Below are 113,859 nucleotides of genomic sequence, written 5' to 3'. Positions count from 1 at the left end.
TGTTTTCAAGTTAGTACTGTACTGTATAGTAAACCACCGTAAATATCCTGGTGTTTCTTTGGCAATATCAGCTATTATCTTTCCTAAAACAAACAAGGGTCACTTTAAATCAGCTTCTATATGGGCCCTCAAGTTAAAGAGGAGAAATTGTCAGGGGAATGGCTTTACCATGAATTAGTTATATAGGGACTTTTTTCCTTTTGCATTTACACATAACAATAAATCTCCCTTTGAAACTGCTGTTTGTGGCAGGAGATAGAGAGGGGGAGGGGATAATACCTACAACTACCCTCTCTTTCCTGCTAGCCTGATAAGATAGAAAGATTGAGCTCGGCCATGTCCCTGCAAAGGGAGAGAAGAACAGCAAAGAAAAGCTTGTTCCTGACCTGTGCAAGTCTTATTGGTGCATCTGACAACTTCGCTGCTACAATGGTTTTATATGTTTTTAATCAGCGGGGATTCTTTTGTTGTTTTAATGAGGGAAGGGTGATCTGTCTGGGAGGAAAGGAGATGAGGAGAGCAGGGGTTCCCAGTCGCAGTGGTTCAAATTAACAGGAATGAACTCTGATGGGATAGATGAGAAGGACAACTCTAGGTAATGAGACTGCAACCTTAGCCCAATAATCTGATAATTTCAGGCTGCATACATACTATATCTTCACATTCTTTCCCTCAAAGAATTCTGGGCAGTGTAGTTTGAGGGTTGCTGGGAATTGTAACCCTGTGAGGGGTAAACTGCAGTGATCAGAATTATTTGAGGGAAATAATGTATTTTGAATGTGTTTTAAATGTATAGTGTAAACTGTGGAGAGTATTAGTATTGTAATTGAAATAGCGAACTATTCCCACCTGCACTTAATATTCATTTGCATAAAGCAAATGGCCCAAATACGCATTTGGGAATCCACTTCTTGTTTTTGTTTACTGTTTACTGTACTGTTTCTGAAGAACCCTTAAGTGACTTGATTTTCACTTAAAAGAGTTAGTTTATAAAACATTATGCTATCCAGTGTTTTTTAGCTTCTGCCACTCCAGTAAATAATTAGTAAGAAGAGTAAAAGGGAGAGAACTTCTGTTTACAAATGTTCAATGGAGAAAAACAATAGAGAAGATATATAGCAGATAAGGAAAGCCACCTTGAAAATGAGTGAGACACACAATGCTATGTCAGTTTTTCTGGGTGACAAATTGTGTACCGTAACATTCTGAACTTTCAAGTTACTTCCATGTATATGAAGCTGGAAGCAGGTGTTGTATCATTTATTCTAAGACTATGACATTACTGTAATATTTTGTAATCCATGAGACACTTGCTGGCACAATTTGTGAACTTCCTTTTTTAATAGGACATCAAATGCTTTTAATACGTCATATCAGTACTTGGTATATATATTGTTGTACAGGCACTTCATTAAATGGAACAATACATACTATATATATATATATATATATATATATATATATATATATAACCAGGCCAACACGTTCCATGACAACTAAGGGTTGGTTCACGTGTTGCAGTTCAGGATCCAGTATTTGTATTCTACACACACACAAAATCAATTAATCATTTGCAATGAAACACTTAAGACAATTTCCACTTTTCAGATATCTCTAGTGAAGGCAAATTGTGGGCCTTGAGGTTCAGTAGCCCAGATTTATAAACACGGGAGGCAAATCTGGACAGAAAGGCAGTATATATGGATGGTTTCTAAGTCACACTCAATATATCGCTTCAGTTCATTGATTCAAATGGGCCTATTCTGAGTTTGATTAACATTGCATATCACACTTTTTAAGTGTCTTGTGACAATAGTTATGCCCTATTTTATAGGTTGCTGTAACAACCTTACTCTGGTAGCTAAAACCTCAAGTGTCAGAAAATAGGGCTGTAGCTTTGAGACTGCGGCTTACCAGTTGTGTGAAGAAGCAAGCAGGTGTTTTTGTTGTTCCTCTGGTGGTTAACTGGAACATGTCTAAAGAGTGCTCTACAGTTGATAAAACACACTACATAATTTGGTGGTAGAACACATACTTTGCATGCACAAGGTCCCAGGTTCAGTTCCTGGCATATCTGGGTAAAATAATTTTGAGTAGCAAGACTGAAAACTCCAGAAGGGAAGGGAAGATCCCTCCCAAGGATCCTAGTGACCTGTTGACTGCCTTGAATAGACAACAGTGGCCTAGATAGAACTTTTGACAGCTTCAAATGGCAGGCATGAAATAAGTTTCTCAAACACTGTGTGCTATCAGTGGTGCTAATGAGCTTGGCTGTGGGGTGGGAGGGCAATATGTGCAGGCTGAAGGTGATTCTCCCAGAAACTATGGAATGGAATAAAACTTTGGTCAAGACTGAGACTCTGGCTCTTAATGGAAATAGCCCTGGATGCCTGTCTTAAGCTAGGGGTAGATACGTTTTTTCTGGAGTGTACAAGAAGCAGAAATGCTGACAATGCCCTCGTCACACTAAGACAATGCACTAGTGTGAAAGAGGCAGAATACTTTTTGCTCCATGAGGCACTGGGTGAGACCTTGAGACTCTCTATACCCTGATAAAACTTGGATCACGATAACTCCTAAAACAATGGAAAACTGTTTGTGCAGGTCACCTTCTATTCACCAGTACAGAAACAAATTTTGTTGTGAGCAAGGGTAGAGTGGGGTGGGGTATTAAAATGGAATCAGGAAAGGGTTTCTAGGATGTTGGGGAACAGAGAGAAGTGACTGTTTCTTTTCTGAACTTCACCTTGACTTCATCTCTTTTATACTCAAGCAGCTTTTTCTAATTTCTTTTTGTGCTGTAACTTATCTCTTCTCTGGGACACACAACCAAGAAGGAAAACTTTGCTTTTAGATTTAATTATTGCTACCTGTAATAATTTTACACTGGGCTGGTTTCTTCTCTTCTGAGTGTTCCACATACTTTTTGTATAGCTCTCGTTATCTTAGACATTTTATTTTGAAATGTTTTTATTTCATTTTTACCTAGATTCAGTTTCTGTTTGGATTTTTCCAGGATCCCGAATCCTGGATACCAGATTGATTCAATCAAAACAAGCATTCCTAAAACAAATATATTTATTTCATTATCTTAAGGAGAGCACTTAATAAATACTTTTAATACATACCTGCAAATAGTAAAAACCAGTTTGTAAATTAACAGAGTCAGCAAACCTACCCATGCCGTTCTTGGCCAGATCAGAAGTCAGCCCAACCAGAAATACTACATACTGAGCATGCTCCAACAAGTGGCTCTTGGAATAGAAGCGTAACTGCCAGATCTTCTGTTGTTACAAGCAGATGTGCTTCTGCTCAGTGCTACTAAATTCAGGCAATTGCAACAAAACTTAAATGTTAATAAATAAAACAAATACTACAAAGCCACTGCAAACTCCAGCTCTCTCCTCCCATGGACAAGTCCAACAGTGTAGCCTCTGCAACTTCTCAATGCTTAGAAGTGTGGAGTGCACAACAGTTGTGCACCCTTGTGCACCAAGAAAATACTGATACAGTACAGTCAATCTTTGAATGGGATTGTACTATTTCACAGTGCATGTATGGGCTCACAGGATAGGAATTGTTCTCCCCTCATACCACACACAAATAAAAACAAAATCCCTCCACATGGAAAACTAGATGGTTGGGAGAAAGGTTCTAACCTAGCCTTCTCCTCCTTGTGTAAGTTTTCTATGTGTAGGAATATTTTTACATGGAATACATTAAGTTCAGCATTGTGTACACTGACTAGCAGTGACTTTCTCCAGGGCTTCAGGCAGAAGGCAAATTCCCAGCCCTCCCTGTAGATGCCAGGGAGGGTATCAGAGACCCTCAGTATTCTTCTTTAGGTGAGGTTCCCTCGCAGTACTGGTTTGTCCTAATGTGTGAATCAAATTGAAGCTGTTTCAAATTAAAAGTCAGCGGTCCGCCTACTGAGGTGTCCCATGCCTTTAAGAACCTTGAAAAGTCAAGTCTAGTCAATGTATTTTATTTAAAGGACTACAACTTTCACCAGGCAATGTAAGAGGACAGTCCCAGCACGCAAAGCAGGAATGACGTAAGCAAGAATGACACCAATCGTGGGCCTGCACCTATAGACAGCGACCCTATGGACCATTGCATGATGGGACCATCCTTGAAGACTTTATTTTAGACCTTTTTTTACAACAACTTTTTACTTTTTTACAACTAGCTCTAGAAATGCATTTCTGAGAGGAAAACTGATGCTGAAGAACAGCTGTCTTGTTAATTCATTCCCGATTATCTACTTTAATCACATCTGTTTGATGTGAGGCGTAGGAAAGCGGAAGTGAAAGTTGTCATAGTAACGTGTAATTTGGTCCAACCTGCCCCGGAACTACATGGTCGGGTCCCTAAAACGTGCATCTGTACAATTTTTAAAGAAAAAAAGAATACGTCAAATCTCCTACTTAGTTGTCAGAGATACAGTCAGAGACAGAAAGCCGGCAAATAAACTTTTAAAAAACATAATTTGAAAAACCAGACAGTAACTAAGGCCTGCTGCTCCCGCCTTTGACACCCATTGGCTCACCAGCATAGCAACAGCCAATCGCACCCAGCCACGCTCTGGCGCCGGGAAACCTCACCTGGAAGGCTCCGATTGGCAGGGGGCAAACACCGCCCCTCCCCTCCGACTTTCCCATTGGCTGCATGTTTGGCGTGGTGCGCTGCCATTGGCGAGGGCGAAGGGCCTCTTTCCCCCCCACCCCGCGGCGTTTGCTGGTGATAAGCTTGAGAGGAGGGAGGCGGGTTGACGTTGATTAGTCGCTTTGGCCATCCAAGGGGCACGAGTGGAAGGAAGTCTCTGAGCGAGTGGGGAGGTCTTTTAATTCCTTTCCCTCGACGGTTCCCGGTCCCTTTCCTTGTGGGAGCGCGTGGGAAGCAGGTGTGCCGCCGTAGCCGCTCCAGGGTAGCACCGCTACGATGAAGCCGCTTTGGGGTCTCGGCCTCCTCTGCGTTCTCCTCCTGGCTGGTGAGCGACGGTGGGGGATGGAGGCGTTTCTGGAAGGTTCGGCGGGTGGGCTAGCGGGACCGTTGAGGGAGCGACCTCCCTCCTTCCCCTCAGCCGCCCTGTCCTTGGGCTTAATTACTTCAGGACATAAGTTTCTTTTGTGTGTTTTTTTTGGGGGGCGGACCTCCTCGTTTCATACTCCCCCCCCTCGTGAGGAGGAAGGTACATACTTAAATTGTGGGCGGTGGTTGCGAGACTTGACTTCGTGTGTGGCAACGGTCTTCCCTCAGGGAGGCTTAACTTTCTGAGGATCCCCCGCTGAGTCTAAGGCCTAAGGCCTTCACCACGCAGCCAGTCCCGATGGGCGCTTAACTTCTGAGGAAACGGGGGTACGAAAGTGCGTGGCATGTACTTGGGTGTTGGAAGATCCGTTGTTACCGAGCTTGTTAATTCAGTCTCTGTATATCAAAAAGTGATTATTGGGGCGGGGGGGGAGTGTTGAAAGGATTTTAAATGGCGATTAGGGGAGAGGCAATATTCCCCCCCCCCCGTTGAGTAATCTTTAAGAACACTTCAATATCTGCCCTAGCAGGAGACCTTTGTGGTGGGTTGTCATCATTGTGGGTGAAGATCAAAGTAAAAGTGGTCCGCAGGAGGAGTGTAATGTTAACTTAGTTTCCTAATAGACAGCATTGGACTGGGGCATTGGATGGGAATAGCAGCCATGTTTGGTGCTTCCCAGCACGTTTGTCCTATGGCTCCATCTACTATGCTAACTAAGCAAGGAGGGCTGAGCAGAGAGATGACTTCACTGTTCTCTCTTGGGACCATCATTTGCTGCCTGCTTGTGCAGCAGCTTCTCTTTACCATCCATCTGAAATTTGATAGAACTTTCTAGCTGGTCCACGGTGCTGCCCCTTTCAGTTGGCTGTCTTGGCCAATCGCACTTAATGCTGGTGGGTGGCTTGAAAGATTGCTTCATCAGCTTTGCTTTTTCATTCAAAACGGTTTTCACTTCCCATATACCCTGCTATGCATTTATTTGAGAGAGACTCCACATCGATGGTGCAACAAATATCTGGAGCTGTGCAAACCTGTATCATACAAGGAATTGCGGGCTTGGTGGGCCCCACTTCCTACTTGAACCTAAGATGTTTCCCTGTTACTGGTGTACAGATCAGCAAGTTTCCTTTGAGCGACTGACTTGATACTAATGTGTCCAAATTATTCATTTTCAGGCTCAGTCCAAGCTGATGAGGTAGATGTAGATGGCACAGTGGAAGATGACCTTGGTAAAAGCAGGGAAGGATCTCGAACCGATGATGAAGTTGTTCAGAGGTTTGTTTTTAGAAATTTCTTTTAAAATTCATTCTTTCAACACTTTCCCCTCAAATCGCTTTAAATGAAACAATCCTTCAAATAGAAGTAGTTGGGATTGCGGTGCAAATTTAATACCTTGTTTTAAAATGATTGACTTCATTAGGTTGCACACTGACATACTACTGACATACTTGTGGAATGTTTGCCAGCTTCTTAACTGGCAATTTGGAAAAATGCTACCTTATCAAACACAAAGTAACTTGCACTAAGTGTTCTAGGTCATAATCTAATTGTGAGTACTGGTGCTTTGTTAAATAAACTATTGTTAAAATGAAGTCTTAATCCAATAGGCATATTTACTTTTCCAACAGAGGACTAGCGTACCTAAGACATTGAATGATTATTTAACACTGACTCGCTTGCAGTGAAAACTGCAATTGGGTAAAACAAGAAGCAACGGTTTCTATTGTGTGGGTATTTTGGGACTTTGTAACCTAGTGATGTCATGAAGAAAACTACCTTGGAAAATAGACAGCAACTAAAATAGAAACTGATAATACATGAGGGGCGGGGGGATAAACCTGTCAAGTGCTGTTTCTGTAGCATTTGGCATGTGTGGCCACAGGGAGAGTCATATTTTACAAGCTTCTTGGCTTTATGTTGTGAGACCAATTGATCATGTCAGGAAACTTGGTGACATTTAGTTATGTCCTTCTGCTTGCACAAAAGAAACACTGCTAGTGTAGTGGGCCATCTGGTTTCACCTGTGTATTGGAGGTATTCTAATTGCATCAAGGAACATAATTTATGTTTGCAGAAAAATCAGTTTACTGGTACTTGGAAAAAATAAAGTCTTAATGGATAACCTGGTATTTCTGTCTACAGGGAAGAGGAGTCTATTCAGTTAGATGGTTTAAATGCATCCCAAATAAAGCAAATTAGAGAGAAGTCAGAAAAGTTTGCATTCCAGGCTGAAGTAAACAGAATGATGAAGCTTATTATCAACTCTCTTTACAAAAACAAAGAGGTAAGCCATATATATATAATATGAGACAGAGTTAATATAAGTGTTTGTATGTACCTGACTGTTCTTAAAATTTCACTACAGATCTTCTTGAGGGAATTGATTTCAAATGCATCTGATGCTCTAGACAAAATACGACTGCTTTCACTAACTGATGAAAAAGCTCTTTTTGGTAATGAAGAACTCACAATAAAAATCAAGGTAAGATGCCACTTTGATTCCTTCAGCAGTTTTGGAGGATGTGTGTTACTATTAAAAATAATTGTAAGCTACTTTTTGAGAAGATATTTTAAAAAGAGTGGGAAACCTGTAGTCCTCCAGATACTGTTGGATTCCCATTCCCACCAGCATGACCTGTGGTCCAGGGTGTGGGAGCTGTAGTCCAGCAACACCTGGTTGTGTATGAATCCATAAATTAGGAAGTGACATCATGCTATTTTCTTACTGCATATAAAGGAAAAGACTGACTGTAGGAAATAATTTGTCTTGCAATGTAATCAGTGTACATTGATGACCATTCAAACAGTGATATGTTAAACTGATAAATCACTCAGACTGGGTTTGTTTGTTTGTTTTACAGTGTGATAAAGAGAAGAATATGCTTCATGTTACAGACACTGGCATTGGCATGACTAAAGAAGAACTGATAAAAAACCTGGGTACCATTGCCAAGTCTGGTACAAGTGAATTTCTAAGTAAGATAACTGAGATGCAGGACGAGAACCAGTCAACTTCTGAGTTGATTGGTCAGTTTGGTGTTGGCTTCTACTCAGCTTTCCTTGTGGCAGACAGGGTTATTGTCACATCAAAGCACAACAATGACACTCAACACATCTGGGAATCTGATTCAAATGAATTCTCTGTAATTGATGATCCTCGAGGAAACAGCTTGGGACGAGGCACTACTATAACGTAAGTGTTGCAAGTACTTACACTCATGAGTGGAAGAAAGTATACCGGTAGATGTTTGACTTCTGTTGCACCAGATTCTCAAAAATAAAGGCTGAAGGCACAGTTGTTACCTGTCCAGGCATTCTCTGCTTCAGGCTGCCTAGGATTAGGATTGGCCTCCCTTCACTGGGATGATCTCAGTGGGATTTGCTTCTATAGGTCATTGGCGTCATGGCTGTTCTGTGTTGAGAAAAGCAAGAACTTCAGATGACATCTTTTTGCTAATAAGTTGCAGGACTCTGTACTGTTATTATGTGTGGTGGTTTGTTTTGAAAGTAGTGCATAGTGTTTCCCAAGTATAATATGCTGTAGCATCTGCAGCATAAACTCCTAATTATACTGTGCTGCTGGAGAACAAAAAAGCATTTAGTTATTGGTCTATTGAAATAATGTGCAGTGCTTAAATTTATTTTGTAATGTACATTTATTTAAAGAATAGCTTGGTTAATATTAATTTGATTAATGCAGATAGCCAGCAAGTTGTGTATTCTGTAAAAATCTTATGATCTGTTATTTATTACTTTAGGTATTTCTTTGTACAGTGAAAATAATGCAAACTTTAGTTGTAAAATAATGGTTTAGTTACTGGATTTTCCATCCTTTAGGATATATTTGAAGTTGCAGTGCAAAATTTGATTTTAATCAATTAGGTGTTAATCCTATGTGACAATGGGTAACAATTGGCTTTGGGGCTAGATGCCTAGCATCTGTAATCAATGTTGCATATAAAGCTAAAACTTTTCGGGGTAAGGTACAGAAAGTATACTCTTTTTCTAACTGTCTTTATCATTAAAATAATTAAGATGAAGTCATTAGAATTGCCTAGAAAGTAACTTTGTAGCTGATTGTATTTTATCAGATGCAGAGTCATATTAAAATTGAGTCTGTATAGGAAGCTGCAAGTTTTGCTGCTTAGAATTCTTGTTGGTCTCACGGTACCAAAAATAGGTCCATCTAAAACTTAATTTTAACAGTGTGGCTTCATACTTGCTTCAGCCTTGGTTTGCATCTCTAGTTCAAACTTAATTTAATAATGGCCCGTGTGGATTGGAGAGATTGAGATTAATGAAAAAAACATCTTTTTGCACAAGTTCCTGCAGGGGCTGTGTAAAATCTAATCTGTTCCTTATGCAGCTTGGTGTATTTCTTGAATCTCACAACAAAAAGCCACAGTTGCAACTTGTGATAAGGAAGTGAGGATTCTAAAGAAAAAGGGCCTTATTGTGATGAAAATATTGGTGCCAAAACCTGCTTGGTGATCTAAGGACATTCTATCCTCCCTCATCAAGAGGTGGCCAACTTTTTGCCTCTTTCACAGGGAAGGGAAGAATTTCTAATTTTTTATTGAGAGCAAATATTTGCCATTTATCTTAAAAGTTCACAGCTGTCTCACAACTGTAACATTTAATGTACACGCATATAACTGCCATGTCCTGAAATTTCTTAGAAAATTTTCCCTTCGCTCTCTTTCCTGCCCATGGCAAATGGCTAAAAATCGGATTCTGCCAAATTATCAGAACAGCCTCACGAAAGATAAGCAATCACATTTTAAAGTTGCAGAACTTCTCTAGCAATGGAACTCCTAGAAGCCTATTACTCTAGAATAGGCATCCCCAAACTTCGGCCCTCCAGATGTTTTGGACTACAATTCCCATCTTCCCCAACCACTGGTCCTGTTAGCTAGGGATCATGGGAGTTGTAGGCCAAAACATCTGGAGGGCCACAGTTTGGGGGTGCCTGCTCTAGAACATGCTCATTAGCAAAAGCTAGTGTAATTGTTATATCTAGTGTAAATTAGCATTAAGAGAGGTTGCTAATACTCAAATCAGGCAAAATTGTTTTTGAAAAGAGAAATGCATAGTAATTGAAGTACCGAGTATCCAGACAGAGCTGCCAACGTGCTGGTAGCACGTACCAGTTGTATCGTACATAGTAAAAGAGCTGGTCTGGTAATATTTTTATTGGTGTTCCAGTTCAGATAACTTGGTTTAGAAGCTTGTAGGTAAAATAGTTCAGTTTTTAAATGAGAAGCAAATTGATGTAAAATATGTTGCTTTGAACTACAGTAAATGTAACAATGCATTTTCCCTTCTATTTCTCAGTCTTGTTCTGAAGGAAGAAGCTTCAGACTATCTTGAGCTGGATACAGTTAAAAACTTGGTCAGGAAATATTCACAGTTCATAAACTTCCCTATATATGTGTGGAGTAGCAAGGTAAACTTTTAAAAATATTGCTGACTTGTGTAAAATACTAAGAACATAAGTTATATAAAAGTTTAAAGTTTGTTTGTGGAAACAAAGCTTTAAGTGTTGCTATTATCTATGATAATATCTATGATAATTATCTATGATAGGGACCCAGGTGGCGCTGTGGGTTAAACCACAGAGCCTAGGGCTTGCCGATCAGAAGGTCGGCGGTTCGAATCCCTGCAACGGGGTGAGCTCCTGTTGCTCGGTCCCAGCTCCTGCCAACCTAGCAGTTCGAAAGCACGTCAAAGTGCAAGTAGATAAATAGGTACCGCTACAGCGGGAAGGTAAACGGCGTTTCCATGTGCTGCTCTGGTTTGCCAGAAGCGGCTGTCATGCTGGCCACATGACCTGGAAACTGCATGCCGGCTCCCTCGGCCAATAAACATTGTAATTGATGTGGAAATGTACTCCCAGTAGCCAGAGGGCTTCTTATTGGATCAGTTCATAGAGTAGTATCTCCAAGGCACTTTTTAACCATAAGCTGTTAAGGATGCCTCTGATTTACTGAAGACTCAAAAAGCTGAAGCACCATTAACTTTCAATATTGTGGCTGCTAGACAATTGGAAACTTAAGACTTAGTCCTAATACACTTAAGAATTATATGTAGTAGGGAACAGTATGATTCAGCATGTGGTTCTTCTGCTGGATATCTGTAGAATACTTACAGCCATACTTGCTAAAGTTCAATTCTCACTTTTCAGTGCTCATGATGGACTTTACACCCCTAGCAAATATTCCCCTATTTAATTAAACATTTCTCACCAAATATATGAATGCAACATTAACTTTCTGCAGACTGAAACTGTAGAAGAACCTCTTGAGGAAGAAGAAATGAAGGAGAAAGAGGAGACAGATGAAGAAGCTGCAGTGGAAGAAGAAGAGGAAGACAAAAAGCCCAAAACTAAGATGGTAATATTTCTTCAAGTTATACATGCCTTTAATGTTAAAAGAGCTGCCAACTGGAATTGGCTGAGTTAGTAAGGCTATCCAAACAAGATGTGTGTACATAGGTTTAGGGTTGCATATCTCCAGATGGAAAATCTATTTGCTACAATTCTTTGGAGAGTGGTTTCAGAACATTTGAAATAAAATCAGATACCTATTGGGTTTTAACTCTCAAAGTGCTTCCCCTTTAGCCAAAATGTCACTAGCCTCCCACTAGAGGGAGGTACACAAAGGTTTGAAGAAGTACCTTTTTTTTCTTTTTTGGAAGAACAAGAGTTGCATGGGTGGTGACCCCAAAACTGTCCCATGAAGCCTGGGCATCCTCGGTGGTTAGAGAATGTTGGGGATACGGTAAAATGGAATCAAGTATCTGGAATCCTGAACATTAGCATTCTACTCTGCAGCATTTTGTTTTGGGTCCCACATATTTTTCAAATTATTTGCCCCATTAATACAAATAGCGTGGACAGAGGCAGTACATCTATAGGTAGAGTGATAATTACTAATTGTTGTCAACAGTCTCAACCACTTTATCTTCCTTTTTCCTTTGTCATTTCCAAATTCATAAATTACTGACATGACAGGAAAAGCAATTATTATGTTTGTGTGATGCATATTTAGTTGAGTAGTGTAGACAACTTACATCCCATGTAAAAACTTGAGTTCTGCAAATAATGCTAAAATACTTTACAGGTTGAAAAAACTGTATGGGATTGGGAGCTTATGAATGACATCAAGCCCATTTGGCAGAGACCATATAAAGAAGTTGAAGAAGATGAATACAAGGCTTTCTACAAATCATTTTCTAAGGTGTGCTTGCTTTAGCATATTGGGATTAGAAAATTAAATTGCAGTGTTAAATGTCAAAACTTGCTTTAATGGGGTTGGGGGCATGAGTGTCTAGATTGGCCTCAACTAGGGCCAGGGCCTTTTCAGTATTGGACCCGACTTGGTGGAACGCACTCTCACAGGAGACCAGGGCCCTGCGGGATTTGACATCTTTTCGCAGGGCCTGCAAGACGGAGCTGTTCCGCCTGGCCTTTGGGCTGGACTCGGTCTGCCCACTATGTTTTTCCTCCCCTATGGTTTTGATTTGGGCCATTTTAAAATGAGGCTGCATTTTTTAAAAAAAAAATCTAAATTGTATTTTAATCCGCATTTTAATCAATTGATTTTTTCTTTTACGTTTTATTGTAATTGTACTTTTATTGATGTCAGCTGCCCTGAGCCCGGCTCTCACTGGGGAGGGTGGGTTATAAATAAAATTTTTATTATTGTTAAAAAAAAATAGATCCTGTCTTGAATCAAGAAAGCACCAACTTTATGTAACTTTCCTGCAGGAGACTGATGAACCTATGGCTTACATTCACTTTACTGCTGAGGGAGAGGTGACATTCAAGTCCATCTTGTTTGTTCCGACGACTGCTCCACGTGGCTTATTTGATGAATATGGATCCAAAAAGAGTGATTTTATAAAGGTAAAAACGTTGTAAATTTCTTCCTAGAATCATAGAATTGTAGAGTTGGAATGCAGGAATCTCAACATGCAGCCCCCTATCCAATTTGAAACCACATTGGACCCTGCTTAGCTTTGCAAATGTGCAAGCAGTTTTATTGCTTCCCGAAAAGACAGTTGCAGAAACTGTCGTTAATAATTTTGTTGTCTTACAGCTGTATGTCCGGAGAGTTTTCATCACAGATGACTTCCATGACATGATGCCCAAGTACCTTAACTTCGTCAAGGGTGTTGTAAGTATCTTCAGGAATAATGTGCAGTAACAGCTTTCAACTCCAATTTTACTGCTAAGCCTCTCTATAAAATGTTCTTTTTAACTGCAGGTAGATTCAGATGATCTTCCTCTAAATGTATCTCGTGAGACTCTCCAGCAACACAAACTACTAAAGGTACGTCAGTTACAGCAAGAGCTTTATGGGGATGTCTTAATGTAGCTTAAGAGCCTGAGTTGTAGAACTTAAAAGTATCTAAACAATTGGTTTGACTCTGAAGCATCTTCCTTTTGTCTAGAGGCAAAGCTGGAGTTTTCTCCTTTATTCAAGGGTTAAGCCATAATCAACATGCAGATGGGTCTGTATCAGCAGATAACCGGAGGGTGGTTTTAATAGGAATATTTAATAAGAATGCATCATAATGCATCTTGACCTAACAACTTTTTTAAAAAAAATTTTATTAATGGTTGCAGAGTTTCAAAACTCTTTATGTTCTTGAAAGCTGTCATATGCAAGTCCTTTTTCAATCATTTTTAGGTTATCAGGAAGAAACTTGTCCGCAAAACACTTGATATGATTAAAAAGATTGCTGATGAAAAATACAATGAAACATTCTGGAAAGAATTTGGAACAAACATCAAACTTGGAGTTATTGAGGATCATTCAAATCGCACTCGTCTAGCAAAATTGCTTCGCTTCCAAACTTCTCACCATGAGACCGAATTGACTAGTCTAGACCAATATGTAGAAAGAATGAAGGAGAAACAGGATAAAATCTATTTCATGGCTGGATCAAGCAGAAAGGAGGTCAGTCATTTTTCATCACTGAATCCTACTGTGATTGTAACTTCCATTGCAGAAAGATGTTGCTATATCTCTATAAAAGTAAGACTAATGCCTTATTCAGGCTGGATAAATGTAGGATAGTAATGATAAAATACCTCTTTCTGCATTTTGCATCTTGCAGTACTGTGTGCTTATACTAGTATTTTATACACCTGCTCCGTAGGCCGAATCTTCACCATTTGTAGAACGACTTTTGAAAAAAGGCTATGAAGTAATCTATCTGACTGAGCCTGTAGATGAATATTGCATTCAGGCTCTCCCAGAGTTTGATAACAAAAGGTTCCAGAACGTAGCTAAAGAAGGAGTAAAGTTTGAGGAGAGTGAAAAATCAAAGGAAGCCCGTGAAGCTTTAGAAAAAGAATATGAACCCCTTCTAACTTGGATGAAAGATAAAGCTCTGAAGGATAAGGTATGTACGTACTAAAGAAACTCATATTCTTCTACTGATGCATTTCTGTGCTATGTTTGAACTCACAACAATATTTCTTTTTCAGATTGAAAAAGCTGTGTTGTCACAGCGATTAACTCAATCTCCATGTGCTCTTGTGGCTAGTCAGTATGGATGGTCAGGCAATATGGAAAGAATTATGAAGGCTCAGGCTTACCAGACAGGCAAAGACATTTCTACAAAGTATGTATTTAGAAGTTTTCCTAAGTGCTTTCTAGTTAAAGAATTTATAAGTCAAACATAACATCTGCCAGTAGTCTTCTGGATAAAGGACTCCCATCTAAAAGTTATAGGCTGTATTACCGGGCTGATCATAAAGCTGTCTCGCGGTTATCCCAGCTTCAAGGTATCATAGGCCTTGTAGCATAGAAATCAATTTGCTTACTTGCTAGCTGAGGGAGATTTTAGCATTGCAACTGGTAACTATCCCGTAAGCGGTCTGAATACAGTTCAGAATTCAAATTCAACCACTCGTGGTCTTCAATCTATTCTGTTTAGGCTAGGGCTAACATGTCTTCCAGTACAATGCCATTCATTTCTACTCATAAATGCCTTACTCCTGCCTAAGAGTAAGATTGATCTCTCTTGCACTTTATTGAACCTCTATGCTGGTTGAGAACTTTTATTGAGCCCAGTTTACCCTAGTTATATTGTGTATGATAATATGCGAGAAAATAATAGGCAGGAGCTAGGTCATTCCTGTTTGCCCCCAAGACTGTGGAGGCAAAGGTCAGAATCGGCACCAGTGTATTTGCCCTCCAAAAGGGCTCTAAGACTGATCTGAATGCTGGGTGCTATGGAATTAATCTGTTATGTGTGCTTAGGATGTTATGTTACATTTTTATGTAAACTGCTTTGACCCTGGAAAAGGCTACATACAAAAACAAATACAAAGTACGGTTCTGAGTTATTTGTATGACAAATTTATTCATACTAAGATAAAACGGGGGGGGGGGGGGAATGAACTGATCTTCAGATTTCCAAAGTATATGGGATGGGGGAGATGGAAAGGAAGAGTTGGCCACAAATGTTGACTTGATTGGTTGTAGCTGCAACCAATTCTTTAAATCCTCCTTACTGTTTCAAAGATCTATGGGCTAGTAGTCAATACACATTATTACCGTACATATTAATCTGTGTTGGGTGTAGTAAGAGTAAACTTTTGATTACAAATGTTCATGCCACAGCAAAACCTTTCAAGTCAGATTCTAAAGCATTCTCAAATGTTGCATTGTAGTAGTCTTTTTTAATCTGTTGAGAGCAGCTGAGAGTGGCTGGGAAAACCCAGCCAGATGGGCGGGGTATATAATAATAATAATATAATATTTTATTATTATTACTTATAATCATACATTTCCTCACCTGCCTGAATAGCACCAATTCCTATGTTTGGGGCACTTTTTTTTTTAGTCAAAAGACATAACTAATTTGGGGGTGTAGTTGGTAAATGCAAATCAGCATTTCAAAAATGCCTTTTGGAACATTTCATATTAAACATTTTGCAGTTTGATACAGAGGCTTTGAAGTGAATTTTCTATGCAAGTTTGGTATGCATGCCACAACATTGTGGTATTTTCTTACACTTAGGCTGCAATCCTAGGCACAGTCATGTGTGAGTGAAACCATTGAAGGTGGGACTTACTTCTGAATAAACATAGACAATTCACTGCACAACACTTAGTCTTAACAACTCAAGGTCACCTCTTTTAGTACAGTATCCTTTAAGTATCTTTACTAGTTAGCAAGTTTCTTTTTGAAAGTTTCATACAAATTACTCTATTTAGTTAACCTTAAATATTCTTTCTTTATAGTTACTATGCAAGCCAAAAGAAGACATTTGAAATAAACCCTAGACATCCCCTCATAAAAGACATGCTCAGACGTATTCAGGTAAGAAAGTTCCAGGACACTGGGCATCTGTAGAGTTGGGTCCTGCTGGAGCTACAATTCTACCTTTTGAAGCTATATTAAAGTAACTTGTTACTTCTACCTGTAACAAAATACCAAATGTTGGGTAACTCATGCTGCAGCCTATTTGGCTACATCTATGACAGCCCAGTGACCACAAGCTTATTTTGTCATGCTAATTTTTCGCTTTTTTCTCAGGAAAATGAAGAAGATCAAACAGTTGCTGATCTTGCTGTGGTTTTATTTGAGACTGCTACCCTAAGATCAGGGTATCTGCTACCCGATACAAAGGAATATGGAGAAAGGGTAGAAAGAATGCTTCGTCTGAGCCTGAACATTGACCCAGAAGAAAAGGTTGGTTAAAATGTCGAGGCAATTGGCATAAGCCTTCAATTCAGTTTAATTGGCTCAAGAAGCACAGTGGTATTCAGTATAGAATCGGAACATACTAATCTAGTCAAATGCTAACAGAACTGTAACCAGCTATTACTTAAAAGCAAGGCTGAAAATTTCCTATTAGCTAGCTATTTGGCCACTTACATAATTATAGAAACGTAAGAATTAGGAAAACAGTTGTCTGAGCAGAAAAGGAACATAATTGAAATTAAGACTCAGCTGCTGTACATCACATAATGTGCTTCTGTGGTATGGTTCCTTCATCTTATACCTACTTTGGTGTAAATTTAACTAGAGAGAATACACTTTTTGGGGGGTGGGGATTCAAGGAACCAAATTGGAGCTTGTGCCCATGAGCCAGAGGTTCCCTATGCCAAATATCCAGTTGAACAGACTTAAATTTTATACTACTTCCCCAAAATGAAATCCCATGCTCAATAACGTACCATGACTGCAAATGTTCCAATGGAAGTCTTGGGTGCTAATCATGCATTGTCCACAGTGCCTCAACAACAAAAATTACACTTGGTATTGATTGAAAGTATTTTGGAGGATTTTTGGTTGGTTGGTTGGTTTTTTGTTCACTAAATAAAATGATTTCTGCAAGGTGGAAGAAGAACCAGAAGAACCAGAAGATGCAGCTGAAGAGGTAGAACAGGAAGAGGAAATAGAAGCTGAAGAAGATGCTGAAGACAGTGAATCAAAGGTTAGTGCTATTGTGTGGGATGGTGCAAAACTTTACATAATTGAAATTGGAATTCCAATACTGTATGTGTTTTTCAAAAGGACATCATATTCCCTTTATCCAAATAATACAATCTTGTGTTTCTGGTTGATTAGAGCAGGCCTAATGTAGAGACAAACTGTCTGGACTCATTTAAAGTTGCTAATAATTGGAGTGCTGGTTTTGCTCTGGAACAGTGTAGTGTCCTAGATGTTATTGGATTCTACGTCTTATCAGTCCCAGCCAGTATGGCCAGTGGTCAGGAATGATGGAAGTTGGGAATCAATCGGTATCTGAGTGCACCACATTGGCTATTCCTGCTCTAAAGTTGAGTAATGTAAACCTTGCAAATAGGAATAAAAAATGGCATATTGCCTAATAGCAGGCCTAGAAATAATGTTGAGACGCTTGTCCATCCTTTTATATGCAAGTGTTTGTGCCTTGAAACATTTGACTTAGTCTTTTCTTTGTCTCTCTTCCAGGAGCCCACAGATGTAAAGGATGAATTGTAAAGTGCACTCTCACAAATAGTATCCTGTGTCTGGGATGAAGCAGGAATGTGAACTAAATTTGTTTTGGTTTGTTTTTTTTCACTGTAAAATGTTGGGGGGGGGAGGCTTAGGGTTATGGGCAGGAGAGAATTTTTTAAGTTGCATTTTTTAAACATTCCTCACAATGTAAATTTGTACTATTTAACTGACTACTTGGTGTAAAATCTTGTCATGTGTACAAAATTAAAATGTTCACACCATTTGCTGTATGGGGCAGCGGAGGTGCTTATTTACTTAATTTGAAATTAAGCAAAGTTAGTCTGTTAGTACAACAACCTTGTTGAAAGAGAAACAATGGAAGAAAAGTGGAAAAGGAACACCTGTTAACTATTTTACAGGAGATGCTTAATAATCAGAACTGATAAAAGTATGGAGCACCATCTGTGTTTTAGAAAGTGTACACTATTCAGAAGCCTGAACATAATTACTTAAAAATATAGGGGATTGGAAATAGGAATCCATTCTATTCTGTCAATTCTGCTATTACAACAGTAGTTGTTCACAGCTATAATAGGCAGGTTCTAAATTACTTGTGCTTCCTCAAACAAGTAGAATGCCCAATTTATTTCCAGGTTCTGTATGTTTTTAAAAGAGGTTAAATTAAATTACTTCCCTGATTTTTGTATGAAAATAGTGGACCTCATTTATTAACAATACCTGACTAGTTGCGGTTTCAGAACAAACACATAAAAACCCTGAACACTCATTTATTGCATAATTAAGATGTCTGTGAGTGATATGCAAAAACGGGAAATTCACAGATGGAATATTGTGGTGCTGGAAGATGTAGCAAGGTGGAACTACAGCCTACGTGATGCATTGTATCGAGGAGCTAGGCAGCAAAAAAATGAAAACTATAGCAGAGACATGTGGTCACATGACACGTTGAGCTTTGTATCAGTTGTCAATTCTGAACTCATACACAAGGTCTTCCTAAGTATAGAATGTACATGTCCATCTATAAGGTGGTAAATCCTGAACAGCAGCAGTGATACCTTCCACTGCGGTAAAAAAAAGTATTTAGTACAGCAGATAACTATAGACACCTTATATTAAACTGTCTGCTCTTAACATAGACTTAAAGGACAATCACAACCATTTCTACTCAAGAAATACTAGTGAACTCAATGAGGTAGATACATTAGGATTGTAGCCTACAGAAAGCACACTTCACACAGTTTGTGAAACATGAGTTTATTGCACCACCACTTTTAGGGAGTGAAAACCCAAGGAGGCAACCATCCATCTCCAATCCCTGTTGTTTTCATCAACTGGGTTACCCTCCCACGACTGGAACTAGCTGTTCTTTAGTGGGTGTCATTTTGCTGCCTTTAGTACAGAGGCTGCAGTGCTAGAACAGTCCTCACCCTGCAAATCCACCTCCATTACAGCCACTTTAAGATAAGCTGACACCCTTGCTTTTGGAAGCCCATTATAGAATTGTGAGCAGCCTACAACAATGGATGTATCTGCTCTGGTGAGGGGCTGATGAGATGCTGGCAGAGTTCTTCCTATGCCCCAAATAGGCAGTCTGTAAGGTCCGTTGCAAATGCATTGCAACTCTTTCCGAGGAGGTGTTTTGAGAGCTGCATATTTCTGCATTGCAGGGGGTTGATGATCCTCAGTGTCCCTATTCTATGAGATATCTTGTGTCACATCTTAGTCCCTGCCCTTGGGCTGACAACCTGGCTCATTGATCTTTGGAAGTCACTCTGCAGACCTTTTTCAGCAAAAAGGTAGAAAAGCTTAACACCATCAAAAACCTACAGAAACCATTTTAAGGAAAAGGGGAAATAATCAGTACTGGCATATTGTGCCATGTGTAGAGAGCAATGCTACAGGTACATATTGAGGCAAACCAGACAGCTAAGTAAAAGACTGCCTTGTATTGCATGGGAGGGAGTAAAAATATTTTGACTCCAGAAAATGGGCATACACTAGATTACTTGTATAGCTCATGTTGCCAGAAAACACTGAAATTGTACAGGTTCAATTATAAATACTAAAGAGCAGTTCATGGAGGAACATAATCCTTGCATCACTGTTGTGAAGGCTGAACTTTCTGATTTCTTTCTTTGAGCCCCAATAGTTCTGTTCTGAGTTCTCCAGGCTTGGGAGGAACTTCCGGTATCGTCTAAAAAAAGAAAAAAAGGCAAGTCATACTAATATCAAGCAGGGACCCAGGTGGCGCTGTGGTTAAAACCACTGAGCCAAGGGCTTGCTGATCAGAAGGTCGGCGGTTCGAATCCCTGTGACGGGGTGAGCTCCCGTTGCTTGGTCCCAGCTCCGGCCAACCTAGCAGTTCGAAAGCACGTCAAAATGCAAGTAGATAAATAGGAACCGCTACAGCGGGAAGGTAAACAGCGTTTCCATGTGCTGCTCTGGTTTGCCAGAAGCGGCTTTGTCATGCTGGCCACATGACCTGGAAGCTATACGCCGGCTCCCTCGGCCAATAATGCGAGATGAGCGCGCAACCCCAGAGTCGGTCACGACTGGACCTAATGGTCAGGGGTCCCTTTACCTTTACTAATATCAAGAGCCACAAGTTCAGTTTTTAAATTTAGCTTTGATTATATGTACGGACTTGTTGTTAAAAGCATGTTTATGGAAGACAATCTTACTCGGCTAAGAGTGATCACCAAAAAATAAGACTTAGTGGAAACTTCTAGGTAGATGAACCATGGTAAGGTACCTCTAGCCCAGGTGTGAGCCTCTGGGTATTGCTGAACTACAACTCCCATCAGCCCCAGCAAGCACAACCAATGGGCAGGGATAATGGGTTCCTGACACTCCCATTTTAAAATGCACATTAGGACAAAAGGCGAAAACAAGGAATATTTTGAATTGCCTTTGGACACAGATCTGCAGGCTTGGGGAAAATAGTAAGGTGTTCAAAGCCATCCAGGGAACAGAAGATCCAACTATTATTGCTCAGCAGCTCATCAAAGACCTAGGCTACTGTCTGTCATGGGAAGGACAGTAAAGAAAAAACAACAACCTACAGTCTTGGGAGATATACAGTATTACCTCAGAGCTGTGTTGGGGAATAGGTGTATGCCCAGTGTTATTGTGTTGTTTTATGTAAGCTATCCTGGGGGTCCTTCTGAAGTTGAAAGGTGGAACTATTTCAAACAAACCAATACATAAATGGTGGGGGGAGGGGAGAAGCCACTTACAAGATCAGGCCTGTAATATCGATGGACAACTTCTGCACCAGCAAGCATGGCCAACATGCTTGCACTGAACATTTTCAGGTAGCGAGGCCAAGGTACTCCTGCAGGCATAGCCAAGAGCTACTAGCAGCAACTGGAAGACAAGTAAAAGAGGAAGACAAGGACATTGACTAGTGAAGAAATGGCATGAACTCTGATGACATAAAAGGAAAACGATGAAGTCCAGGATAGAAATACAAGATGCTGGACGTCTTGGCAGTGCCTATTGCTGGCTGTATCCAACTAATAATGCTCAAAATAATCAATTGAAATCCATGGACTTGACTAACTTAAGCTCGTTGATTACAATGGATCTACTACACTAGTATGACTTGCATACAACCCTCATTCCTGAAACAAAGTGACATCTTACGCTTGAAAAGCTTTTTTACTATCATCCTTCCTATGCTTTTTCTTGCTCAAAGCCACACAGAAAATCCCCAACACAGAGATGGAAAAACAGCCGTGCCCATTCCTGGAGATGTCAGATTTGGCTCCGGTGATACATTAAGGTTACCAGATGTCCCCGTTTCCAGGGGACAGTCCCCAGATTTACAAATCAGTCCCCATACAAAATCCATTGAAGTTGAAAAGTGTCCCCGGATTAATTGAAAAAAATCTGTTAACCTTATGATACATACCTTATTAATTAATGAAACACACCCTAGATGGGACTGTCTTTATTGCAGTAATCTAACCTTGAGGTTACCAGCAAAATAAAAAAATTCCTTCAGTAGCACCTTAAAGACCAACTAAGTTTATATTTTGGTATGAGCTTTCGTGTGCATGCACACTTCTTCAGATACACTAGAAACAGAAGTGTCAGACCCTATATATATACAGAGGGTGGTGGGGGTGGGTGGGAATGGGTGGTGGGCTGATGGGAGTGGTAAACCTGGAGATGGCTGTTAATGGCTGCTGATGGCTGCAATTAGTCCTGGGCTGAGGTGCTAAAGAGAGCTTGATCATGCATAATGAGATAAGAATCCGATGTCTCTATAACCTGTAACTTGAGGTTACCATTGCATAGAGAGCTTTCCCTCTCCAGATAAAGGGCCCCCAGCCAAAGCTGATGGAAAGCACTCTGCGAATAATTGTATTGTAAATTGGTAGTGTTATAATGAGCCTATTGGAATCTAATTGAAAACTAATAAAATTATTATCGAAAAGAAAGCACTCTGTGACACAGGCCACCTGCGCCTCAAGTAACAGTTGCAAACAATCCAGCAAAGGCTCATGAACGGCAGTCTCCACGGTGGGAGAAGTGGGTTGCCTGCGGGTCTCTTAAACGGTTCTCCCAGACCTGGGGTCGGCAACCCGCGGCTCCGGAGCCGCATGCAGCTCCTTTACAGCTTTGCCGTGGCTCCGGGGGTGCTGCGCTGGCCAGCTCGCCCGCCCGGTGCGCGCCCGCCGCCCGGTGCTCTGTCCGCCTCGCGCTCCGGCTTTTCTCGAGCGCGAGGCTAACTGGCAGTATGCTAACTGGCTGACAGCATGCGCAAAGGACTCCCGAACGTCGGGAGCGTCAGCGCCTGCCCCCTCCCATACAGCGCGGCTGTGGTGGCGGCACTCCCGACGTTCGGGAGTCCTTTGCGCATGCGCACAGCACGGCTGCTCAAAGGACTCCGGCGGCCGCACAGCGCGGCTGCTCAAAGGTCTCTCCCGAACGTTGGGAGTCGTCTGGTGCCTGCCAGACGGCCGCGAGGCGCCCGCCGGAGCCCGGAGTCCACCACAGTCAGCCGCGCTGTGTGGGAGGAGGCAGGGGCTATGACAGAGCGTGGTGCAATTGTCTGTGCTACATGCAGGTTTTCCCCAATGTAATAATTTGATTCCAGTAAAGCTGTCTCTTCCTGCTTGTGCAGCAATCTACCCTACCGAAGGCCTTATGATTATAGCAATTGCTATATTAGTCCTGCAGCCTATATCATTACAGTATTTGCCTCTTCTGCCCCAACCATGCTGCCTTTGTTTTCTGTTCATTTGTGGTTGCTATTTTTCAGTCCCGGTTGTGGCTCTGCTTTATGCTGAGTAAGTTACTCAATCACTCGGCGTACAGCTGAGAGAGACTAGAAAGCTGAGTGTTAAAATTCACTAATTAGGATACAAATCTCTAATGTAAAGCAAAAATAAAAATAAATCCTGATTAGCATTCTCAGACAACAACTAAAATCTAAACTGCAGCCAATAGGCTCACGGGGGGGGGGGGGGGCGGAGTTAAAAAAATTTTTTAAACGGGCGCTCTTCTTCCCGCCCAGCAGCTGAAATGGCTGGCGGAATCGGAGCGCCTGTTTGCTGCTGCTGCTGCTGCTGCTGCCTGCCTGCGGCCTCTTGCCGGCCTGGTCAGGAGATTGAGGTAGATGTATGGACAGTACAGTGTGGACAGTACTGAGCAAGATGCTGATAGTCTGACTCAGTATAAAGCAGCTTCCTATGTTCCTGTAATTTCTACCTTTTATCCAATGATCTCAAGGTGGCAAAAAATATTGAAAGGACCACTGAAAACAGTTGAGAACAAAAATATTTAAAACAGGTGCTGGAAAGGGTACAGCGAAGGCACTTGCCTGATGTAAATAAGTGGGGAGTGTAGGTGGGGGAAGTGTAGGATCCCCCTTTTTTAAAAAAAGGCCCAATTTCGCCCATGGGGGTGGAGGATCCCCTTTTTTAAAAAAGGAAGAAGCCCAATTTCACTCCTGTGGAGGCCTTCCCACCCTCCAGCAGCAGCGTGGGGGGGGGAAGTGTAGGATCCCTTTTTTAAAAAAAGAGGCCCAATTTCGCCCATGGGGGTGGAGGATCCCCTTTAAAAAAAAGGAAGAAGCCCAATTTCGCCCCTGTGGAGGCCTTCCCACCCTCCACAATGAAGGTGACGTCTTACAGCCCTGATGTGCAGACACTGAGCACTGAGGTTCAGGAGCAAAAGTCCCATTAACCATGTAAATTAAATATTTTAATTAGCTATTAATTTGCAAAAATATATTTTACATTGTTAAGTGAAAGTCCTTTTTTTCTTCAGATTGACAGCTGACTGCACGATCCTGTATATATAGCATTAAGTTAAGAAACAATATATGCAGTGTTATATTTGTTTTAAATGTCGCAATGGTTTTGCGGCTCCCAGTTTTTTTTCTTCCTTCAGAAGTGGGTCCAAGTGGCTCTTTTTGTCTTAAAGGTTGCAGACCCCTGTCCCAGACCCAAGAAACCGAGCAAATTCGCCATGTGACAAACACACATCTTGCCGAACGGACACACTTGTCCTTCCACAACGCCAAAAGGCAAGCCAGGTTCTTCCCCACGGAAAGGGGGAGGTGGGGGAGTTTTCCATGAAGCTCCCTGGTTGCTAGCACCGCCCAGAGGTAGCCACTTACCTGCATCAGCCCTGACCGCTAGCTCGTCGGTGGCGGAGGTTGATCTCACGAAAGACGAGCAAAAAGAAGGTTCTCTTTGGCCGGACCAGGAGCCAATAGAGGACGCGGAAGTCGAGAGCAACGCACAGGTCAAGAAGTCACGTGTACACCAAGCTGTTACGTCCCATCTCTCCTTCCCCCCTCCCCCTCTCCTGGAACTTGAAAGCACCCTAGATATAGAAATGTGGAATAGCGTGTAGCCTTTTCATTCAAGGAAAGATTTGAAAGACGCCCATGGCTGTAGTTGTCGCCCTAGGTGCTCCACGCCTGCTCTAAAGTGTAACGTATATATTGGGGGGAAGCCCTAAATATTCCGCATCGGGAGATAAACGAGGAGAGCCGTTCACTTTTAGACCGGAAGTGCTGTAATAAGGCTAATGAACAAAGTTACTCATTTTTAGCAAAAAATAAAAATAAAAAATGAAGTAATAAAATAAAATATTGCCGTAGCTGAGTGCCTCAGCTCCGCCTGCATAAGGTCCCACGTTTGGCCCCACATCCCTCCGGCGCACCCAGGTAGGGCTGCGAGAGAGAACCCAGCCTGACACCCACGGTCCCGGATCGCTGCTACCGGTACCCTTCAGACCAGGCAACGCCGAGCCACGTCGGCCAACGGTGCAAAGGCAAGCTTCCTATGTCGCTGAAATCGTAGTAGTCCCACGTTTCTCCATCCCGGATTTCTACGGTAGGCCGCGCCGCGTGTCAGTCTATAATTTTCATGCCTCTATCGGCCGGATAGCCCACGCCGGCGTCGCGGAACCAGAGAGAGTCGACGGCAGAAGGTACCTCGCGCGAGCATGGGGAGGGGGAGGCGCGTTGACGGGGGTCGCGGGGTTTTGGAGGTTGGGCTTGGCTGGCGCTGACTAGGCCTCGAGTTCTCACCGGGCCTTCGCTAGCTGGGGAGGTGGGCGTCGGGGAGACGCCAGCGCTCGGAAATGGAAGCCGAGGAGCCCGGTCCCAGGTAGATGGGGCGGAAGGAGGCCGAGGCCGAGCTAGCGGGTGGGCAGGGGGGCTTCCAAGTCCCTCTGGGGCGGAGGGGGCCATGGTCGCCTCCCCTCCTGCCGTGGAGGAGGCTGCGCCGAGTACAAAAGGCTTCCAAGCCAGGGTCTCTTGCCACAGGCAGGACAAGGCCTGAGCCCGTAATGGGAAGGTGGAGAGGGGAGTGAGCGAGGCTCTGGGGCGCCTCTGTTATGTTATTTATAATGCGTGTTTATATTATTGATACATAGGCAGATGCACAAAGGATGGAGGGCTGCATCTCTCTCTCTCTCTCTCACACACACACACACACACACACTACCGTATATACTTAATAGCACATGTGTAATATTGGAGCAAGATCTGTTAGGTCCGCTCACTGCACACATTTTACTGTCATGACTCCCCTGTGTGTGTGTGGTTGTTTTTTTATTGTTGTTGTTTTTACCTGCTGTTGATAGCAATTTTCAAAAATGGTTCTTGTGCACCATGTCCTGAGATCATTATAGGGTGGGTTATAAATATTTACAAACACACATAAATACGTATTGATTGGTGGCCATCTGTCTCTGGAGACAATGGAGGAGTGAAGGCGAATTGTTGGAAGGCATAAACTGATATGGGAGAGGCATATACATACATACAAAGCTGCTACCAGACTGGGTGGGTGGTTGGGTGGGCTTGGAATGATTCAGATTATCAAAAAGTGCCCATACATAGAAAACTGGCATGTCAGAAAGAGGCTTGAAGCCTCTGGTGTCTAAAGTTCCTACAAGTAAGGGGATGGGACTGTGTAATTGAAGAGTGTGTAGTAAAGTGAGCTTCCACCTGCAGTGTCAAATGGTACAATCCAGAAACAGGTTTACCAATTTGCAGCAGTTCATATGGAACTAGGCCTCCATGAAATGTGTATTCAAGAAAAAGAAATGTGTATTCAAAACTGTTCCTGTTACCTTGGAAAGCAATTATCCTTTCTATGGGTGTGTATTCAGGATCAAATAATGTGGATGAGTATCTTTGTTGTTGTTGTTGTTGTTGTTTAGTCGTTTAGTCATGTCCGACTCTTCATGACCCCATGGACCATAGCACGCCAGGCACTCCTGTCTTCCACTGCCTCCTGCAGTTTGCTCAGACTCATGTTGGTAGCTTCGAGAACACTCTCCAACCATCTCGTCCCCTTCTTGTGCCCTCCATCTTTCCCAACATCAGGGTCTTTTCCAGGGAGTCTTCTCTTCTCATGAGGTGGCCAAAGTATTGGAGCCTCAACTTCAGGATCTGTCCTTCCAGTGAACACTCAGGGCTGATTTCCTTCAGAATGGATAGGTTTGGTCTTCTTGCAGTCCATGGGACTCTCGAGAGTCTCTTCCAGCACCATAATTCAAAAGCATCAATCCTTCGGTGATCAGCCTTCTTTATGGTCCAGCTCTCACTTCCATGCATTACTACTGGGAAAACCATAGCTTTAACTATACGGACCTTTGTCGGCAAGGTGATGTCTCTGCTTTTTAAGGTGCTGTCTAGGTTTTTCATTGCTTTTCTCCCAAGAAGCAGGCGTCTTTTAATTTCGTGACTGCTGTCACCATCTGCAGTGATCATGGAACCCAAGAAAGTAAAATGCTTCTTTACGAACTTGTAAAGAGTGGCGAAATGATGGTTTTTCCCTGCCCTCTTTCAGTTACACTTAAGGTGGAAACTAACTTGCCTTAATGAGGGTAGAGCTGAGGATGCTAGTTGTTCCTCCTTTTTTATAGTACAACAGCAATGGTCCAATTCAGATTCTCTTAAAATAAACGGCATATGGGGCATGTCTATGAACTCAACTGCGGATAGGAACTAGTACAGTATCTGACCCATGACAGCAAGTTTTCCCAGCAGCAGTTTGCATGAGCATATTGGTACCTTTTTTATTATTATTCGCAGAATAGGAAGTCTCATGGGAAGCTGTGTTATTCTGAGTCAGACCACTGATCCATCTGATGGTCTGTTTTGGCCTGCAGCAGCTCTCTTTGCTTGGGACTTCCCCAACCAAATCTGGAGGTGCTGGGGACTGAGCCCTGTGGCTTTCAGCATGCAAGGCAAATGCAGTACCTCTGCTCTACAGTCTTTTCTTCATTGAATTGTTGTCAAGAAGTGGTGCCTTTCAGTGTGTGTTGTAACTTCTTTTACTCTGCTTGTAGGGTTTTCCAGTGCTTGAACCAGGTTAGTGTGACCAATCTATGTTGTGTTGGGACTCACTGACCTGATTAGCAATTGACAGTATTTTGTGCTTTCCCAAATCATGCAAACAGGAAACGGAACTCTCCAAATCATTTGTTTGTGTTTAGATGTTGAGAATCAACCCTATTACCACTCTGATCATATATTTAACAAACAAAAAGCAAGCACAACTATTCATGGGTACCTTGGGGTGCTTCCAGAACGGAGGTTAATCTCACAAATTGGCTGTTGGCAACATTTTTTTAATTAATTGGATTTTTTATTGGAAAGGGTAAGTCTGAATTAAATGGGGAAGTATAGAATGGTATTTTTAAACAAACAATGTCCTGTGAAGTGTGAATGCTGCAAAAGATGTGCATGCCTAAGGAGCACCCATTCCACACCAAGCACCTGTCTGGAAGTACCCTTATTGCTGACCTTGGCTGTGATCCTGTGGGAGCAGAAGTATATAATAGATAAGATGAGAATTGTGTGCTCGTGTTGCCAAATATGAAAGAAATCCACCAGACTAGACATGAAATTGCATGTCAAGTACTACTTGAAATTTTGTTCCAGATTTATAATTTGTTCCAGATTTATAATTTGAAACGGTAGTAATTTTAACCTTTTTAATTGTTTTTTTTAAGACATTATACTGCCCTTCAACCAGCATTTTATCCTTTTCCATTCCATCAAATGATGACTGGAGTTCCAAACATGGAGATGATGAATGAAGAGGAAGCTCTTCAGGGGCCTTTGGAATCAGACTTTGTTCCAGAACCTGTTCAAGGTGTCTCAGAGTTTTCCTTGAAATGTTTAAGCAAATATGCAGGAACATATTTCTTTTAGAATATCTGAAAACAGTTGGATACCTTCATTCTTCAGAGTGGTGGTATTGCTGACTGAACCAATGCTTGTTGTGAAAATGTGCCTTTTTCTTTACAGCTTGAGCTTGCACATTTTTTTCTAATAACTGATGAAGCAGCAGTTTACATTAAGATACTTGCATTTCTGTTGTATACAGTAAATGGTAAATGTGGAAGTTATGGGAATAAGTTGCATAACCTGTCCATATCATGGTATTCATACATGCACTACATCAGGGGTCACAAACGTTTTCAGCAGGGGGCCGGTGCATTGTCCCTCAGACCTTGTGAAGGGCCGGACTACATTTTTTGGGGGGAAATGAATGAATTCCTATGCCCCCAAAATAACCCAGAGATGCATTTTAAATAAAAGCACACATTCTACTCATGTAAAAACACCAGGCAGGCCCCACAAATAATCCAAAGATGCATTTTAAATAAAACCACACATTCTACTAATGTAAAAACATGCTGATTCCTGGGACTGTCAGTGGGCCAGATTTAGAAGGTGATTGGGCCGGATCCGGCCCCCTGGCCTTAGTTTGCCTACCCATGCATTACATTGATCTCAAATTGGCAATGTAACCCTTTTTATTCAGTTTTGTTGTTCAGAAAATGATCCCATTTTTTTCTGGTTGGCCAGCATATTGTATTAATGATTACAAATTTAGTCTTACTTGTTTATTCTACATCAATATTTAAAATAGTAGATTACCAGTCCCCTTACAATTCTTGGATATTGTTACATATTTCCAGATAACATTTAATAATGCAACTTCTTAGTTTGCAACATAACTACAGTATATGATTGTTTGCCATGTAGTAAGGCATTTCATAGGCTAATGCACAAAAAGTTTTGATGCAATCAAACTTTCCTTGCAGCCTTGTGATTTATATAGCAAATTTAATTTATTTGTAAAAGCAACCTCTAGAACTAAACTTGGATAACGTTAAGATTCCTCAAGTAATTTTTTATTGTGTACTTTCTCCAGAAATGGGTACTGGGGGTCAGTTTTGATGCTCAGAGCTCATTTGCAAGGCATTTTTTAAAAAATTCTTTCATGTACCAGCAGGTATCTAGTAATATTTATCTATCCAAAGATAAATATTATCAGCAAGCGCAATCTCATGCTCTTTTCATGGCAGTAACAGGATGGATAAGTTAGAAAAATTTGGAGTTCTTCCAACTTTCGCTGAGATTATTTGGTAGATGGCATGTTTAGCTGATAGATATTTTATAAGTTAGAAATAGATTTTTTAATGTAACAGTTCACATAATCTCTGATTATAATATAAATAGATATAAATAGTAGAATTTTGCCATATCCAAAGACATAATAAAAAGTCATTTCCTTTTGTTTTTCAGCAACTGTTAAAGGAAGAAAGAGAAAAAACAAAACTTCTGAACCCAAGAAACCTGCTGCTAAAGTTGCCAAATCAAAAGGCAAACAAGAAAAAATCACAGATACTTTTAAAGTCAAAAGGAAAGTAGATCGTTTTAATGGCGTATCTGAAGCTGAATTGTTAACCAAAACTCTTCCTGATATACTGACCTTCAATTTGGATATTGTAATTGTAAGTCAAATGTAAGAAAGTTATATCTGTGTAGATAACTGTTTTGCAGCCGTTTCAGTTAGCAACTTTGTAGTAAACCCCAAAGGGATTTCTGTGTTAGTCTGTTGCAACAATAGCATTCTGTTCTTCCTTTGTATAGATTTGGGCTCTGTATAGAAATGTTACACACCTCCTCCTCTTCTATGACCTTTTGGCTCTACAGTTTAATGTTTTTTTCCCTGGGAGTTTCTCTATGAGGATAATTTATCACCCCCCTTCCTTTTTAAATGATAAGAAAAGGATCATTTGTTGTTTCAAGTGATCATTTTACTAGATTGGCTGGGAACAAAAAGTGATCACTTTCTGATATTTCCTCATTCCCAATAAATAATTGAGGTCTATTTCCACTTTTGCTTTTTCCTTAGCTGTTTTCAAGTATTTTCCTCTGTTTTAGCACAGTGGTTTCCCATTGTCATAAACATTTCAAGTATATACAACAGATCTGTAAGAGCTGATGAGATAAGTCATTAACTTTATATTTTCTGGAAAGTGAAAGTCGTCTCTGAGATATTTCACATTTTAGTTAAAAATACCCTGCTTTGCTCCAGCAATTTATAGTGATAAACAGGTCTTTATTTATTTAAATCATTTGTATCTTGTCATTCCTCAAAAAAAAGCTCACGGTAGCTAACAGAACAAAATCACAACTTAACCATTTTTAAGTGTCAGTTGCCAAAAATATGAAAACAGCCAAAACAGAAATGGAAAACAGCAACAATCCTCTCTTACTAATAGCATTAAAATATATTCAAAGAAAATAGAGACAGTTAAAACCAATGCATTAAAACCACGTTATAAAACCAAACACATAGGAGCATAATGTTAATAGGCGGGCAGGCTCATACAGCAAAAGGCAGCCTTGTAGACGACCGAGTCCTAAACCATTCAGGGCATATAAAGTATCCAAAGCACTTTGATTTATTCCAAGGAACAGATTAGAATATTTAATTGTTCCTTTGTTTTCTAGATTGGTATAAATCCAGGTTTAATGGCAGCCTACAAAGGCCATCATTACCCGGGACCTGGAAATCACTTCTGTAAGTTCATCCTCCTATGATCTCTTGAAACTTTTGAGAATGCAGTTTTAATTCTGCATTTTCTGATTGTAGAAGGGCTAAAGAAATGAGCTCATGGGCAAGATTTGGCTTTTGCTAGAAGACGTGTAGTGAATGGCTGCATGGGGGAAACGGTGAGCATGTAAAATAGTGGATATGCAGCATTAATGCTAAAAGGGAAATGCCAAGCGGTGACATACTACAGGAGAAGATCTCAGTTATCTCACTTCCTTCCAAGAACATCAGAGGCAAATTGTGTGGGAAGCATACAATACGAGAGCCAAAAACGACATGATGTTCAAGTACTGGTTGTCTGAGCAGTGATAAGAAGTTGACTGCATTGTAACACAAACTATAAGAATCATGTGTTTTCCGCCTCCACAGGGAAGTGTCTCTTTTTGTCTGGGTTAAGTGAAGAACAGTTGAATCATATGGATGACCACACTTTGCCACATAAATATGGTATTGGGTTTACAAACATGGTGGAAAGGACAACACCAGGGAGCAAGGACCTTTCCAGGTAGGGTCAAGTTAGAATTCCATAAATAGATCATTTTTATTTCCAGACCTCTTATATAACTTAATATTTTCCTCCCACTTTTTAGCAAAGAGTTTCGGGAAGGAGGACGGATTCTGGTGCAAAAATTGCAGAAGTATCAACCTAAAATAGCAGTTTTTAATGGAAAATGTGAGCCTTTTATATACAAGATTTCTGCATATTGATTTCACTGGTATTGTATTGTGACTAACAGTCAATTTATATTTAATTTGACTAGGCATTTATGACATTTTCAGCAAAGAGGTTTTTGGAGTAAAGGTTAAAAAGTTGGAATTTGGACTCCAGCCACATAAGGTTCCAGACACAGAAACAGTAAGTTCCTGTCATGGTTATGAAATAAAAACACTGAATCTTACAATTTGTGGAAGAATGAATTGATATAAACTTGCACCGATGGAGAAGAAAAACACTCCTATTCAAAACTATTTTCTTAGAATTTAAGATTTCATTACCTGTGAGTGAGATTATGGAAGTTTTTGAAACAAAGTTGGTGTTTTTAAAAATGCTCTATCAGTTTGGAGGCTTCTGATTTAACATTGCCTTCTGTTTTGATATTGTTTCCTTTTTACAGCTTTGCTATGTTATGCCCTCATCCAGTGCAAGATGTGCTCAGTTTCCTCGTGCACAAGATAAAGTTCATTATTACATCAAGCTGAAAGACCTAAGGGATCAGCTGAAGGGTGTCGCGTCAAATACAGAGGTCCAGGAAGTGCAATACACATTTGACTTGCAGCTAGCACAAGGTATAGCTTACAAAGCCAGAATAACCAGGATTTGCTCAAAAGACCTAATCCACATAAGAAAAATAAAGTGGGCCTGGGCAGCTGCTCAGTGCTGTAACCGGAAAGACTGCAGTTCTGACGTAATTTAAACAAAAGTCATAAACTTATGCATGATTTCTTCTGTGAAACTATTCCTTAAACAGTTTAACGAGAGAGCAAATACAAAGATTTTAATACATTTTGGAAGTCTTGTAACTTGTAATTCCTTAAAATTCTACTTTATACTGGATATTACAGTATATAATATACCAGGCATCCCCAAACTTCGGCCCTCCAGATGTTTTGGACTACAATTCCCATCTTCCCTGACCACTGGTCCTGTTAGCTAGGGATCATGGGAGTTGTAGGCCAAAACATCTGGAGGGCCGCAGTTTGGGGATGCCTGTAATATACAATAAGGGTATAATTAGAATATGCCTTCTGAATAGGATAACAGTGTTATCCTGTTGAAAGACTCCTCATATGCTTAAGTCGAGAGTTTAAATCTGATTTATTTTTCTCAGTAAGGTTTTTATTGAGATTTCCCCATAATACCGTACAATAAGGTTACAGTTACCTAAGATACAAAACAAGAAAAAGAAGAAAAAGAGAAAGAGGCAAGAGAGATAAAGAGAGAGGAGAGAGAGAGAAAACAAAGAAAGCAGAAACAGAGAAACATTAGCAAAAATGACAAAAGAGGGACTTCCGATTTTCCATCTACAGTGCGACCTTGGTTCTCGAACTTAATTTGTTCCGGAAGGCCATTCGACTCCCAAAATGTTTGAAAACCAAGGCACGGCTTCCTATTGGTGCAGGCGCCAGAGAAACAATAACCGACAGCCGCATCGGACGTTCAGCTTCCAAAAAACGTTTGAAAACCGGAATACACACTTCTGGGTTTTCAGCACTTGGGAGCCGATTTGTTCATCGACTAAGCCATTCGAGAACCAAGGTTCCACTGTACTGGTCATGTACAGAAAGAATATAAAATTGTTTAAAACCATCAGTCAATATGAACTATCTACTTCACTGTTAAACAATATTTCCTCCAAGTTACAGTGTCTCATAGTCATCATTTGGTTTATTTCATGGAAAGCCCAAGATAGGTCCTCTAAATACTGTAATTATTTATACGTGTTAGCCATATTTCTTCTTTTTATTGATTCTCACCAACATTACTCCATATTGTATCATACTGTTTCCCATCCATGTCCATATTAAGGTCTCTCCACTATGATCATGTATTATATTCCATTTTTGTTTCTCATATATCCACTTGTTCATGTCTGGTTAGAGATTTGATTTAAGCTTTCAATGTGTGTGTGTGTGTATTTCTTCAGAGGATGCTAAGAAAATGGCTGTCAAAGAAGAAAAATATGATCCGGGTTATGAAGCAGCTTACGGGGGTGCTTGTGGTGAGAAAACAGCCAAGGATGGTGAACCATGTACCTTCCCTTCAAATGGAACAGGTAGAGTATAGGGAATATTTTGTTTTCTCTTCATTTTAATCCATGTTGCAGAAGATAATTAGGATTGGTTCTATTAATTTCTTTTGTTAGACAAGTACAACACTGCATTTGGAACTGAATGCAAAAGTATAAACTATTTAGGTGTTATAAAGTAGAAGTCACATTCTGCATTCACATGTAACTCTTTATATCTACTTGTAAAATCCAGTGTTTAGAAGCATGTATAAATCTGTGTAAGTAAAATTCAGTCTTTTCAGTTGCCATATATTTTATTTGTCTTTCACTCTCTCAATTTATCACTTGTAAGATAATGATAATAATGATAAGCAACAGCAGCCACAGCAGCAGCAGTGCTAATGCCAGAGGGTCTAGGGGTACCGTTGGGGGAAATGGTAAATTAGTGAGAAATAGCAAATCCAAAAAGTTTCTCATGGTTATTTGACTTATTTATCACCTTCAGTGAAATAAAATAACAAAATACAAATTTTAAGTGCCAGTTGTGCTTTTTAATTCCATTTATTTTCTGTCTTGCTCTTCAGCCCCAAGTGATTCTCATAATGGCTCACAAATAAAAATGAAACTACAAATACAATAAACAATCATTTATGAAGCAGCAGAGCACTAAACCAGATAGTAGAACCAGAGCTGCATAAGATCAAAACTCTTTGTTAAAATACCATCTAAAAAACAAATAAAAAGTAATGGCACTAACCCAATAATTAATGTCAGCACAAAGTGAGACTCCTTCCAAAGATGGGACATTTGATAGGGAAGTATTTCTCTTCCAGTGGAAAACAGACCAACAGGAATGCCTTGGAGGAAGGCATAGAATTCTTGAAGCACACTTACTTTCTTATAGGAGAATTGGCTAAAATATGGCCATCTTTAGTTTTTTTTTAATTGTTTTCTTAATGAAATGGATTGAGTAAGTCAGTTGCTTTAAGTTGTGTACATGTTTAACTTCTTTTTAAATGGATAGCAGCTGGCTGGCTTTTGTAGCTGAAAATTTCATGGTGGGGAAATGGGTTGGACTCACAGGGGTGCCCAAACTTTTTTCAAAGAGGGTCAGATGTGATGAAGTGAACAACCAAAATTGTTGAGCTTTTTTTAGGATTTAAGTTTCCCCCAAAGTTGTTGAGCTTTTTTTAGGATTTAAGTTTCCCCCAAAGTTGTTGAGCTTTTCTTAGGATTTAACCCCAAAGTTGTTAAGCTTTTTAAAGGATTTTACCCCAGGACATATATTGCCACGTGGGCTGGATTAAATCAACCGGCCCCCAAAACGGACTTTGGACATGCCTGGGTAGAGTTTCCCTGAGGTGGCTACCCTCAGCCACCCCCCAGCTACAGTCAAACAGACGAATAGATGCCCCCTGGTGGGCAAAATCTGTAAGCAGCACATTTGGGAAAATGCCTTTTATTCCTTCAGCCAGAGCACCAACTAAACGATTAAGTCATTTTGGTTTGTTTTCCTGCAGCAACCAGTGCAGAGTACAGCAGTGGATCTTCCTTTGGAGATGTCCCCAATGGACAGTGGATGACACAATCGTTCACAGATCAGATTCCAGATTTCAGGAATTCTAGACCACAAGAGGAAGAAGGAAGCAATGCTTAAAGGCTGCCTTTTAAGCCAAGCGTAACTTCTGCTGGAGTTTTTTAAAATGCACATGTCAAGAATGGTACCTCAGTTCTCCAACTGAAGCATTTTTAAATAGCATTTTACCTCTTAGTTCTCTCTTATGATAACCATTTGTGTTTGTAGATTTAGAACTATGAATCAGGTCACTTAAAAGAAAATGTTTTTTAAGAGATGAGGCTTCCCTGTTTCTCTCTCTCTTTCTTATTTTGTATGAGACTTTTGTATTTAAATTGTTCCATAGTTGCAGTTTTAGAAAACTGACTTCTCATTGGTGAAAACCTTTTTTCTTTTTTCTATTTTGGTTTTGTTTTAAATCTGTATTTTGTAATGTAGTTTGTGAACGTACATTTTTAACTTTTCCTTTCATGTGTTGGGATATTTCATATGTGTGTTAGTCCATCTAAGGAGACTGCTTGCTGATGTCACTAAGAGCAAGTGGATTCCCCTTAGTGTAAGGGCACTGCTTCAGATTCAGATTTTGAGGGTAATCTTGGCCCATAAGGGATTCTAAAATCCAACATTTTAACAGCCTTTCACAGTGATCTCTGAAAAGCAACTGAAAGTTGTGGCACTTCTTTCAGTTGGGGATTTAGAGCTGGGGAACCAGTGGTCATCCAGATGTTTTTGGAATCCAAATCCCATCAGCCCCAGATTGCATGGCCAATAGCCCAGGATGACTGGAGTTGTAGCCCAACAATATATTGAACGGCACATGATCCCCAACCCTGATTTAGTGTTTCAAGATAACTTTTGGCCAGAATAGAGAACCACCTTAAGAAGGATATATGTATGCTCTGTACAGTGGTACCTTGGTTCTCGGACTTAATCCGTTCCGGGAGTGAGTTCGACTCCCGAAACTATTCAAAAACCAAGGTGCGGCTTCTGATTGGCTGCAGGAGCTTCCTGCACTCAAGCGGAAGCCACGTCAGACATTTGGCTTCCGAAAAATGTTTGCAAACCGGAACACTAACCTCCGGGTTTGCGGCATTCGAGAGCCGATTTGTTCGACAACTAAGCCGTTCGAGAACCAAGGTACCACTATATAGGCTTTTAAAATTCATACATGCCACAGGAGGAGGAAAACATTGGAAAGGAACTGGGGGCAAGAGAGGGTTGATCTGAAGAAGCTTCATCAGAATTCAGCATTTTTTATTTTTAGGATACATCACATTCCACATCTTGCTGGCCAAAACGATGGTGGTAGTGTGACATTCAGGCAGCTACAAGCCTACCCTAGGAAATGGACAATTGCCCACCTACAAAACATTTCCTAATGGTTTGGGGCACAATGACATTGCATTGCAGGCACAGCACCTGCATGTGGAAGATTTCAGTAAGCTTGCCCTGTCCTCCCCTCCTACTCATGGGCACTCATACAGGCAGTGCTATGGCATGTTGGGAGAAATGGAAAGTCTCTGTGCATTTCCACAGACCTATTGAGTCCCTTCTCTCCATGCCTTGCAAAAGTTCGGGAAAAAGTGAAGGAGATGTGCTCCTTTCCCCTCTTAACATTCCTTTGCACTGCCTTGTATGCACAGGTGGAGGAGGGAGAAAACAGCCTCCGTTTTAGCTCTATTGGAATTCTTTGCTTGCAAGTTTTGAGCCCACAATGCAAGTGGATCGTGCTCAATGTCTTTGGATATCCTTAAACTGATGTTGGGAGTGTTTGTTCTGTCTGTGCCTAATAATTTGCTTCCATCTCTCTTCCCCACACCTCCTTTTTGTCACAAGTGGGGAAGTGGCTTAAAAGTAAAAGCAATAAGAGGATCAAACTGAAGTTTTGGTCATCTGCTGATTAGGTGCTTCGGATACTTGAATTATGCGCAAGAACTGTGTCTCCATAATGTGTACATAGTCTAGATCACTATTTAAGTATACCACGAAAAGCTGGATTTATTTAAAAATGTCTTGTGTGTGTTTGGATCAAGAACAATGGGTTGAGTGGATCGATTTAAAGTAGATCCATAGCTTGCTAGCAGCTTTGAACCTTACATAGTGTTTTGACTTGCTGCTCATTGAGAGATAAGCATGTTTGTGATCTCCCTCCAAAATCATGTGCTTTAATCCACAAACACAACATTGTTGTTTAAAAAAAAAAAGATTGAGGTGTATATTCTGGTTCTGATCATGTCGTTTAGTTGCTGTGGGAACTTTTCATTATCTGGTCAACTATCTATAAAATGATTCTCTTGCAGCACAGTCCTATGCATGTTTACTCAGAATTAAGCCCTCCTGTGTTCAGTGGGATTTACTCCCTAGTAAGTGTGTTCAGGATTACAGCCTTAGGTTTTTTAAGGGTTGTTTTTTTTAATGTATCGCTGTTTACATGGACACTTTCTTGCAAGTGCTTGAAGTGCCTTGCATCAGGGATCTGAAACAATTTTTTAGTTTTAACAAAGCTATATTGCCACAGGTGGTGGACAGCTCAGTAGTAACTTTAGTTAAGTGTGAAAGGGGAACATCTTACTTAAAAGAGCATCCATTAGATTACCAACAGGGTAATGAAATGTGAATGCACGTCTATTCTCAAACATGGTGCTTTTAAAAATTGTATTGAACACTTCTGATCTGCCAATTTCTTGCAAAAAAACAAACAAACCAGGAATTGTTGCAGTATCTTCTGGTGCTTAATTGTGGCGTTGTTTAATAAAAGTCTTAATGCTGAATTGTTTGTGCTGTTGAAAAGAAGAAATGGATAAATTATTTGAAATAAATAAAAGAACGGATGTTTAATTTTGGTTTTAGTTTGACTTCATAATGTATACTTCAGGGGAACCTTATTTTTATTCAAAAAGTGTTACAAAAAGTCTGCAAGGAACAGTATTTTGTCTCTCAGCAAGAAACAAACTTTATTTACAGAGTATGACTTAAAATGTAGTCCCTGTTTTAATAAAGTACTTCCCCTAAGCCTTGTAGCCCTTGAAGCTTCCCCAAACTGTGATTGTTTCATTAGGGCCTCAATGAACTCTTCCGTTTTGAGCCATGCTTTTAGTTACAGACTTATGCAGCAGCTTTATATGCAACAAAGGAGGTGAACTCGCATCACAAAGTATTGCATAGAATGAAGTATCTTGTGCAGGCTGCAAATGACTGATCCTGAACCTTTAAAAATGTAAATGGCAGCATCAGCTATTGGGACGAATCAATTTAAAAGTTCCTGAAGGGTCAGGAACAAACCACTTTTCCCACAGGTCAGTGTGAACACTAGGGTGATCCCAAGGCTTGTATCTTCCATTCCAGTGAAGTAACTTGGCTTCATGAAGAAAGTGCTCCGAGTACCTGGCATCTGGACTCCAGCCTATGGGAGGGGGGGGGATTAGATAGATTTTTATAGAGCCCTTACTGGAAAACTCTAAACAAAATAGTGCGGCTTTCCTCCATCATAAACACTTGCTTAACGTTCTGTCATTTGCAGCACCATCCCACCCATGTCTACTCAGAAGTAAGTCCCATTGAGTTCAGCAGGACTTGCTCCCATATAAGTGGGCATAGGATTACAGTAAATACTTAACTATGGCTAGTTCGCACTCCGTAGCTATATTTAAATAATTCCAGAAAGCTTGGCTGGGGAGGCCCGGCCAGATGGGTAGGGTGTAAGAAATAAATTGTTATTATCTTTATGGCATACTGGGGGGGGGGGCAGGGGGATTGGCTTTACAGAACTGCAATTTTGAGACATTTTTAAACAAAATAGATTGAGACGAAGTTGTCCTGTTAGTGTGCACCGGGATTTCATCTCCCTGTGCATGCCCTGCCCCATTTGCACCACAGTCTTGGGAGAACAACAGATCTAATTTGCAAAGAAGAAATCTGATGTATGTGCTATCTCTTGCAGTCTGCCCAGCTCCAAACTATACAGGTGCAGTAGCAAGAAGCAAATACAGTATAATTCTAAGGAACCCTTAAAGACCTTTTGCATTTTTGTTTCAGCTTACACCACAACTCGAGTCTCAAACTTACCTAGATGTCGGATATGCCATAAAGGATTAATATGTGAATATTTCTCATGGAATACAATGAGCATTGGGGAAGTGGCCACACCTCCAGCAAGAGTGCTGCTGTACAGATTTTCTCTGAAAAATATATCGACGGGAATTGAAAGATCTGTTTAGAATCCCTTTTCAATGAATAGCAAGGCACAGCACAATTCATTTAGATGAGAAGAGCTTTTGAAATAGTTGTGCAACTGAAGCTTAGGATTCTTTTTCATTTAAGATTGCAAGTCCAGAATATTACATGATAGTATAAATGCTATCATTGGTAAGCTCTTTGAGCATATTCCTTCCTTCCAAAATAGTGTGCTGAAGTAAAGGAAGCTGATTTAATTTTCTTGCATTTATAACCTCTTCTATCTTGGAACCTGAGGTGTTGCTACAGCCAGCACTGGCCAGACCCAGAGCTGTTTAGCTTCAGGAAGCTGGTGGCCTCATGTACCTTTAGACCAGGCATGGCCAAACTTGGCCCTCCAGCTGTTTTGGGACTACAATTCCCATCTTCCCTGACCACTGGTCCTGTTAGCTAGGGATGATGGGAGTTGTAGTCTCAAAACAGCTGGTGGACCAAGTTTGGCGATGCCTGCTTTAGACAATACTGTGGGGTGGGTTTAGTCTGCTACATCATTGACTTGAAGACTGGGCTTTTTGTGATGATACTGAGATTTTTATTTTATTTTTTAAAAAAAAAACACCATCAGAATCAATCCAGCCCATAACTTGTATGTAGAGTACTATTCTCCTAGGGGGCATATGAGAAAGCTATCACATTGATCACCTTTAATGGTCCATTCAAACGCTGAGTGTATTGCTGGCACAAGCATAACACCCAAGCTAGCGTGCTGTGAACACCAAGCAGAGAATTTGCAGTGTGTATGCTAGTCCACCTCAGATCCAGGGAGGATATGAGAGAGAGAGACAGAGAGAGAGAGAGAACTGTTTATACATACTCTACGTTTTTCTGCATCCATTTTTCTAATTGCTTTGTGATGCGTTGGTGCTTCCATTCCGTCATATTTGCAACAATGACACCAGGATTAAAGGAACACGTGCTGGGACTTATGCCAAGATCTCGAATGGTTTGTTTTCGGTAGTCCAGAAACCCCATATAGGTATTCTAGGGGGAAGAACAAAACGTGATTACTATAAATTAACCTAGATATTCTCAAAAGTTTATATATGTGAGTGGTACTAGCTCATTCCGTGTCCCAGGTTTTCAGTGGAGGAAGAGAACAGAAGACATGTTTGTAGATGGGAAAGGACTTGGGGAGGCAAGTTTATTAGCTTGTATTTATTTTTATTTTACTAGGATTCATATCATGGTGGGTCACAACAGATTGAAAGACAACATTGTGAACATGGAAAATAAAATATAATTGCAGAATCCATTGCTTGATGCAAGTAGTAAAGAGTCACACAGGCTGAAAGTCAATTAAATAGCTCATTCCCATTGTGTTGATAACACCAGTTCCTTGTGACAAGCATCTCTGATTTTCTGCAGGCTTTTTATGGAGCTTTCCCAGAAGGTCTGCAGGTTTCTCAGCCTGCCTTCCTCATACCAGTGCAGCACCAGAAATCCAATTTTTCCAATGCCCCTCCCCCCCCGCTCAGGTCCCAGAGATTAATGTGAAGAAGAATTGGGAAGAAATATGAATTCAGAAGAATGAGTCAGGAAATACATGAGTTTTTTTGTCCTGCATGGACTTCTTACCTGCATTCCAATGCTTCTCACAATTTCATGAGTGGAAGGCAAATCACAGTCATCCGAAAAAGCTGCCGCATGCCCATGGGCTAGTTTGGTGTCATACAAATCTTGGATGTCACCTAAAGAAAAGCCAGGCTTATTCAGAAGCCCCATAAGTCTGTACTCATTACCATGTCAGCTGTCTTTACAGCTTACCCGTTTCTGATGCAAAAACCTGCTACCCTCTAAGGATTTTGGTGCATAGCGTTAAAACCTCTGTTTTCAAAATTTGGGGCACAGGGCGGGGCAAAGGAATCCATTCCAGATCTCATTTTTAGTGACTATAGACCTACAGAATATAGGCTTTGGTTGGGATTTTCAACCTTCAAGGGCTTATTTTTCCGGACAACAACTTACCTTGCACAATCACATCATCGTCGAGATATATCACTTTTTCATGTTCATGGATAAGCAGGGGGAGGTAAAACCGCACAAAGTTTAGCTGTTGAATTTAAAAAGGGAGTCAGCAAAGTAGGAGTCATAAGACATTCAACGTTATATTCCATATGTCCAGTTTAAAATATTCACCATTCAAGCAATATCCTGTTGGGGGTAGAGTGCATTCTAACAACACATAATGCATAGGGGGGTGTCTCTGTGTTTTGCTTGTTTAAGTTATAACAAATAATGGTTATTGGACTCAAACTTGCCTGGAAAACATGAACTCTCCAATCCTCAGTGGTGGAGGGAAAGAAGATCTGGGTAACAACCAGCCTTTGTGTTTTCAGAAAGCAGGAGTACCCATTGTTTCTTTGTCCCAGCATCACTCACAGGTGTGTGATCTGATGAAGGCAGTATGCAGCAGAGATTTAGGTCACTCCCAGACAATCTTTTTGATATTTCAGGCTGATTTGTTTGCAGGGAGATTGGAGGGGCTTTTCTGAGATGCATGTGTGTCTGTGGCTTGTATGTGTCCAGGAAGTGTGCGCGCGCACAAGCGCTGTATGTACAAGAGACCATGAATGTGTCTATTTTCCCTGGTACTCCCTGCTCTTATTAGGCAGCAACAGCATTGTTATCTATGTGCAATCAATACTGCATGTTTCCCACTATCGGGACCAGAAGAACACACCACAAACAATGAGTTTGTTGGGAAGGGAGCAGCAACGACTAAACCCCTCTCCTTTCGTGTTATGCTATGTGCCCCAGGGCAGACACTTTGCGACTGGTGCCCACAGACCTTTATTGAAATTTGAAATGTGCCTGCTGGCCCGAAAAGTTTGGAGGCCCCAATTCTACGGGTGTTTGTATACTCACAGGTTGAAGTAACTCGGGCCTCGCTGCATCTGGCCTCATTTTCCCTTTTAGCACCATGGGGTTGAATTCCACAATTTTAAACCTTATATCTTTCAGCTTGGAATTTTCAATCCACTTTCTAGATGCAAAAGAGAAAAAAGGAATATGTGACAGAACGCCTTAAGCAATGAGGGTCATTGTTGCATCCCTTGCCGCCCATTCTACCCCCTTATCCCTGGTCATATTGTCCACTCCATTTCTCTGCATGGTACTGTTTCTGCAATACAGTGGAATAGTGGGAGAAAATATGATGGGCAATTTCTAAGCCCTCCCAAACTCTGCACTCCAAATGACATTCTTCAGCCACCTGAAGTGTCCAACGTTTCAGCTTACTGGTGTGACCTTCCATATGGAATTCAAACAGGTACTAGGATGAAGATATTTGATCTCCCACCCCTTGCTCAGCTGGCTCACCAGAATACTAAGCTTTAGACATAGTTTTGCCCTGCACTGTCACACACTAGCACAAAGTGAGCTGAGGAAACAGCTCATTGTCTTTTGACTGCTTAGACCAGTCATGGCGAACCTATGAAACGCATGTCAGACATGACACGCGGAGCACTCACTGCTGCCACGCGCCCCATCGGCCCATTAGCACTGTTGTCATTGCCCCCCCCCAATTTGTTCTCCCGCTCCTGCTATAGCTTGTCTCCACTACAGCTTGTCTCCGCTGTTAGAACCCGGATCCTTTTTTGTTGTTGTTGTTGCTGGTAGCCAGAAATTGTTTTTAACCCTTTCTGTGCTGTTTTTTCTGGTGCTTTGGCAGACGATGATTGGGTGTAACAGCGTTCGTTTTTAACCCGATCTGTGCTGGGTTTTTTGGCGCTTTGGCAGACTATGTCAGTGCTGCGTGTTAGTTCCAGTGAAGGTATTATTCGTCATTTATTTCTGTTCTCTTCCCCCCCCCAAAAAAGTGCAGCAGCTTTGGGGTACCCCCCCAAAAAGCAAAGCAACCTTTGCACCCCCCAAAAAACCCTCCAAAACTTTGGTCAGCAGCTCCCCCCAAAAAGTTCAACAACTCTGGGCACTTTGTGATAAATAATGGTTTTTTGGCTTGGTTTGGTTAAATAATTAGTTTTTTGTTTATTAAATACAGTTATATATTACAATTATACATTTTTGTTATTTAAACTATAAATATCACGAAATTATGGTTTTTTTTCTCGAAGTGACACACCACCCGAGTTATGCTCGGTTTTTTGGCGAATTTTGACACACCAAGCTCAAAAGGTTGTCCATCACTGGCTTTGACATCACCCCAGCAGGACTCCTACTGCTCTGCTTCCTCAGCCATTCCCATGTGGGGCATCCATCAGGTTACATGGCTCATCAGCTGCCGGATCCTAAGTATAGAAATGAGCCCTGTATTTCCCCATCACATTATTTTCACCTGATATGTGGAATGCCATTCTTTAGTCCAACTACGTAGAACAAGACATTGGAATCGGTGTTGCTGTAAATGCTGCTGATTGCTGCTATCGCTGCACCCATTCTGCCTGCAGCAGCACATATCACCACAGGGATTTCTTCTTCCATTTCCTCAGGGCTTTCCAAATCATCTGGTAATAATAACAACAAAAAGAGTAACAACCACCACCATATGTGTTGTTACACACAATTTATGTCGTTCTGCTACAACCAGCACTTTATGGAAGTCCCTTAAAGAGTGGGGTAGAGTAGTGTTCACAGAATACCGGTAATAGCATTTTAGGGCTGGGAGGGACCCCAAGAGGCATCTAATCTTCCTGCCTGCAATGCAAGAATCTCAGCTAAGAATCCCTGACAGTGTTGCTGAAAGTCAGTTCTATCTGAGTATCTGTGGAATTCACTGCCCTTGTATATTAGGCAGGCGTCTTCCATGTTTAGTTTTAGGCACCATTTTAAAACATTTTTATTTACACAAGGTTACCTTGCCACATGACCCTGCTTTCTGTTGCTCTGTTCTTTGCCCTTCTTTGTGTTTTTTTTACCTTTAATTTCATATTGATTTTATGTACACCACTTTGAGAATATATTTTTTATTGATTTAGTGGTATAGAATGTATGTGTGCATATGCAGATCAACAAACAAACAAACAAACAATAAGACAGCCTAAATGAAATTGGCATGTTTATCTCCTAATGTGCCACTTAGGTTTGTTACATTTTGCATAACTGATGTTCCTGGCTGCTGTATTTCCTTCTGATATTGTACCTGCGCTCACACCTATGCAGAAGTCACTTTCTTATCCCATGTAAGAACATCAGTATAAGGAAATATGGCAACTAGGCCTGAAATATTGTCAGCCACCAAGAGCTGAAAAAGGTACAGAAACAATATTAACAGAGGGAAAGCGACAGAAGCATGGATTGTATTATCCTGTATTACAAACAGAAATTATTCAGTCTTGGCAATGTATAAAAAGAAACAGATTCTGACTAAGGGGGCCTACCTGGATCATTCCTGAGCATGGTGGATGGCATCTTGTGAACTTTATTATACAGAATGGCACAGAGAGTCAAAACAAGAAGGAACAGTAGGATTTGATTGACTGAAATGGAAAAGAAGCTGGTTAATAATATTATATTCCCAGTAACAATCCTAAGCATGTTTACTCAGAATTTGATGGGGCTTAAGTGTATTTCAGCCTGCAACTTGACAGTGCAATCTTAATTGCTCAGAAGTAGGATCCCGATAGGGTTGCCAGACTCAATAGAGGACAGGACTTCTGTGCCTTTAATTGCCCTGCTCTCTTTTGAGTCTGGAAACCTTAAAGAGAAACCAGCAGACCCTTTGCTTGGAAATTAAACAAAGGGTCTGCTGGTTTCTCTTTAAGGTTTCCAGACTCAAAAGAGAGCAGGGCAATTAAAGGCACAGAAGTCCTGTCCTCTATTGAGTCTGTCAACCCTAGGTCTCGATGAGGTTCACTCCCTCGAGTAATAGATTTCTCACATATAATAAAAACGTAAGAGTATCATCACACTACAGTTTGTTTGTTTGGCTCTGCAAACTACAACATGACAAGAGGCAGTGGATGAGTAGCCCCATAACAGGCTACAGCAGCACCCTAGCAGCCACCTTGCTCTGACTGCTGGCTCCTGGCTCCTCCACCTGCCGGTCTTGGGGCCCCTGCCTCTGAGCATCCCAGACTGGCCAGCGCTGCTACTGGCTACCTCCTTCCTCACCAGCCAGTTTCGACTGCCACCAATTTGGAGCATGGGAAGGCGGCCACAAGTGGCGACTGGCCTGGTAATCTGCTGCTATTGATTAGCGTGAAGAGTCAGCCAGGATGGGGTGGCACCAGCTGATTCCCAGACCAGCAGATGGCCACTTCTGACGTCCTTCCCTTGCTCCTCCTGCTACTAGGCTGACTCATCATCCCAGTTGGAAAAAAAATTCTATCTTTGTTATTCTGACTCTCTTTCTTTCTCTCTCTCTCTCTCTCTCTCTCTCTCTCTCTCTCTCTCTCTCTCTCTCACACACACACACACACACACACACACACAGAGAGAGAGAGAGAGAGAGAGAAAGAGAAAGAGAGATTCCCATGGGGGTTGTCCAAAACGAAAGGATAGAATTTTGGAGGGTTTGCTCACCACCAGAATAAACAATTAAATAAATCCCCGCCCCATGTGGAACAGTGCTCTCAGAACTGCGTATACAACCAGGTTTCAGTAACACACAAAGAACTAACTCATTTTGATCCAAGAAAATATCATATATCTGAGACCTCTTTTTTGGCACACAAGAAACATGCATTTTCCATTTTCAAGCATGGAAACTGCTACTAGGCTGACTCATCATCCCAGTTGGAAGCAGCAGCATGAGGTGGAAAGGGGAAGGTCTTAGCTCCCTCGGTGTGCTGTCCCAGGTCCTGATACTGAACACCGGGTGCTCCTCACTATTGCCTTGCTGCCAACCTCTGCAACCATCTACGGACAACGCTGCAGATATTCAAAAACTTATTACCCCCCCTACCACTAGCAGGGACTCCTCTACAGACTTCAGTTCCAAACCAGGTATCTAATTATTTAAATCAACTCCCCGCCCCCAAAGGTGTCTTACTTTTTCGTAAGAGAGCCATATGGTCCTTTCTTTTGGTCTCAATCTGTGGTCGAAAGAAGAAATAGGAGACAAAGATGAGAAGGCAAAAATAATCCACTGTACTAAACGTTACAGGCTGAAACCCCGATAACGTTAGGTTTTGCCTTTGACTTGAATAGGAAGCATCTTAAACACGCATCCCCAAACTGCGGTCCTCCAGATGTTTTGGCCTACAACTCCCATGATCCCTAGCTAACAGGACCAGGGGTCGGGGAAGATGGGAATTGTAGTCCAAAACATCTGGAGGGCCGAAGTTTGGGGGTTCCTGAATCTACCCAGCAGAGGTAGAGGTGCATTCCAGGAGCAATCTCAATGCATTTAACCCTCTGCCATTAAAGAAAATAAAATAACATAATAACTTGGTCTTATTCTTCAATGCAGAGCCACAAATGTGAAGTAGTCCTTTTTGAGAAGATGTAGGAAAGACATGGACATCTTTCTGAGTCTTCACTGTGGTGCAATACCTACCACATCTGCTTTTCCCCCATTCATGCTAGGCTAGGATATATGGGTTGAATCCATTATCCTCACCTGCACAATCTTCCTGTTCCTCTGTGATATATAAACCACAGGGCAGGATGGTCCAGCTTATGGCCCGACTATATATACCTGAGCTGTGAGAGTGATACATGCATTTGTTTTGATTTGATATATCTACACTTGAACCAATTTCTATATTGCCTCTGTATACAGCAAAACTTGAGCTTATGTTAGTCTCAGCCTGAGCCTGAGAATGGTACCATAAGGGAAGCTACAGCTCTGAGTGGGGATTATGAGAACCAGCCACCTTTCTTTTGATAGTCATGCACAGTCAGGGAACCCCCATATCTGTCATATATCTAGACATGTAGAGGATCTAACTACAGATGCCCTATAGCTTGAGGACAGCAATGGCACACTGGATTAACATATCTGAGGCCCAGGAGGTGGGAGAGAGAAACAGTCGCTCCTATAAGGCCAAAGTTCCCCAGAGAACAACTTGGTGAGCCCTAAGGCTGGACCCCCACATAAAAAGGTAAAGGTAAAGGACTCCTGACGGTTAAGTCCAGTCACAGGTGGGATCCAGGTGCCGCTGTGGGTTAAACCACAGAGTCTAGGGCTTGCTGATCAGAAGGTCAGCGGTTCAAATCCCTGCAACGGGGTGAGCTCCCGTTGCTCGGTCCCAGCTCCTGCCCACCTAGCAGTTCGAAAGCACATCAAAGTGCAAGTAGATAAATAGGGACCGCTCCGGTGGGAAGGTAAACGGTGTTTCCGTGTGCTGCTCTGGATCACCAGAAGCAGCTTTGTCATGCTGGCCACATTACCCAGGAAGCTGTCTACAGACAAATGCCGACTCCCTCGGCCTATAGAGCGAGATGAGCGCCGCAACCCCAGAGTCGGACACGACAGGACCTGATGGTCAGGGGCCCCTTTACCCTTACCTTTAAGGCTGGACCCCCACATAAAAAGGTAAAGGTAAAGGACTCCTGACAGTCACAGATACTCTGGGGTTGCGGCGCTCATCTCGCTTTACAGGTTCCATTTAATTCTTTAAACTCTTTCCTTTTGCCTCTGGCAACAACTCCCCTCGACTAAGTTGTATAAAGGGGGAAAAGGTGGGGGATCATGAAAGGCCTTCACACGATTGAATAATACCATCTATGCTTATAGAGGCCTGTAGTTGTAAATCTCAGCTTTGTGCTCAGAAAGAACTGTGCTTGGAAATAATTGCTTGGGTCTGTGTTTACGTTGATTTCAGCTATTTAACCAGCATCAGATTCAGCCACCATTTAAAGGAAATAAACAAATTACTCAGAGATGGCATTACTTGCCACAGCTCCAGCCGTAAAATTATGAAATTTTTATAATTCTCATTTGAAACTTTTTTATGATCCTATATTTGATTTTCTATAATAAGATGATATCGTCTCTTATAGTGATTCATCAATACTGTAATTACATGTAGATATTTTTGTTCCTGAAATATTGCAGAAGGAAAAAATAAGCTTTCTGCTACAAGGAACTTGTCAGTTCGCAACATAGAAAGTAGCATTTCCTTTTGCAGTGAATGCCTCCAGCTTTACCAAAAAATATCTGAAATTCATTTCAGACAATTGTGGCGATTCTGAGTTTTAAGGGCATAAATTCATTCCGACATGTATCTCCCTACTTTTAATTTAATCTAATCAATAATGCTTACTTTTTTTAGTTGTTTTAGTAAAAACAAAAACAAGATAGTATTATCTGTATAGTTTTAAACATATGTTAGCTTTATCTGGATTTTAAATCTTTTATTTTGTTCTAATTTAGTAAATTCTATCTTTGTTATTCTGACTCTCTTTCTTTCTCTCTCTCTCTCTCTCTCTCTCTCTCTCACACACACACACACACACACAGAGAGAGAGAGAGAGAGAGAGAGAGAGAGAGAGAGAGAGAGAGAGAGAGAAAGAAAGAGAAAGAGAGATTCCCATGGGGGTTGTCCAAAACGAAAGGATAGAATTTTGGAGGGTTTGCTCACCACCAGAATAAACAATTAAATAAATCCCCGCCCCATGTGGAACAGTGCTCTCAGAACTGCGTATACAACCAGGTTTCAGTAACACACAAAGAACTAACTCATTTTGATCCAAGAAAATATCATATATCTGAGACCTCTTTTTTGGCACACAAGAAACATGCATTTTCCATTTTCAAGCATGGAAACTCTACTCAGTAATTACTGTAAGTAAATAAAACATCACTGGTGCCCCAAACCATCTGCAGTCATTGAAGCTACAGTACAAGTGTTTTCGCATGAAACAACCTTAATCTGTGTAACTTGCACCAGATTCTAAAATCTAGGATCTGAACTTTAGGAGACACATAGTAAAAAAAACACAGCACTATTTGTTTAATATGTGTAGGGAGGGGGCAGGAGGTTTCATTTTTGGAAAATGAGATCATGTCAGTTCATTGCTTTTAATACATTTATTGGAACACTTGGGAAATGGTTACTGAATATTGACAATCTCCAGACACGATTGCAAGGTCATATAACAAAACTAGAGAGTGCAGCGGGGGCGGGGGGCAGAAACGGAAACTGTGACTGCCACAATTTCCTGCAGAATTAAATGTTTTACCTTTCAAAGGCAGCTCGGCAATAGGGAATTTTCTCCAGAAAGAAATAACTGCAAGGCAAGTTCCCTAGGTAGCTGGATGGTCCAGTGCCGTCAACATTCACTCCAGAACTTCCCCTTTCGTGGGATCGCCGTTGAAATCCTGCAGCTGAGAGTTTTGAAGGTCCTCTGCGGTTCCTGCAAAAGTACTTTGATGGAGGAGTGTCTTTCAAAATTCTTTTGTGGTTGACTTGGGACTGCTTTTTCTTTTCTTTCTTTGCTGCTACGTAGCTACCCAGAATCTAGACGTTGCCCTGCTGGAGTTTATGTGGAGAGAGACACATAAACTGCTTCCAGATGTGCCGAACGATGCTTGGCTCCAGAAGTGGCGGACTTTTCCTCCTCCCACTCTGGTTGATCCTCATCGGACAGAAAATTCCAGAGAGTGGAAAAGAAGAAACTTCAGCAACAGTCCTGAGCTCAGATTACAGTTGCGTTTAATACTGATCTTTGGTCGTCATGAACAGGGCAGCATCTTACCAGTTGGAAGGAAGCTCAGCTGAAGGACAGGGAACTGTATTTATTGTTTATGAAATAATAATCTATACCTTTAATGCATATCCAAAGCACATCATTTCACTCAAAGAATTCTGGGCACTGTAGTTTACCCACTGTAGCTGCAATTCCCAGCAACCCTTAACAAACTACTGTGTCCAGAATTCTTTGAGGGAAATAATGTGCTTTGAATGTGCACCCAGCCTACATGCATGCTGTTACTGGGGTGGTGGGGAACCACGTATGGGGAGATGGGTATTTCGTTCAATGTACAGCATATATGTTCATAAATAGCTCAGACTAGATCCTTAAATGCAGTGCCGCCCGCCTTGTGGAACACACTCCCCATTGAAGTTAAGTAGACACCAGCACTGTACACAATTTCTCAAAGGCTAACAGCATTATAGGCCCAAGCCTATGGAACTCCTTCCCACCTGAGATAGACAGGCACCTTCCTTGGTGAACTTCAGGTTCATGACAAAGACTTATTCTTATTTTAAGGTAGCGTTTGGGTTTTTGTTTGGTTTTATGATTATTTTTGTTGTTGTTTTATTCTCTGTATGGTTATTTTTATGTTTACTCCTTAGAAATGTTAAAGATTAAGTGGTACACAAATGCCTTAGATAAAAATTAATAAAAATTAATAAACTTTTAAAAAATTGTTTCCCAAGATGAGCTTATACAGATTTTTTTTTGGTTGGGAACTGTTTTATTCATTTATTTTTACTTGCTTTATTTTTTTATTGTTGTCTATCACTTTGTAATGTTTATAAATATTCCAAAATGAACAAACAGCTGTGCATTACAGAATAAAGGAAGCAGGCACAGCATAGTTAATTCTTTGGGCACAGTGAATAGTGCACTGCAGACAAAAGGTAAAACCTGTGAAGATTCAGATAGGATGCACCAGTGGTTAGAGTCAGGGTCAGCTCCAGGCAGTTGCTACCTCAGGCAAAGAACAGGATGGCACACCATCTACAGATAGGGATGGAAATATCTGTCTATTTCAATTCTCACAGCTTCTAATTTTTCCAGTCTTAAACTCTGTTCTCTACATTTTTACAGTGAGTTGCGGATTTCCTTTTTTAAAAAACCTCATGAAAAATCTTCAGCATTTCAGTGTGGATTTCTCCTAATAAACACATTTTTGTATGCAGGTTTGACTAATGTACACATTTTTACAAGCTAGTTTCCCCAATATAATGCATTTTGTGTATTACCAGTAATTTCATTTTTACACACTTTCACATAATACTGTACAGTGGTACCTCGGTTTAAGTACACAATTGGTTCGGAAGTCTGTACTTAACCTGAAGGGTACTTAACCTGAAGTGAACTTTCCCATTGAAAGTAATGGAAAGTGGATTATTCCGTTCCAGACGGTCCGCAGAGAACTCAACCTGAAGCGTACTTAACCCGAAGTATGAGTGTAATTCGTTCTGGAAGTCCGTACTTAACCTGAAACGTGCTTAACCTGAAGCGAACTTTCCCATTGAAAGTAATGGAAAGTGGATTAAACTGTTCCAGACTGGTCCGTGGAGTACTTAAACTGAAAGTACTCAAACCGAGGCATACTTAAAGTGAGGTATGACTGTATATGCATTTTAAAAAACATTGGTTGGTTGGCGAACATGCAACATAAAATTGGGTAAGTGCAAATTTTGAAGGATAGTGATGGTTTGTTTCTCATACTGGTTCGGAAAGTGCAAATTTGATAAATGTGGCTTTAAATGTGAATTGAATAAATCCCCCCTCCATTCCAACTGCTGGTATACAGGCCAGGCCATGGTTAACACAGATAGTGGGAACACAGAGGGGGAAAGCCAGGAAGATGTTGGCACTGTCTCCTTGCAACCAGACTCTGGTTAATGGTAGGGAGCTGGGTGGAAGTCTCTCTTGCTCACTTTGGGTTATTATTCTCCTGGCAGAAAGAGCTCAGCTGAAAGGAAATGGGCATAGGCATGTTTTCCACATCTTCACTGAACCAACATGATCTGTTACCAGGCCACACAAAGCTCTCCTTGCTGCTTGCCAGTGCCAGTGCAGGATCAGTTACAGTAGCTTTAAACATAACAATGTATGCCCTAACCAGCAGCTGTTTATGTCCACCCTTCTGAAAGTGAACAGATAAGACCTGACAGATGCTTCTGGTGGGAAAAAGGATCAGCCCAAAGGATGCATTGACTGAAAGAGGACTGTGGTCAAAGACCAAAAATAAGTCAAGGCTGGCTGCCATCGAAGTCAGAAAGGGAAGGAATTGTGATACTCTCCTTGATAAACCACTCAAATGGCTTCCTAGCTTCCATGATGGGTGTAGGTTTTCCACTTGTGATTCTAACTCATAATATTGCTCTGAATTCCAGGAATAAATTTATGTGCCTTGTTCACATCTAGATTAATTACAATTTTCTCTATACAGGCCTGCCCTTAAAAGTGTTCAGAGTGCATTAGCTAGGGTTTACAGTGACTTCCTGCTTGTTTCCAAGATCAATTCAAGGTACTTTACTATACCTTTAAAGCCCCAGATGGCTTGGATTCGGGATACCAAAGGACCTTCCCAATGTAAAAAACAACAACAGCACACTGAGATCCTTGCAGAAGGTCGGGGTCTTTGTTACCTGTCAGAGGTGCAGTGATGGGAGCACAAGGGAAGGCCTTTTCAGTGATAACACCCAGACTTTGGAACACACTGCCTTAAGTTTAGAATCTCTCCTATCCTGTCCCCCCCACCCCTGTCATTTTCAAAGCTTAAAACTGAGATGCACTTGTTGCAGCATTTTATGCTGAAGGCAGGATTAAAATTTTTTTTTTGAATCAAAATCAGTAAACGGTGGTTAACCCTCCCATGCGGTTTCCTATAGTCACTTTGGTCCCCACAGCAACGGAAAAACTGAATGCAAGACTGTGTTAAATGAAGGTGCTGTCTGAAACGTCATAGCACATGCATGTCCCCTAAATATTCAGCAGTGGCTGCATTATAGCAGTGTGTGTATACACAGGCTGTGAGCAGAGTGTGCTGTGAATGTGTGTTGATATCTGCCCCCTTCATAAAAAGGCATACGGAAGGGATTGGCATAATTTTATATGATGCATTGGGCAAGAGTGCACACATCTGAATCCAGCTGTTATTGTGCAGACAATGCACGCAATCCAGAGCAAAGTCCCAAGTATCTCTCTCTCCATTGTATTACTTCCTGCCAGCTCATCTGACGGATTGCACATGTGAGACAGCTGTTGCCCTAGGCAAGCAGGCACTGAGGACAAGTTATCAGATTCTAGAGAGCACATCTTATCTCCAGACAAACTAGGGCACATTTTCTTCAATCTTCAATTCCTAGGAGAAAAAGGCATACTCTATCTAGAAACACCATTTCCCACAGCTCCTCGTGTGAAAAGGAAAATTGCACTTGCACTTGCTCAGGGGCATTTTCAACAGTTCTCCATGTTATGACCCCTCTTCTGCTCATAAAGCATCCAGGGTGGCCTACTACAACACAGATGAAATAGCAGCAGTTTAAAATAGGATCGCTGTAAAACTATAAAAAAACACCCAGCGACAAATATTCCAGAGTTGGGCGCTGACAGTGGCAGCAGATGCTGAGCACATAAGTTTTGTTGTTGTTTAGTCGTTTAGTCGTGTCCAACTCTTTGTGACCCCATGGACCAGAGCACGCCAGGCACTCCTGTCTTGCACTGCCTCCCGCAGTTTGGTCAAACTCATGTTCGTAGCTTCGAGAACACTGTCCAACTGTGTTTACCTCATTTCAAAAGCAAGGGTTAAGAGCTTTTAGATTTAGAAATCACATTGGTCCCCTTGAGGGGGAAAGGTAATTAAATGAGTAAGGGCCTTGAGGTTTGGGTATCATGCCCCCCAAATAAAGGTGATAACCCTAAAGGGAGAAATGAGAAGTCCTCTTGGTGAGAATTGCATCAGATAAAACTGTGCACAAATAAGTGATTATTATTATTATTATTGACAACAAATTCATAACAGCGATAATAACACAAATGAAAATGAAGCATTATAATTATAAATCGTTTTTCTTCATGCTAACATATCTTTTAAAAAAGTTTTTATTTATACTTATACATTTCATTAGTTTTACAATCAATTTAACATTTCAAAGTTTGACTTCCTTCCCCCTTTCTGCGCTTCCTTAAATTTATTTTTTAATATCGATTGCATATCCAAAATCATTTAATTTGCTCGTTTAACTTAATTAATTTGCTCGTTTGATTTCATTAAGCAATCAAGATAACAAACTTTTTATATAAAAGAACGGAAATGGTTCATTGAATATTTACAGATAAATCGCAAACAGGTAAAAAAAACATTAGCAGGATTATCGTAATAACCTGCAGTCCCGTAAGAGTTTTTATTTAAAGCAGATATAAAGCAGATATAACTCTTTAATGCGATATATTAGTATTAATTAAATGCGGTTCTAATCAAAAGTGACCAAAAAACACCCGTGTTAAGAAAACCGATGTTGTACTGTATATAGTACTATTGCTGCTGTTGCACTATTATATCAGTCATAAAAATCACTCTCTCTGTATTAACACTGAATCCTCATCCTCAATCATGGGTTCTGTACGGTATTTATTTCCTCGAGCGGGCCTCTCACCCCCCCCCGACTCCCGCCTTTTTTCCTCCGCTAACTCCTCGTCCCCAGCGGCCGCTTCGGACCCCGCCGCGGCGCATTGTGGGTAGCGGGGGGACAAGATGGCGGCGGGCGCCGCTGCCCTCAACTGGAGGCGGGTTTCTTCCTTCACGGGGCCGGTGCCCCGGTCCCGGCACGGGCACCGCGCCGTGGCCATCCGAGAGCTAGTCATCATCTTCGGCGGAGGCAACGAAGGCATCGCCGACGAGCTGCACGTGTACAACACCGGTACGGGGTGTGCGGGGAGCGAGATAGAGAGAGACTGAGGGAAAAGCAGGCAGGCGGGCGAGTGGTTGTTTCAGGTATCCGGACTCGCGAGGCACCTGGCGCCGCTTTCGCCTCGGCGTCGTGAAGGCGGCCGTGTGGGGTGTGTCTTGTAGGAGAGGATTTTCCCCAGAGGTGAGCGCGGCCGCATCTTAGCGGCGGGGCAGAGAGAGCCTCTCGCCCAAACAAGCCTTTCCTGCCGCCCCTAAAGCTTAAGCCGCCACGACGACGACGGCAAGGACGACATTTTCCTGGCCCAGGTGCTGCCGGTTCCTGCCGTGTGCCCCCCCCCCCGTTTTGCATTTGCTCAAGAGCATCCCCGTGGAGAGTGTCTAGAAGAAACAAAAAAAAAATTCCTTCCAGTGGCACCTTAGAGACCAACTAAGTTTGTCATTGGTATGAGCTTTCGTGTGCATCTGAAGAAGTGTGCATGCACACGAAAGCTCATACCAATGACAAACTTAGTTGGTCTCTAAGGTGCCACTGGAAGGATTTTTTTTTAATTTTTAATTTTGTTTCGACTACGGCAGACCAACACGGCTACCTGTAACCAGTCTCTAGAAGGAAAAGGAGCTTGCTCCGGGGCGACCCTGGCTGTTCTCCTGTTTTGTTTCGTCTCTTGCATGTTCATTTTGAGAGGCCTTTGGGGGAGCGCTGGTCGGCCGTTGGGAGGGCGGGGTAGAAATCAAAATAAATGTGAGGCATCCTTTGTTCGCCCGCTTGGATGCAGCAGGAGCTGAGCTTTTCGGCTTTGGGAAAGTGTCCCCGGGGCTGGATGAAGAGAGAGGAAGATGGATGAAGAGAGTGGCTGGGTGTATGTTTCTATGACTTTACCTGTGTTGTGTTGGGTGGAAGGACATTTGTTAATAAGGGAGTTGCTGACAAAGGGAAGCAAGGGCGTTCTTCTTAACTTTTCCTTCTGTGCCAGCTTTGCCCTTTTAATATACTACCACCAGGGATGGAGTTATTTATGTCCTATAGCTTAGTGTGCTGTCGGGGCAGTGCTGATCAGATGTCGGATCATCATAGTGGGAAGGTTTACGGTGGTTGAAGGTTTACCTACCTACATGCATAATAGTACTGTATTGAAAATAGCAACAATGACCTGTGTTTGGGTCTACCAAAGGTGTGTGAGAGAAAGGGTTTTTGTATGGCTGCAGATGAGAAAGGATTGTGTGAGGTAGGTGCAAAGAGAATAATATATGGCTGAATACAGTGTTGAGAAGTGGAATAATATAAAAAAGCATGATGGAGCCCTGCCAAATGTTTCCTAATCAGTTAGCATTCATTGCTAAGCTTGCTTTCAAAAGTGTGGGAGTTCTGCAAAACACTCCACTTTCATCGCCAAAGGGCTGTGTAGTATTTCTGTAGGGCAGGCAAGCTGCCTTTTTAGCAAAAACTGATCAGGTTTGTGGGGGAGGGGGCAAATAAAAATGTTATGTACAGCAAGTTACAGGTAGGTAGCCGTGTTGGTCTGAGTCGAAGCAAAATAAAAAAATTCCTTCAGTAGCACCTTAAAGACCAACTAAGTTTTTATTTTGGTATGAGCTTTCGTGTGCATGCACACTTCTTCAGATACATACTTCTTCAGTGTATCTGAAGAAGTGTGCATGCACACGAAAGCTCATACCAAAATAAAAACTTAGTTGGTCTTTAAGGTGCTACTGAAGGAATTTTTTTATGTACAGCAATGTTATGTACAGCAATGTTATGTACAGCAAAACAATATGGATGTGGCAAAGTGTGACAGTAGAAGGTTGAATGATGTACTGTATCTGAAAGGGGTATGTGCGTGTATTTGAGGCTGCGTTAGGGACTTATGTGGAGTCTGATGTGAAGATGAAGTTTGTGCACCCTGTGGAGAGGGTGAGCATATATAGTGAGGTGTGTGGAAAGTTATGCTGTGGTGGTGTTTTTCAAACTGAGGAATGGGGTACCAAGCTTTTTGGATGTCTCCTTAGGTCAGTGTTTCTCAACCTTTTTTGGGCCACGGCACACTTGTTCTATGAAAAAAAAATCCCGCGGCACACCAACTCTGTGCCGCCCTATATTTAGTTTAGTTTGGAGGGGAGACGCGTAAAGCATGCCACTGAAGAACTGCTGCGCGGTAGCCAGGCGAACCCACCAGGCGCAGAGCCTGCAGAGCGAGTGGGGACACGTCATAAGCAGCCTGGGGGTGGCTCGCCTCAGGCCGCCCGGCCCAAAACCAGGCCTACAAGCCTGGTCCGCCGCCCGCCTGCCTACCCGCCCTCGCTCGCTCGCTACTCCCGCCTAGCCACCCGCCGGCCTCCTTCTTCGCAAGCGGTACCTGCTGCTCAGGCGGGTGTCGCCGCCTCCGCCGCCATGCCGCTCGGCCTCCCGTCAGAAAGGCGACATCTCTCTCCCTCTGTCGCACCCGCCGCAGCGGTTGGGGAAGGCCGGCAAACGTGCGCACCCCCTCGGGCGGGCTCTCTGCGCCGGGCTTGCTCAGTCGGCGACCTCGCTCGGTGTCTGTCTGCGCAGCAGCAGCAGCCTCTCCGTCGTCGTCCTCTTCCTCCCCCCCACCTGCAATCACTCACCGGCAGGCTGGATGCGAGCGGGGGGGGGGTTGTGGGAGGAGGGAGGGGGAAGGCTGACCTCTCGCGAGAACAAATTACAGCCGTCGTGGGAATTTTCTAATTCTTGAGCTCTTGCTGTTGTTTCTTTTAAATTACGGCACGCACAGACCCCAGGCGGGCAGACGAGAAGGGCGATTTGCATTGTCCTTTCCGGCGGGTCAGCGACGTGACAATGCAAATCGCCCTTCTCGTCGCGGCACAGCAGCCAGTGTCTCGCGGCACAGTAGTGTGCCGCGGAACACCGGTTGAGAAATGCTGCCTTAGGTCTAGGCCAGTGAACAGGTGGAGGATAAAGCTACACAAAGTGTGGGTTGTGATGGTCCAGCTGTTTGGTTGGGGTATGTATTGGCCGGATATGAAATGGATGCTTGTGCTGAGAGAGCAGAAAGGGAATTTTGCTAGAGTTGAGTATATTAGAAGGTGAAAGGTTTGGAGTTATCTGTCTATGAAAAAAGTGTGTGCTTAGACACAAGTGAGGATACAGAACTTGAGTTAAGTTTGTTTTGTTTGTATCCATATTTGGCACGAGATAATGTGATGTTTAAAATCTGCTTTGAGCTAACATCTGCAAATGAGCAGTGGCATCTTTTTTCCCTTATGGTGAAGATAATTGGCCTGTATATGAAAAGTAGGAATATTTAGGAAAAGGAAAGTGGAATCAGATGAGGCAGGAATAGGATGTTTTTTTCAGTTTATTTATTTAATGTGACTGTTTCTCCCTTCTCCTGATACTCAAAATAGTGTTCAAAGCAGAAATACCTTACAAGGAGGAGATAACATGAGGATAATGAGGTGCTGTTAAGATTTATTCTAAGCCTCTTTATCTGACTACAAATCTTTCTGTGATTTGTTTATCAGCCTGTATGTGTTTGGCCCAAGATAGCTGACTTAGGTGAGAAAATACACCTTACTGATTGGTATTCTTTAAGTCTTTCACTTTCTGAATTATATTTTTCCTCTTAGGGGGAAAGTAAGGAATATTCAGTTATGCTATCATTTAGACTTTCTAGGCAAGGAAGAGTTAAACTTTTATTTGAAAATACAGAATCTAAAACACCCAGTTAAAAGTGTTAAGTAACCCTTTGTTAAACAGTGAAGTATCTTCATTGTGATATTTAATATTTAAATCTACCTTTTGGTTTCTTGTTTAGAATAAAAATGCCAAGCTTCAGACCTCAAGCTATCTACTCTGTTTACAAAAATGTTATTTTCTGTGTGTTTTGATCTAGCTACCAACCAATGGTTTCTTCCTGCTGTTAGAGGAGATATCCCACCAGGCTGTGCAGCCCATGGTTTTGTCTGTGATGGTACCAGAATACTAGTATTTGGAGGAATGGTTGAATATGGAAGATATAGTAATGACCTATATGAATTGCAGGTATGGTGTTGTGTAAGATCACTTCCCTAGTTGAGAAGAAACAAATGCAACCTGTTACATTTAACTAATACCAAGGTGGAATCTACACACATATAAAACCGTTCTGAAAATCTCATTGAATTTTCTGTAAGGCTCACCATCGCCATCTAGAGTCACTTTGTATATTGCACTTAAAACACACTTAAAACGTTTTATTTGCAGCTGTATAGCTGAGTCCCAAGAGAATCATAGGGTAATTTATAGCGTAATCCTATAAATCTTTGCTCAGCTCCATTGAGCTTAATGAGACTTACTGTACTTCCAGTGAAGTATAGGATTGCACTGCACATATATTATGCTTTTAGCAGGTACCTGTTTTGCCTATGTTAAAAATGGACACATAGTGCTTAAAAGCATGTTGTTGACAACTGGCACACTACATGGTGCTCCTAATAGCAAGTCTTGATCTGGCACTTCATGTGAAACAGCCATTGCCAAGTGTTTATCCTGCACCCATTTACCTTGGAGTAGGTCTCATTCAACTCAATGGGACTTACCTCTAAGTAGAAATGTAAAGGTTTGCTCTATTAATTATTTAAAACATTTTTAATAGCACCCTTTATCTTTTGGATTTCAGGAACGTGTGCAATAAGTAATCATAGCAAAAATAAAACCATGAAACAATAAGTGATTTTGAATCACCTATGTCTGGTAAACAAAAAATAGGTTTGTCTTGTCCTGAAGACATTGTAAAGTTGCTGTTAAGCAAGCACCTCTAGGGAAGAGCCATAAGCTGGACACAACCACTGAAAAAGCCCCCATTCACAATTCTACTGACGATAAAATAAGCAAAATCTTAGATCACTGGAAAAGGGAGCAGGCCTCTCCATTTGCTTATATAGATCAGGAGAAATCAAAAAAATGCATTAACTGGAGGTTATTCTGTCATGAATTTGTATACATATTTTGCTTTGTTATTGTGTGAACTAGAATATCAAAATATGATGATTCCTCTGTTAAAGATAAGATAACTGGGTAATAAAGTTTTAAGTTGGAAAGGATTTTTGTCTCCATGTCTCTTTAACTGAAGAATTCTGCACACCTGATCCACTTGAGAGCCTTTTCAGAAGGCACCAGGTGGAGGGGGATTGAGACAGTCCCTTTCCGCCAGCATTTTTTTGACCTCTAAGGCACTAAGTGTGACTTGTGAACAGATGTAGGTTAACATGCTCCTGTTCTGTTTTCAAGGCAAGTCGATGGCTATGGAAAAAAATGAGACCTCAGCACCCATCAGCAGGCTTGCCACCTTGCCCTCGCCTTGGCCACAGCTTTTCTCTGTACGGCAACAAGTGTTACTTATTTGGTGGGTTGGCAAATGAAAGTGAAGACACGAACAATAACATTCCCAGGTACACTGATGAAACTGGAACAGAATGTTTGGAATTCTTTGTTTGGGACTTTTAATATTTGAACAGTTTAAAAGGAGGGAAACAGTTCTGTGGCAATAGTGATTAGAATATAGCATACCTGAAGGATGTTAAAAGGGGAAATTTGATCACCCTAACTTCTAGGACTTTGGATTATTAATGTACGTTTGCCATTCAAAAACAAAACAAAGAATGCTAATTTGTCAGTTAGTATTCAGAAACTTTGTTACTGAAAAGTTTTATTAAAAAGAATGGTGTGATAGTGACTTTGGAAGGTTGCATTAATCAAATAAAAGCTTTGATGCTACAGAAACTCTCCAAACTAATCAGTAAAATCTCAAGAAGTATTAGTTTCTCTTTAGTAGTTCTAAATTGTAGCATCTTTGTATGTACTTCAGTTTGGAAGTTAGTTGGTTGGTGGATAAAAATCAATGATTTTTTTAAAAAAATACATAAATAAAATAAAATCGGGTTTTTTTATATAAATCAGATTTTTTTATTTAAATTGGATCTTTTAAATAAAATGCTTTTGGAGGAAAAAATCTTTCTAAATATAGTCTTCTATTTAAGTTACATTATAGTCCAAAGGCTATTCACCAGGAAATAAGGATTTGTTTAGTTTTTCATGCGTGATGAAACTCAGTCTAAGTTTTTTTTAAAAAAATGTTTAACCACGTCAGTTGTCAAACATGGATACATATGCTATAATGTTATTGTTTTAGTTAAATAAATTGTTTAAATGATTATTACAGAAATGATTATTTTTCTCCTTACAATAAAGTACAGCAGAAAAGTTGTCCAAATATAAATAGTTAACTTATTAAACCTCACCATAATTTGATTATTATCTGTCTATGTTTTTATAATAGTATAACCAAATCAGTAATTTTTGATATAACTTTAAAAAATACTCTGAAATTTTATTATTCCAAAATGAAACCTTCATATGGTTGTAAATATTAAGATTATACCAGCAAGAATGAGTCTTTCTATAAAAAAATGATTGAAATCAAGTCTTACTGACTAGTGATTGAAATCAAGCCTTACTAGTGATTTAAATTGATTTGATTTAAATCAAATCCACCCTGATTGGTTAGACTTATTTAAGGCAACTTAAATAAGAATAATACTTCAGGAAGGTAGATAGCGTTGTATCACATTCTGTGTCGGCCCACTGAAATCAGTGGTCTTACATTAGTGGTGACTAGCAATGCCATTGCTTTTAATGAATCTATACAGAGTTGGATGCAACCCACAGACTAGCTTTGGCAAGTCTACAGGAAAAGAGAATTCCAAAGTAATGTGATACCTCTTTTGTTCTTTCTCAACTTTAGCCAGCTCTGCAAAAACACATGCAGTTTTGTTAGTGGGCAATGTTGTAAAACTGTATTGATAGGCTACAGTTTCCTTGCAGTAGTTCCATAAAGAGGTCAGTGACCCTTTTGTTTGTTTCTTTTTAATGTATCTAGATATTTAAATGATTTCTATGAACTGGAGCTACAGCATGGTTCAGGCGTCATGGGCTGGAGTATTCCAGTGACTAAAGGAGTGCTGCCTTCACCCCGAGAATCACACACAGCTGTTATATACTGTAGAAAAGACTCTGGAAACCCAAAGATGTTTATTTTTGGAGGGATGTCTGGCTGTCGACTTAATGACCTTTGGGAGCTTGACATAGGTGAGTACAGTGAAGTTACAAGTGTGAAGTTTTGTTGTATTTTTACATGCTGAAAACTGATTTGTTGCTAAGGGTTTGCAACTTTAATTGCAGTGTTGGGAGGCAGCTGTGGAACTGTGACTGCCTTGACTTTGCCTTAGGGCTGTTTCACACAGTACACAGCAACAAATCCAAGTTTGCCATAGTGTATATTCTGAACAAGAAGTTGCAGCTAGTCCTGGGCCTTTGTCGGGTGCATATGTGTGATACCATTCCCCCCCCCCAAAAAAACAGCAACTGACTGCATTGAAACTGAATATTTTAGGCAAGAACTTATAAAAGGTGTGAAAAAAGCCCTTTTTAGCTCAATTTGTAGTATGTTCTGACATACTGCAGCAACGGAAGCTGCATTTGTTTGTCAAGAATGTGATAAAATATTCAGTGCTTATCTGGCAATGGAGAGCCCATGCAGTGCATTTTAAAATCCTTGTTCACGAGCCTGTATAATTAAAAACAAAATTGTTTTAATTGATGTTTTTATGGAGGTTGTAAATCTTTGTCCTAAAACTATTGCTATCCTTGCAAAACGGTGCTTGGAACAAGGTTCATTACTCCAGAATTGTAGGCAGAATCTGGATGGCACAGACATATCATCCCAAGTGTGGTCCTCATATTTTATTGTCTTATTCTCTTTGTAAAGTGTTTTGAGGTGTATACATTTTATGAAATAAATAAACAAAAAATTCTTTTTCTCTGCACCCCTCTGTTTTTCTTAATAGAAACAATGACTTGGTCGAAACCAGAAATTAAAGGGACAGTGCCACTTCCCCGTAGTCTCCATACAGCCAATGTAATAGGAAACAAGTATGTCTGTTGTTAAAAGCTCACCTATAGAAAGGTACACTTAGTAGGAGACTGTTACTGTAGTATTTGTATTTAGGGATCCTGCCTGTGTCCATCTCTGTGAAGTGCAAACAGTGTTAGCCTTTTGAAAAGCTCTGCTACAGGCTGAAAGACTATGGAAATTGAAACATATTGCTTGCATTTTGGTGAATGCCTGGAAACTTTTCACTGTTTTATTTGGGATCATTTAAGTCTCTGCATTAAATTATCTGAAGTTAACAAGAGAACCTGTGACATCTTTTTGGGGGTGGGGTGGGGAAATGCAACCCCTTCTATTAATAGTGAGAGCTGCAGTATTGTAGCTTAACAGAGAAGAGTTGCCTTGAATTGAGCATAGTATAAGTGACTGCATTAGAAAATAATTCTATGATGCATCACAATGTCACTAGAAAAAAAATCTTAAAACAATGCTAATAAATGACATTTCTGGAAGTTGCTATTTGTTAGCTGAAATAAAAGTTTGAGGTATGTAGAAATTAAGGCCTGTTGTAGATAAGAACTTGATATGTTTGGTTGTTTCAGGGGCTATTAATGCAATTTTAACACAGTCAGCCACAGCCATATTTAGATATTTGATCCAATGTACCATGGGAGATTGGGGTTGTGCCAGCTGATCCACCTTCCTTCACTGTACCCATGTGACTCCATCCCCCAAATATTCACATATTGGATGTCCCATTTTTATAGCTTCTTAGGAATGTAGGCCCATCCTATCATGTGTAGGCCTCGAACCGCTTGAGCCATATGATCTGAATGCCACTTATGTATGGATGACATTCAAAATGTAAACATCAGAGCAGTCCAATAACAGAAAGGGCAGGATTCTGACTTTTCTACCACCATCACTTACAATATGTTGGATTTTATATTTTCCTAGGGCTTCTGTTTAGAGCAAGACAGGGGCATATGTCTCTAAACCAAAGTTCGAAAACCTGGTCTCCCAGATGTTAGACAGGACTCCAACTCCTATGATCCCTCCTATGATTAACCATGCTGGCTGAGGTTGATGGGAGTTGGAACTTAGCAACATCTGGACGGCCATAGGTTTTCTACTACTGCGAATAAATCTTACTAGCTTAATTAAAATCTAGCATAAGTAAACTGTGAGATGCTTATGCTTATATGTCTCCTTTGATGACCAGAATTGAGCATCTTCGTATAACACACACACACATACACACACTCATTTGTATGTTTCTATGCAAGGGATTGATTAGTTCTACATCCCCTTCATTTCAGTATTGCTACAGTTGCTCTGATGCCATTCACAGAATCCCTGCATTTTCTCTGTCCTAGCTTCTGTTTCTCTGTCCCAGCTTCTGCCAACCTAGCAGTTCAAAAGCACACCAGTGCAAGTAGATAACACTGTGGCAGGAAGGTAAAAGGTGTTTCCATGCTCTCTGGCACTCACTGTGGTGCTCTGTTGCGCCAGAAGCGGTTTAATCATGCTGGCCACATGACCTGGAAAGCTGTCTGTGGACAAATGCCAGCTCCCTCAGCCTGAAAAGCGAGATGAGTGCTGCACCCCATAGTCACCTTTGACTGGATTTAATAGTCCAGGGGTCCTTTTAGAGTACTTACTAATCCTATACCCCCACTCTATTTTGCAACACCAACAGATTGGTTAAAGGTACTTAATGGTTTTGTTATGCGGGACTGTATTTGGTGAAACATTCCAGTGCTTGATAATAGATAGCTACAAACAGCTCTTTACTTGTGGTTGCTTCTTGCGATATAAGCATGTGGGAAGGCAGTGTATGTAACTTCCAGCTATCTGTTGAGAGAAATTTTACCATACCGTTTCATTGCAGTACATTATTTCCATTCATTAAACAGGATTGGCTTTCCATGTGGTTGCCACCTATAAATTTTCAGTTTCCAAAACCCATTAAATGCACCCCGAAATGGTCAACCATGTGATAAATGATTGTCTGTAGCTGCATGCTGTTCCTGAGACAGTTTTCAGATTGCATTTTGTAAGAACACAGATCATTTTGATAGTTGACAACTGCTATTTTAATTTTGAAAACTAATTATAGGGATCCTATGTTATCTATAGCTTTTTAATTATATGTGGCATGGGGGAAGGTGGTGGAAGGGGAGTCAAGTTCTAATTAGTAAATGCAAAGGAAACATAGCTTTTTATTTAAAAATTGTCTGAGAAATTAATACAGTGGTTGGAGGGATTGTGCTTCTGAATACTGGTTATTGGAAACTGCAAGAGGGCAGAATGCTCTTGTTTTTGGGTTCTGCCTGAGGGCTTCCCATAGCCACCTGGTTGGCCACTGTGAGAACAGGATGCTGGCATAGGTGGACCACTTTTCTCATCAAGCAGGCTCTTCTTATGTTCTTAATATAGGGAAAAAAGCTTTAGAAAATAAATTAGCTTGTCTTTTCCCACAACACTCTTATATTCGCAGAATGTACATTTTTGGTGGATGGATTCCACAGAGCACAGATGATAATGTGTCTTCTCAAGATGGAGAATGGAAATGTACTGGCTCATTTTCTTACCTAAACTTAGGTTAGTATACCTTTGTACTTGTTGTTAATTTACAGAGCAGTCCTCTATACCAAGGGACGTGGGTGGTGCTGTGGGTTAAACCACAGAGCTTGGGCTTGCTGATCAGAAGGTCGGCGGTTCGAATCCCTGAGATAGGATGAGCTCCCGTTGCTCAGTCCCAGCTCCTGCCAACCTAGCAGTTTGAAAGCATGTCAAAGTGCAAGTAGATAAATGGGTACCGCTCCGGTGGGTAGGCAAATGGCGTTTATGTGTGCTGCTTTGGTTCGCCAGAAGTGGCTTAGTCACGCTGGCCACATGACCTGGAAGCTGTACGCCGGCTCCCTCGGCCAATAAAGCGAGATGGGCGCCACAACCCTAGAGTCGGTCACGACTGGACCTAATGGTCAGGGGTCCCTTTACCTTTACCCTCTATACCAAATATTCCGGGGGTGGGATACACTGCTGCTACATGGGCAGAGGGAGAGAGGAAAAGTGGTGGTCCTGGCCAGTTGAGTGCTGGCTGCTTATATGGTGCTTGAGGAAATTTTTTTTCCTAGCCTTCAATAGTCCTTGAAGAAATGTTGCCCTTGACTTCAAAAAAGATTTCCCTCTGCTACACATGCTGAGCCAAAATGGGAAGGGGGGAAATGCACAACCAAAACATACAAGTGTGAAGTAAAAATGGCAAGCCATTCCAGCATCCTTGTAAGTTTCACCAGTGCTCTTCAATTGGGGTGTTACAACAACAAGGGAACATATTAGGAACACACTCAACATCAACAGCAGTGGAGTTCCTTGTGCCATGGTTGGTGTTTGTACCATTGCCAGGAATGTGGCTGTTTATTGATGGATATAGGTGCATGTGCTCCTTCTCCACAACACCACCGTGTTTCAGCAGTTTCACGGATGTAGCTTTGCTAGTAGAACTGTTAGTTCCATTTGCCAGTGTATCTTGTGGCACCTTGCATAGTGGGGCTTCTCCCATATCCTCTGTCTCCTCTGGCAATCAAGTAAATGTTCAGGTTTCAACTGGGAGAAGCAAAATATTTGAAGTTGGAATCAGTTTTAGAACAATGATTGCACTTCAGTCTATTTCTTTATAATAAATGATAGCCTCCTTGGTTTTGTTATACACAACCAGCCAGGAGCACATTTCTTCAACATTCCAGTCTCTATCCAATGAATGATACATTTGATACAAACAAAAATCAGCCAAATGGAATCCTTGATCTAAGGCTGAGAAGCTAAGATTCAGAATTTACAGAAAAGAAATTGACTAATTTTCATATTCTAAAAAAACGTGTTATGTGCAGAGATTTGTCTTTGAATTTTTATATCTGCTCATATCCGTTTTATAGATTGCTAATTTTAGGTGATGTTGTGCATCAGCAAAATAATGTAAGATTTTTAAAAATCCTATCTTTGGACACTGATTTTGATTGTCTGTTTTATTTACTAGATACCACAGAATGGATAGGTCTGATAGGAGATTGCCAGGAAGACAAAAATAACCTGTTGCCAGGCCCAAGGGCTGGCCACTGTGCTGTCATAGTTGGCACTCGCCTGTATATATGGAGTGGCAGAGATGGATACAGAAAAGCTTGGAACAATCAGGTTTGCTGCAAGGATCTTTGGTATCTAGATATTGGTGAGTACCCTCTTAATGCTTTTCAGTAACATTACAGATAGTTGTTATAGCTTGTTTGAGCGTTACATGCATTTGGTTTTTCAAAACTTTGAAAAACACTGTTATTGTGCAATTGAAATTTGTAAGGATCATCCTTATTCTCAACATCCACATTTAGGGTTGATTTAAACATAACATTATCAATTCTCCAACCCAGATTCTGTAAGGCTGGCTGTGACCAAAGGTTTCTTTTCTCACACAAGTAAGTTGTAGGCAACCTGGTGGCTGTCTGTGGACTGGAGTGCTTGATAGGTGGTTAATTGCTTATTCCTTGGGTAAGGAACCGGTGCCATATTTGTCCTGCAAATTTCATTTGTGCATATACTTCCCAAAGGGAGGACCCAGCCCTAAGAAAGAAATGTCTGTAGCCTGATAGACAAAGCCATGATGTGGCTAAAATCCTAATATCCCTGGATTTTTTCAGCTTTTTCAGTCCTCCCAGTTTTAATGAGACACATGCAATCTTAACTGTGTTTTATTGACAAAAAGACTGTTATGGTTGGGGTTACAGATAGAAACAGTTCATTCTTGGCTTTGCTTAACAACCTGTTGGAACATAGGCTTTTTTGGTATCATAGATAAATATTTTGTTGAGAAATCATAGCCCATCCTAAAACACTGCATCCTAATGGTAACTGGAGCTCACTATTCTCCTTTAAGAGAAACCACCAGCACCATCACAAGTACAGCTGATCAGAGCTACTACTAATTCATTCCAAGTTAAATGGGATGAAGTTCCTACTGTTGAAGGTTACCTTCTTCAATTAAATTTGGAGATGCCAACACCTGTTACAGCTGAAATACCTATTAACATGGCACCCGAAGCATCATCACCAAGCGTGCAAGGTAAGATAGTCCATCTTTTTGAAGCAATGTGAAAGTAAAGTCAATTTTCCCCTGCTATAGCCCCAAATGCACTTTGTGGAGAGGATGGGGTAACTGATCACCATGTCACCCTTGCCTTGTGTCATTTCATGTCAGTAGAGCAGGAATCTGACTAATCCTGTTACTTCCATAGTTTCAGTCAGGTATGGGAGCAAGTAGAGAATGCTGATTCTTATTTTTCCTTATACCTTATTGTCACAGTGGCCGGAGTGGACTACTTCAGAGTAACGACGCTACGCAGCTCTGCATTTTATTCTTTTATTGGTGCTGCGTATTTACAGTGCTCAAGTCATTGCTATTTACACGGAGCGATGTTGTCAGTCGGTTTCAGAACCTCCTAATGGCTTTTGGCGCGTCTTTCTCCAACACAAAAGCTTTGGCAGACCCATCCTCTTGCCCCTCCTCTTCCTGCGTAATTCTGGAGTTGGAGGGATGGGTCTTCCCCCCTTGCTTGCCCCTTCCTGTCCCACCTGGGACCCTGGCTCCTCTACCTTGCCTGAGCCTCGGACACGACTTCCTGCTTCCCCACTGGAATCGGAACTCTCCCTGCTTTCCCCTTTGCTCGGGGACGGGCTTGAACTCAGGAGGGGAGGGACTTCGCGATATCCCCTGTCCCTCACATCCACCCCCCTCCCAAGCTCTCCTTCACCCCTCCCCAGGCCCCCCCCATGTGTCGGTGACGACTGGAAGCCTAAGAACTCAGTGCTCTCCGAGCCCGTTGGTGTGAATACCTCCCCCCAGTCCTGCGAGCCCCCCCCTTCCGCCTGGGCGGACGGGAATCCCAAAAAGTCCGTGGCGTCAGAGCTGGTGGGGGTAAAAACGTTCTGCCAATCTGCTCCTTCCTCTGACTGGGTGGATCTCGGTGACACCCATACCTCATCCTCTGGTTCCTCAAACTCCGCTTCCCAGCGCCATGGTGAGCTGCTCTCCCGTGCCTCCTCCTCCTCCCCCTCCCTTTCCATGTGCCAGGGCTTGGGTCTGTGGGGAAAGAGGGCGTGAAATTCTTCCACCAAGAATTCCTCCTGTATCTGAGTGGCTGGGACCCATTCATTCTGGGACGGTGGAGCATCCTCCCATGCCATGAGGTACTCCAGTCCCCCCACCCCCCACCTTGAATCCAGGATGGCCGTGGCCTCATTGAGTTGCTCCCTGCCTTCCCTCTCCCCCCCTCCCTCGGGGGTTTGTTCGCTGTCTCGGAGCCTGCTGCTTTCCCTGTACGGCGACAGCAGCGATCTATGAAACACTGGATGCACCCTCATGTCCTCTGGCAGTGCCAGCCTGTATGCCACCGGGTTTACCTGTTGCGTGACCGTGAAGGGGCCCAGCCTTTTGGGTGCCAGCTTTTTGCACCTCCCTCTGGTGGGAAGGCCCTCCGAGGACAACCACACCTTGTCCCCCACCCTGATGACCTCCCCTTGTCGCCTGTGGCGATCTGCCCCCTTTTTGTACGCTTCCTTGGCCCTCTCCAAGTGTTCTCTGAGCTGCTGGTGCACCGTCTCCAGTTCCTCTGCCCAATCCTCAGCCTGTGGGCCCTCCTCCTCCTCCTCCTCCCTCTCCCTCTCTGGGAAAGATCTGAGGTCGCGCCCGTAATTGGCCTTAAAGGGCGACACCCCTGTGGAGACGTGCACTGCATTGTTGTAGGCAAATTCTGCTAGTGGCAAGCGATCCACCCAGTCCGTTTGCCGCTGGCTGACGTAGCATCTCAGGTACTGCTGCAGAATGGCGTTGACCCTCTCCGCTTGTCCGTTGGTCTGCGGGTGTCTAGCCGTCGACAAGCTGACCTCCACCTGCAGGAGGTTCATGAGCCGCCGCCAGAACCTGGAAACAAATTGGCGGCCACGATCCGAAATAACCCTTAAAGGTAATCCATGCAGTCTGAAAATGTGATCAACAAACAGTTTGGCTGTCTCTTCTGCCGAGACTGCCCTGGCACACGGTATAAAGTGACACATTTTGGACATAAGGTCCACCACCACCAACACTGCAGTCTTACCCCTGGACGAAGGCAGATCTGTGATGAAGTCCATGGACACCACTTCCCACGGCCTGTGTGGTGTGGCTAAGGGCTCCAGCAACCCTGGTGGCGCTGCTCTGACCACCTTCGCCCGCTGGCAGGTGGTACAGCCCCTTACATAGTCTCGAACATCTTCCCGCACCCCTGGCCACCAGAAGTGTCTCATGACTAGGTGAGCGGTTTTGTCCCTTCCAAAATGCCCCGCTGTAGGGTTGTCGTGCATCTGCTTGAGGACCGTACGTCGAAGCTGGGTGGTGGGTAGGTACAGCGCACCCTTGTAGAAAAGCAGCCCTCTGCGTTCTGCAAAGTCTTTTGCCTGCTCCCTCCCCCCTCTCAGTTCTCTGAAGATGCGGTTGGCAAATTCATCCGCTGCCGTCAGTGCTGTGAGTTCTGCCTCGCTCACCACAGCTGCTCCGCAGGACCATGCCGACGGGGGGAAAATGTGCCTTGGGGCTGGTGGCGCCTCCTCCTCCATGTACTCTGGCTTGCGGGAGAGGGCATCCGCCCTGACATTCTGCTCCCCCGGGATGTAGTGGATGGAGAAGTTGAAGTTCGAGAAGAACTCTGCCCACCGTATCTGCCGCTGGTTGAGCACCCTGGCAGTTCTCCAGAACTCCAGGTTCTTGTGGTCTGTGCACACCTGGATGGGGTGCTTCGCGCCCACCAGGAAGTGTCGCCAGTGCTGGAACGCAGCGTAGATCGCAAGAAGTTCCCTATCAAACACTGTGTAGTTGCGTTCAGGCTGTGTCAGCTTCCTGGAGAAGAAGGCACAGGGTCTCCACTCCCTGTTGGCGTCCAGTTGCAACAAAATTGCGCCCACAGCTTTTTCAGAAGCATCTGTCTCAATGCGTAGGGGCGCGTCCTGCACCACATGGAACAGGTTTTGGTCTGAGGCGAACACTCTCTTGAGGCTTTCGAACGCTGCTTGCGCCTCTGGTGTCCACTTGAACTTCTGCTTGCCTCTCAGGCAGTCCGTGATGGGAGCCGTAACGCGAGAGAAGTTCTTGATGAACTTCCTGTAGAAGTTAGCGAAGCCTAGTAGGCGTTGGGCATCTTTGCGCGTCCTGGGGCTGTGCCAGTCCAGGATGGCCTGCACCTTGTCCTTGTCCATCGCCAGCCCCTTGTCTGACAGCTTGTAGCCCAGGAAGTCCACCTCTTTGGTGTGAAACTTGCACTTCTCCAGCTTCACATACAGGTGGTTCTCCTTCAGGCGTTGCAACACCTCTCTGACATCTTTCACATGCTGCACTGGGTCATTCGAGTAGATAAGGATGTCATCTAGGAAGACCAAGCATTTCCTGAAGAGGAGGGACCCCAGGACGTGGTGCATGAAGGCCTGGAAGCATGCTGAGCCCCCTTGCAAACCGAAGGGCATCACCAGATATTCAAAAGAGCCCAGAGGCGTGAACATCGTGGTTTTCCATTCATCTCCTTCCCGGATCCTGATCAAGTTGTACGCCCCCCTTAGGTCCAGCTTGGTGAAAATCTTGCCCCTGCGTGCCGCTGTCAGGAGATCATCCACTCTGGGCATGGGGAAAGCCACGGGCTCTGTCACCGAATTCAGCCGTCTAAAGTCCACCACAAGACGGCGCTGTTGCGTGTCTTTCTTGTCCACCCAGAAGACCGGGCTGCCCCCTGCTGCCTTGCTTTCCCTTATGAACCCCCGCTTGAGGTTCTTGTCGATGAAAGCGCGCAGATCCTCCAGCTCCTGGTCTGACATGGCGTACAGCTTGGCTGGGGGTATCGTCGCCCCTGGCACCAGGTTGATCTGGCAGTCAAAAGGCCTGTGCGGGGGTAGGTGGTCGGACTCCGCTTCGCTGAAGACCTCCTGCAGGTCCCAGTACTGCTTGGGTATTGCCTCACCCCCTTTGATATGCATGGTGGCCACCGTGGCTATCGGAGGCCCCTCCCCTGGTTGGTGCTGCATGCAATGTTCCAGACAAAAGTCTGACCCAAACGTGATGCACCTCTGGTGCCAACTGATGGAGGGGTCGTGGCGCGCCAGCCAGCTCATGCCCAAGACGATGGGGGGGTCTGAGATGGTGGTGACGTTGAACGCCAGTGTCTCTGAGTGCCTTCCCACCGTCATTCTCATGGGGGGGGTTTGATGTGTGATGGCCCCTCCCAGCAGCTCCCTGCCGTCAATGGTTGCTACGTGCAGAGGAAAATCCAACTGCAAAAGCTGGATTTGGTGCTCTTCTGCAAAGCTTCTCGAGAAGAAGTTGGCGGACGCCCCACTGTCAATTAAGGCGAGGACCGTCAGGGGATAGCCATTTGGGAGCGTTAGCGTCACTTCTAGAACCACTCCTGCTCTGGGAGGGGTGGGCTGGCTCTGCACCTCTCTGTGCGGGTGGGCGGGCTGGGGCTGTTGTCTGCTGACTGTGCCTGGCTGCTGCCCCTTGTCTCCTGCAGCCAGGCTTTCCCGTTTCCCTGCTGTGGTGCTGCGTCAGTGGGGGAGGGCACCACCGTTCCCGCCTTTCCTTGCCACTCCCTGCGATGTGGGCAGTCTCTGACGAGATGCTGGGGTGAGTTGCAGAGAAAGCAATTCCCGCCCCTTCCCTCCTTGCGTCTTGGCGCCGCTGGGGTTTGAAAAGCCCGCGCGCGCGCGCTATCAATCTGCATGGGCTCCTGGTCCTGGCTGGCTCCAGGCGTGGCCTGAAAGGGTTGTTGAGGGAGTGGCTTCTCCTGCGACCGTGGGAACCAAGCCCGCTTTGCGCGCGTCGCTTGCTTGTCGTTCCACCGGGATTCCTGCCTCACCCCCACCGCCAGAGCTGCTTTGCTCAGCTGATCCATAGTACTGGGCTTTGGACCTCTCGAGAGTTCATCCTTCACCTCCTCGCTCAAACCCAAGTAAAACGCAGCTTGCATGGGAGGCGAATCCAAAACCCACCCCAGTCTGTGCACCAGCATGGTGAATTTCGCCCAATATGCGCGAACTGTCATATTTCCTTGGCGTAAATTATGCAGTTCCTCCTTAGTCTGGTCCAAATGACTATCGGACGAATACATCGTCCTCAAACCTTCTAGAAATTGTTGGACATTTTTCATGCAAGGATTCTTGGTTGCGATTAATGGTCTTAGCCACTCCCTGGCTGCTCCGGTGAGATGTTCCACAATAAACGCTACTCTGTGCTCATCATCGGGGAACTCATTCTGGTGCAGCTCAAGAGCATACACGATCTCAGTCTCAAAGCCCTGAAACTCCTTCGGGTCTCCATTGAACTTGCTTACAAGGGTCCCTGCTCTCCTTCCTGGCAGCACTTGGACTTGGGGAGCCCCTCCCGCCTTGTTTTTCTCTGCATCCAGCTTGTTTTGGAGGTCTACCGCCACCGCCCTTAAATGCTGCTCTTTTTCCTGGAGCTCTCTCACCTGTTCCGCAAGTTGTAGCCGGTCGTCCTGGACCTTCTTAGTCTCCTCTTTAGCTGCCTTCAATTCTCCCTGCGCCTGCAGCGACAGCTGTTGCAGTTCTAGCTGGGCTTGCTCAGCGATCTGCCGCCACTTCTCCGCCTCGGACACGCTCATCCCGGCAACTCCGAAGTAGCCCAAAAATGATTAGGAGGTTGCTGTCACAGTGGCCGGAGTGGACTACTTCAGAGTAACGACGCTACGCAGCTCTGCATTTTATTCTTTTATTGGTGCTGCGTATTTACAGTGCTCAAGTCATTGCTATTTACACGGAGCGATGTTGTCAGTCGGTTTCAGAACCTCCTAATGGCTTTTGGCGCGTCTTTCTCCAACACAAAAGCTTTGGCAGACCCATCCTCTTGCCCCTCCTCTTCCTGCGTAATTCTGGAGTTGGAGGGATGGGTCTTCCCCCCTTGCTTGCCCCTTCCTGTCCCACCTGGGACCCTGGCTCCTCTACCTTGCCTGAGCCTCGGACACGACTTCCTGCTTCCCCACTGGAATCGGAACTCTCCCTGCTTTCCCCTTTGCTCGGGGACGGGCTTGAACTCAGGAGGGGAGGGACTTCGCGATATCCCCTGTCCCTCACACTTATAAATGTGAAGGAAGAGTGCACTGTGCAGCAATCCCTCCAAAGGAAAAAAATAAGGGTGGGGAAAAATAATACAATATCCTTTAGGCACTGAGCTGACGACTCCTGACTTACATTATATGTTTCACTTTTGAATATGTTGTTATGAGAAATGGAGGTTTTGATTGTAGAGAAAATTCTTGTCTTTCTGACATTGATGAGGAGTGAAACTGCATTTCTGTGATAACTGAAATGGAATAACAGCCCTCAGAGCAGCTAAAAGCTTTATGTAAGATTCTGCTGTTGATCATGTTTACATTTACACAAAAGATGGTTCTTCTCTCCAGCAAAGCCTAAAATTAATGAATATCATCCTTTCTTCAGGAATCAAGCTGGATCTTCACAGCCAAACGCTCAATAAAGTCCCAAACAACGTAAGTATTTACTTTTGAAGGCTATAAATAAGAATAATTACTCTTGCTTGCCTGGATGGACAATGGATGTGTGTGTGTGTGTGTATAGAAGCTAGCCTACTGTTTGCCACTGGCATGTGGAACCCCCAAAGGTTACCCAGAAGGGAATGTGCCGCTTGAGCTGGAAAAGGTTCCCTGTCCCTTCTTGGGAGCCTGCTAGGCTGCATCATTTAACTTGTGCAGGGGCTGAAATGGAAGCAACATTGACTCAATGCACTGATTCATTACTACACAAATCAAAGAGCTGTCCTTCTAGTGTGGGGAGCAACAGAATCTTAGGTAGAGCTCTCCCCGCACACTGCTGCTTCCAGCGTGTGAGACACAGACTAATTGAAGTGTGCAGCAGAGATGCATAAATTGAGAATTCTGCCAAAGTTGCTCTTTCTGTCCAAGGAAGACTTTTGATTGTGTCTTAGATTCAATGGGTGAGATACATAGTATTGAAGAGCTCCCTCAGAATTGAGGGCTATGCTGTGACAGCCTGGTGAAATATAATTATTATCAAATAATTGCTGTTACTGTTCTTCCATGTGTAGGTGCAAATTTCAATTTCAGAAACTAAAGTAAAGGTCCCAGAACCTGAAAATGCAGAGAAAGACCATTCCGCTTCCAAAGAGTCCAGCACCTCTTTATGTTTGCCTGCTAGCACTTTAGGTAAGAAGAACCTATGGGGGCAGCTTATATTTTTTAATTTTTTATTTCATTTATATGCCACCCAGTGATGAACCTTGGTGTCTCAAATTTCAGTGGCACCCTGTGTGACGCCAAAATCCGCCTTCCCGCCTCTTGCCTTCCATTGGGTGTAATAGTGGTGGTACCTGCTGTGAAGTCCCAGAAGCTCCATGCCTTAGAGCTGCTTCTGTACCACCTTTCAATATACATGGAAACACACTGTATTGGCCCAAATATAAGCTGCACTGGAATATAACCTGCAGCCTTTCCCCTTCCCTGCTCTCTTCCTTCCCGGTCTTGGGGGAGAGGATGTGGGACTACACACAGGGCAGGTGCCACTTCACTGTGCTCCTGGCGCTGTTTGCCCCGTGCTCCTGGCTGCATACTTTAAGGTTGTGAATATAAGCTGCACTTTAACTTTTCAAGGTCAAAATTTGGGGGGAAAGTGCAGCTTATATTCAGGCCAATACTGTGAGATGCACTTGATGATATAAGCAGGACAAGAACACATGCTCAGTTTAATAAATGAAGGTCAACTAAAGTTGAGTTGAGTGAAAATAGTCCTTATACAATGGCAAATGCTCTTTTGGAGGATGCAGTTGGGTTTTCCATAGCTGTGAGTAGTAAAAAAGCCTGTCAGTTGAGGCAATAAGAGACATTTCCACACACAGGAAGCAGGTTCAAAAACAAGAGTTTCTGTTTATCGCTCTATACTTTTGCTCGATAATATGAGAAAATGTCAGTGATCATGATAGGAACTGAGTTATTAAAATCTGGCTGGAATAAATGGCTTTGACATGGTATGCAGTAGAGCTTATCTTGTCTGTTCCTGAACAGCATCTTTTCTCCTGCCAGAGCTGTACTGCAAGTTCTTCTTGGTGTACTTTAAAAAAACAGCATTTTTTAAAAGGTGATAAACTGTGATGTGTATCATTGGGCCCATGTGCAAGACCTGCCAGGGATGGTCTTACTGTTAGACAGAGTGAGGCAGCCATGCACTCAGTAATATATATTAATTCCAAACCATCATACCTGTTCCTTCCACTCTGCATAGTTATATACTCTCTGTATACTGTAATTATATATACAGTAGTACCTCAGTTGAAGAACAGTCCTGTTTACGAACGAACTCCGCAAAACTGGAAGTAGTGTCCCGGTTTTAGAACTTTACTTCGGTCTAAGAACAGAATCCAGACAGTGGAAGGGCACCGGCAGTGGGAGGCCTCATTAGGGAAAGCGCGCCTCGGTTTAAGAACGGTCTCTGTTTAAGAACAGACTTCTGGAACAGATTAAGTTCGTAAACCAAGATACCACTGTAGTTGCTATTGATACCGGGTAGTTTTACGGCTTCCTAAATTGAAAGTCAGCATTAAGCTATGAGTGCATCGCACAAAATAGGATTGAACCTTTCTTTTTGAAATACATTTGAACAATAGCTGCTGAATGCTTTATTTGCTGAAGTGTTTTTCCCTGAATTAATAATAGTTCTTAATATCATTTTTTTCTAGTTAAAGAGATTGCTGTTACCCCAACAAGAGTTGCTTCTGTTAGTCCAAATGATTCAGCTATACAATTGCCTGTAAGTACATGACATTTTAAAGTAAAGGATATTGCCAGTATTACACTGGTGTATTGCATTTGTTCACATAAGTTTTGTTACACCTGGACATCATGATTTTAAATATACAGCCCAACAGGATGCACATCGCCATCCTTCCATGCCTGATTCAGCCCTCTGGAAGTGTCTTCTGCATAAACCCTACTGAAAAGAAAAAGAGTGAAGCAACAGCAACAATTTTATTATTTATAAGGCAATTAAAACATAACATAAACAATAAAACCATATGAAAATCATTTTACAACCAATTCCAGCAATTACTGTAAGATATACAGTAGTCTTCAATAGGTGGTAGCATGTGCAGTCAAAAATAACAGCCAATATTGCAATCGGGGGGGGGGGAGCACCTGAGTAAATGAGGAAGTTTTTCACCTGTGTTGCAAACATAGAAGGTACATGCTGTACGAAGGCTGTTTCGTATGGTAGGTGCTACCACTGTAAAGTCCCTCTTTTAAAAGATTGTGGTACCAGCAAGTAGGCCTCAGTCTGCTGATCTCAGTGTGCAAGTAGCTCTCCAAGGGAGATGGCGTTCCCTCAGGTAGCTTGGTCCCAAGTTGTTTAGGACTTACTAACAGTAGAACCTTAAACTTGGCTTGATAGCAAATGGGTAGTCAATGCAGTTTGTTCAAGACAGATGTTACATACACAATGAATGGTGCTCCCTGGAACTGCAGTTTCTGAACCAGTCTTAAAGGGCAACCCCAATTATAGTGTATTGCAGTAATCCATTTTTAAGGTTACCAATACATGGAATTGGCAAACTAGCTGAAGTTGGTAACAAGTGGTAAATATCAGCAAGGACATTCTCTTGTTTGTGAAATAGCTTAACAAATGATGGCCTCCAATTTTGAAAAATATATGCAAGGAAATAGGATTTAAAAAAAATGTTTATAGTAGTCCAGCCAGCAGAATCCATGGAAGAGAGCAAATGAGTAATTTTTTCTAGCCATCAAAATTGAAAGTCAGGCGTGTTTTTAACTTTATTCTAAAATCTCAAAAATTTATTTTGCATAACTCTTGGTCATTTCAGTGTCTTTCTAGAAACACTGCCCTCTGCAGATGATAGTGCAGGAATGCTGTCAGTAAAGCTATAGCTCAGGGGTCAGCAACCTTTTTCAACCATGGGCCGGTCCACTGTCCCTCAGACCATGTGGTGGGCCGGACTATATATATATTTTTTTTATTAATTTTTTATTGACTTTACATAAGATTTTACATAATAACAAAGACCATACACATACATAACATATTTTTCACATTCTCCTACCCCCCTCCCAGAGCTCTCTCCTCCCACAAGAGAACCCCCCGAGAGGAAGGCAATCAAATGTGGTTCATTTTATAGTTGGGTCTCTATCCACCTCCCCCCTTCCCCCCTGAACCTCCCTCTGCCACCAAGAGGTCCTAGGATGGCAAGGATAGGAACAGGCGAATATCCACCCAGCTGTTGTCTAACTTTAACATTCAAAAACGATAAGAAAAAAGAAAAGATAAAATAAAAATAATAACAAACAAAAAAAAAAGAAGAAGAAAAAACAGAAGAAAAAAACCCACAGCGTATGATAAAAATAAAAACAAAACACATAACATCAAAAATTCAAATCTTATCTAATTTCCTAAACATTGTCTATTAGGCTTCCCCAGACCCCCCCCCCCTTTGTTGATTTTCATTTGCCAACTCCATCTTTACAGTTTTCACTATTTACCAACCATTCTAATCTCATTTAATTTAAAATTGTCCATTTAGCCAATTAATCAAATTATCAATAATTTTTTTTTATTTGTTTACTTATATATCTCCTTCCATTCCCCTCCTTCTCCCCACACCCCAGAACTCTCCCTGCCACTGAGAGCCTCCAGGGTACGGAAGATAGGAAGGGATGGCTCTTTTTCCAGCTGGTTCTCCCCCTCCCCCCCTCCCCCCCACTCCGGGAGTCCCCCTCTGCCACCAGGGAACCCCAGAACGGAGACTATATTTTTTTTGGTGGGGGGGGGGGGAATGAACAAATTCCTATTCCCCACAAATAACCCAGAGGTGCCTTTTAAATAAAAGCACTACTCATATAAAAACGCCAGGCAGGCCCCACAAATAACCCAGAGATGCATTTTAAATAAAAGGACACATTCTACTCATATAAAAACATGCTGATTCCTGGACCGGATTGAGAAGGCAATTGGGCCGCATCCGGCCCACAGGCCTGAGGTTGCCTACCCCTGCTGTAGCTGAACAAGGCAATTATGGAGTCAAGTCTTGCCCTGTAGGTCTGGAGAATCTTGCTTTAGGCAACCTCATGCAGCAGAAGGGCAACTTCTAGAGAGAAGGGGGGTAGATGCAATTTCTTGTTGTGCAGACCATCCATACTCTAATGAAACTTGTTCTCCAAACCACAGAAAACTTCACCACCAAAGCAGAAGGCAAGAAAACAAGAACGAAGGTGGTATGATGTTGGCATTTTTCAAAGCAACAGTGCTCTAGTGAACCAGTTCTATTTGTTGCAGGAAGAAAAGGCCATAATTTCCAGCAAGGTAACTGTTAATTTCTTTACCTATGTATTCTAACATATTCTAACATGACTTTCCTCCCTGTTTGAACATTTTTATTATTTTTCTTAGTATCTAGTATTCGTTCATTTATGTCTTTGTTTAATCTGCTTTTTGAGAACTATGCTCTACAAAGCAGCATGTAACATATGTAAAATAAAAACACAAACCTCATCATAATATATAGTAAAATGTTGATTTCATAGGAATTTCAATATCCATTTCAATAGGCAGACTGAATATCCATTGGGTATCTAGTTGGATCACTTTAGAGTCCCACACTCAATAAACTATCAGCCTAGATTTTGTACAGTTCAGTGTTTTTAATTTCATATCTATTGCCCTTTGGCTTTTGCATTATTGCTGTTTTATTCTTGCAATTGTTATCTGTTTTCAGTGGCGGAGCTTCATGCTCTGGCACCGGGGGGCAGAGAGCAGGCGGGGTGGGGCTGCGCGCGTCCTGGGGTGTGTGCCGCCTGCAGGGATGTGGTGCGCGTCCTGGGGGGGGGAGCCGCGATGGCACTCTGCCGGGATCATGCTGCTGGGGGCGGTGCAGTCCCCCCTCACTCCTCTCCCTCCGCCAGTGCCTGTTTTCATGTTCCAACCTGCTGCCCCAACTTCTAGGATCTCCTAGAAAGATTTGTCTGCAAGCACAGCCACAGTTAAACACATTAGAATCCCACTTATCACAATGGGAAAGGTTTAAGTATATGGTCGGTTGCTTCTTTATTATTATTATTTATTATTGAGAAGAAAAGTGGGAAAGAGGTGGAGGAGGCCATGGTGGGTGGGGGTGGGGTCAGTTGCTTCATTGACATCAATGGGCTTTGAAAGCATTCAGGTTTGCCTGAACAGTGCTCCTTACGTCTTTAATATTGCTAATGACTTCTTGTACAAGGAAGCTGAACCTAGCAGGCATTCAGGATTCACCATCTGCAAAGGAATAGCATGCTAGTTTGTTTAGATTATTTTAAGAAATATGGATCAAATTAATGTTTAATTTCTATGTCTTTGTATGCTTTTTTAAAAAAAATGTAGGTAGATAATGCAGAAATTCCAAACAACAGTTTACTTAAGAAACAGGATCTTGCTCCTGGCACTTTATACAGGTTCAGGGTTGCGGCAATTAATGGCTGTGGCGTTGGGCCATTCAGTAAAGTCAGCGAATTTAAGACCTGTATCCCAGGATTTCCTGGAGCACCTTCCATTGTCAAAATTAGCAAGGTAAGAAATGATAGTCATGCGGATTTGTGTTCCATGCAAAGCTAAAGAGGCCACTCTTAGACCTCACAATTCTTGGTAAACGTCAGTGATGGCAATATAAGGTACACTGAGCAAAGTAAGCAGACTTGGAATTGAAATAAGCAAAAGTCAGGGGAGGAAATCTGGCTCACAGAACTATACCTCAGAATGCATAAACTCTTAACCCATTTTACCATTGTGGCTGACAGCATGAGCTGTCAGCAAGGAGTCTTCATTTAAATTTCAGGTCAGGCATATTAACTCGTTGGTTGGCCTTAGGCAAGATGCTGCGTCTCTGCCTCGGCCCCATATCTGTATTGTGTAATATTCTTTCTAAACTTAATGCCCTTCAAATCTTTTGGACTACTGTTCCCTATCAGCCCCAGCCAGCTTAGCCATACTGGCTAGTGCTGATGGGAGTTGTAGTATAAAGCATCTGGAGAGCACCAGGTTAAAGAAAAGAAGCTTGTTTTATAATATAGGTCTACCACTGAGGAGTGCTAGAGAATTACAGTAGTCAGGAAAATATATATGGAGCAGTTTGTGCATTACAAACAGTAATTGCCCATTCTCCTAGGTTGGGACAGTGGTAATTGCCTATCCAGGGTCTGAATGCAGAATCGAAGCATGTGCTCTGTGCTTCCCCCTCACTACTGAGGAACCTTAACCTGATTTCACATACCTGAAATTAAATTTCACATACCTGAAATTAAACAGCCCTGTGCACAAATGGCTGGGTACCCTAAAAATTCTTTTCTCCCAAATTAAACCTGAAATATAAATCTTATTCTGTATTGATTAACTAATGAAACTTTATATGCTAGTACCTACCCAATGTGAGATTAATTTCCCGTTTCCCCTCAGAGTGCAGATTGTATTCACCTTTCATGGGAACCTCCAGTTTCGCCTTCAGGAAATATCTTGGAATATTCTGCTTACTTGGCTATAAGAACCACCCAGCTGAATGAAAATCCTCATCAGCTTATGTTCATGAAAATATATTGTGGCCTTAAGACCTCATGTACAGTGACTGCTGCCCAACTTGCAAATGCCCACGTTGATCACACATCCAAACCTGCCATAGTTTTTAGGATTTCAGCCAAGAATGAAAGGGGATATGGACCGGCCACGCAAGTTCGATGGCTGCAAGGTAAAGGGGGTGATTTATTCAGACACCCTGACTTTTCTCTATAAATGTGTACAGGTTGTTTGTGGGAACTTGTTCTTTAGTAATACATTTGTATAATTTTCAAGTCAAAATTAGCTACTGGCATATATTTTATGTTTGGAAATCGTGAGACAATAGCTCAACATAGTCAGGGTTGTGCAATGTGGGTTGCATCAGCATTTCATTGGGCAGATGTGCAAAACAGAAGGGCCAAAGGCCACTTCTCTGACTTTATGCAGTCAACTCCCATCTCTTTGTAGGAACATCTGTTTATCAACAGTTCTGGTCGCCTTCTTTAAATTGGGTGTCTTGGCACTGGAAGAGATGCAGCCAATAGCTGCCAAAAGGATCAGAGTGTTGGAACACCACCTCTATGAGGAAGGACTAAAGAGTTGGAAGCTTTTTAGTTGAGAAGAAAGATCTCTGTGGGGGGACTTGATAAGAGATACATACAATCATGCATGGTGTGTGTGTGTGTGTGTGTGTGTGTGTGTGTGTGTGTGTGTCACCCTCTTCCTGGGGAGAGCATTCCACAACAGGGGAGCCACTACAGAAGAAACTTAGAGATTGCTTTGAGATGAGTATCTGGGGTTGTGGGAGAAAAGGAGGAAGCGGGTAACAATGTATTCGAAAGAAAGCACTGGGCTACATCTGTATAAAAATGTTTACCCCAGTTAACATAGCAGTGTCCCACGGAGTGATTTGAGGTGTGTACCCCTGACAGAGAGAAATGAAAGGTGGGGTGTCACTATACCATTGCACGTAAAGCTTTGGCCCCTAGAAGACTTTCAGAGCTAGGAAATGGAAAATGAATCTCCTTTTCATGGGCCTTCACTGTTTGTTATGTTTGCAAGCTGGCATTTACAAGGTAGTAAATCCAGACTTTTAAGTTCAAGTACTCTTGATATTAAGTGGTTTATCTGTATCGGATTGAACATGGCTGTTCTGGGTGCTGGAAATCTAAAGCAACTTTTTCCTCTTCCTTTGCAGAAATGAAAACATCAAGTTCAAAGTAGAAATGGCACATTGTGCTGCAAGTTGTGAAATAGCTGTTAGCTCTCATGGCATTTTGTAACTCTGTCAGATATTTCATTTGATATTGTCTTAACTTCACAGCATCAGCGTTGTACAGTCTTGCAGAACTGCACCTGTAGTGGCTGCATTTTTCATACCACTTTATCTAGTAAGGTCACTTTAGAGTCCCATGCTGATAACTCAGAGGATTACATATGCATCTAGATTTTTGGAGTCTTCCTTCCAATAGCTCCCAACACATACATCCCCAGTTGCATTAGCTTCCAATGGATATAGAAGGGCTGTAGCACAGTGGCAGAGGATTTGCTTGCATAAAAAAGGACTCAAGTGCAGTTTGGCATCTCTAGAGAGAATTGGGAAAGACTCCTCTCTGGAGAGTCAGTGTAGACATTATTGAGCTAGATAGAGTAATGGTCAGACTCAGTATAAAGCAGCTTCCTGTGTTCCTAGACAGAGATGCTCAGTTTTATTTTAAAATTTGCAGAATTTAAAAAGCTAGTTTGTGATTTGGCACGAGAATGAGTGGAGTGAGTTTGTCAGTTTGAAAATCAAACGTGTTTCCTTCTTCCCATGTATTCAGATTTACTGGTGGGAATGACAACCAGTGCTATTTTTCTAGAAAAAGAGGTGCCAGAACTCGCCATGAACACCTCCCTTGTTCTCTTATAATGGCAGTGACACCCACTGGAGAGGTGCCGGAACTGAGTTCTGGTGAGTTCCAGCTGAAAAAAAGCCCTCGTATGGGAGAAGTCTCTGAAGAGCTCAGCATTGGTCTCTGTGCTGAGGCAGCAGATCTTGTGCTCTGTTCCCCTGGCATTCTTCTGTCCAAACAAGAATTAAAAGAAGATCTTCACCTAAGCTGATGGCTAGCTGAGGGATGAGTGGACATCTTTCTCAAGGACAGGCTGATTTCAGCTGCCACTTCAGGCTCGACCTGTTATGCCCACTTCAATGCCTTTTAAGACTCTGTGTGTATTACATGGCTTGTACTTTACAACAGAGATGGTGAAAAGATGCCAGAGGGCAAAGGCAAGTCTTCCAAAAAACTGACCAATTGGTTAGACAAAGCGACATCACATAATCAAGTCAGCCCTGAAGACTCGCAAGCGAATGCAAAAGATATAGGTGATCATAAATGAGCAGGAGTTGCTCACTCCCCATCTTGATCTTCATGCAGATCTGTTCTCCTTTGGCTTATATTCCATATTCATCATGTTATCTTAGTGCTGGGCGAGTTATTTCAGTTTACAGTAACTTAAAATGTATAGAATATTTTAATATATTCATTTTTGTAAAGATTTTTCTAGTGTTTGGAAACACATTCTAATCTTGGAAACTATCCCCTGATGATATGCAAATTGCTCAACTGGTCAAATCTGTTATGAAAAACAAACTTAGTGTAAATGCACTACTCTTAGTTTCTCGTGGGCATGGGAACGTTAAATATGTACATATTTTGAATGTTTACAAGAGTCTTTACATGTTAAAGTCCTCCATGATGTATGCTTCATTTTTTAAAAAAAAGAAAAGAAAACTGTATGCTTTGTTTTGGCATATTCATGCTATTTTGCACTAATAAGAATTTAATTTCGTAACATTTTTGTGTTGTTTCCGGAAAATTTCTGTAGTGGTCTAAAGTTAAAGCAAATTTGCACATATTTGCATGCTTCTGTGGCGTACATTTTTCTTTTCCCATTAATTTTCTCCATGGCTTGTTTTTGCCTTAGTTTTTATATCCTAATGGTGTTGTTTCATATACTTTTTACCTTGATCATCTTATCACTAATGTGCCAGCCGCTTCAGGCTCCTTCACTTTTTTCCTACAAGGGAGTAGAGAAAAACAGCATGTGCACTGCAAAAAAAGACACCAGGACAATGTTCATCTATGGCAGAGTACATGGCTATGCATATTCACCCTACACCTTTGTAGCAAAAATGTTGTGCGTGAAGCGATCCTTAATAGGAATGTTAATCTGTTCCTAAACACACAAGTGTACTAAATAGAGGCAGTTGGATGCCGTTTTATAAATAAATAGTTATTTACCAAATTATAGAGTAAAATAGCTGAAATATGCCAGTATGCTTGGTCAGCCTTCTCCAGCCTGGTGCCTCCACAGCTGTGTGGAATCTGATGTGAGTTGTAGTCCAAAACATCTGGAAGTCGCCAAGTTCGTGAATATAGCATAAAGGCACAATCCAACAGGGACATGGCTTTGTGAACAGCTGTGCTATTTACATTCATTTGGATGGGCCCTGTGCAGGTTCCTATGGATTGCATCCTTTGGCATTTAAATAAGATTATTTTGTTTAGAAACTTGGCTAAATGCAAATGTGCAATAAAGTGAAAATTTTGCACTTATTTTTTTTCTATCAATGCCTAATAAATTAAAGATGGGAAGTACTCTATCTACAAGATCATTTTTAAAGTGGATAGGGTAATGCTAGTGGTTTGCAATCATTCCTTGTTCACTCTAACAGGACTTCTTTGAGGAAGGCTGCTAGTAGTCCATTTTGAAATGGGGGAACTGAAGGTGAGAGAATGTGACTTGTCCAAAGTCTGTGCAAAACCCAACTCATGTAGCTTCATCCCCAGTAGCGACTAACATGGTAAGGAAAAGAGACTTGGTCAAATAACCACCAAGAGATTCAGTACATCAGAACTTGTGGCCTTTCCTTTAACAGTAGAATATTATCTTCACAGTAGATATGTTGGCACAGTGTAAATACTGCAGCACAATTGATAATCCCATGAAAGACCAATGGCAAACATTTCTTAAGCATTCTTGAATCGATAAAAAATTAAGTAGCACTTTCTGTTGGCTACTCCCTAAAGAAGGGGGCGGGGTTTACATCAATTAAGTTGTGTCTATGATAATGAGAGATGTCAATTGATTAATATGAGGCTTGGTGTATTTTATATATCAAGATAAACATGCCAGGCCACTTTTATAACTGCACACCCAGTTAAATGGGTTATACATTGAGTTCATCAATAGAACTTACATGTTCAATTTTTATGTTGGAAAGGTATCAGTCATGGAACTTTATAATACTGTGTCAGTTTTGGTTTCCTAAGGTGTGCAGGGTGAAATTAATGAACGTTTCATTCAAGTTACACACACTTTCTAAAATTATACCCAATTCAGAAAAAGTATGTGAAGCTGTCGTCAAGAGTCTGAATATCCTTGGTAATTAAAATTATACAAGCTACACAATGAGTACAGAATATCTTGGGACCTCAGATAAGACTTAGGTTGTTCTTAACTAGTGCTGTGAAATCTAAACTTCAGGAAACGTTTATGGTCAGAGGGTTATATCCAACAGAGTCGTTGCGCTTTTGGAGCAAATTCCACTGGTGCAGCGGAACATTTCCTCCCCTCTCCCTGTGTACCCCTGAATCTGCTCTTGGGTTTCCTTCAGGGCCCCAGAACAGATTTGAGAGGTGCAGGGTCACAGGGATGGGAGAAGTTCCATTGTGTGAGTGGATGTCCTTCCACAGCTGGAGTGACTTCATTGAATTCAACCTACAGTCTTCAAAGCTAAAGTAAGGCCTCTGTAGTGAGATAAATGCTATTGCCAGAACCTTAGTTCTTCCCTGAATTGTCATAGACAAGCAATGTGCTTCCCTTCCCTTTGGTCACCACACACTACTTCCAACTCTGGATTGGATCTAGAGCTGCCATAGAATTGTAAAGAAACTTTTCATATTAAGGGGGGGGCAATCTAAACAATTGTGTATTTTTTTATGAAAAAGAACTGTTTTAAGGGAGGCAAGCTGTGACAGAATGTGAGAAATCTTGTGTGGCTACTTAGCTACGAAACTTTTGATTGTAGATACATTACTTAACAATATGATCTGTTGAGTATATCTGTGAGTATTTTTGCACTTTGAGTTCATGTTTCTGCACTTGTTTTTAAGGGTATGTCATGACTACCAAAGGTAAATTTGTGGCAGTGTTAATCCAGACATGAGTTTCAGTGTAAGTGTGCTTATGCCAATAGGCTCTTACATAATTTGTCATATGTCTACAGTCTTCCCCTATATACATGAGATTAGTAACATGCTTATCAATTTTCTATAGTTACCCCCCACCCCAATTGTATAACTATTTTTGTGGCCTGTTTCTGTCAATAACACTTAAAATATATAAATCCCACTTTAAATTTTATATTTGAGGCCTATTCTATGTAGTGTAAATATCTAATCAATATATTTGGATATCTGACCCATTAGAACAAGCATCCCCAAACTTTGGCCCTCCAGATGTTTTGGACTACAATTCCCATCATCCCTGACCACTGCTCCTCTTAGCTAGGGATCATGGGAGTTGTAGGCCAAAACATCTGGAGGGCCACAGTTTGGGGATGCCTGCATTAGAATTTCACTGAAAATATAAATTAAATCAGGCTGTTTGAGAAACTGGTGAATGCTCCTTTTGTTTGCATTTGTTAAAATGTATGTGCAACATCTTGTCTAAATCTGAATCCATCTTATAGCAACTTCAAGGAATAATGTATGAAAATTATAAGTAGAAACATCCATGCTATTTATGACATACTACATCCATTTAACTTAAGATGTTTTGTGACAATGAATATATAGCTATGTGAACAAGTAACTGGCCAGATTTGCATGATTATATCTTGACTTAATAAGCCACAATATGAAAAAGACATTTGGTTGCACATGTAAGCCCTTGGGATTTTAGGTAGTCAGAATCAGAAGCCTCTTATTAACCATAGTTCCCTATTTTGTCTGAACTAGGAAACTATGGTAACCAACTTCAGGAGAAGTCAGAATATTAAACCACTACTTGAAGTTGGTTGTTTATTCTCACTTGTTCCAAAAGAAGCAACAGTCATTTCCCAGTGTGGAAACAACGGGAAACTGTGGTTCAATAGAGGCTTCCTGGTTGGAAAGTGCTGTCAAAAGGCTATCTTTGTTTCTTGAGGCAAGATACATTTACATGAATGCGGCCATTATTATGTATGATTTATAGCAATATTTGACCATAGTTTTGAAGTAGAGCACATCAGCAAGCCATAAACTTTAACAAAAATGGTATCAGTTAACTGGAATGTTGAGGATATGGTTAAAGCCAGCTACCGGAAGTTACTGTCTTATGGCTGAAATAGTCTCTACAAGGAAATCCAGTATTTTGTACAACAAAAGTAGCATTGTTCTTTGTAATAATAAAGTGATTTGTCCTAATAATCATGTTTACTGGTACACTTTTTAAAAAGATGTTTTAAGAACCAAAAGCTCAGGGGACTACTACTGAAAAGGCTGCCTCTTGAGTTTATGCCCTCCAAACATGTGAAGGGGGTACACAAAGATGCTCATGACTGCAGGGTCTGAGTTGGTTCATAACGTGATTAGGTGGCGCCTTAATATATTTCTTATCTTCCATATTAGAACTCAGTGTAGCATATTGGGGCTGCCAGACCAATTTAGTGTTACTGTGATTGGCGTAGCGTGTGCCTTCTGGACTCAAAAACAGTGAAATTCTACTGAATGGTCACTGTGCAAGTATTTCATAGGTGGGGATAGAAATTACTATACTACATCACTTTTACATGTCCCTTCAGTATAGTATTACCCCTCCAGTATCCTGCTACAAATAAGCACTAACAAAACAGCAACACTGATAGTAATGGTGTGTAACGTAAACTGTTTTGAGGTTTTTTACAATCAAGTGGTGTATAAATTTTATGAAATAAGTAATACTCAACTGCACAATTAATAAGTCAGTTGGAATCCATTGATAATGAGATTGGGGAAATGTTTTATAAACATTTAGTTAATTTGTTTCCTTGCTGCATTATTCTCTTTTCAACTAACTTGAATTTCATCTAGTTGGTCAGGATTGAGTCACTTACGAAGATACAATAGCAGTGGCTCAATATGAGTCTCCCATTGTTTGTGAGAATATCCGATGCACAAGATAAAATTACCAAGCTGAAATGCCATTTCCAGGAGAACTCAAGATAGTTTTACACAGTAGCTCAGGAGTCATCTGATAAAAACAGCAAGAGGGCCAGTATATAATGACATATTCCAGGAAAATAAGATGGCAGTTTGCACATCAGGGTTCTAGACATAACAGTTCTTCAGACTGCCATACCTATTTGTTTTAAAGGTGGCGCTGTGGGTTAAACCACAGAGCCTAGGGCTTGCCGATCAGAAGGTCAGTGGTTCGAATCCCTGTGATGGGGTGAGCTCCCATTGCTCGGTCCCTGTTCCTGCCAACCTAGCAGTTCAAAAGCACGTCAAAGTGCAAGTAGATAAATAGGTACTGCTCCGGCGGGAAGGTAAACAGCATTTTCGTGCACTGCTCTGGTTCGCCAGAAGCAGCTAAGTTATGCTGGCCACATGATCCGGAAGCTGTATGCCGGCTCCCTTGGCCAGTAAAGTGAGATGAGCGTCGCAACCCCAGAGTTGTCCGTGACAGGACCTAACGGTCAGGGGTCCCTTTACCTTTACCTTATACTCTATCCACAGGTTCCCGAAAGCAAGTGGTGAATAAAAACAAACACTCGACTTAACTTCCTATTTCCTTTTACTTCCTATTACACAAAGTAGTGTTTTAATAACATTAACTACTACACTGGAATTCTAGACTCACGTTTTGCATATAAAATATCAGACAAGAATTCTAGTTGGATGAAAATTCTGTCCTCCTACAGAAGTCTCCCTATACTTACTATGGGGAGCATTGCAGCATATAGGTATATAATTATCACCATCCCTCATCATACACATAACCTAATTGCTTTGTCCTAGCTTCCATTATGAAAAGGACCATACTGGCTATGGATAGGTCCTACTGAGGCCAACTTCACTTTTTGTTAAGTTCCCATGCCTTGTCAAGTGCACCACCTGCATCCTTGGGCTATGTGAGACCTGAGGCAGCATTTGAGCTTTAAGCTCCAATAAATAATTCATAAAATATGTAATTTTTCCTTACATAAAATATGTAATTAATCCTAGTACAAGGCCTCTGAACAGCAGGACTATAGCTCAAAGCTTCCAGAAAGCCGGGTAAGAGAATGAAGGTTCCCCACCCCTATGCCTTGCAATTGCTTTGAGCTATAGGGTGGCTAACACTAGCAGCTTTTGTCCTAATAGCAACAGTATAATGTTGCATAAGCAAAATATTCACACACCCCCATCTAGACACTAAATGTACCAGAACAGGTGGTCTTCGGCACAATCTGTTCATATACAAAATTAAGTAATATTATTTAGGTATATGGGAGTTTATTGCAAAGACAGGAAACCACCAACCAAGTGGAAGCCTTGCATTTCAGATCCATTCAGACACAAGCATACACCCACACACTCCACAGATGTTATAAACAGTTCAGAATTCCCATCAAGCATGGAAATGGAGAAGTTTAGAGAATAATAATGAATTACCAAAGACTATCAAACTGTTGCAACTGAGTAAAGAGAATTTGGCTTTTATGAAGAGAGATCATAACTTAAAAAGGGTTTATTTCAAAAGCAGTGAGACGAATGCCCCTGTCAATGGAATCAACAAAAGAAACTACTACATACTTCTAGTTGTTGCAAAATAGGGACTGCACTACAATGTACAGTTAACACTGTTATGGGGCACCAGGCAATCCACAGAACTAGCCCTGCAGAAGACAGTTATTGTCTTATGAAAACTTGTGCAAAGCAGTTCTTGGTAGATTATGTCCCAAGCTTCTAATGCTAAGATCTAGAGACTGGATACTTGCGGATTCACATTAATTCAATCATTACATTAAAACACTGGGAGCACTTCTTTTGAACTGCTGGCGCTTGAGGAATTCCCTTTCAAAGTCGAAATATTAATAAATATGTTAACGCAACTTTAGTCATGCAAGACAGTTACAAAACAAAATCTTATTTTTTATAATAAAGGCAACTTGCATTCAAAATGAACTGTACCCTTATGTTTTATTCAAAGGGTAAACTTGAATTAAACCCAGCTGTTTACTTGAATTACAAAAGTAACATGATTCAATATGAAAATAAGAAACTGTCTACAAATCTCTGACAGTAGTAAATTGCAATATACAATGCATACAGGAGTTATACAGAGCAACAAACTCTTGTACAAAACAAAAATACTTTAATACCTTTAAAATCCAATTTCTTTTAAAATCATTTATGAAAAAAGGTTTGAGTCAGAGTTCACACCTCAATTAGTCAAGCCTCAGTCAGCTACATTACAGCTATTATATATACAAAGTGACATTTTTCTTTTCACCAGCCATTTTAAACCAAAGTTTCCCTCTCTTTCAGCATTCCCATTTCCTTGCCCATCTCTTTCAAGTTTCCATATCCAAAGCCATCTTCAAATCATGAGAACTGAATTTGCTGAACACCAGAGATCTAGGGAGTGCAGAACAAAGTAAGATTAATTTCAACAATTTACAATAGCAGCACATGCATTTATCTGGAAGGTCCAACTGTTAAACAAGTGCTGATTTAGAACCATTGGACTTGTTTTTTACCTGTCTGGTTGCTATCAGCTGCAGCTGCAGAAACTGGAAATATTTAAATATAAGTCAAGAGAAAAAGAACCGGAAGCACTGTACCTGTTGATAAGATGTTGTATAAACCATAACATTTTGTTGTTGGCCATCTGCAGTTATTAAGCCTGCTGGCAACTGGTTAGCTAAAAGAAAGAAAGCAGTTTAGTTAATGGACTGAATCCAGAGAGAATGATACGCCAAACCAAATTCAATGCGTTCACCATTAAACAAAAAACGTATTATGGCCAGTATACAGTACTGTATATCAGGACCACCACCTGATATTGCAAATGAAATCTAATCTCTTTCATTGGTGCATATTAAAAACAGAGAAACAAAGGTACCAGATATGATTGAGAAACTCAGGTGAAGACAAGAAATTTAGACTGAAGACAATGAAATGGCAGCAGCAGCATGAAGTTTGGGAGTACACTTAGATCTAGAATGGTCACTGAAGATACAAATAGCATCTTAGGGAAGCCGGAGGAACTTAAGTCTTCCTACAGTTATCCACGGGCTCAGCCTGGTAACCTCCCAGCTGGGTTACTGCAGTGAATACCTTTGAAAAAGGTCCATTTGGTCCCCAAGCTAAATTATTCAATAAGATTGGCTGTTAAGAACAGATTACTTCAGTGTTGTGCCATCTGAACTGGCATCTAGACTATTTCTAGGCCCAATTTAAACAGTTAACTTTACATCCATTAATGTCTTGAAGTCAGATTATCTGAAGAACTGCCTTCTCTCACATATGCCCACCTGAACCTTAAGATTATCTTCTGAAGCTTATTCAGGTGCCCTCATCAAATGAGGCATATAGAGAGAGGGAGAGGGCCTTTTTAGAGGTGGCACCCCAGTTGTGAAACATCCTCCCAGAGACACCTGCTTGGCATGTACTTTGATTTCTTTGGCACCAGGTGAAGACTTCTCTATTTTGTTGTTGTTAGAATGCTGGACTAGGATTTGGAGCCTAGAATTCAGATCCCCAGTCATGAAGCTCACCGAGTGATCTGAGACCAGTAATTCTTTCTCATCTTCATCCACCTTACAGGGTTTTAATGGGAAAATGCTGGAAGTGCTGGTGGGAGGGGCCAGCGTCAGGACAGAGATTAAGAGCCATAGGTTGCACCTTGAGCTCCTTGGGAGGAAAGGTTGTATATAAATGTAGTATTAATAAAATACACAATTTTTTCATGCTTTTATGTTACTCTTTCTAGCTTTACCTCATTTCTGATTTCATGTTACATAACCCACCCAAAGAACCTTTGCTGTTAATATAAATAAATAGAACTCAGGAGATGTATACATGTGCATGAACCAGCCACAAGGTACCAGCCACAAGGTGCCAACCACAAAGCACAGCCTCCAGTGCATTTCAGTGCACCCTTCATGGACTTCTACATAAACCACATGGTAGCAGTACTTGGTAGGTTGCACCCCCTTGGTCCTACTTGACAAGCTTCTTCCAATCTCAAGTGTCAAGTATCAAAAGCAAAATGTGTCCCAGCAACTTCAAGTGTTACTTACTAAATGCTTCCTCTGTGAGCTCCTCACTAAGGCCATCTGCTGTGGTAACTGCTCCAATACCCTTTTCTCCTTTCATGGCCTTGAAAAAGAATAAATAATGTTTTGTATGAGGATACAAGCACTTTCAACCACTTAAATCATTGCACACTTTTTGAAATAGCAGTGTAGTGTATATGCAATAGGTTTTTCAAGCCCTGGATCTCCATTACAGAATTCTATAATTCTACATATTTTGTACAGCAATAATTGTATCTGTATTCTTGGTGTGGATGTTGATAACATTTTAAGATCACACCTAAAGCAGTGTAACCAGCAGAGTAGTGCAGCAGAGCTTCAGGATCTTTCACCTTTATTATTGCTAGCCATTTCAGAGAAAACTCCTTGCTCATTCGGTTAAGTGTTTATATTGCCTCAAACAACAAGACAACTATTTACAATAGTTGAGATGCTGTGCATCAGAAGCTATAAACTATAAACTAAGCAAAGTAAACATGGGTTCAGTCTGTGTCACAGTCTGCATTCAGCCAGGAGGTTTGTAGTCAAAACTGGAAGCTTGGCTCAGTCTGGAGCAAGCATCCCCAAACTGCGGCCCTCCAGATGTTTTGGCCTACAACTCCCATGATCCCTAGCCAACAGGACCAGTGGTTGGGGAAGATGGGAATTGTAGTCCAAAACATCTGGAGGGCCAAAGTTTGGGGATGCCTGGTCTGGAGGCTCGAAGGCTGAATGCAGCAGGCTCTAAATTAGCCAACCCAGAGACTCGCACAGAATTCTTCCCTTGGGTGAGAAGCAAGTGGGAAGAACCCTCCTTAGTCGTGCCAGAAGCCTATGGCCTTGAGCTATTTCCAGGAGGCCCACTACAGCTGGAGTTCTAACCCTGAACAGAAATGAGGCAAGGTGGAAAGGGAGCTCGAAGCACAGTTAATGCAATTAACAGCAATATTTACATTACAGGTGTGTGATATTTCCTTCAGCTTTTATTGCAAGAGGTCTATGGTTATTCAGTAAACACAACCTCTCATTTACCTCTTCCAGTGAGTGGTTGCCAAAAAGAGGAGGGTGAAAGGGTTGTGGGAGCTAGACCTTGTGTCACAAGAAACAACTAGGAAGATTCAAGAGGTTGCATGTCTGTAGCAGCCCAAGTTGCCATTTGTGCATTTGAAACTGCAGCAGCTTCTCCAATTTAACCTGTGCATCGTAGACCGTTATTATAAGAAGGAATTATTGCTGGCACAAATTGCACACACACAGCATTCAATGTGAAAAGGAGTAAAGGGCAGGGATGAGCAATGCTGAGCTACTGCCACAGAAAGCAACTGCAGATTTATTTACACATTAAGTGCTCATTTCAAATGTTTTGCAGTGTAGCTTCTTAACAAAATAAATAGGTAAAATTAAAAATCAGCAACCAGAGCTGCATTAAGCTGCTCAGGAGAAAGAGCAAGTGTGTGGGTAATAGCTGCTGTTCCTCTTGGCCAGAATAAGCACAATAATGTTAAACAGATGCATGGTAAAGAGGACCCAGGTGGCGCTGTGGGTTAAACCACTGAGCCTAGGGCTTGCTGATCAGAAGGTCAGTGGTTCAAATCCCTGTGACGGGGTGAGCTCCCGTTGCTCGGTCCCAGCTCCTGCCAACCTAGCAGTTCAAAAGCACATCAAAAATGCAAGTAGATAAATAGGAACCGCTACAGCGGGAAGGTAAACGGCATTTCCATGTGCTGCTCTGGTTCGCCAGAAGTGGCTTTGTCATGCTGGCCACATGACCTGGAAGCTATACACCGGCTCCCTCGGCCAATAATGCGAGATGAGCGCGCAACCCCAGAGTCGGTCACGACTGGACCTAATGGTCAGGGGTCCCTTTACCTTTACCTAAAGAGGATAGAAAGTCTACCTGTGACATGACAGATCCAGATAGGAAGTAAAACATTGCATAACATATGGGAAGAGGAGAAGACTCAAAGAGGAATGCAAATGCTAGATTATTCAAGCTTCGCATTGAATTTGTGGAGATGCTTGACCATGTACTCTCCTGGACTTTACACATTAAAATAAAGCAATTCTAAATAGTGCACCATGTGATAATAAAAACATGAAGTAAAAGCAGCAAGCTAGTAAACACAAACTTCTTTTTCAGACCAGTGCATGCTTTCTAAGTTGCAACACTAATCTAGCATGGACAGAAAAAGGCCAAATCCTGAAAAGCATATAAACTAGCTGGTTCATAAACAAAAATTACATATATATATATATTTTTTAAAAAGAAACTGACATTCTGAAAATAGGCTTCCTATAAATAAAAATTTCAGTCAACTTCCCTGGTTTATATAAAATATAAAAACAGTAATTAGTCATAATAGACAAAATTCCAAACTGTTGCAAAGTAAAACCACAGAAAGATTACAAACCTCTCTGAACTTCTGAAGGTACAACTTCAAAGGTTCCACGTAGCTGTCAAATCCCAGAGTGGACATGGCAAAGAGAATATCCTCTCCATTTATAGTCTTCCGTTTTTCTTGATGACACCTCTCACTTGCTTCTGATGTTATAAAGCTTATGAATTCACTTACGCACTCCTGAACACATTCCTTTGCATCTTTAGCAATCTAGGATAATCAGCATCAGCATCATCTAGTAATCAAACTATTTCTTGTTTCAATCTGAATTAACCCTAATATATACACCAGTAAAACTGCCAATAGAATAAAATGTTTTGGGCCAGTTAAGCTACCCCAAACAGAATGGTTTAATTGTACACATTACCTCAATTTTGTAATGTTTGACAATTTTGAATTGAGTAGTAGTTTTTTTAAATAATTGACAAACCAAAACTGCCAGTCATTTAGAGTAGCCTTCCCCAACTCTGCGTCCACGGATGTTGCTGAAGTGCAACCACCAGCCAGCAGGCAGAATGGTCAGGGATGATAGATAGGATGTAGCCCAGCAAAAATTGGGGACCTAGGACTGGAATCCCTCCATGAGAGGCAGATGCAAAAGTTGTTTTGGGCAGCTGGAGATGTGGAAGACTAGAAAGCATGATGCACTTGTACTTCCTGCTCTCATTGTTACATCACATCTGAAGGAGCTCTCAATATTTGGTCTTAAACCCCCACTGAATGCAACCCAACTGTATTTTTAAAAAAAATCTATGATGAATTTAAGATTCTTATAGTACACATGGAATGCGAGCAAATCTCTCTGAGTTATTACCTTTCCGGTCTGAGGTATAGCATTCTTCATTATCCTTGCCACATTTGCAATTGGAAGATATATATCTTGTTCTCTAAAACTCTCTTTGGAGCCATTTGTGTCTTCATGATCATTCATGCTATCCTCCGTATCTAAAAAAAGAGCACAATGCACAAATATTAGCTTCATATGTTATACCCCTTTGAAAACCTCACTTACACCTTGTTTTAGGGTTGCCATATTTTGAAGAGCAAAAAAGAACTTTGCCAACTTTGCTATGATAACTCTCATTTAAAATACTCATCATATATGTAGGCTATAGAAGTTCACATTCCCACCTTAAAAATGTACACAAAAAGTAAACATATACACTTCCTTGTTCTTCGGCCTTCCTGGATGATCCCAGCATGTCAAAATAATCTAGGCTGAAAATTGACATTTTAGGAGCACAAAGGGGGAAAAGGGTTACATAGCTTATCACTGTATGACACACACATACACATCTAGTTCAGCATTGTCTCTACTGACCATCAGTGATTCTTCCAGGTTTCAGAGAGGGTTTGCCCCTACCAGGAGATGCCAGAAATTGAACCTGAGGCTTTCTGCATGCAAAGCATGTACTTTACCACAAAGCTGTGGGTCATCCCCAAAAGAGCAGGTAGATAGGACATGTCCTGCAGAAACCGGGCGTATGACAACCCTACCTTATTTGGAAAACCACCTCCCATTACAACACCTTTGACCATCATCAAAACTGCTGTACAGTAACTGTTAGTAAAGTTTCTCTTGCATCTCCCCCCCCCCCAAATGAACTAAATGAAGAGATCATTCTACTGTACTGGTTTGACAGAGCTTATTCTCCGTCTCCCTCACCAAACCCTTCCTCCTTTTAGTTTAGTTCTAATTTTATTTTAATTTTTTTAAAAAAAATTAAACACCCTTTAAGAAAATATCAAATTTGCTATCACAATATGTAATCTTGTCCACTGACTTATGCTGCTTTAAAAGCAAATTAAATAAATTCATGAAGGAAAAGACTACCAACAGAAATTATTCATCATTGCTGTATGCTACCTTCAAGATCAGAGGCATGATGCCTCTGAATCTCAGTTGTTGGGAAACACTTGCTGGAGTGCGACTGTAGTCATCTTCTGCCGTTGGGCTTCCCATAGACGTGGATGACAAGTGTGGGAAACATGATGCTAGACTAGATAGGCTTGTAGTTGAAACCAGCAAGGCTCTTTTTATACTCTTACCAGTATGTGTTTACAAATATTACATTACAAGATCCCAGGAAACTAGATTTTTAGGACATATTGTAGATCCACAAGAGACAGAACTGGTAATCTTAAGGATTGCCACAAAATTTATTTGAAAAACTGTTTAAAACAAAACAAAGGGCAGACAATTAGATTTGTATATGTGTGCATGCCTGCACAAGCAAGCATGGGATGGTGAATGAATGAATGAATGAATGAATGAACAAAGAAACAAATGGCTGTAATATTGAGGTCACAATAAAATAGACAAAAGCTGCTCCCACATCCACTAAAAAATAAAAAGATTGGTTCAGTACCTATATGAGCTTTCCCCCACATTACTTGCAACACAATGCTACTCATTAAATATGTCCCACTGGGTGATACCCAACTACCAGTAAGTCATACTAAAAGCAGAGCCACTGAAATCAATGGACTTAAGTATGACCAACAACTGATATCACCCATTAGGTTCCATGCGGCTTAAGCCCAAGGAAATGTGCACAGGATTGAAGCATATGGCACACTAGTACTACATGGTATATATTAATTTAATCATTGCTGAGCAATGGGCTCACATAAGAGCTATTAATTTAATACAGAACTGTGAATGAGTCTTATGATATAGTCTTCTTTTATAGACTATGATATATTTTCACAGGGCTGCAGTCACATCTCTTCTACACGTCTGCAAGCTGCAATGTGAAAAATGACAGTAAGAATGGACACTGTCTTTGACCAACACAATACTTACCCTCATGAGGCTGTATCACATAGTGACTACCTCCAATATAGTCTCCAGCAATTCCTAACTGAGAAGCATCTGTTGTAGAATTATCACCATCCATCTGGAATAAAAAGATCCGAGTTTAGAACAGTCCACTCCACTTGACCAAGCATATCGTTCTTAAAAATCTGAGTACATATTTCTGATCCAAATACTTGAGATTTGAAAATATAAATAGTATTACATGCCCACTACACATGATCTTTGCTGCCTAACATGCAATAGATCATTATTCAAACTAAGCCTTCTACTGAAGACTTTTAGTATATAGCAGTACTTCTATTATTTAAGAATATTATGAAACTTTTATTGTCCAAAACCACTTTATATCTGTGAAGAAGGCAACTACCCACAGAGAACCAGGGGTTGAGGGAGGCAGATCATATACAAGGGCTGCAAAATACACACTGCTGAAGATTAATCTAAATTACACTTGAACATGTTTTAATTATCTAAATCAGTGTTTCTCAACCTTTTTTGGGCCAAGGCACACTTGTTCCATGAAAAAATCACGAGGCACACCACCATTAAAAAAGTTTAAAAAATTAACTCTGTGCCGCCCTATATTGACTATATAATTATGACTGTAAGAAACACTTGCCAATTGCTGTGTTGGTTGCAATCTCCTGTAATAAGGCTTCACAAGCCGCTGATTTCTCTGCCAGCACAATCCTTTGCTCAGCAAGTTTCAGGTTGAGCTCATCCAGCCAGCTTCTTTAAGTTTGTCTAAAACCACCCTCCCGTGGTGGTGGCTGTTGAGAGCTGCGCTCGCCCCGCGTCGTGACCCGGCCGGCTTCCTTTCCGGCGGGTCAGTGGTGTGTATTGGCGGCCACCAGGCACGTGACAATGCAAATCGCCCTTCTCGTCGCCTAGTGTGCCGCGGAACAGCGGTTGAGAAACGCTGATCTAAATACCGTAATTGAGTACTTCTGAGAGATGTTACCAGTTTTATATTATGTATAATAGGGGACAATGTTTATGAAGACAATGTTTATGAAGTTATCAACAATTTTTCATTAAACAATGCTGAGTTTATTTCTAGTTACAGGTAGGTAGCCGTGTTGGTCTGACGTAGTCGAAACAAAAAATAAATAAAAATCCTTCCAGTAGCATCTTAGAGACCAACTAAGTTTGTCATAGGTATGAGCTTTCGTGTGCATGCACACTTCTTCAGATACACTGAAACAGAAGTCACCAGACTCAGAGGGTGGGGAGGGGTATTACTCAGAAGGGTGGTGGGAATGGGTGATTGGCTGATAGGAATGGTAAACCTGTTGACGACTGTTAACGACTGCAATTGGTCTGCTATTTCTGTTAAATATTAATAAAGATGACCTCTTTAATGCTTTGGCTTTGCTTCAGCATAACCATCAAGTTTAAATAAAAACTCTACAGCTAGTGCTTTCTCTTAAGGATTTACTTATTATAACAGAATGCAACTACAGCATCTATGTTCTCCTCCTGTCTAACATGCCATTATTTTAATTTGATCCAATGTACCACCGTTGGCAAGATGACAACCACTATCCTAGAATCCTTGCTTTAAAACAAGTTTCATTCACCCAACTTTTTCTAACGTAAGAAAGTTAACAGCTGAGGCAAAAGCTGAAGAAAACACCTGAAATAATTTACTTTAAGATTTTGTACAGAACCCAAATTTGATAGGATTTGTCATTTAGCCAAGACTGTTCTTTGGAAGAGGTAACTTAGGACTCCAAATAAGAAGATATTTCATGAGTTTAAAGTGACCCTTCTTAAGTTACATGAAATAGCCCTACTGATGGAAACTGTACAGAGGCCTATAAAAAGGCCACTGCCAGCATGTCTTGTTTATAACAGAATATTAGTTAGTTGTCTACAGGTACAGTATCTTATATCACAATGGTCACTTGGGATGAGAACTTTCAGTATATAATTTTCAAGCATTTGTCACTTTCAAATTATGCAATAAAACACTATGTTGTATTAGTCAGGTAAAATAAAGCAAAATGTTCCTGGTTTTATGGAAATCATTTAGCACAAGAGCAATATGAAAACATCACACTACGAAAATGCAACAATTTCTCTAGAAAAACTCAACAGTCTGAAGATCTGCACTTTAGGGGGTTAATACTGATGGAAGTCACTGATTCAGCTTCTTTCTGAAAAACTACTACCGGTAGTTTTAACCCAGACAAGACAGAGATGCTGTTAAGGGACAATTCTTCTGACCAGATGAGTTGTGTTCAACTGATTCCAAACAGAGTACCACTTCTCCTGAAGAAACAGGTTTGTAGCTTGGGAATTCTATTACTGCCACTTGCTGCATCAGTGATCTCTGTTTAATAAAGTGTCCTTCGCTTCCCAGCTTCAGCTGGTACCCCATCTATATCCTTATCTGGACAAGGATAACCTGACCAGTTCTGGTATCCTCCAGATTAAAATAAGGCAATATGCTATGCATGGGACTGCCTCTGAATACAGTTCAGAAACTGCAGGTAATGAAGAATGCAGTGGCCTGACGGCTGTGGAGAGTAGACTGTCTAATCATATATTAATTCTGGCTAGCTTCACTGGCAGCCAATACATTTCTGAGTTTAGTTCAAAGCATTGGCTTTAACCTATAAAGATTTACATGGCATAGGACCCCAACACCTGATGGAAAATCTCCTCAGACAGCAGCCTACATGGACCCTGCAGTCGTCATCTGAGCCCAGGTGCCCCATCAAAGAGAGGTGAAGAGAGTGGGAACAAGGTTGTACCTCTCCTATTCATGGGACTCTCCCAGTGAGGTGCCCTGGTGCAGATGTTAATATATTTATGGCACCAGGGCAATACCTTCCTCTCCTCTGAGACATTTGATGAGTTGATTATATAATTAATTTTCTACTGATAACTGGCTATTGTACCAGTTATGCTATAGATATTTTGGTGTGGTTTTTTTTAGCATTGTTTTCTTAAATCGTGTTCTATGATTTTGTTTCATTTGTATGTTTTATGGCATGTGTTATACTGTTTATAAGTCACCCTGAGACTATTTCAGTAGGTGTCCAACAAACAGACAAACAGACAAACAAACAAACAAACAAACAGTACTTAAGCCTACTTCAACATTTTCCTGTTTTGGAATTTCCAACCATCAGTTCAATAACCAATCTAACTACAGGACAATTTCATACTAAATATACACAAGGCCATCAGACCAAATTTTCAAGTGAATGTTGCTCTTAAGAAAATTAGACCCAAGTTGGGCACAGTTGCAGCAGGATTTTAATGAGCAAGGTTAATTCTAGTATAGCTACTCAGCATATAGTACTAGAACATATCAGATTGCCTTCAGGCTAGTTAAGGCCATGCTGAAATCAAGAAGACTGCTGCAAGAAGAGGCCTTTAACCTTACACAATAATACTTTTTGATTCAGAAAAGTTTTTGCATTCATTCTATACTATCAACATCTTTCTCTAAGTGGTAATCTTTATGTAGCCAAAAATGGCACCATCCACAAGAGGGACGTGCCAGCAGGCATGGCGGGACAAAAACTGCACTTACGAAAAATCTTTAGGGGGTGGGAAATCCTAACAGGATTTAAAAACAACAACATGATGAGTGTCTGCTGGGGAGAGAAGATGGAAAATGGGGGGGGGGAGAGGGAGAAGCTTGAATAGGTGGTAGAGCGCATGGCTGGCTAGCACCATGACACTATAAACTGTTTGATGTTAGGCATTCCATAAATGAAAAAAAAATTCAATGTACTCTCTTCTATGTATTTTACTGTTTGCTGTATCTGTCATTCTGCTGGTAGAGTTGTGCATACAAGTTCGTACAAGCAGACAAAGGCAACCAATACAAGATCTGTCAACCTGTCTTGTTCCTGCATGAGAATTCCATGTCAGCATGGAATTGTCATACAGCATCTTGTGAGTTACCTAGAGTTTGTTTACAGCAGGCCTAAGCTAATGCTATTCAGTGTTGGTAGGCAACCCCAGGAAAAGCCTTTATATAAAGGAGAAACATAAACTGCCCTAACAAAAGAGGAAGTCTTCAAAATGGGTTAGTTCACATAACTGCAACTTGGGCTTGTTTTTCCACCTTCACAGACTTTTTGACTAGACAAATAAATAGAGATCAGTTATGGTATGCAAAACGGAACAGAGTTCTATGACTGAGTTATGTTTTGAAAAAAAATCACAGAACTCATGCCAACCAGCTAGTTTGTACTCTTAGGATTCACATAAACAATTCAAATCTGATGGGCACATTCACACTAGGCAGGTGGGGCCAGGAACAAGTCTGAGGATTGAACAATTCCAGTAGCTGTGTAAATGAACTCTATAAAACAGTGTTCTCCGATTTCCACAAACACATTCCTAACATGTGTGGTGGCTTGAAGGTAGCTATGATCCAGTGCAGGCATCCCCAGACTTCGGCCCTCCAGATGTTTTGGCCTACAACTCCCATGATTCTTAGCTAAGAGGACCAGTGGTCAGGAATGGTGGGCACTGTAGTCCAAAACATCTGGAGGGCCGAAGTCTGGGGATGCCTGATCCAGTGACAAGGAGACTTCTCAATTAATGGGACTGGGGAGGATGGAAAAAGAAGCTCAAGTGTGTGAGACAAAGGACAAACCTCCCGTAACAAGACAGAAGTACTGTAACTGGTAACGTTTGAACATTTGGAAGCTAGGAAAATAACACCCCCACCCCACCTAAATGGCACCCCAGAGCCAGCATCCCAGAGCCACAAACCCACCCACCTTTGGGGTTCACGCGCGTTGCGACCAGGACTTAGCGAGACAAAAACAGCAGCTTCTCTAGCGTGCAGGGCGCTTTTTGACAGCTTCGTCTCTCCGCCTCCCCAACCAAAGCCACTCTGGAGACCTCGAAAGGCGGCCATGTGCAAGGGCTAGATCGGGGGGGGGGGGAGATAACCACGGGGGTTATGTGTGTGTAAATAGACTTCCAGACCATCGCCAACGTGGTGGCGAGGGGAGCCATCGCCCCCTTCGCCGCCCCATTCCCCCTTCAGTGAACCTCCAAAAAAATAAATATATAATGGTGAGAGACGGGTGGTGGTGGGGAGTAACAGAAGAGCGAGCAGCAGACAAAAGCCCTTGTGCACCAATAGACCCAACTCCACCCCAGGAGGAGAAAACGAGCAGGGAGAGCGGCGAAAGGGAGGGAGGCGGGAGGGAGAGAAAAGAAGGGCGGCCTCCACGAGGGAACAGTAGAAGAGGCTCTCATTAAAAATAAAACAGGCTCGGCCGCGCGCTTGGCCGAGAGGGGGGTGGTTGGTCCTCATCCTTGGGGGTCCCCTCCGACCCCCAGGTTGGGAAAGCGGGAGAGGAGAGGGAAGGCGCCTCGGAAGGGCTATTCACTCAGGCGGCAAACGCGCTCCTTTCGACACACACACACACACACACACACACACACACACACACACCCCCACCCCGCGAGTGGGACACGCTCCTCCCGCCACCACCGCCGCTCCTCTTCCAGGGGTCAACTCCTGTCACAACAGCCCATCTTCCTTCAGGGGCCTCGGCCAACGGCTCCCTCTCGCTTCCCCCTCTCCAGGCCCCGAGCAACGGCCGCCAGAGCCTGCGCTCCGTGGCGGCGGCGGCAGTACAAAGACGCAGGCGGGCCCGGGCCGCGGTCTTTCTTTCTTCCTCCCCCCCCCCGGTTCCTCCTCCTCCTCCTCTCTGCCTCTCTCTCTCTCTCTCTCGCTTTCTCCTTCTCCCCGCACTTCCTGGTCCCCTCAGCGACGGCGCGGCGGCAACGCCGGAGCCCGGGGAGGGAGACGGACATTTCATTCGAGCCTGCAGTGAAACCGGTTACCAATCATTGGCCGGAGCCAGGCACAAACCTCCAGTGCGGCCCTGGTTGGCTCCCTCCGCAAATCGGCTGTTTGGTTGGACAGAAAATGGCTGCGAAGGAACCAGTCCCAGCGCGGAGCACCGCTTCCCGGAGCCGGCCTGCCCTCCCTCCGCGCCGCCTCCTCCTCGACAGCCGCCGCCCCCTCCCTTCGCGGGAGGGCTCTTCCCGTGATGGGGCAGCCCTCCCGCCGCTGTCCGGATCCTTCTCTCCCCCCTCCCTCCCTCCTCCTCCTGCTGCTGCTTTCAAACAGCTGCGCGCCTCGAAATAAATAAATTATCAAACAAACAACCTGACGGTCACAAGCGGCGGCGGCGCGCTCTCTCTCACACGGGGGCGCGCGCGGGCTCTTCTGAAGAGTCCCGTTTTCCTGTCAGCCCTCAAGGCCGGCTCAAGATACTGTACTGTATTTGTTACAGGTAGGTAGCCGTGTTGGTCTGACGTAGTCGAAACAAAAAATAATTCCCCCCCCCCTTCCAGTAGCACCTTAGAGGCCAACTAAGTTTGTCATAGGTATGAGCTTTCGTGTGCATGCACACTTCTTCAGATACCATTGACAAACTTAGTTGGTCTCTAAGGTGCTACTGGAAGGATTTTTTTTTTGTTTCAAGATATTTGGGCACCTGAGGCGAACACCCCCCCCCGAAATGGCGTCTCCCCCCTCCCCGTCAGGGCCAAAGAATTGCCATTGTCCTTTTTTTAAAAACCAGGGCACGCCCTCTTTTTTTAGTGCCGGATTATGTATAAACTAAACAAGCTACTGTATAGTTTAGGGCCCCACTCTCTTGCCCCCCCCCCAATTAAAGAAAAACAACAACTGGGTGTACATTTCCAAAATATAAGATAAAAAACAAAACCTACATACAACAACTGTGTTTGATGTTGTGTAGGTGTTATAAGAATTTTAAGGTCTTAGATATGTAATAAATGTTCATAAATGAAACAAACGCGTACATCCTATATAATAAAGTCCCTGTGTCTCTGCGTCTAGATTCCCTGTGTCCCTTTGTCCACGCTAATGCGCATGTGCCCCACGGACACAGGGACTGGACGAAGAGGCTACACACACACACGCGTTCTCTCCACCCCTCAACCCTCTGCCTCCCGTCCCCCTGCAGCGGCGGACCAAGATGGTGGCATCGGGCTCCGGGGCCGGGGCCCTGGAACCCGATGCCGCCATCTTGGTCCGCCTCCTCCGCCTCCTGACAACCCTACCTGGCCCGTGGGAGGAGCGGCGGGGCCGCGGCCTTCCCTCCCTCTCTGTGCTCGGCCGCGGGACACGACAGGAGAGCGCTTTGTTTAATTGCGTTCCCAGCGCGCCCCGCGGCTGAGCACAGAAAGGGAGGGAAGGCCGCGGCCCCGTCGCACTTCTAGCGCCCGTTTTCTTAACGGGCTGAATGAGACTACTAAATATATATATACCACATGTCTGAAACCCCGCAGAAGTCCTGAAACAATTTTGTCCCAAATTGACCTCAAATATTTCTGCAAAGTTGAAGGAAAATGGAAAAGCCTCCCCATTGTCTTTTCGTTCACAAATCCTGTCTTAAGGATGTCTGTGTATGAATAGGGTGAGCCTGTGACCTAGCTCAGGAACTAAGTATTTATCATTACAAAAAGACTGGCCAGGCTCCCTAGGTAATCCAATCAAGTGACCATTAACAGGTAACCTGCCAGACGAACCTGCCAGATGAACAACACACTCAGATTTCTGTTGTAGGCCGCCCCTTCTGTGATGTATGTATGGTGTATGGAGGGGTGGTCTTGAGCTCCAGGGCAGGGAATTTCAAAATGTCTATATAAGGGCGGGCACACCTTTGTTCTGGGTCCTCCTCCTTTCTCCTGCGTGTGAAGGGAGCACCCTGTTGCAACAGTTCAATAAAGATCAGGCTTACTAGCTGCTTTGCTTCTCAATATTCTCTGGTTGGCCTCTGCTATTTTCTCCTACCGAAGGAGAACCTACAAAGGACTCTGTAAGGGCTCTTGTGTACCCCATAAGGGGATAAGGACAGATTTTGTTTACAACATAGGCTCCTATGATGTAAGTAATGGGCCCCACCTGCTACCCTGCTCCCTAAAATATCACTGGTTTGCTCATTTCTATATATAGGGTGCCTACATTCTGCATGGACTGGTGGCATGGCAACATGTGCAAATGGCTTCAACAAACCTAAATCTGGCCCTGTGTCCACATATAGAAGCCAACATAAAGTAGGAGTATTTAAAAGGAGAGTCTTCATGTGGCAACCTTAAGGTTGAGGAAATGGAGCGGGGAAAGAAGATACAATGTGGGGGGATCTGTTGCCTTGCGGTGGCACCTCGAAAGTCTTACCGGCGTTGGAGTGCTTTGGGCAAATTCATTGATAACACTATCAATGGCTACTAGCACAGGGGTGTCAACTTGAATGAAATATCGGGCAGGGGCTCCGCAGTGCATAATCAATCACATGACATGGTGCACACACACTTCTTAAATGCAATGCCCATCAATTGGGGGGGGCAGTCCCCTCAAATATTTAATGTTGTGGGGCCAAAGGGACTTCGGGCCCTGGGAGTTGGCTCCTATGCTCGCAGAGGTGTATCGCTGCCACCCCACTTGTGCCCTTAGCAAGGAGATGGATTGACGTGGAGAGGCACAGTTTTTGTACCCACACACCCCAGGCCTCTGCTTCCTTGGCAAGGACCAACCTTGCCTTGTCAACCCCTAGGTATGCTACTGGCCGCAATGGCTATATGCTGCATCCACAGTCCATGTCCATAATGCTTCTGAATAACAGCTGCTGGAAACTGCAGGAGGGGAGGGTGCTTATTGGTGGTCGGGTCCTATTTGTTGGTCTCCCACACACAGGAATCCAGTTGGCCACCGTGAGAACAGGGGGCTGGATTAGATGGGTCATTGGCCCAATCCGGCAAGCTTTTCTTATGTTCTTGTCCGAAAATGTGCTTGGGAGGGCTTATGAGCCATCGGGCAGGGAGGGAAAATCATCAAAATAATTATCTCCCTTCAGCATTTGATTTGATTGGGGGGGGGCTTAGATGGAGACGATGGATTCAGTTGATTGTGTTATCACTTATTATTAGTGCTCTTGTGAAGTTACTGTGCTTATTTTGCATATGTTTAAGCTTTAATTGAATTGCTGCAGACTGTACTTTTCGCAGTCACTTGCCACTTCAATCCCATTGTTTAGAAATTTAAAAAATCTTCTATACCAGGGCGGGACAGCCTGTGGCCTGAGGCCCACAGGCAGCCCGCAGGAGGCCTTTTTGGGTGACCCTCGGCAACATTCCAGAAAGAAGATCTTAAAACCTTAATAAATAAATAAATCTGTCATGCATTGTAAATTTATTTGTTTAATAAATAAATATCCTAACTGTGTATTTAACTATATTTATTGAACTAAACATTGTGTATTTTAAATAATATTAAATAGATTGTTGTTGTTGTTGTTGTTTAGTCGTTTAGTCGTGTCCGACTCTTCGTGACCCCATGGACCATAGCACGCCAGGCACTCCTGTCTTGCACTGCCTCCCGCAGTTTGGTCAAACTCATGTTCGTAGCTTCGAGAACACTGTCCAACCATCTTGTCCTCTGTCGTCCCCTTCTCCTAGTGCCCTCAATCTTTCCCAACATCAGGGTCTTTTCCAAGGATTCTTCTCTTCTCATGAGGTGGCCAAAGTATTGGAGCCTCAGCTTCACGATCTGTCCTTCCAGGGAGCACTCAGGGCTGATTTCCTTAAGAATGGATAGGTTTGATCTTCTTGCAGTCCATGGGACACTCAAGAGTCTCCTCCAGCACCATAATTCAAAAGCATCAATTCTTCGGCGATCAGCCTTCTTTATGGTCCAGCTCTCACTTCCATACATCACTACTGGGAAAACCATAGCTTTAACTATACGGACCTTTGTCGGCAAGGTGATGTCTCTGCTTTTTAAGATGCTGTCTAGGTTTGTCATTGCTTTTCTCCCAAGAAGCAGGCGTCTTAATTTCGTGACTGCTGTCACCATCTGCAGTGATCAAGGAGCCCAAGAAAGTAAAATCTCTCACTGCCTCCATTTCTTCCTCTTCTATTTGCCAGGAGGTGATGGGACCAGTGGCCATGATCTTGGTTTTTTTGATGTTGAGCTTCAGACCATATTTTGCGCTCTCCTCTTTCACCCTCATTAAAAGGTTCTTTAATTCCTCCTCGCTTTCTTCCATCAAGGTTGTGTCATCTGCATATTAAATAGATTATGAATACTTATTTTACGCTATGGAAATCTAATTCAGTGTGGCCTGTGGGTTCTGTGTTGAAGTACCGGTACTCTGGCGGCCCACTTGCTATTAAAGGTTGGATTGCCCTCTTCTATCCCCATTTGTTTCATTGAAAGCAATTCATAAATGAAGTAAATACAAACATACCAGCCAACACTTTATGCATCTGATGAAAAGGATTCAGTACCTGTAAGAGAGAGGGCTTGCAGAGAGCAGCCCACTCTGCTTACTTCCACCAGATGGGAGAGCAGCAGCAAGTCTGGGAGTTCAAATCAGGAACAGGAAGGGTTAAGACGGGTCCAGGGCTCTGCAGAGTCCTGGTGGCTCAGCTCCAGGTTGGTAGCAGGGAAGCAGGGGAGGAGCTAGCTTCAGCAGGGGCTGGAAAGGAGGGAGGAGAGAGAACGGCACCTCAGGAGCCTGGTTTGGGACCACGGAGGACCCATAGAGCAAGGAGGAGGGGCGTTTGGAGTCTTAAAAGGGGGGTCAGAGCCCACGAGAGGCCATTGTGGGCTTCTGCCCCATGCAGAGCAGACATGATTTGAGACATCTCACCACTGTATATAGCATGCACAATAAAACTATGAAAATCCAGAGGATGTGTGGAGTGCTTACTCGGGAGTAGCCAACACCCCATCTGTGACAGCAAGCCCACAATCTTTTGATGGCTACCCCGAGGGAAGAGGGCTGCAAATGGAGCAGCCGGCATGAAGTTGGCAGCATCTAAAGCAGAAGAGAGAGATGCCGAGGGAGGATTGGCATGAGTTGCCAGCACCCTGCAACTATGGAACGGCTCAAGCACCAGGTAGGCACCCGGGCACAGGGGAAGCCAAGCTTAGTGAACCGAGCAGCTCTGAACACAGCCAAGCCGGGGGAGCGGAGGCTGGACAAGCAGAGAGGACACTCGGGACGGGCCAGCACTTCGTAGGGCGACCCTCAGCACAAGCTGGCTCTAAGACTGAGAGGCATGGTGGCGTGGAAGTGCAGGAGGCTGAGAGGCGAGTCCGGGCAGAGGGGACAGACGGAGGGGAAAGGCAGCGGCCACAAGTTCCCATACAGTCCCGGGGAGGCAGCTGCAGCACAGCACAGCCCCCTCCAGCCAGAGGTGATGCAGAGGGACAAAGCCCGCGCGCGGGTACTTTCAAACGCTGACGCGGGAAAACAGAGGGAAGAGAAAGGCGGGAGATGCCTTTACAATGCACCCAGCCACTGGGTGGAACACTGCCCCCAGAGGAAGGAATGGCGAGAGCAGGCAGGCACAGACACAAGCCTGGATGCCAGATCAGGAGGGGAGGGGCCAGGCAGAGCACCAACAACTGAGCCCTCCTGTAACACCCCACAGCACGACAAAGAGATGGAAGTGAGTCTGCAGCTGCCAAGAGGCCAGACCCAGGAGACAGTCGGGCTTCTCCGCAGGGGCAGCAGCAACGATTTCCTATCGGTGCACTTGGCTAAGCAGGATCAGATTCCCATTTTCCCAAGGGAGCTGCCCATGAGCGTCTTGACCGTAGGCGGCCGGGAATTGCAGGAGGGTGAGGTCACGCAACAGACCCCCTCTCGGAAGATGACAGTGAACAAGCACGCAGAAGTGCTAGCTTTGGACTTAATGGACAATGACCCTGTGGGCAGCCAGCGCCGGGGAGATCTCACCTTTGGAGATGCAGACGGCAAGGAGCACTGCAGGAAAGAAGGAGAATCCTCAGGATCGCACCACATCAGCTCCCCAGGCGGATGGAACGACGCAGAGGCGGGGATGCAGGAAGAGAAACTGAGCCAACTCACCAAAGAGGACACTTTTACCCAGAACATACGGAGGGACTTGAGGGAGAAAAAGGGGGCAGGGGAAGGGCTTGCCGAGAAAGAGGGGTTACTCTTTAGCAATGATGCCCGGTATATGCCCCAGGACTCCCTCAGAGGGAAGATTCTCAGGCAATATCATGACAACCCCACGGAGGGGCATGCAGTACATGTCTTCACGAGGCTCACACCCAGTAAGGCCAGTCTTGGGCGAAACCCCAGAGCCTTCCCAGAGCAGGGGGAGGGGGAGAATGGGGGACCACCTATTGAGGCATGGGGTGAGAGGAGGGAGACAGTACACCAACAACTGGATGGAGACGTGGCAAGGGGCAATGAGGCTTACAAGGAGGGGGCAGACCATCACAGGGGACTGGAGAAGGTCTTCCACGGAGGGGACAGGGTCTGGCTGTGGTCAGAAGGCCTTCCCATGGGGGGAAGGGGGAAGAAGCTGGCACCCAGAAGGCTGGGGCCCTTCAAGGTTCTGACACAGATCAACCCTGTCACCTTCAGGGGGGAAGCACCTACAGCGAGAAAGGTCCATCCCGTGGGTCACAGGTCTTTGCTCTCACACTTTAGGGAAAGCCCAAGGTTCAGAGGACGTGACACACATCCAACACAAGACGCTGACAGGAGGGAGGGGGAAGAAATCACACAAAAGACACTAGACAGAAGGGTGGAGGGAGAAGGCAGCCAAGAGGTTCCAGAAAGAAAGGAAGAGGAGGAGGTCTACAGTGCCACAGCGAGCCCGGGCTCCCGGTGGGGGGAGGGGGGGTTAAAATGTCTGATGGCCAGGCAGGGCACTCCTGCTTCCCAAAACGCGGAGGCAACCACGCACACCATGCAAGGGGAGGACCGCACACTGGAACTGCACGCTCCTTTCTCCCACAGACCCAAACCACCACACGTCAGTAGCACAGGGAACACAGAGGGGGAGGGCGATCCCAGGTGGGGAGCAGGGGAGACGCAGACCCAAGGAGCCCTCCGGGAATCGGAAGCAATTTTCCAGAGGGAGGAGGAGGATGACAACGGAAGGAACTACACGGACCAGCCACCCAGCACCGACGGGGAACAGGATTTTACACACACTACAGAGGAGGAAGACCTGTCAGGCTTCCAGCCCTCTTTACAGACATCAGACCAGGCAAACCAGGCCTCAGAAAGGGGGGGGGAGCCTGGAGGGGGGGTGGATGTAAGAGAGAGGGCTTGCAGAGAGCAGCCCACTCTGCTTACTTCCACCAGATGGGAGAGCAGCAGCAAGTCTGGGAGTTCAAATCAGGAACAGGAAGGGTTAAGACGGGTCCAGGGCTCTGCAGAGTCCTGGTGGCTCAGCTCCAGGTTGGTAGCAGGGAAGCAGGGGAGGAGCTAGCTTCAGCAGGGGCTGGAAAGGAGGGAGGAGAGAGAACGGCACCTCAGGAGCCTGGTTTGGGACCACGGAGGACCCATAGAGCAAGGAGGAGGGGCGTTTGGAGTCTTAAAAGGGGGGTCAGAGCCCACGAGAGGCCATTGTGGGCTTCTGCCCCATGCAGAGCAGACATGATTTGAGACATCTCACCACTGTATATAGCATGCACAATAAAACTATGAAAATCCAGAGGATGTGTGGAGTGCTTACTCGGGAGTAGCCAACACCCCATCTGTGACAGTACCTAAAAGATTTTTCTCATATACTGTTGTAAGCAAAAATCAGAGAGATTCCATTCTGAGGCGATCATGCAGAGAATGCCTGCTTAAGACATAAACAAAGATTAATTAGCTGCTGACCAGACCAACAGGAAATAATTAAGCTCAAAAATACATTGAAAAGGGGAAAGAATCAAACAATTGTTGGAAGGGACCCTGAGGGTCATCTATCCCAACCCCTTGCAATGCAGGAATCCTGCCCACAGCAGTTCGTGGAACAAAGAAGAGTGATTTGCCTCTGCCTGGCTTTGAGAAAGGGCCTAAGGCAGTTGGTGGACTGGTGATATTTTTTTTTTTATCTGCCTGCCTGCAGTTTTACTCATTTGTAAAGGTGTTCTTTAATTGGCCATGAGAGTCTAGCATTTTAGGTAGCTTTCCTGATTCCTAGCTCTGTACCTTTCATACTTGAGTAAGAAATAAAATTCTGTTTTAGTTGATCAATCAAGTCATGGTGGCAGATTAGATGGACTCAGCCAGCAACAAACCCTTGGTGGGTACTGTATTTCTCCCACAACAATATGCAACCGATCATTATGCTCTGCAGGACAGAGATGTACAAGATAGATGTTTAATGTGCCTAAAATGCTGTTTGCATGCATTGTGTATGAAACTTATTGGATGTTTGCATTTTCAGAATGGCTGTTTTGCAGAGAACTACAACAAGTGCAAAAAAGTGCTTTTGCAGTTAAAACTGTAACAAGGGGTTGGGACCTTTGTTTCACTGTTTTTGTTCATTGATGATTCATCCCCAGAAGTAGTGGGTGAGTCTCTCTCAGAAGCTGCCAGCATATTGAAGGAACAACTAGCTTATCTGATTCTCTCTCTGGACCAGAGAGAGAATAGTTATTGGCCTATACAGTATTGGCAAATACTGTAAGAACTTTAAGAAAACTGAACTGCATTGCTGGTTGATTAAGGACAATGTGTCAATTTGTATTTACAACATTTTGTAACAAGTTTAAAGACAGTTTGCAGTGAAATTTTGGAACTCTTTCTTGGTATGGAGACCCAACGGTTTCTGTTCACAGCACCAATAATGAGTGACGACCCTCTTTTCCTTTGCTGCAAAGAAGGGCAGTGCCAAAGAATGCTCCAACTACCGCACAATTGTGCTCATTTCACACGCTAGCAAGGTTATGCTTAAAATTCTACAAGGCAGGCTTAGACAGTATGTGGACCGAGAACTCCCAGAAGTGCAAGCTGGATTTCGAAGGGGCAGAGGAACCAGAGACCAAATAGCAAACATGTGCTGGATTATGGAGAAAGCTAGAGAGTTCCAGAAAAACGTCTACTTCTGCTTCATTGACTATGCAAAAGCCTTTGACTGTGTCGACCACAGCAAACTATGGCAAGTTCTTAAAGAAATGGGAGTGCCTGATCACCTCATCTGTCTCCTGAGAAATCTCTATGTGGGACAAGAAGCTACAGTTAGAACTGGATATGGAACAACTGATTGGTTCAAAATTGGGAAAGGAGTACAACAAGGTTGTATATTGTCTCCCTGCTTATTTAACTTATATGCAGAATTCATCATGCGAAAGGCTGGACCAGATGAATCCCAAACCGGAATTAAGATTGCCGGAAGAAATATCAACAACCTCAGATATGCAGATGACACAACCTTGATGGCAGAAAGTGAGGAGGAATTAAAGAACCTTTTAATGAGGGTGAAAGAGGAGAGCGCAAAATATGGTCTGAAGCTCAACATCAAAAAAACCAAGATCATGGCCACTGGTCCCATCACCTCCTGGCAAATAGAAGGGGAAGAAA

General features: G+C 42.6%; 6 protein-coding genes across 14 annotated transcripts; 3 read left to right on the top strand and 3 right to left on the bottom strand.

Annotated features, from left to right (window-relative positions):
• Positions 1–4,760: 4,760 nt before the first annotated feature.
• On the top strand, positions 4,761–18,270 carry HSP90B1 (heat shock protein 90 beta family member 1). Its single transcript, XM_035127558.2, has 18 exons — positions 4,761–4,990; positions 6,208–6,307; positions 7,175–7,316; positions 7,398–7,514; positions 7,894–8,225; positions 10,367–10,478; positions 11,311–11,424; positions 12,154–12,270; positions 12,801–12,938; positions 13,132–13,209; positions 13,300–13,365; positions 13,726–13,995; positions 14,198–14,443; positions 14,529–14,665; positions 16,294–16,372; positions 16,589–16,744; positions 17,394–17,492; positions 17,993–18,270. The coding sequence occupies exons 1-18, from the start codon at positions 4,942–4,944 to the stop codon at positions 18,020–18,022; spliced, it is 2,382 nt and encodes a 793-aa protein (XP_034983449.1). The 5' UTR covers positions 4,761–4,941; the 3' UTR covers positions 18,023–18,270.
• Positions 18,271–18,494: 224 nt separating this feature from the next.
• On the bottom strand, positions 18,495–24,832 carry LOC118091019 (ubiquinol-cytochrome-c reductase complex assembly factor 6). Of its 2 annotated transcripts, XR_009558282.1 has the most exons (4): positions 24,633–24,832; positions 21,238–21,367; positions 19,981–20,195; positions 18,495–19,941 (listed from the first exon to the last, which is right to left on the bottom strand). XR_009558282.1 is itself a non-coding variant. In XM_035127559.2 (3 exons), the coding sequence occupies exons 2-3, from the start codon at positions 21,343–21,345 to the stop codon at positions 20,100–20,102; spliced, it is 204 nt and encodes a 67-aa protein (XP_034983450.1). In that variant the 5' UTR covers positions 21,346–21,367; positions 24,633–24,832; the 3' UTR covers positions 18,495–20,099. The 2 variants fall into 2 exon arrangements, 1 of the variants encoding a protein (XP_034983450.1); XM_035127559.2 differs by having other exon boundaries at positions 18,495–20,195.
• Positions 24,833–25,270: 438 nt separating this feature from the next.
• TDG (thymine DNA glycosylase) lies at positions 25,271–37,042 on the top strand. Of its 3 annotated transcripts, none has more exons than XM_060279900.1 (10): positions 25,271–25,356; positions 28,493–28,635; positions 30,078–30,286; positions 31,293–31,362; positions 31,765–31,900; positions 31,986–32,068; positions 32,157–32,251; positions 32,511–32,682; positions 34,041–34,169; positions 35,645–37,042. In XM_060279900.1, the coding sequence occupies exons 2-10, from the start codon at positions 28,542–28,544 to the stop codon at positions 35,779–35,781; spliced, it is 1,125 nt and encodes a 374-aa protein (XP_060135883.1). In that variant the 5' UTR covers positions 25,271–25,356; positions 28,493–28,541; the 3' UTR covers positions 35,782–37,042. The 3 variants fall into 3 exon arrangements, with proteins under 3 accessions (XP_060135883.1, XP_034982822.1, XP_034982823.1); XM_035126931.2 differs by lacking the exon at positions 25,271–25,356 and adding an exon at positions 25,469–25,632; XM_035126932.2 differs by lacking the exon at positions 25,271–25,356 and adding an exon at positions 25,677–27,848.
• Positions 37,043–37,896: 854 nt separating this feature from the next.
• GLT8D2 (glycosyltransferase 8 domain containing 2) lies at positions 37,897–50,414 on the bottom strand. The gene is made up of 10 exons (XM_035126933.2): positions 50,020–50,414; positions 46,883–46,925; positions 45,270–45,368; positions 44,228–44,396; positions 42,799–42,916; positions 41,899–41,983; positions 41,509–41,621; positions 40,748–40,914; positions 39,766–39,878; positions 37,897–39,103 (listed from the first exon to the last, which is right to left on the bottom strand). Exons 2-10 carry the CDS (start codon positions 46,899–46,901, stop codon positions 38,931–38,933), a joined length of 1,056 nt encoding a protein of 351 aa, XP_034982824.1. The 5' UTR covers positions 46,902–46,925; positions 50,020–50,414; the 3' UTR covers positions 37,897–38,930.
• A 4,848-nt stretch (positions 50,415–55,262) lies between these two features.
• On the top strand, positions 55,263–88,446 carry HCFC2 (host cell factor C2). 3 transcript variants are annotated; one of them, XM_035126930.2, is made up of 15 exons: positions 55,263–55,442; positions 59,305–59,453; positions 60,681–60,841; positions 62,329–62,537; positions 63,296–63,380; positions 65,840–65,943; positions 67,382–67,570; positions 68,270–68,455; positions 74,866–74,915; positions 75,491–75,608; positions 77,135–77,205; positions 79,633–79,767; positions 80,821–81,006; positions 81,889–82,174; positions 83,183–88,446. In XM_035126930.2, the coding sequence occupies exons 1-15, from the start codon at positions 55,277–55,279 to the stop codon at positions 83,206–83,208; spliced, it is 2,121 nt and encodes a 706-aa protein (XP_034982821.1). In that variant the 5' UTR covers positions 55,263–55,276; the 3' UTR covers positions 83,209–88,446. The 3 variants fall into 3 exon arrangements, with proteins under 3 accessions (XP_034982821.1, XP_060135880.1, XP_060135881.1); XM_060279897.1 differs by lacking the exon at positions 83,183–88,446 and having other exon boundaries at positions 81,889–83,175; XM_060279898.1 differs by lacking the exons at positions 55,263–55,442; positions 83,183–88,446 and adding an exon at positions 55,947–56,292 and having other exon boundaries at positions 81,889–83,175.
• Positions 88,447–90,701: 2,255 nt separating this feature from the next.
• NFYB (nuclear transcription factor Y subunit beta) lies at positions 90,702–104,494 on the bottom strand. 4 transcript variants are annotated; one of them, XM_060279899.1, is made up of 8 exons: positions 104,355–104,463; positions 103,246–103,394; positions 98,480–98,573; positions 96,488–96,618; positions 95,686–95,883; positions 93,281–93,359; positions 91,820–91,899; positions 90,702–91,613 (listed from the first exon to the last, which is right to left on the bottom strand). In XM_060279899.1, the coding sequence occupies exons 3-8, from the start codon at positions 98,571–98,573 to the stop codon at positions 91,581–91,583; spliced, it is 615 nt and encodes a 204-aa protein (XP_060135882.1). In that variant the 5' UTR covers positions 103,246–103,394; positions 104,355–104,463; the 3' UTR covers positions 90,702–91,580. The 4 variants fall into 4 exon arrangements, with proteins under 4 accessions (XP_060135882.1, XP_034983995.1, XP_034983994.1 ...); XM_035128104.2 differs by lacking the exons at positions 103,246–103,394; positions 104,355–104,463 and adding an exon at positions 103,938–104,316; XM_035128103.2 differs by lacking the exons at positions 103,246–103,394; positions 104,355–104,463 and adding an exon at positions 99,114–103,237.
• Between the last annotated feature and the right edge of the window lie 9,365 nt (positions 104,495–113,859).

The sequence above is a fragment of the Zootoca vivipara genome, chromosome 10 (assembly GCF_963506605.1).
Source record: "Zootoca vivipara chromosome 10, rZooViv1.1, whole genome shotgun sequence".
Lineage (NCBI taxonomy): Eukaryota > Metazoa > Chordata > Lepidosauria > Squamata > Lacertidae > Zootoca > Zootoca vivipara.
The sequence above is the reverse complement of the archived record's forward strand: the minus strand, read 5'-3'. Positions and strand labels throughout refer to the sequence as shown.

Bases quoted from the DNA above. Each gene is read 5' to 3' on its own strand.
- HSP90B1 (XM_035127558.2), top strand. From the start codon at position 4,942: ATGAAGCCGCTTTGGGGTCTCGGCCTCCTCTGCGTTCTCCTCCTGGCT. The intron at 13,366-13,725 runs GTACGTCAGTTA...AATCATTTTTAG, and splicing joins AGCAACACAAACTACTAAAG to GTTATCAGGAAGAAACTTGT. The intron at 16,745-17,393 runs GTTGGTTAAAAT...GATTTCTGCAAG, and splicing joins ACATTGACCCAGAAGAAAAG to GTGGAAGAAGAACCAGAAGA.
- LOC118091019 (XM_035127559.2), bottom strand. From the start codon at position 21,345: ATGCCTGCAGGAGTACCTTGGCCTCGCTACCTGAAAATGTTCAGTGCA. The intron at 20,196-21,237 runs GTAAGTGGCTTC...TTCTTTTTTTAG, and splicing joins GATATTACAGGCCTGATCTT to ACGATACCGGAAGTTCCTCC.
- TDG (XM_035126931.2), top strand. From the start codon at position 25,607: ATGGAAGCCGAGGAGCCCGGTCCCAG. The intron at 25,633-28,492 runs GTAGATGGGGCG...GTTTTTTTTAAG, and splicing joins GCCGAGGAGCCCGGTCCCAG to ACATTATACTGCCCTTCAAC. The intron at 31,363-31,764 runs GTAAGTTCATCC...CCGCCTCCACAG, and splicing joins GGGACCTGGAAATCACTTCT to GGAAGTGTCTCTTTTTGTCT.
- GLT8D2 (XM_035126933.2), bottom strand. The intron at 41,622-41,898 runs GTAAGTTGTTGT...GCTTTTCTTTAG, and splicing joins CGATGATGTGATTGTGCAAG to GTGACATCCAAGATTTGTAT. The intron at 39,104-39,765 runs GTAAGTTTGAGA...CCCCTCCCATAG, and splicing joins ATGGCATATCCGACATCTAG to GCTGGAGTCCAGATGCCAGG.
- HCFC2 (XM_060279897.1), top strand. From the start codon at position 55,277: ATGGCGGCGGGCGCCGCTGCCCTCAACTGGAGGCGGGTTTCTTCCTTC. The intron at 65,944-67,381 runs GTTAGTATACCT...TTTATTTACTAG, and splicing joins ATTTTCTTACCTAAACTTAG to ATACCACAGAATGGATAGGT. The intron at 79,768-80,820 runs GTAACTGTTAAT...AAAAAAATGTAG, and splicing joins AGGCCATAATTTCCAGCAAG to GTAGATAATGCAGAAATTCC.
- NFYB (XM_035128101.2), bottom strand. From the start codon at position 98,573: ATGGATGGTGATAATTCTACAACAGATGCTTCTCAGTTAGGAATTGCT. The intron at 96,619-98,479 runs GTAAGTATTGTG...CTCTTTTTTTAG, and splicing joins TGTGATACAGCCTCATGAGG to ATACGGAGGATAGCATGAAT. The intron at 91,614-91,819 runs GTACAGTGCTTC...TGCACTCCCTAG, and splicing joins ATACAACATCTTATCAACAG to ATCTCTGGTGTTCAGCAAAT.